This window comes from Theobroma cacao, chromosome 2 (genome assembly GCF_053813885.1).
Source record: "Theobroma cacao isolate CCN51 chromosome 2, ASM5381388v1, whole genome shotgun sequence".
In the NCBI taxonomy this organism is placed as follows: domain Eukaryota; kingdom Viridiplantae; phylum Streptophyta; class Magnoliopsida; order Malvales; family Malvaceae; genus Theobroma; species Theobroma cacao.
Genome location: NC_142640.1, coordinates 16579028 through 16716270, shown reverse-complemented (window position 1 = coordinate 16716270; position 137243 = coordinate 16579028). Strand labels below are relative to the sequence as shown.

General features: G+C 33.7%; 5 protein-coding genes and 1 pseudogene across 5 annotated transcripts; 2 read left to right on the top strand and 4 right to left on the bottom strand.

Moving 5' to 3' along the window:
• Positions 1-33768: 33768 nt before the first annotated feature.
• LOC108660656 (protein FAR1-RELATED SEQUENCE 5-like) lies at positions 33769-34605 on the bottom strand. Its single transcript, XM_018114908.1, has one exon. The coding sequence runs from the start codon at positions 34603-34605 to the stop codon at positions 33769-33771; it is 837 nt and encodes a 278-aa protein (XP_017970397.1).
• Positions 34606-39094: 4489 nt separating this feature from the next.
• On the top strand, positions 39095-39694 carry LOC18608967 (uncharacterized). The gene has a single exon (XM_007043898.3). It carries the CDS (start codon positions 39246-39248, stop codon positions 39453-39455), a length of 210 nt encoding a protein of 69 aa, XP_007043960.1. The 5' UTR covers positions 39095-39245; the 3' UTR covers positions 39456-39694.
• A 15256-nt stretch (positions 39695-54950) lies between these two features.
• LOC18608966 (uncharacterized) lies at positions 54951-55546 on the top strand. The gene has a single exon (XM_018116138.2). The coding sequence runs from the start codon at positions 55095-55097 to the stop codon at positions 55302-55304; it is 210 nt and encodes a 69-aa protein (XP_017971627.1). The 5' UTR covers positions 54951-55094; the 3' UTR covers positions 55305-55546.
• A 1012-nt stretch (positions 55547-56558) lies between these two features.
• On the bottom strand, positions 56559-60072 carry LOC18608965 (uncharacterized). The gene is made up of 2 exons (XM_007043896.3): positions 59527-60072; positions 56559-56910 (listed from the first exon to the last, which is right to left on the bottom strand). Exons 1-2 carry the CDS (start codon positions 59933-59935, stop codon positions 56894-56896), a joined length of 426 nt encoding a protein of 141 aa, XP_007043958.2. The 5' UTR covers positions 59936-60072; the 3' UTR covers positions 56559-56893.
• Positions 60073-64584: 4512 nt separating this feature from the next.
• Positions 64585-96610, bottom strand: LOC18608962 (agamous-like MADS-box protein AGL27). The gene is made up of 7 exons (XM_007043892.3): positions 96220-96610; positions 69650-69725; positions 68617-68654; positions 68439-68538; positions 67420-67461; positions 65230-65271; positions 64585-65103 (listed from the first exon to the last, which is right to left on the bottom strand). The coding sequence occupies exons 1-7, from the start codon at positions 96402-96404 to the stop codon at positions 64990-64992; spliced, it is 597 nt and encodes a 198-aa protein (XP_007043954.2). The 5' UTR covers positions 96405-96610; the 3' UTR covers positions 64585-64989.
• A 5552-nt stretch (positions 96611-102162) lies between these two features.
• LOC148764111 (uncharacterized) lies at positions 102163-103022 on the bottom strand (annotated as a pseudogene).
• Between the last annotated feature and the right edge of the window lie 34221 nt (positions 103023-137243).

Below are 137243 nucleotides of genomic sequence, written 5' to 3'. Positions count from 1 at the left end.
TAGATTCACGTTATCCACTATGTGTACAGTACAAGGATATTTCTTTCTCACTCATCGTACTTGATCCATTTCTTACACCAAGAACAGCCCCTCCAACCATCACTTTCTTCCAGCTCTATTTTTTATATATTTATTTATTTGGAAAAAGAGAATTCAAGCTAACATCGAATCATTTGTTATAATGGTGCATATGATTTATGGAACATTTCCTTCTGGTGGAAATCGGAAAATTTGATTGGTGTTGTTTGGTCTCGATTGTTTAATTTGTTTTCCTGTGTTAGCTTTTCTGAGATTTCCTTTTGCATCAAAGAAGGGAAAAAGGAAAGTTTCAACTTATCTCCAATTCAATTTTGTAAGGTACATATATGGGCCTTTTTGTTCTACTGTAACTCTACATATTTGTTTTGATAGTGGAACCTATGATTGGGAACTCACGCTGCCTTCCCACATAGATGTGGCTCCCTCTCCCATGATGCTTTAGAGCTAAAAAGGTAGCGCAATTTGGAAAGTAGGATTGAGTGGAAGTTTCTTTGTGTTTCCCCACTCCCGCCCTGGTAACGGGAGTTGTTGCTGCTCATGGAAGGACTGGAATGGAATTGTGGTCTCCATAATTGCGTGTGCTTTTGGAAAATTTGGACTGACAAAAAGTTGTAATCTTTTGCTTTCTTTACTTGTACCACTTTGCATTGCCTCTGTTTATACCTCAAGATTCGTGTTTTCATTATATACAATTAAATATAAAATATGTTAAAATTAAAAATAAATATGATACAAATAATATTCATATCTTAAATTTAAAATATATATATATATATATATATTTAATAATTATATAATATTATATAATTAACACGTTTATTAAATATGTCAATTTACGACACGACATGATTAATAATACGTTTAACACGACTAAATAAAAATATTTATAATTAAATAAAATTTTATTATTTAAATTTTAAATCAATATTTATAACAAAATAAAATAATAATAAACATCAAATATAACAAAAAAAATCAAAATTAAGATTTAGACATAGCATAATTACATTATTATCTTCATAAAATATAAAAAACTTATTAAAATAATTTTTAAAATTATTTAAGTAAAACTAAAATAATCTTTGATTATTAATTTTTAATAAGTTGATAAACGTATCACATATACACGTTTGAACATGATTAAACACGTTTATACATTTAAACATAATTAATATGATTAATTAAATAAATTTAAATGTGTTTTAATCGTTTTCATGTTTTAAATGTATTTAATATAAATAAACACAAAACATGTTAAACTAAACTCAAATTTACTTAATCTTGTATCTTATTGTGTCTTGTTACTGTATTGTATTTAAAATTATCAAATCTAGCTTTATCTATTCTCGCGTAAGGCCAAACTCTGGGCTGAATCCAATGAATGCCTTTCCATCTCAATCTCTTTCGTCTCTCTCCATAGTTTTGTGGGTAAGTTCGGAGTCCAAGGGCCTGACAGGGCCACAATAAGTGAATTCAGATGAACCTGTCACTGTTCGGACTAAAACCAATGGTCTTACACGACACGCCTTCAAAAAGCACCGTTTGATAGAGTATCTCTAAGTCTGAATCCTTGGAATTGGAAAAGGGTTGCTATAGTGGAGATACTAGTTAAGTCAATGAAAGGACATGGTAATATATTTTCTCTACCGTGTCCAAGTCATACCTGCTTAATCTAAGCTGGCAGAAAACGACTGAATTCCTTCATGGTACAGTATGCTAACATCAAGTTAAAATAATGCCCCTGCATCACATTAATTTGTTGTTATGATTCCAGTTGACTACATAACCAACTTGATTTTGCTTTCGAAATCAAGTCGAAAGAAAGTACTTTTTCAACATACTAACATCAATCCTGTTGCTTTATATGCCACATATTCGTATGTTTTTTTAATAGAATTGAGGTATACCACTTATTCTCTTCTCTTTTACTCTTCTTCGAATGGTATGCTAGTTGAAGAAATCCGGGCAACTAATTAATGGACAGGCCAAATCTCGAATAGAAGTTCCCGCTCTGCCTGCCCTAGACTAGAAAATTACTATGATTTCGAGTAGAGGATTGGCATTTGGTAGCTCTCAAGTGATTTGGAAGAGGAACACACATGGACCCCTAGAAAACGAAAAACTGGCCTCACGCATGCCTTCTTACGTGCATTATAAGGTGAGAGAATGACCTAAAATCAGAGGGACGCAGGCAGAGGGGACCATCCTTTGCGACTTGTTCTTGTTATGACCGACGCAACGACCAAGTCAAGTCTGATATGCACCTCTTTAATTTCTTTTTCTATGTTCTCATAAGAAATTAACAGCACGAAAAAGGCTCCTTTTAGTTACCAGACACAGTAGGAGATTCTTGTTTTACTATGGATCCGTCATAAATATTATTTTTGAGACCTATATTTGTTTAGAAAATCAAAATTTTATTTTAAATGTAAAATATTTTAATAATTAACGGAAAAATATTTTAATAGTTAGTTAAGATCTTGAACAAGGGCGAACTCAGAAATTTTTCTGAGTAGTGTCACTAAGATGATATTTAGAAAATTTTTTCCTTGATACAGGATCTGCTGGTGGTATACTTAGATCAAATTTAATACGACTTTGCTTAGAAGAATATTTGTTGAGTACTGTCTTTAGTAGAATTTAGTTGTTGTTGCCCAGAATCTAAATCTTGTGAGACAATTCTTTTCTTTTAAAATATCTTTTCATGACTTATTTATCTAAAATTAGAAAACTTGTTAAAATTACTAATTGGTATAAATTAAAATATTAGAATTAATTAAAATATGATCTTAAATAACAAATTATGACAATTTTCTATTCATTGATCAAAACTAAATATAAGCATCTACAAACCACATAAAGTTAAATAAAAAAAACAAATAATCAAATAATATATCTACAAAATAAATTAAAAAAAGAAAGACACATAATTTCAAGATATTATTTGGCATGTAATACTATTTTCTATTAACTATAATATAATTATGAACTCAAATTATCAAATTAATCCAAAAATATTTAGAGATGAAGTATTTAAAAACTTAATTTGGGTTAAAAATTAGTTATAATTGAAGCCTAGATGAGTTGTTTGAGAGAGTGAAAAACACAACCAAGGACCAAGAAGGAGAAGGACTTGAATTTTTAGATAGAGAATGTAGTTTAGGTTTTGACATTTTTTTAATAAAATATTAAATTATAAAAAGAAAATTTTTTGTCTTTTCTTGTAGTATTTAACTACTAATACATAAATTACTTTTACTTAGAGTCTTGACCCCACTCCTTATAAAATTATAAAAAAAAAAAAAAAAGATAATGGGTTCATTAGTATATTAACTACCATAAACCCTAGATAAATAGTATAAAAACTAAAACATTTAGGAAGTGACACCACTCCCTCTAACATGGACCTGCCCGTGCTCTTGAGGACGTGAGACATTTTTTGAACAAAAAAAAAAAACTTTATACTAAACCTACAAATATAAGTTTCATGAATAACAACAGATAACTCAAAATATTAAAAAAAAATTTAAAAATGATATTTAATTTAAAATATTTAAAATATTAATATATAAATTATTCAACACTATTAAAATTGAAAAAAGTATGTTTTAATGAAATCATTCAATGCAATTAAAATTTTTATTTATAAATTGAATAAATCTTACTAATAATTATAATAAAAAATATTTCAATTATCATCATTCGAGGAATACACATTTATAAGTATAGGTTTTAGATGCCTTACACAATTGATGGATATTGATATTTTTATAGTGTTATGATAAAAAAATTGATGAAATGGAAATTTTTTTAAAAAATTTAAAACGCACTTTCATTACAAATATGCGGTTAAATACTTTGAGAAATATCATTATTGATTTTGTCCATTTTCATTTCCATTCTTAGTTTTGATCCAAAATTAATGAAAATCAAATGATACCATTATTTTATAATCAACTCATATTTATCATCCTAACACTCACATAACTCCACCAATGATGATGAAAAATATTTTCCATAGGATAATCAAAACAACATAAAATATTTTTGATAGTTTATTTAAACAATTGAAAATATTAAATTTTCTCGGAAAATATTTTACATAGAAAAAATATACCCTCAACAAGTTATTTTCCAATTACCAAACGAACCCTATATTACATACCATTTTCCTTTTGCAATTGCCTTTATATTGTTAGAGATTGATGGGAGAATCGAGACAACTGCAAGAATTGGGAAATTATAATAGTGTTGATAGAATTGATATCATGCATTTATGGTAATAATCTCACACTAATAGCTTATTCAATTATAATAGTGTTATTAACATGTGCACTGTGCCACGATCTCAGAGGGAAGCAATGAATCTCACATCGGTTATGTACTAGAGTGAGATTGGATATTTAAGTGTTCACAACATCTTCAACTTGTGAAGCACTTTTTCCGTGAGACAAAATTGTGAAACCAATAGGGCCAAAATGGACAATACCTTGCAAGTTGATGTGAATCATACCTTTTAGAACCTTATCCCTTACAAAATGATAGTCATTCTGTCAATCTCTATGGTTTTAAATTGGACTATTGAGACATAATTCCTTGTCTACTTGCAAAGTGTTAACATTTGCAAGTTGAAATCGAACTATTAAGACATAAGTATTCCTATCCATTTGTAGCTTGAAATTGGACTCTGTTGAAACATAAGTATCCCTTATCTACCCTTAGGGTAGAAGCAGACATGTACCTTAAGTTGGTACGGACTAAGTTCCTTTTCTTAAGTTCGTTATAGCTAGCGTGACACTTGAGTGGATGCTTTCACACAAGCTAGCAAGAAATTGTTTACATCAAAACAAGCACACAATATAGCCACGAGTTAGTTCATGAATGCACTAGCAAAATCATAAGGCATAATGAATGCCATTTATACAACCATTGTTCCCATAAAAAGGAAAATATTTTATTAATAATAGAAAGATTACAAAGGATCGAAGATATCACCATGCCATCATTAAGCCAGGGGGACATCCCTAAATGGTTAGCTTAACATATACTGAAACCAATTAGGTAGCCTAACATTCCGCCGACTGCTCACCTCTTCTAAAAAGCTAACAAACATTTACAAGTGTGCTACCAATAACCATTACATTCCTTGAAATAGGGACACGTTTTCCCTTAAGGGACCTTTCCTTAACAAGCTAACAAGTTTTTACAAGTATACTTTCAATGACCATTACATTATTTGAAATAAGGACACTTTTCCCCCAAGACACAAGATGACTACTCTCCTAGACACATTTATATAGTCATGGCTTATTGTGGACTATTGTAGACGAATGAGCTTGAAATTAGACTATTAAGACATTAGGTACTTCAAGACTTTGTAAGCATTTTATAGATAAATAAGCTTGAATTTGGACTATTGTAGATGAATGAGCTAGAAATTGGACTATTAAGACATTAGGTTCTTCAAGACTCTATAAGTAGCTTGTAAGATGAATGCGCTTGAAATTGGAGTATTGAAACATATGTATTCCCTGTCCAAGTGACTTTTTTAGGTACTTCAAGACTCTGTAAGTAGCTTGTAGATGAATGATGTTAGTCTAAGTGCTTTCTTTAGGTACTTTAAGACTCTAAGCAACTTGTAGATGAATGAGCTTGAAATTGGACTATTAAGACATAAGTATTCCTTGTTCAAGTGCCTTCTTTAGGTACTGCAAGACTCTATAGGTAACTTGTAGATGAATCAGTTGTCTAAGTGCATTCTTTAGGTAGTTCAATACTTTACAAGCAACTTATGGATGAACGAGCTTGAAATTGGACTATTGATGTCACGACCCAATTTTTCGGGCCATGACCGGTGCATGAGCTCAATGAGCATAGCTCACTAAGCCCAAGCAAGCCTATCCATTTACCTTTGCTTAACAAATTTATCATATCATGCATACACACACACCTTTTCTCGGGTGTGAACATAGTCAAAACACAATGGCATTATCGATAATAATATACATGCACTATACCAGTTATGTATTTAGCAATTTACATTGCATACACATATTCACATTGTTAGATTGTATTCACAATACAAAAGGACCCATGACTTCCAGTGGAGACATTTACAATAAAAGGGATTACTATCGAATGCCAGACACATACCCAGGAGATGCACTACGGGGACTCCTCGATCTAGGGTCCAACAGTCACCTGATCTGAAAACATGAATTTTTATAAAACGTGAGTACAATACTCAATGAGTGAACAAGAAGGGAACAAGCATACCATAAGGAATGTTTATCGAAATCATGATGCATTCATTTTCTCAAAACCATACAATTGTTTTAGCTCCTTTAAACCCCTCATGTAAACCCCACATGAGTAAATCACTTTACAAAAATTCATGCTCAACTATGGTACCAAAGAAATGGGAAATATGGCAAAAACCCACAAGTTAGCAAAATGGACAGAAAGTTTCTCACTGTAGCGAACTTCATTCTCGCTGTAGCAAGAACCAGAACATCAAGGAAAAAGTCTCCTTTTTCCCTTAAAACAAGTCATTCTGCTAAAATAACAATAGCAACATGTAACATATGTAAACTTCCAAATTTCAACAAAACAAATGCTTACATATTTGCATTTACAACCATATACCCATCATCAACATGCACACCATCCCATCATCATCATCATGCACACCATCCCATCATCATCATCTCATATGCAACGGCTTATATGCATATAGCCGGGTCAGCAACGACTTATGTGCACTCCCACTCACACATAGTCGGGTCAGCAACGGCTTATGTGCACTCTTACTCGCATATAGCCGGGTTAGCAATGACTTATGTGCACTCCTACTCGCACATAGCCGGGTCCAAATCAACATGCAAAGAAGCATCCAATGCATATCATGCATTTTATCATATTGTGATAACAAATAAACCATTGTATAGCACATTTTCACAATATAAAATCATTTTACTAAAAGCTTGTTCCCAAGGTACATTTTCTAAGACAAGTTGGATAGAATCTTTCATATTCCCCAAAACAAGTTTGAAATTCAAGTCCACTCACCGGTATCGAAAATTTGAATTCCGGGTGCACTCGAACTAATAGCCCTCATGCGCATTCTTTTGTCTTTTTCGGACGTCTCACTACCTTGACAAATAACAAAGTCGAAGAATTTACTATATTGTCCCTAAATTGATATAAACTAATTTAAATTACTAATGCTTGATACGTAAATGCAAAAATACGTTCGATTACCGCTTAATCGCGGTATCGATTAAATTCGATCGATCACCCAATTAATTGGCGATTGTGTCCTAATCACCTCCAAATTAATCCATTTCTCCTCTAATACCTTAATTTACCACATACCATTTAAATAAAGCCAAATTCAGCATTAGAACCCTCACAGTTCCTTATAAAAAAATTCGGTCATTTGGTGCACTAGCACTGAAAATTTTTCTACATAACCATTTCACCTTAATTCATCATTTTCCAAGCCATTTTCCTTGAAATAAAAACAATCCCCCATTGATATTTAGCCCTCATGGTTCGACCAACAAGGAACCCTAGAGAAATTGAATATTTCTTTTGTGTTTTTGTTCATAACCATGCTTAACTATCCCTAAACACTAACATAGTCTAAAATCAAATTATTCCAACAATAATTCCTCTTCCATACCCATTTTTTAGAATTGAATTCATCATGATAACTCAATATTCAACCATGAAAATCAAAAACAAAAGCATGGATAAGCTAGGTATCAAGGAGAATTAAAGAAATTCTAACTTACCTAGCTTGTTTCCTTGATTTCTTCACTTTTTCTTTGAATTTTCACCTAGGTTTTCTTGTTTTTCCCTTTGGTCTTCCTTTGTTCTTGTTGCTGGTTGCCTAGGCAGAATATGGTGAGAGAATTGGGGATTTAATGGGCTGATTTCTATAGAAAATAATAAAATAATCAAGCATGCCACGTGTCACATGCTTACTGGCCCATTTTTTAACTTTTTGACTTTTTCTTCTTAATTTTCCACTACAAATATTCTGGTACTTATCCAATCCTACCACAATTAAAATTCCTTGGTCTTGACAAGTGCTGGGGCAAAGCATTTACCGATTTACCCCCGAGATGGAAAAATTACGATTTTGCCCCTATACTTTGAAATGTACCGAAATCACATTATTTCTACTTTTCAACCTCAAATAACACTAATATTGATCAATATTAACCAAATGGGGTAAAAATTGTTTTATAAAAATTCTCATTTAGTCCTCTAGTGGCAAAATTACTATTTTACCCTTGGGCTCCAAAAATACCGAGAATCACAATATTTCACTAGTAAACATCATTTTATACTCCAATAATCATAATTATATTTCATATAATTATTCTTGATCAAATGTGATCAAATCTTGGCTAGAAATCTCCATTTTATCATCAAATGGTAAAATGACCGTTTTGTCCCTAATTGGTCAATTTTTCTAATGGACTCCAAATTGGACCTTAAACTCCGAATCACTATTCTAAGTCATTCTGTGGGTTTCAAAATTTTCAATTTCCTCTTAGAATTTCTATTTGAACTAGTTCAAGACTCGATTTAACTTAGTTGTACCACTCGGTACAATACCGTCTTTTAATCGAGCTTGACAAGGTCTCACAATTGAGACATAAGTATTCTCTTTCCAAGTGCATTCTTTAGGTACTTTAAGACTTTGTAGGAAGCTTGTAGATGAATGATGCTAGGTCTGTCCATGAATTGTGAAAGACATTGTACTATATGTACAATATCAAGTCTTATGAATGTCAAGTATAACAGCCTTCCAACAAGCTTCATATAGCTTGTAGCATCTGTCAACAATTTTACTTTATCATCCCTTGTCAATTTGTGGTTATAATCCATAGGTGTGGATGTTAACTTTGCTATTAGGAAACCACCTTCATTAACTAAGTCTAATGTGTACTTTTTTTTACAAACAAAAATCTCTTTTTCAAATCTAACAATTTCAAAATCTACGAAATATTTTAATGCACCTGGATCCTTAAGCTTGAATTGTGATTTCAAGTATTGCTTCAATTGATGAAGTCTAATCACATTGTCATCAATATGCACTGATAAAGTTATGAAATCACCCTTCTTGTTTACCTTAGTGCACAAAGAGTAATCACTTTTAGACAGTTGAAATCCAAAATTTAACAAAAATTGTGTGAATTTTGAATTCCATTGTCTTGAGGCTTAATTGAGACCACATAAAGACTCTTTAAACTTGTAAACAAGTTTATAGCTTGCTGGATACTCCCCTTTAACCTCAAAACCATTCGGGATAGAATTTCATTTATCATGAAAGAATAAATCATTCCCTAGATTGTACAATAAATCACAACTTGATTTTGAACTACTATATCCTAACAGTAACATAATAACCCAAAATCAAGGAATAACAAGAAGGAAATCCAATCTCACCAAAACAACAAAACACAACACAAGGCATTGAACAATCAAGGCATGAACCCTCGTTATAGTGAGTCCACCATATTTCCTAGATCCACCAAATTTATTTGAGAATAAATTTCAAGGCTTCATGCCTTGAAATCACAATTCAAGCTTAAGGATCTAGATACATTAAAACATTTCCTAGATTTGGAAATTGTTAGATCTGAAAAAGAGATTTTTGCTTGTCAAAGAAAGTACACATTAGACTTAGTCAATGGATGTGGTTTCCTAGGAACAAAGCCAACATCCACACTTATGGATTATAACCACATATTGACAAAGGATGATTTCATAACTTTATCAGTGTATATTGATGACAATGTGATCAGTAGATCATCAATTGAAGCATCAGAAAAAGTGAAGCAATATTTGAAATCACAATTCAAGCTTAAAGATCTAGATGCATTAAAATATTTCCTAGATTTGGGAATTGTTATATTTGAAAAAGAGATTTTTGTTTGTCAAGGAAAGTACACTTTAGACTTAGTTAATTGAATCTTAAGATTCAAGGCATGAAAGCCTCATTATAGTGAGTCCACCATATTTCACTTTCAGTTAATCTCATATATCTTTAGCAGTATGGAAAGTCTCAAGCTCTCTAATATAATCATCATGTATGCAACTTAACATGGTAAAGCATGCAATACGATGCTTTTTAAGTTAATTTTGGTAGGCCTCTAAATCCTTTTGACGTTGGGTTATATTCTGTTGCTCTAGTAGATTTATGTTATTAGTTAAAGTTTTCAGCACTCTTTCGTCATTTAGAAGATGTTAAATCTTGCTATGCCATATATCACAATTAGTCTTATTAAGCTTTTTTTTTTTAAGTTCTATGATTGTCATTTTTTACATCATTGTGCAAGCTTCTAGTTAGGCACTATATTCAATATTTTATTCTGAAATTAATTAAACCTTAAAATTTCTTCTCATACACTAAGCTCAACAATTTTCACTTTTAAGATCCATAATCATCTCTAAGCATATAAGGTGTAATATGTAAATTCATCCCTTTATCCTCGTTATAAGATTTTACCATCACATAAATATGTAAGGTGAGTCCAATGTGACTCTATTGGTATTCAGGTGCATCATGTTAAGACAATTTTATTTATAATAAGTGGTGTGTAAATATATTTATTCACTATGCTTTTATTTAATACATCAAGAATTACAACTCCTTTTTACAATAGGTAATTCCTAATACATTGCATTTAATGAAATATCATAATAAGGGAAAAGATGCAAGAGGGAAACTAGAGAATGTACGAGTGGCATAGAGGATGTAGATTTTTCATTAGAGAAGGTCACGAGAATGGTAGGAGAAGGAAGTTTGTCAGCTACAGGAACCAAGGACACTAACGATGGTCGGATATTACATCTTGGAGGAATAAGTTATTCTCGGTGTTTGTTATGAACCTATTCCCAAGGACTATGTGGCAGGAAATTAAGGATTGTTTTTAAAGATTTAGAGTAATTATGAATATTTACTTCTTCAAGTCCAATCATAATAAATTTGTTGGCTTCACGTTCATTCGATACATATATGAATGAAAGTTAAGGAAAGCTACTAATGCGAGGTAGGGAATAAGAATAAAAGGGAAAAAACTTGTTGTAAGGAGGGTTAAAAGAAGAATGGGTAGATTGGGTATGATGAAGGGTAGAGAAAGGTCCAAAACTTATGGAGAAGTTTTGGGGGAGAGGCATTGTCACGACCCGATTTCCAAGCCGTGACCAGCGCATGGACTTTATGGACGTAGTCCATTAAGCACAAGCAAGCCTACCTATATTTTCTTGCTCATTATTCCATCAAAGTTATTAAAGTCACATTTCGTAATTTCGAACCAAAATAATGCCAACCATTTCTGACTCTTAGTGGCATACCAATCCAAATATACATACATTGTCTAAAATATATGTCTTAACAATTTACATCAGGTTTGTCTATACATATAAAAAAGAAGACTCAATTTCCCGCGGAGAGACTCAGACGAATGTACAGCTACTGAATGTCGAGACACCTATCAAGGGTCGAATATACGAAGACACCTCGACTTAGTTACCAACTACCTTTTGATATGAAAACATGAAGTTGAAAACGATGGGTATAAACCTAGTGAGTGAACATATGAAGGGAACAAGCAATATAATAAGGAAAAGTTTGAAATCATAATGCACTTATTTGAAAACGATGCACTTTAGCTTAAGTCCTTATTAAAACCCTCATTGAACTCTTGGTTGATAAATCATGTGACGATAGAGAATTCATATTCAACATGAAATTGGAGAAGTGGAAACTATGGCAAAAGCTAGCCAAATGATAAGCGGAACAAAAAGTTTCATTCTCGCTGCAGCGAGAAACAGAGCAACAAGAAAGACTTCTTTTCATCCCAAATAAACCATTTCACTATAATGCAAATCAATTTGGAACACTAAAAAAAAATGCTCAAGGTTCAGCAAGCAGGATTCCACATACCTTATAGTCACACATGTTATTCATAAAATCTTTATTGCATTAATACATCTGAACATATGCAAACATGTATGTATATATATACATCCATCGCCTCCCCAGTTCATGTGCATCCCCTCACATCGTGCACATCTAATGCCGTCGTGTACATCCCCCCACATCATGCACACGGGCAATATCATCATTTGCCTACCTCACCACCGTCATTACCGGTATGTGCATCCCCTCACATCGTGCACACACACGGTTATATCCATTACACAATATTATCTACCAATGTACTATACATATATATATATATATATATATATATATATATATATATATATATATCAACATTATATCAAAACACATGGATTCATCACACTATCCATTTCACAACATAAAAACATTTCATAAAGGCTTGTTCCCAGGCACTTTTTTTTTATTTTTTATTAAAGAGAATTGGATAAATCATTAAAAATATTTGTCCAAATACATTCACATATCCAAAACAGTTTTGAAATGCAAGTTCACTCACCTATCTTTGTTGATTCTTAAAGCAGCTCCAACTTCCACTAATGCCCTGAATGGTGATGTGGGGTTTCGGTGGAGCCTATCACACATTAGCATCACAATCAACTCAATCACATAACCATAATTCTAAAAGCTATCTCCTAAATCATGTTCCACTAGTTATTCCTAACTAGCTTCCAACTACCATCAAGTGGCTATTTATTTGCACTATTATAATCACACCAAAATGAATAAACTACCTCAACTACAAAACACTCATAAATATAACTATTAATCATTCTCAACAACTAAAATATCAACTTAATTTTAATGCTCACCTTGCTAGATTTATAATTGAATATCTCCTAAAGAATTCCCAAACTATTATAGAAGGTTTTTCTTTCTCTTTCTAAAATCCTAGTTAGTGAGAGAAAGTATTGATCTAAGACATTTCAAGGGTTTTAAGGTGAAAGAGTGAAAGAGCATAAGAGGTTCTATAAAACCAATGCACAAAAGCATGAAAATGAAGGCTAACTTGAGAGAGTTATGGAAGCTTGAAGAGTACTCCAATGGAAGGTGAAGAAATGTGGGATGGGAGGAAGAATAAGAAGATCAAGTGTTGGAAATCTAAGGAAGGTGTTGGAGAATGAAGATATTTATAGTTAAAGCTTATCCAATTGTTCATAAAATTACAATAATGCCCGTAGTAATGCCACTTGTCTTCCTCTTGTTCTTGTGCAATCTTTTACTCTTTTGACACTAGGAAAAGGTCCAAAATCCTCTTAAAGAGGTCCCTTAAGTAGCCCCCAAAAGTCCTAGCTTCAAAAACCCTAAAATATTGTTATTTGTGGAATTTATGGTGAGGGCCGCAGCTCTCAATTTCCAGCACCGCGGTGCTCAAATATTCTGCCAATTTCTGTTCTTCTAGCACAGTCCTTTCACTTCGACAAAGATTTTGACCACATTCTCGCCAAAACTGAGAAAAGTGATAAACATCAAAGTTGTAGCCTTGCCTTTTAGCTTTCTAATGGTCTAAAAATAATGTTATTTGAACTTCTTTAGTGGGAGATATACTTGAAAAACCAAAACGTATGCAAATAGGCCTACTGTTCATTATGCACCTTTATTCACCAATTAAAATTATTTTTAATCCTACTCCTATAACGACATAAAATAATTATAAGTAACGTAAAACTAGCATCATTAGCTCAAATTAAACCTTTAAACCTAAGTTCCACCTCGAGTTACGAGTCTCTGAAAGTCAAGGTTTCACAGGCATAGTACTAAAAAAGAAGAGAGAAAGACTAAGATAAAGTTGGAAAAGCAGACACAACAAATCGTTCAGGAACGGACTGAGAAAAAGGTAGGGGAAAAGTACACTAAGTGGTCCGAATGTTCTATCTAAATGAAAGATATTAATATTGAATGGGTAGAACGGTGTGTAGTTGGATGACCAAGGGAAAGCCTTAGCTCTAAAGGTATCCAACATGCTCTCCAAGCTGAGGGGGCATGGGTCCATGTTAGAACAATGGTAAGCTACTTAATGTTGATATTTTTTAAGGATAGTAAGGAAATGCAGTGTTTTTTGGGCTTGTATCAAGAAATTTTTGAAGTGTGGTTTGAGGATATAAAATCATACAAGAAATGGAATGAGGGCAGAATCTATCAAGTGTGGGTTAGACTTGAAGACATCCCTTTGCATCTGTGGCGTAAAACCACATTTGAGCCATTTGGGAACAGGTAAGGGAAGTTTATTAGAGAAGATTGTGTGACAAAAGAGAAAGGTAGGCTTAATTATGCAACAATTCTAGTGAAAGTAGATAGCAAACTTAAAATTATAGCGATTAACAGGGTCATAGCTAAGGAAAAGTTCATGAATTCGAGTCACTATCATTGGATCAGTGGGTTATGCGAAAAACCTAAGGTCAATTGTGAAAAAGAAAGGGAAAACAGTGGTTAAAAGCATAGTTAGCTCATTAGAGTTTTTTATAGCGACGATGAAGGTGAGTCTAATAAGAAATTTGGATTTCTTGATGTTGTTAGGAACATAGAGTATCCGTGCTTTGTGGAAGAAGAAGATGGGACAGAACCATGGCAATTCGCTAGTGATTTCGAGGAGTATGGTGGGAATTGTGTTAATAACGTGGAAGCAGATGGCTAAACTCAAATTTCAAAATTTGAAAAATCATAAGAGGATAGTAAGAATGAAAGTGAGAAAAAAACTAAGGAAAAGAGCAACTGGATTGGGTCGTGCAAGCTCAAATCACTTGATGAGGTGGAAAAGAGAAAGTTGATTTATGAGGTCAACGCCTAAGAAGGATACTTAGAGTGCACAAGTAGGGGAGAAATTGAGAAAAGGAACTTAAGCCTAGGTAAAATGAAGGAGGCAAGCCCAAGGATGGAGGCCTATTGTTTTGGAAATGAAAGGGAGACACAAAAGCAGTTGTGTAGTGTCAATTCATGAAAGAAGAAAAGATACAATGAGTTATTGCCACGAGGGCTTTATTCATATGTCAAACAAAATGGGGATGTGACAGTGAATGAGGGAAATACTAGTAAGATTTGGTGAAATCCACAAGGTCAGATGGGAAAACTCTTAAGGGAAAAATGGTAACTTTAAAAGGCTTCAACTCAAGAAAAAGAAGATAGAAAAAAGAGAATAGAAACAAAGAAGTTGTGCATTTTAATGTGGATGTCATTGACAAAAAAGAAGCAACCAAGTAGGGATTGAGCCAAGAAAGGACGATTAGTGAAATGCCTCTAGGGGTTTAATGGAAGAAAGAAGTGAGAGTCAAGTAAGGGAAAAAAGAATATGGAGGAAAAAAAGTAAAGTGGGCGGTAGTTACCAAAGTAGAGAAAGTTGGAAAATGGGTGGTGGTAAGTCATATGTGAATAGTAAATTAGGAGAATTAGGAGAAAAATGTGAGATGGAAGATGGTAGGGCCACTAGTAGTAAGTTACAGACTCAAAGGAAAAAAAAATTAAAAAAAGAGATTAGAGAATATTTGAGGGGTACTAAAGAAGCAATGGAAAGCCTTAAGGAATGTGTTTCAGAGTTGGAGAATGACAGTGTTCGAGGGGTACCGCAATCGATCAATGAAGCAATAGCCACTTGGGAGCTGAGTAGGAATATAAGTGTTTAGTTTAAGGCAAGTAGAGACACAGTGGTGCAGAGGTTCCAAGAGATGGAGGTTGGGAATGAAGGAAAAGTAGTCTTAGAGAGGTTTAACAAGAGGAAGAAAGATTGAGACTAAGGGATGGTTTGTCTAGTACGGGTTGATTTTCATGATAAATATAATAACTTGAAACGCTAAAGGAATGGGGCAATGTGAGAAGAGAAGAGCCATTAGGAGAGTGATTGAATCATAAAAGTTGGGTATGGTGTTCATACAAGAGATGAAACTTCAAGAGGTGAAAAAGTCCCTATATGAAAGATTATGGAGAAAGGGTGACGTTAATGGGAGAGCAGTGTTTGCAGAAGGAAGATCAATAGGGATGATTAGTATGTGACAAAGCAATTTTTTCATAATGGAGGAATGCATCCAGTCCAAGTGTTACTTGATTGTGGGTGGGATGGTTAGAAGATTGAGTTCTAAATGTGGTTTTATAAATAATTACACACCCAATGAGGAAAGAAAAAGAAAGGATGTGTGGGATGAGTTAATGGAGCAGATGAGAAAGTCTGAGGTTTGGTGGGTGATTGGGGGTGATTTTAATACTGATAGATCAAAAGAGAAAAGAATCGAGAAAGGAGAGATAGGGAGATTTGCTGCTCATTTTGATAATTTCATAAATGAAGTGGGATTGGTAGATTTGCCATTAACTAAAACCAAATTTATGTGGTGCAACGATTGGGAGGAGGCTCTATCAGCAAGTTAGACCACTTTTTCATTGACACTAAAATCTTAGGTTATTTTAACAATATCTTGCGAACTTGTCTCTTTTGCTCTATCTTAGACCACTGTGCAGTGAAAATTGGGTTGAAAGAGGTTAATTGGGGTCTCAAGCTATTTTGAATATTTGATCATTGGCTTGATAAAGAAGAATTTAAGAAGCTAATTGAAGAGTAGTGGGGTAATGTGAGTGGGGGGAACAGATATGAGAATAGGGCATAGGGATGTCTTAAAAGTCTTAAGCCTAAAATCAGAGAAAGACAATAAAGTATATTCGAGAATGTTACAGAAAGAATCGTGCAATTAGAAAAGAAGCTTTATAATTTGAATCGGGGGTTTTTGGTGGAAGAAGAGGAGAGTAGCTTTAGGGAAAATTTAGTGGTAAGGAAAGCAAAATTGTGGAACCTTTATAGGGTACAGGAGAGAAAATAGAGGTAAAAGCCAACGATTTAATGCGTGAATAAAGGAGATAAGAACAACAAATACTTTCACTAAATGGTGTCGACTAGAAAGAGAGGTAATTATATTGATAAGGTGGTGAATGACAAGATGATTGAGGATCCAAAAGTAGTTAAAAAAGAAATAGCAAAGCACTTTGCAGAGTTGTATAAAAAAAATGGAGTGCTAGAAGTGGATGTGCAAGATTGTGATATTAGAATGTTGAGCCAGAATGCAATGACATCGTTCGAAGTGCCTATCACTGAAAAAGAAGTCTGGGATACCATATGTGGTTGTGAAGGCAGCAAAGCTCCGGGGCTCGATGGATACAACATGAACTTCTACAAGAAACAATGAGGTGCAGTTAAAGGTAAATTGATGGAGTTTATTATGAGATTCTTTGATACTAGTAGTCTTGGGAGTGGGGTAAATTAGTCTTTTGTCACCCTTATCCTTAAGGTTAGTAACCCTTCGAAACTCAAAGATTACAGGCTCATCAGCTTGGTTGGTAGCCTCTATAAGATTGTTGCTAAATCGTAGGATAATAGGCTCAAGAAAGTGATAGAGGAAGTCATAGAAAATAATCAGTTCGTGTTTATTAAAGGGACGCAATTGATGGACTCAGTGTTAATAGCTAATGAATTGTTGATTTGCTAAAGAAGGAGAGAACATGAGGAGTGATTCTTAAGGTGGACTTTAAGAAGGCAAACGACATTGTGGATTAGGGTTTTATTGACATGGTTATGACAAAGATGGGATTTAGGGATAAATGGAAAATATGGGTCATGGGGCACATTTCAACAACAAGGGTTTTTGTGCTTGTTAATGGATCTCCGACAAAGGTGTTTAGCATGGAGAGAGGACTTTGGCAGGGTTATCTCTCTCACCGTTTCTATTTAATCTTGTGGATGAAGTCATCAGTTGCTTAATGAAAAAAACGTAAAGTCAAGGGGTCTGTAGAGAGATCCTTATGGGAAAGATGGATTAATTGTGTCACATTTACAATATGCAGATGACATAATGGTTTTCCTTTACTTGGATCTTGAGGAGATTAAGAATGTTAGGAGATTTCTAAGAATTTTTTAAGCTATGTCAAGGTTAAAAATTAATTTTGCAAAGAGTAATTTAATTGGGATTGATATTGAAATTGAGACTCTAAAGGAATGGGCAACAGTGATGAGATATAAGAGTGACAAACTCCCAAGTAAATATCTCGGCTTTCCTTTTGGAGCAAGGCTCCACTCTTTGTAAGTCTAGAGACTAGTGATCCAGAAGGTTGAAAAGAAATTGGTGGGTTGACAAAACAAGTTGTTTTCTATAGGAGGAAAAATCACATTGATGAGGTCTATCTTTTCATGTTTGCCAAAATTTTTTGTCTATCTTTATATGCTGATGAGGGTTAGGAAGGAGATTGAAAAAATACAAGAAGATTTTTGTGGGAAGGGGATGAAAATAAAAAAAGGTATATTATGTGTCTTGGGAAAAAGTTTGTCGACAAAAGGAACTAGGATGAATTAGTGTGGTTGACTTGGAAATAAAAAATTGAGCATTGCTTAATAAGTGGATTTGGAGGTTTAAAAGTGAGGTGGATAGCCTTTGGAGAAAGGTTTTGGTGGAAAAAAATGGAGAGGGGTTTACTTTTTTACTACCAAGAGGAAAAGTAAATAGGAGAATGTCGACTGTTTGGAAAATATTACTATCCCCTTTCCCCTTATAATCGTTATTTGCTATAGGTAATGCCCAACCTTGGGTTTGCAATTGGTGATGGGAACAATATTAATTTTTGAGAGGATGGGTGGGTGGAGGGTGAAAAGCTTAAAAGGTGTTTTCCTAGGATTTTTGCTCTAGCTATTAACAAAAATGGAAAAGTATGAGAACATGGAGAATGGGTTGATGGGATATGGGAATGAAGGGTGCAACTTAAGAGACTGGCTTTGGGGTGAGAAAAGTAATAATACCAACTATTTTTAAGCATGATTGGTGGTTATCATCTAAGCCAAGTATGAGGGACAAGCTTGTATGTAAAAGGACTATGAATGGGGGGTATACAGTTAAGTCATTTTACCAATTAATGGAGGGGGAAGAGTGTGGAAGTGGATTTGTAAGTGGGGGTTGCACCTAAAAAAATAGAAGCTCTTGTTTGGCAGATTGTTCATGGTAGAGTTGCCGTAAAATGGAAACTTGCTAAGAAAGGATTGATGGGAATTGAGGCGGTTGTGTGTCTTTTGTGCAATAATGAACTTGAAATGATAAGTCACTTATTTATGAAATGCAGAGAAGTTTAGGTGTTATGGGGGCCCTAGTTCAATGAATGGAATGTGAAAAGGGTGATGCCAAACGGGTTTAAGAAATTGATGGTTATGTGGAATATTGCTTGTGTGGAAAGGGGGGATGATAGGGTTTGGAAATTAGCCATCTTTGCAATTACATGGACTGTCTGGCTAAGTATGAATGAGGTGGTGCTTCAAAACAAGAAATGGGATAAGGGGTTGATTTGGGAATGAATCAAACTTAGAATTGCCTTATGAATGAGTGCAAAATGGCCATTAGAGTTTAATTCTGGTCTAAATGTGTATAGGCAACCCATTATGGAGATTAAACAAAGAAAGAATGAAGTCAAGAAACTGAATATTGTGTGGAAAAGGCCAAAAAAAGGGGAAATCCAATTTAATGTGGATGGCATAGGGAATGAGTGTCCAAGTGAAGCTAGTATTGAAGGGATTATGAGGAATGAGTTTGGAAAAGTTTTGATTAGATTCTCAAAATCTATTGGGATCGAGACTCTAATATGGCTGAAATTGCTGCTATTAAGGAAGCTTTCACTTTGTTTTTTGAATCACCCTAGGCAAATGAATGTTGTCTTATGGTCGTAAGCAATTCTAGGAATGTTGTCAAATGGGTTAAGGAGCCTTAAGAACCACCATGGAGATTTAAGAGGTGGATCTTGCATATTGAAATGATCAAAAAGAAAATCAAAGAATGGAGAGTTGACCATATTCTGAGGGAAGGCAATCATGAGGTTGACTCTATTGTGAATGAGGGAGTTAGTAGGGAAGTGAGTTGTTGGAGTTGAAATTAGACAGGTAAAGATGGTGCTGATGCAAGCATTTTCTGGGTTTTGGCTCAAGGTTATCTGATGCTTTTATCACTTTGAGAGTAAGGTTTTCATATCAAGGCTTTTCTTTTTGTTGTTATGCTAATGATCTGTTTATGGTGGATGTTCCCATGGGCTTGGATGTTTATGTTTCTGTTGTCTTCTATGTTGAATGTCCTAGTTGAGATAGAAATTCTTCAAATTTTAATATTTTGTATACAGTGAATAAGTATAGGATTATGGTTGTTATGAGATATGGATATGTGAGGTTCATCTTGATCTCATAGGCAACTTGATAAGAGAACATAGAGTTTTGCTATCACATAACTCGAATTGTGTCCTTGCCAGCTACCAAAAGGTGGTTTCTTTTGTAAAGATTTTTTTTGAAATGAAATTAACTTTAAAAAAAATAGAAATGTCGCATTGGCATTTGTATTCATAAACTTGTATTGAACAAACAATGCACTTCATGAGCATTGTTGGAGATTTCCCACACATCTCAAAAGTGATTAGCTTCTAGGTGTAACCTTAAAAAAATTAAAATTTATGATGTCGCTTGTTCATCTATAACTTCCCAAACATATCCCCATCAGTCTCAAACTCTTCTTGTTCAGTTTCACTTACCACCGCTTTCTCCACTTTTCTCCTTAAAAAACCCAAAAAGAAAAAAAAAATGCCTACTTCATATTTAAGGTACAAATAATAATTTTATCGCAAAAAGAAAATAATCATGGCATGCAATAAATCACATGATATTCTTATCCTAAATATTCATGCTAAAATTATAAATTATTGGATTTAAAATTTTTTAATTACATTTTACCTTTCCATTTAAAAATTAAATTAAGAAACTTAACTAATTAATTTTAAATTAATTAATAATATATATAGCACCATATATAGTCTACAATCTTAGAAAGCCCAAATTAAGTCCCACTTCATCAAAACAAACATAAAAATTATATAATTTTTTATAAAAAAATTATAAAATAAAACTAAAAAAACCTTTAAAGTATTCAAGAAAATTCAAATAAGTTTTTAATATTATATTACATTCTTTATACTTTTATTTTGGATATAAATCAATTGATTAATTATTAATTAATTATCATTAGTCAAAATATCATTTATCATTTTATACTCACATAGCATTGACATAGATGGTGAAAAATGTTTGATCATGTTATCATGTCATGTCATCAGTCATTATAATATGTTACCATATCAAGTTAGCATCACGCAACATAAAATGAAAAGTGACATTTTAATTAAATTAATCATTAGTTATAAGGGTTTATTTGGTTTAAAATAAAAATATAAGAACTTATTTGGTTCAAAATAAAAGTTTAAGAACCAAGTTGAAAGCAATAAAAAAATAATGTGAATTTTTTTGAATAGTTTAAGAGTTTTTTTTAAGTATTATATTAAAACTTAAAAAATATATTTTCGTAATTTTTAAAGTTTCAAAAAATATAAAAAATACTAAAAAAACAAAATTTAAAATTTTGGTAAAAACCATGTTCCAATATGTGCCCCATGGAGGCTCCATACACCTCCATGCTCTAACAATGCGCAAGTGGGCTAGAAAAATTACCGAAAAATTATTATGGTAGATTAGTGCAACTAATATGCAATGCAGTGAAAGAGTGGAGTGGATGCATATGAGTGAAGAGTGGGGTTACCATTTTCTGCACTCCATCATCTTAGAAACCCTAATATAAATTTGAGTACTTTTCTTAAATGGGCTCCATGCATAAGGCGCTTCTGAGAATAGACCATCTTATAATTTTAACTGTTTTTAGCCAAGAGAAATAAAATTTGGATAAAATTATCCTTAATGAAATCGACCCATTCATTAGGATCCGCACCTCAACCCGAAACCTTTTAACTGGTCAAGTATGTTAATATGGTCCACAACTCATCAGTTCTCATCAGCAGACTGTACATCTCTTCAAAAGCAATTTTGTTCAAAGTATTCCTCGCCAGTTCAACTTCTGAGCATTTTCGCAGTGGTAGGAGCATTTTGGAGTGGTTATTATTCACATAAAGGTAGTTCACATATTGAGCAGTGAGAGGAAGTTGACATTATGCGGAGAAAGGTATAATTTTTTTTATTTTATTTTGAACCATGCGGAGAAATGGTTATTCTTCATTTTTAGGGCTTAGGTTTTTGAGCATAAACCTATACTTATTGCTTGTTCATATTGATATTCTTGTTGTTTGAAATTATTGAATATAAACATAAAGGTGGTATTGTTGGTGTTGTTGGGGTGGAAAAGTCACTAGGCATGCGTGAGTGGTTGATATGTATGCGTTATGACCTTTTGATAGGAATTGGGTTAAGGGTTTAGATATTGCGTGACTGAGGGCTTGCTTACATGGTTGGCACCTTAGTGATTAGATTTTTACATGGGGTCACTTAGGGTTTGCGTGATTGCATAAACGTTAAACTTTGTGTGACTAATTGATAGGTCTTTGCGTGACTGATTAATAAGTCTTTGCATGACTGGTTTCTAGGTTATTGCATGAATATTGTTCAGGCATGGCGTTAGTTAGTGTGTGCATGATTCAATTAGTTATTCTTAGCATTGCGTGACTTGTTTATAAATCATTGTGTGATTTAATGTTAGTAATTGCATGACTATTTGATAAGGCATTGCGTGACTCTTTTTGTATGAAATTGCACGAGTGTCATAACTACATGAAATTTATCTGTATGGCATTGCATGACCGACATTGGGTTCATTATGTATTATTTTAGGTCAACTGTAATGCTTTAATGTGTATATGTTTATTTTCTTAATAATCCATGCTGGACAGTTGCATTAATTATTCTGTTTCAAGGCTGTCTAAAAGCAGTTAAAATTATTGTGAGGGTTATTTTTTGAGTGAGCTTCTGAGGAGGGCTATTTCACAGCAATTCCTCTTGTTATTTTGTTAATCTATAATGATGGTATTAACATGACTAAAATGGGGATGTTGTTTGTTTTATATTGCAGATGGCCAACATAGGAATAGAGCAAGATAATGTGGAGTCTTTGCTTTGTGTGCCGAGGCACGAGTGGGGGTTCAACATTGGCATTAACATCCATTGTAAGTGGTCATATCTGCACGTGATACGTAAGATGCTATGTAAAGTAAACGAGTTGGAAAACATTAAGAGAACATGCTTTGGGCACATGATGGACGTCGAATCAAAGAAAAGTTTATTCTACGCCAGTCTCGTGCACAACATAATGCTGTGTAGAATCAACGAACCTGATGCCATCGAGGGTGAGCTATGGTTTGCAATAGGGAAAACGAAGGCCCGATTTTCGAAGAAGGAGTTCTGTCTGATGACAGGATTGAAGTTTGGTGCCCTACCGGCCCTTATTGTCAATCCCTGTGAGGCCCTCCCTGAAGGAATTCACCTACGATATTGGGGAGCGGGGAAAGAGGTGAAGATACAACATGTGTTAGACACGTTCAAGGGAGGGCGGTTTCAATAGGAGGGAGACGCGACCAAGATGGCCCTCTTCTTGATTGCGACCAATGTTTTATTCAGTCAAGACTACAGACGATCAGTGGTTCCATGGTTGTTTTCACTGGCCGAGAACATCGATATGTGGAATGTGTTCCCATGGGGCACTTACGTTTGGAGTTTGACGGTCGAGTACTTGATGAGGGGTTTCAAACCTCTTGCTATGGGTGTACCAGAGAAGAAGCACTACCACCTCTACGAATTTAAATGGGTGTTTCAGGTAGTTTACCTTACCCTAATATTTATCATTATCATTATTCTTTTCACATAACAATTTATGAGGTGAGTAATAAATGTTTCACAATTAATGTGTAGTTTTGGGCGTTGGAAGCAATTCCTGAAATGAGAAGCTTGTTTGGAAAGTAGCACCAGTCCAGACAGCTTTGGTCAAGAATGCTGAAATGGCATTGTGACGAGAGGCCTACAGGCTTCCACGCCAATATTGCAAGTTTGGAGAGAGAGGGCAAGGTGAGTAAATAAACCATAATTTTTTATTTTATTAAATTTTATTTTTATTGTCATAGGGTAACAAGGGTTATACCTAATGACAATGTATGTTTTGGTGCATTTGTGTGCAGTGAGGACGTTGGAGCCAACTGCGGACGAGATGTTAACCGCATATTGGGTCGACATTGACGTCAATATCTCTGAAGGGCATCAATACGTTCCATTATGGAAGTTAGTGGGTCAGTCAAAATTTGATCCCTAGCAAAGGAGGAAGACAATGGACCGCAAAGGGAAAAGTATGGTAAGATGAGCCGTTAAGTGGAGACGCACCATGAACGAGGAGGTCCATTCCCAATTCATTGCTAATGAGGCCGCAGGTGTTGCTAAGGAGCCTGATTCTCTTTTTGCGGCTCTTCATGCTACTTCTCCTGTTGTTCCTCTTGCTGCTACTACTATGACTCCTCAAGCTGCTCCTTTTCTTGCTTCTATTGCTGCCCTTCCTCATCTTTAGGCGCGTAACCCGCTCTGCATCAGCAAATGACTATGAGCGTTAAGCAAGAGCTGCAATAGATGCAGACATAATGGAAGAAAGACCTACAATCATTGCAGACGAATATGAAGATGCAGATGCATGCAATACAGTTAGAGATCTAGTGGGCAATGCAGTTGGAGATCCAGCGAGCGATGCAGATGCAGTCACTGCATCAGCATATCTAGCAATTAGTGTAAGGGTTAAAAAATCAGATTGTCGGTCGACTAATCGACTGTTATGAGGTATGAGCTTTTATGTTTTTCATCACGATGGGTGAAGAAAATGGTGCGCATGACAAAGAGCGCAACGGTATTGGGGTTGATATTGACGATGCAAGTGGCATCAATCAATCAATTGCATTGCTTAAAGCTCACCTCCCGCTGGCCCAATTGAACATCATCCTGCTCCTATCCCATCTCCACTAAAGGCAACCCAGTATTCTCAATGCACACCTTCTCATGAGGCTTCGCCTCCATTTGAGGTCAAAAAGGCACCTCATCTTGTGAGTAGTCGAACTACAACTTCCCTGCATCCTACTCCCGTCCCAACTCCACTAGAGGCCCCCCTGCATGCTGAGATCACTCATTCTCTTGAGGCTCCACCTCGACCTCAGACCAAAGATGCACTTGTGAGCTTAGCCACAAATACCTTCGAAGCCTATATGTTAACCCGCTATTGGTCCAGCGCAAAGCAAAAGATGATTAGAAAGACAGATATGACTCCTTCATGAAAAACGAGCAAGTAAGGTAAAATGATAACAGTAGACGATATTAGGGTTAACAGTTCTATGGTATTTATTCCATATACCTTTTGACGTGGGTTTTACAAATATGCAGGGTTAACATTCTGGGCATTGAAGGATATGAGGGCCTTATTTTTTTCGACAATTAGAGATGCTGACTGAGTTGTTGAACAGCCAACACATTGACGCATGCATCAGTGTGTTGTGTAAGCAGGCGCATGAGCACCATCAACAACTCTACAAGTAGAGAATATGCATCGTTGACACCAGCTTCTATGTAAGTATATTATATGTTAATGAGTTGTAATTATTCAAATGTATGGGGTGTGTATTAGTTAATTGCATCTAACTATTGTGCATAATGTAATTGACGGCTAATTTTGCTGGGGTTAACCTGAGAAATAAATCCTCCCCCCACTGAAAAAACATTCAAGGCGAGTCAGACGGTAATGCTAGACCATGTGCTTGAGTATGTGAGGGGTGGGAGTCCTCTGTGGGGTTTGCCATGGCATGAGGTTGACTCAATTCTCGTACCGTGTTATTTTGACTGCCATTAGGTGGTAGTGCACATCAACTTGGTGAGTTAGAGTATTATGTTAGTGTACTCATCATACAGTCGGGCAAAAGCAATGAAGTTCGGCTTGCGTGATCAGTAGATGAGTCCACTAACAACATTGTTTCCCATTATATGCCACCAGGCTGGGTACTTTGCTAGCTCGCATCGTCAAAAATGACATTTGATGCGGATGAGGTGTAAGTTAAATGCAAAGACCTCGATACAGAAAGATTCACACAGTTACGGGGATTGGGTTATAGCCTTGTTGCAGTGGTTGATATCTTCGGAGGATCATACACTTAAGGCAAATGCCATAGATGGCCTTTGAAAAAGTTTACCCTTGAGATATTTGCAAATAGCATCAGTAGTGAAATTTTTTAATTTGTTTATTCTTTTTCAATATGTAAATAACATTATTCTATATCATGTCCATATTATTTTTTGTTGTATCATTTACATTTTTTCCATTTTTTGTATCATTTAACAAGAAAGAAAAAGGGCAATAAGAACAGTTCAGAATTCATTGACGTGATAAGCATACGGGTCCAATAAAGACAACCTTGTTTTCTTCTTATTCATATCTTAAATTCTGTTAGTTTTGCACAATTTACATGCCAGCGTTCATGAGTTTGCATATGCCAACACCCCCACCCCCTTACTTTATAGCCTATATGACATGTTGAATTACATTGCATGACATAAGATTGTAATCAGTTGATATTGAGTTGTGACCATGGTGGAGATGGAATCGCGTCACCAGTTGATATTGATTCGCGCTAGTATTTGATATGGAATCATGCGACTACTCAATTTTGAATGACGTGAGTAGTTAATATGGAATCGGGTGACTAATCGATTTGGAATCGCGTGACTATTAAACATAGAATCGCGTGAACCGTTAAGATTTAGAATCGCATGAGTATTTGATATTAACTCGCATGAGTAGTAAATATGGAGTGGCGTTAGCAGTTATTATGGAATCACGTGACTAGTTATTATGGAGTCGCATTACTAGTTAATATTGAGTCGCGTGAGTAGTATCTATGGAATGGTGTTACCACTTATTATGGGATGGCGTGAGTATTTATTATAAGATCGTGTGAGTAGAAAACATGGCGTCGCATGACTGGTTATTACGAAATCGCGTTACTAGTTTATATTGAGTAGCGTGAGTAGTATTTATGGATTGGAGTTACCACTTGTTATGTAATCGCGTGAGTAGTTGATAAGGAATCGCGTGACTCATTTATTGTGTGTCATGTTCTTTGAAAAAGGGGGTAAGCCAATTATGGTGGACAATATCAAACCATAACCAACCCCAACCATCATCATAACAAAATATTCAGTCGAATACCCTTAACCCTCGACCAAAAGTTACCCTAAACACATGAAAGTTAAAGCACATGTTGAGCGAATATAAAAATAAACAATATACCGTAAATTGTTTAGTATTACAGCATCCTTAATCCAGTTAACCCACAACTCTCAAAATATGAATCTTCATCTGCTCTGCTTGACTCAGCCAGAACCAATGACAACTAACTTCTTTTTCCTCTGAGGTTCATGTGGGAGAAACTCATCTCATGACTATTTTTTTCAGCCGCGCTTCTACTACACGAGTAACTGTATCTGTTCTTTGTAGTAGAAGATTCTTAACATTCTGTATCCTCAATTTCAATGTCTGCATTCTAGCAGTTTGGTTACTAAGTTTCTCATCAATCCTCATAAGCATATTATACATCACATCATTGGAAACAACATCTGGAATAACTCTAGATGGGCCACTGGATGGAGTATCATGGGTAAGATGAACTGAGCTGCCTTTGACAAAGTTGAATGGCTCATCTGGCTCATCAACACTCAAGTCATATCCCTTTTTCGCAAGCCATCCAATTGAGAGATTTCGAGGCCTACCACTGGTCCAATTAGCTAGATACCTATTGCTCTATATCCTTTTCTTCTTAACTAGAGTCGATATGATGTTTTCGTATGGAAAGGTCGTCTCTTCCTGTATGGCAACTCCTCTCATTCTGAAGATCATATATTCTACAATGTTTAGGCCCAACTAGGTCCCAATTGATTCCATCATCCACAGATCCTCAGCGCTAACACATCTTAAACGACTGATCATTCCAGGTAATGTGGATGCAAGAAAATTATGTATCAGCCTCTAGGGTGCAGCATTCACATAATGAGCAGAACATAAATTTGTGCTGTATAGTTCTTTTCTACCTGTCAAGTGGGCCCACATGGGGCACGGCTTATAAAATTAGGGAAATATGTATTGTCCCTGTGTGTACTCCGTTTTCAAGAGCCTCCCAATATCAAAGGCAGTCACTATAAACTCTATTACTCCCAAAAACTCGTTCAAAACAAATGGGTTAAAATCACTACGATTTTCAAATTCATTTTTACTCCGGCAAATACTGAAGTAAAATTCCCTAACAAGAGTTGGGCTATAATCAGTATGTAGAAAGGTACTTAGACTTTTAAGTTTACCCATGTCAAAAAATGAATTTAAGTCACCCTCAAGGTGTATGTTTTCCTTAAAGCTTTCCCAATTTACCACTTTCTTGCACGATATGATGGCATTCTCTATTACCCTATACCTAGCAGCATGTGAGTTGCCCTTAGACCGTGAGGATGAGGATAGATCATTACCTAGTTCAATTGAAAAACCAATTGATGCGATAGGCAGTTGAAGAGCTAGTTTCCATTTCTTCCTTGATCATAGAGTTGAGTATTCATCATCACCTGTAATTTGGTTCGCATAGTCACCAACATTGGGTTTGCTCGAAGTTGCAGCCATTGCTTAAGACAGTGCAGGAAAGTTTAGCTTTAGTGGTTGAACTTACAACTACACATAGGTTTAAGAGATTTTTGTTTAATAATGGGTTAAGGTTTGTTGTTATATTGCAAGGAATATGATTTCTGGGAATATCGCTTAGAGGATTACATTATAGTGTTTGGGAATATGACTTTGCAACATCGTTTGTGAATTGACGAAATTACCCTTATGTATAAGAAACCGTATAAGTTGAACAAACTTATAATTTTTAATATAAATCTGACTTTTCAATATTAATACTCTAAAATAATAAATAGTCACATTGAAATAAAAACATTACAATTTTTAAATATTTTTAAAACTTTTGAAATCTTTATGAAATTCATAAATACATATTATTGAGTAAACTGAATAAAATTAAAAATAGTAATGCTATTTTTTTTATTATGATTTGAGTAATATTCTATATAAAATATTATGCAATAATCATGTTGCAAGACCTTTTTTTCACCCTTAAACTAACTTTTGATAGTTTTGCATGAGTTGGATGCGAAACATTGTTCTTTGACCTCCACATTATAGCCTGTAGTGTACAATCCAGAACAAAATCTATCGGTAGTTGTAGGCGTATGGTGGAAGATGAAACGACATCTATCGATATATTTGAAATCAACCAGTAGTTGTAGGTGTATGCTGGAAGATGAAAGGGCATCTATCGATATATTTAAAATCAATCGGTAGTTGTAGGCGTATGCAGGAAGATGAAAGGGCATATATCGATATATTTAAAATTTATCGATAGATATTTCATATGCTGAATGATTCAAGGGCATCTATCGATACATTTAAAATCTATCGATAGTTGTAGGTGTTTGCAAGAAGATGAAAGGGCATCTATTGATATATTTAAAATCTATCGGTAGTTGTAGGCATATGCAGGAAAATGAAAGGGCATCTATCGATATATTTAAAATCTATCAATAGATATTTTGTATGTTGGATGATGAAAGGGCATCTATCGATACATTTAAAATCTATCTGTAGTTGTAGGCGTTTGCAGGAAGATGAAAAGGCATCTATTGATATATGTAAAATCTATCGATAGATATTTCGTATGCTGGATGATGAAAGGGCATCTATCGATATATTTGAAATCTATCGATAGATATTTCGTATGCTTGGAAGATGAAACGACATCTATCAATATATTTGATATCTATTGATAGATATTTCGCTCATAGACCACCTATGCTGCTGCCTTGAAAACCCTCTCACCCTGTAAACCTCTGAAGTTACTTGTAAATGTGTTAGACCCTAAACTATTTAAAGGGTTTCCCTGTCAAGTTTCGCCCACGAACTCACAAATTAACCAAACTCATTTTTCGATTCTATCAATTAAATCATTTACGTCATACTCTTTAACATCTATATTGAATCGTTTTGCCTTAAAACACCGGAACCTCCAAATTTCTCATTCCTAATTTTGAAAAATGAGTCACAAAACTAAATGCACAAAGGTGACTAAGAACAGTGGTTCAGGCAGCTCTACTAGTGCAAAAACATCCTCAGCCTCGATGGTGAGTTCTTTTTTGTAAAATTTCACTCATCCATCGCACGCTGAAAGATTCAATGCCAATTTCGCCAAACGCAAGGTAATGCTTGAACGTATAATTGACTTTGATTGTTTAAAGTCTATAGATTTCCCATACCTTGCGAACTTTGAAAATTTTGGGTGGACACATTATTTACAATTGAATAGGAAAAACTATGAGAATTTGGTCTGAATTTTTTACTTCAATGCAACACAAAAGTATGCGGAGTTAAAAACAAGTCAACTAGTGAACCATGACGATACGTTTGTCACCCATGTCATAGGACAACGGATCCTTGTTACTCGTGAGCTGATAAAACGAGTCTTTCACCTTACTTCCCTCTAAAAAGATCTCCACTGTGTCTTTGATAATGGGAACCTTCGGTCGGCGTTTATCTACCCTCCACCAAATGAGAGAGGCAGTGCTAGTTGCACAAGGCTATGTTTCTTTGATCGAGTCTTACACCTCATCATCACTCATACTATCCGTCCTCAAGGCTCAAACAACTCGATTGTCACCACAAAGGACCTTTGGTTCATATTTAACATCAAATTAAATTACCGTATTGACCTTGCTAAATTCATCATGGATGACATGCTCCGGACCATTCAAGGTGGCATTAAAAGCTTGCTTTACGGCATGTTGATCAGTGAGATCATCGACTACTTCAAAGTTGACACCCGTTGTGATCTACCCAAAAACCATGCTTTGTTCAATCCTATCGATGAGCATAGTATTAAAAAGCTAGGTTTTCAGTTCAGAAACAATAGTTGGGTTAGGAAGGGGGTAGCTGATAACCCAGAATTTGATGAAGAGGGGAATGAGGGAGAGCCGAGTGCGTATCCTACGGGCCCGTCTACTGCTTAATCTAGTGCACCTATTCTACCACATTCGATGTTGAGCAAGCTTTCACTAGACTCTTTTCATTTATGGAAACAATGGACTCTAGGTTGACTACTCATATGGAATTGTTGGAGGCGTAAAATCGTGAGATGTTGCAACGCCAAAAAGAATTCGAGGATCAATTTCACTCTCAATTTCCTCCACCATCATGAATTCTCTCTGCATACGTTTGTTCTACTGAGTTTTTGGACTGTTCGATTCCATGGCTACCTGTGCATTAGATTTTGGTTGTATTTACAAATTTTTGTATCTTTGATGTATCGGGTACATTGAACTATTGCTGCTTGCCATACTTTTATGTGAGTTTGTTTCGCTTGATTGATTGTCTTTTGTTTATCTTATGCCCTTTATGTTTTTTTTTATTACAACGGTCCACATTAAGAACAAGTACCATAAAAGCAAGTACTATAAAACCCTAAACCCTTCTACTCTAGCTATCCAAATAATGCTATTATTATACATAATTTTCTAGGCAAAAATATGAAGCACGATGCGAAAATCAATCAGGTAAATATTATTAAATATTTTGTGCTTTAATTTAATTGTTTATAAAGAAAAAAAATTATGAAGGAATACAATGAATTTGATGATCCCACAATGGGCTAAATAAATGGAAGTATTTGCTTTGAAACATTCGTATCTAACAAACTTGAGAAAATGTTGCAGCTTAAAAGAATCATGAAAATTCTACAATAATCGGTACCAAATATTGGATGTGCAAATTTCTCAAGTCTTCAAAGCAGAATAAAGTATCTAATTAACAAGAATTTCCTGACTCATGCAGGTCCATGTCAACTAGACATGGGAAAAGTAACAGCACAAAGAAATTGCTTCCAACTTGTGAGGCAATTGAAAACCTTTATTGACATAGAAATCAAGAGCAAATGTAAGAGAAATTTACCTAGACTGGTGCATTATTTTTCTGATTGACTGTATTAGTGGCTCAACATTTGAGAGAATATCTTGTTACTTAGAAGTAAACATGTCTAATCTTTGTCTTGTAGCAGTGTACATTACAGTCATACTGGAATCATCATTCATCACTTGAGTTGACTTCACAAGACGATTCTTTTTACTAGCATCTAAAGCCCAATGACGTGAGCCCCTATACTGTCGCGTGAGTGATGCTATTTTTCACTTTGAGTGCTACCCAAACCATTTGGTGTATCCCAGCCATTTGAACTTGCTGGTTGATTTGACTCATCAAGGGAACCCTAACTTTCCTAACATTCTGGTGACTTTTGTTGTTCACAGCCACTAGATTTGGAAGAATCATCCAAGGTTTTTGTAAGAATGACGTCTTGTGTTCCCCAACCAAACCGTGGTAGTGCATCACTAGCATCAGGTTTTTCATATTCTTTTTCCATTGTTCCCCAACTAGTTCCAACTTCCCCACCATTGGACTTGAAGTTTTTCTCTTCTATGGGGACATCTTGTGTATCATACTTTTTCATTCCCCAACCAAATAGTTCAATTTGCTCTTTCATACAAGTTCCATCCATTTTTAAAGAGACATATTGTGTTTTAGATTTGCTTTTCCCCTAATCACCCCACTCAGTTTTTGTTTTACTAGTCATAGCTGCTATAATATCTTGTGTTTTAGATTTGCTTGTCCCCCAATCACCCCACTCAGTTTGCTTCATTATACTGGTCACAGCTACTGCAACATCTTGTGTTTTAGATTTACTTATCCCCCAGTCACACTACTCATTTTGCTTCACTGTACTGGTTACAGTTGCTACAACATCTTGTGTTTTAGATTTGCTTGTCCCCCAATCACACCAGTCATTTTGCTTCATTGTATTGGTCATAGTTGTTGCAACTTCTTGTGTTTTAGATTTGCTTCTCCTCTAATCACACCACTCAATTTTTTTCTTTGTACTCGTCAGAGTATTATCACTAGACTTTGTCAAACTCAAGTTCAAATAGTATTATTCAATGCAAATATCAATGGCCAGTTTTAAACAATCCCTAACAACTGACGTTTGAAAGGCCACTATCTTCAGGTACGACACCTATAACGTTATCAGAGTTTGTAATCCGCATTCAATAGCGGTTTCGTGTGTGTCCGGGTTGTTTGTAAATTGGACATGCCTTGGGTCGTCGTCGTCGAGTCGTCCGCTGAGTAGATGATGTTTCTCGTTTATCGATGGAGCTGCAAATGGAGTCCAACAATTTTGTCTATTATAACCATACCTTTTGCATTATGAACATCTATGTCATCCAATGCCTTCCTTAGTTGATGGAATCTTTTTCCTCCTAGGTCTTCCCTCTTGACCTCGCCAACTTGGTGGCAAAACAACAATTTGTTGAATGTCATGGGGGATGTCCCACTCACTGGGATGCCCAATTGGGCGAATGGGAACCGCATATCCCTCCACCCAAGACCGAGTCTTGTAATAGTCTAAGTAGAATTCAATGGTTGGACGTTTGCACTTACTGCCAAGGTAATGAAATCATAGTTGGCGAAAAATGTAAAAATTCAATTCATCATGCATAAAATAACAAAACATGATTATTCATACCTTATTGTCGTCACAGCATGTGTGCAGGGGAATAAATCGGTCTGGAACTCACTGCATGAACACGTCTTGGTGGAGAGGTTGACCATTCTATCCTTAGTCCCATCTATAACTTGAAACTCCACCCGATCGATTGGTTGTATGGAAAAGTGACATGCTTCATTGAACCGTCTGTTCAACAGATCGGTAGCCTAAGAACTGAGGGGCATGGTCAAATTCAATGCCTCATTGTGCCGGTCATGGAATCAACGTTGAAACATGCCTTTGATGCACTCAATCAACACCGTTATTGGCATTTTTCTTGCATGCCTCAAGCAGGAGTTAATACACTCCGCAATGTTGGATGTCATTAGCTTGTATTGCCTTACTGGTGACCGTGCATGTGCCCATCTCTCAAGGCCTAATCTCATAAGGCTGTCATAAGTAGGTTTGCAAAGCTGTGTCAGCTTATTCATATGTTTGTTAAAATCGGCGAGCCTATAGCACTTGGTGGCCAAGGTGAAAATCACGGTAACATCTTTGCGCTTGAACCTGTTTTTAACGTTTTTCCCTAAGTGGTAATTGCATAGACCGTGATAAGCGTCCTTGTACAGTTTCTCAACTGCATTCTTAATGCCAAGATCCTGATCAAATATGAACATTGCATTTTTAGGACAACCAATCGCACGACGCAATTGGTTAAAAAACCACGACCAAGACTCTTTGTCTTCGACGTGGCCAATGCCAAATGCAACTGGATATATCTGCTCATTCGCATCTTTGCATACCACTACAAACAGAATACCCTTGAATCTACCTTTCAGATGTATGGTATCGATAGCGACTACAAGCCGCATTATAGCACTGAAATCCCGAATACATGACCCGAACGCCCAGAAACAATATTTGAATCGTTGTTCCCCATTTGTAGTGACACACGTGATAGTACCGAGATTTTCACATTCGAACATATGGAAATACGAGGGAAGAAGTTGGAATGACTCTTCCGAGGGACGAAACACAAGACTCTCCGCATACTCCTTTGCTTGCCAGGCCTTATCATATAGGCATTGCAATCCCCACTTGTGATTCATCTCTTCCATTATTTCCTTTGGTCTCAATGGGGTTACATAATTTCCTTGCACCCTGGTGAAGATAAGCTCACCAATTAACCTCGCACTCGCAGTTCGGTACCCACATTGTAAATCATCAATAGTACACGTGTGTACCTTCTAGAACATCCGAAGTTGCCAATATTCTCCCTCAGGCAACTTCGTTGCACACAAAGTAAACTTGCATGCCTTCTCCTTACAACCAACCTCAAAATGAGCGTGACATAACTTTTTAACTCTAACCTCAAAATGCTCTTTTAGTGTCAACATGCTTAAAGCTCATTTCAATTCGGCCTTCAATGGAAACACTTTTCCACGATATAAGTGGTCGTCCATTGATTTGGATTTCTCACTCCCAACTGTTTGGAAGGATATCATATCTACCTCGGGAATAATCCATTGACGAGATACCCCTGTATTTACCCTCTCTTGATCCCTGTCATCAGGCAAATGAATGTCGTTCTCAAGTGCGATGGCTTTCTCGTAAATAGGGTCGACACCCTCAACATCATCTAATTCAACAATTGTGGCATGGTCATCCAACTCAACCTCTTTTAACACAACAATTGTGGTATGACCTGTACTACCATCTACATTATTGTAATTAGGAATGTCGGTGTGCTCAACCTTGTTGTCCTCTGAACAGTCTTCATGTCCGCTAACATAATCATCTTCACAGTCATCATGTAACTCATCGTTCCAATCCACCGTGTCGTCCTTTTCAACATCATCTTCAATTTGATTAGATGCATCGTCATCACTCACAACCATCACAGTGTCGTTTATGAATGACAATGGACCCATTGCATTTCTGAGCGACAGTTGTGTTTGTTGCAAAGTACCAAGTATTTTGTTCGATGCACATTCCAATCGAAATTGTGCAGACATCATTTGCAGACACCTCATGTGTGTGCCGGACTACTCAAACTCATGAGGATACGTCAAACGTGATTGCCATGGTTGTTTGTTAGGAAATGCATGGTGTGGTATGTCAAAATAATTAACATTCTGTTGTAGGTGATTACTATGTTGGATACTGTGTTCATGTGGAATATCGTTTGCATTTCCTACCTTAACTGTCGCAAACACAACAATTGCCCTTTCATCTCGCAGAATACTTGCTACATCTTCATCATCCCTGATAATTGTGCGCAAAACCCCTACGGCATGACTGAGCGATGCATGTAGCTCGATTTCATTATTATATGAGTTGACCCTAACAACCTCTTCAACTAACTTCACTAGGCCCAAAAATGACAAATCACTCCCAACACCCCTCACTCGTGTCTCACCACCCTTGTAAGTGTCATCGACCCAATGACCACCGTATGTAATCATAAGCTTCACATTTGGCAAGTCACTGAAATTTAATAGAAAATAAGTTTCACAATCAGTCAATTTATCGAAAATTGCCCCTTAATGCATAGAAACCACTTACGTAATGCCTAAGTCACATTTGACCGGCTATTGAAATTTAACAAAAATTAAGTGTCGCAATGTCTAATGCACATTCATGCAATGCCTAAAATCTAGTGATCAAAAGCCCTAAAATAAGAAGTGAATTGCACAAGTCACGCGCCACCAGTCTCGAAATACATAGCAACAGGTCACGCAATATATAAAAACCAATCACGCGATGCCTAAAAAACTACTGAACCAAAGCCTCAAAACAAGACATGAATTGCATAAGTCAGTCACGCACTGTCAGGCTCGCAACACCTAAGAATAAGTCACTCAATGCCTAATAATAATAAGCCTCAAAACAAGAGGTGAATTGCACAAGTCATGCACAATGATAAGTCAGTCGATGCCTAATATCCACTCACATTATACCAACATAACCAATCACGTGCTAGCCCAACGTCACGCAATACATAACAACACGTCACCATATGTACTCTATTCCATCTACATACAAACCACTCACACAATATCTCAACAGAAGATATGCATTGCACAATTCACGCGTCGCGTATAACCCAATCTCCCAATACCTAATAATAGGTCACATAATGCCTAACATCTACTCACGAAGTTATTTAGCATAATATAACTTAAACGAAGAAAATAAAAATAAGAAAAGACATAAGAAAATATCTGCTCAATGAAAATTCTTAAAATTTTATTAATTAGATTCTCGAAAATAAAAGGAGATGATACAAAAAAATGAACCGTAGTTCATTTCTTCCTAAGTTCATCTACTATTTCATATATCTCGCAGAGAATCTTGTTGTTGCCTAGGATGTCAGCCTCCAGTTCGAAAGTCCTGGCCATCAGCTTGTTGATGAGGGTGTGCATTTCTTGCTGGAATATCTCTAACTTCTTCCTTAGAGGCATCTCTTCCTCTTCGAAGGCTACCTCTTCCCCATTATCGACTCTTGGATCTCTAGAGGCCATTTTACAATAATCTGAGATTGATTAAGATAATTGAATTTGATTCAAATGGTTAATGGTTCCCTTTATTTATAGGCATGAATGTTGACTCTTCATTTTCTACACCCATATAAGTGCAATGAAGGGGGGCTGAATTGGTTATTAAGTACCTGTTCGGCCTGGCGTTTCATCTTATCTATCTCTTAAAAGCAAAAGCCAGGCCAAACATCATTTTTCGAGAAATTCTTAATAAAAAGCACCTTAAAGGTTTTCTCTCTTTTTCACTAATCAAAAGGATTTTAATGTTACATACATCGTTTCCTCTTTTCTCTTCTTTTTTTGAAATTTAAGCATCATGGTCCGATTGCGTGGTAGATCAACCAAAATCTAATACTATTGCTACTATACAAGTCTGAAAATTATTTCGTTTCTTTATTGATTTCTTTGATTTTAATATCTGAAATTATAAATAAACTTCAAGCATTTCGTTATAGCTTATTAAGTGATTGAAGATGACATTCAATATCCTTTATGGTAATTTTAACCGAAATTACAACTTATATAATTTATTTTGTTAAACAATTTACCAAATAGCTTTAGTCTATTTCTCTTCTAATTTTATAGAATTTGCTATTAAGGGGGCTGAATCAGTAGATAATCACCTTCAGCATTAGGTAGATAAAGTCACGCAATGCTCAATAAATATTCAGTCACGTAATGCCTATAAATAAGTCACGCAATGTTCAACAAATATTCAGTCACGTAATATTTAGGCACCTAATGCCAAATAAATAGGTTTGATTCCTAATATCTAGTCACACACCCTAATATCCAGTGACTCAATGCCTAACAAATATTCACGCATCGCCTATAAACTAATTGATTTCGCTACTGCCAGCCAGATTTAAGTTTTCAAACTCATATAATTTACCCATCAACTTTTGCGTTCTATGAATAAACCTAAATAAACTCAAGAACTCATAACAAATACCTTAATGTCATCTCTACACTTTGGGATCGTGAGAAAGTTGGCTGTCGATATAAATCTCGATGGCATTGGAGAGCTAGACGGCGAGATATATACCTAGATGCCATTGGAGAGCTGGATGGAGGGATAGCTAAATCGAGATTTAATTTTGAAATTTTTAGCTAAATGGCGGGAGAGCAAAAAGAAAGAAACCGAGACGCACTTTCATTTGGATTAATTGGTTTAAAGGGTATTCTTGTCAAGTCTTACCAAAAAATTAGCTAAAAACAGTTAAAATTATATAAATGGTCATTTTTTAAATGACCTTACTACAAAGGTTATTTTTCATAATTTTCACTATAAATTTTTCTAAATTTTCAGTTTAGTTCCCGAAATTGTAAATCCTTAGTTCTTATTAATCACACATCTAAATAATGCGAATAATATATTCATGGAAAGCTTATGAGATGTCAGACGAGGACTTTAACCATATAAATTTCATGCTCTAAAATGGAACCATGTGAGAGAATCAAAGTTTTAATTTTCAAAATTGATTTTGGATTTTTCTCTTCATTCATAAGTGATTTTTTTTAATAAAGAGAAAGAGATTCGAACTCTTTATTTTAATTTAAGAAATTATGTATTAACTAATAAATTAAATATTTAAATAATATTTATAAATGATTTTAATATCATATTTTTACAACAAATTTCTACTACAATAAAGTGTATGCTCATGTAAAAAACCTTTTCCTATAATTCATGTAGATGTATTAAGGAGTTTGGATCTCCATGCGTGGACTCGTATTCCAACACCAATAACAGGTGGATCCTTTACTTGTGTTTCTTTAAATTTGCTTGGACATCACATATTCTCTGCGGATGCTGCATTAGCCCACTGATATCAAAAAGTTAAAAAAGTTTCATACTACCTCAATTTTGGGTATACCAACAGAATTAGTACGCTAGTGTAAGCATGGGGAGCAAGTTATTCTGGTGCCAGTTGTCATATGCTACAGCAGGGAAGAGGGAACCCAGCAGTGCAAAAAATGGGACGGCGGCAGTGAATCCAAATGACTTCATCTCCTAACCTCCGCCCCACACTACTCTCCACACTCTCTGTCTTTGTATCCCCTCGACTTTTTCTTTGCATATATATGTACTTGTCTCAGGACTCCATTAATCAGCTCCACCAATCACTTCCACTGCATCTCTCCCAAGTTGGCAGTCAGAGACCCTCTCTCCCTCTACCCGTCCCCCTCCAAAGAAAAAAAAAAGAAAAAGAGAAACAATGTCGGATTGGGGCCCTGTTTTTGTTGCAGTGGTGCTGTTCGTGCTGCTAACACCGGGGCTGCTGTTTCAGGTGCCAGGGCACCTCAGGTGTGTGGACTTTGGCAACTTTAAGACAAGTGGTGCTTCGATTCTGGTCCATTCCCTGCTGTATTTTGGCCTCATTTGTGTCTTCTTGCTTGCCATCAAGGTTCACTTGTATCTCGGTTGATGATTAATGTGGCCCTCACTGGTCATATATAATTTGATTAATGATGTTGTAGGATTATCCTACATATCTTATTCCGCTCCATTGTAGTCTTGTCTTATTTTGTTTGTTTCATACTCTATTGTTGAGTCTTGAACTTAATGCGTGGAAAATTTAAGCTCTTTTGTATTTGTTGATTCTGTTGTTATTGAATTGGCCAAGTATTTTCTTCAATTCAAAAAAACTGTTGCTTCTTTGGATAATTATTGAGCAAGAAACTCTTCGACTGATGAACGGACCGGAACGGTGAATTGAGTTCAGAACTTCAGATCATACGCTGCAATATGACTTGGAATTACAACTATTTCGGCTACCATCCACTTAAAATAAGACATATATACTCAAGTAATCTCATTGATGAATGCTCTCTTTTCATTAGCTAGCCTGACAGGTGAGAACTTCTTGTTTACTAGCAATCAATTGGGTCTGGCCGTAGAACCAAATTTGTGGAGTTCTCTTAATTCTGGATAGTTCTCAGGTTGCACTGAAACTTTGGATCCATAAATTTTATCTCATGACAATATACAAATGTGGTCTGTTTTGGCTAGTCGGCTTCTTGGGAAGCTGTTGAGTCTCGGACATTATCCTGAAGTAGTATTATCCGAGAATTATCCAGTTGAGAAAAATAACAAAATTTTACTAATGTTTTCTGTTTTTCCCCTCAACAGTACAAGTTTAGGCCCAACTTGAATTGAAGCAGCAGCTTGCTTTTAGAACCAGATGATATCTTTAGCCACCTAGTCCCAGTTTCCAGACTCAGTTACCTTCCTTTGTTTGTAAAAAGGAAAAAGGACTTGTAGGTTTTCTAGAATTCATTATGGCCAGGTACATTAACCATGATGACCAACAGGTTCAGCTAACTTTATCATGAGATAAATATCCTTCTTTCGTTTCGCGTAGCAACATGGTAACATGAGTCCTCTTGTGGCCTCCAATAGATTTGGGCAAGTTATTTGTTCAGGTTTCCTCATCCACGGGGGAGGATGTATTTTATATGAAAATTTACCTTTCATTCATGGCGTTTGAAGAAGTCACTTTAAGGGACTTGCTAGGCAGTAGCACACATACTGTACTATTTCCCCCCCTTTTATTTCTGGCATAGGCCTCTGAAATTCAGGGTATTGAAATTAATACCAAGATAATTTGCCCGCACAATGACTGATCAGTCCAAACTCCAGCTAGATCTGATTCAATGATGACAGAGATTCAAGCAAGCAGTGCTGGTGTAACTTCCTCCAAGAGTGATTAGCTGATTCCATGAAACCATCGCTCCAAGTCAGGTATCTTCAGACTGAGGGTGGGAAATATCTACTCGAGTCTTGACTGCTGGTTAATGACCTCATGTAACAAAGTCATAGCTTTATCTCATGACTAGCTAAGTATTAAGAACAGCATATGAACAAAAGAGAGGAGTTTCTTTCGTAATTCCCTCTGTTTTTTCTTTCCATACAGGCTACAATAATCTTGACAGGAATACTAGATTGTGCCTTGATTAATACTTTGTAGAACTTCGTGATGGGCTGCTGCTCACTGTTGCCACCAGAAGGGAACTCGCTAGCACCCCATGGGCCATGCGTGGCATGGAATGCCATGCTACTCTGCCTAGCTCTCAAAAGTCTAAAGAATCGATTGTTCACATCTTTATTACCTTTTCTAGGAATAAAGTTTCTTCTTGTAGTTCATATAAAAGCTCCCCCAAGGAATAAACCAATCTGGCTAAATTGGCATATTCCTTTTCAATTACATATTCTTCAAGATATATTTATTAGCATAAATTTCCTGTTTGTAAGTTGTAACGACTACGCTGTTAAAGGTTTTTGTTGATGGTCAAATGAAAGACGCAGAGTCATCAAAAGCGAAGAAGGAAAAACTTTGCTCTCTGAAAGCTAGCAGTGGAATGACAAGAATGAGAAGCAATTCAGTCATGAAATGGTAGAAAATGATTAGACAGAGCATAGACAGGCCCTGACTTTGGAGTTGCTGATAAAATGCACCGACTGCTGTTGAGAATTGATGTGGGCTTAATTGTTAGGCATTAGTCAGAACCCACTTCTTTAGCCGAAAGTTCAAAGTTAATTAGTATCTCAAATCATTTCCTCCTTACATCTAGTTTAATGATTTATGCTATGTAATCAGCATCTCCTAGGGGACCTAAGATTGCATGCGTGAGCTTTACAATTTACTGTCAGAGGCTTCATACATATACTGTATTTCTAAATGTCTGAGAATAATTTTACTCCTGTGGAGTTGTTGGGTTGGAAAGGGTTTTGGATTCTTTTACATGTCATTGACTTTATGGAGGTCATTATCGAGGTAAAGCAAATGCTTAAATGTTGCATCAATACCATCGAGGTAAAGTAAATGCTTAAATGTTGCATCAATACCATGTTCAAACAGGTTTGTCTTCGTGGTTAAGCCTCGTGTTATTCTCCTCTTTTTCTTTTTTTCAATAATTAAGCCTCATGTTATCGTCATGATGATAAATGTAGGAGGCCTTTTTTATGATTTATGGTATATATTTTTATTCCTTAGGCATAAGGTCACTTTAAAGAGAGAACAAAAAAACAATCTTTTATATAAGAAAAGCAAGAACTGAAACTTATATTTCATTGAGATTTCTTTCTACTCTAGTTTCACATCATTAAATCATTTTAATTTCATTTAATTTGAATGACTTGTGAAAATTATTAAAACCTTTTAGGAACTTACCATTAGTTTTTTTTTCTTGCAAATAAGCTTGACACGAGTTTCACAATTCTTTTTTTTTTTTGTTTTTACTCTATCAACACTTTTATACATTGTTTCTTTATTTGCTTATTTATGGTGTAGAAGTTGTTTTCTCACTAGAATGTCAAATTCCATCATTGAGAATTTTCATTCAAGAAGGTCTTTCAAATAAAGATAATGTGCGACTACGTTTTAAAGACCTCGAAGCATTGGATGAGAAAATGTTGCAATAACATCTAGAGTGCTATCAAGCTCGATTATCCATAGTTTTCAACAATTAAGTTAAACCACAATCATCCCAAGTTGAAGACTTAGTTCTTGCTACGAGAAGATCAATAAAGACTTCATATCGTATCGACCACAAGTTCCTTTCATGTTGTTCATGAAGTTACACCAATGATACATATAAGATTGTTGATCAAGATAAAGTAAGGGTTGGCCCAATCAATGGCAAGTTCTTAAAGTGCTACTATGCTTAAAGATCAAGTAAGAGTTTAAACTATTCTTAAAAAAAACTTGCTACATTGAAAATCTTGTAAATGACAACTTAAGCAAAAGTTAGGGCATACACACACACACGTTATGACTTGATCCTTCAATTTCGAAAGTACATAGGCAACTTAGTCAACCCAAAAGAAAAAATCTCTTGGATTAAAGTTGATTAAAATCTTTTCAATGATAAAACTACCTAGTAGACGAGGATAATTGAAGAATAAGTCAAGTTTTTACTTCACTACCTAGTAGACGAGGATAATTGAAGAATAAGTCAAGTTTTTACTTCTTTTTGACTTGTATGATTCAAGCCATTAAATCTCAAGTGAAGCAAATTGCAATTGCAAGTTGAATTTCTTTGAAATTTAACTTGTGATCAAAGAATTTTTAAATACAAAAATGTCAAAAAAGTTTCATGGAATTATCTTTGCAATTTCTTCACAAATAAATAAAAGCAATAAAAAAAGATTGATTTTATTGCTAATTTAAAAATATGTGAAAGAAATTTTGAAAAGTCTAAATTCTTAAAAAAATCATAAGCAAGAGTTATATGAATAAGGAAGCAATCAAATCAACAATTACACTTATAATTCTTCAGCTCTTCTCAAGAAGATTCCAACATGGTCTCAATAATTCTAAAGATTTGGCTTCAATCACTATAAATAAGAGAAGACTTGAAAACTATCTTTTCATTATTCTTGAAAGTATCAACTTTCCTTCTTTGCAACTCTTCTTCATTCTCTTTAAAAGAAGATTCAATCTTATTCTTCTTGCATCGTAAAGCATTCAACTCCTTTTCAAGATTTACCAACTCAGATTGCAAGTCATTATTATACCCAACAACTTTATTATCAAGTAACTCTGAGTTTTATTGGCGAATTATAAGTTCTTGAAGCTTCTCAATTTGATTTTTTATAGACATGTTAGAATAAATAAAAGATTCATTGTCAATGAATTTTTTAATTAGTTCAAAGTATTATTAGATTATGCTTCGCAATGAAGAAGAATTGATAACCTTGATCCCTTATATTACATCAAGAATTTGTCACGACCCAAATCCAAGGGTCCGTGACCGGTGCACGAGCACAACAAGCAAGCCCTCTAGACCCGAGCAAGCCTTAGAGTTTACAACCATATAACTCATATGCCAAGGGATTTATAATCAAATATTCATAACAATTTCAAATATATTACGTTATCCCTGGCTCACAACCCGTATAATTATACATAAGGCCATACATTGGCCATCAAATTGGGTTTGTACATAACAATCCTTATACACAAATTCATATGGCATGTCGTGCCTAATATCTTTCACAAGCTAATCAAACTGGAAGGTGGAAAGCCCCCACAGACTCAGCAAAGTGACATGTTGGGAGGGAGACCTATCGAATGCCAATTACATGTCCGTCCAATCAATGACACTTGCCACGTGGCCCCATAGCTTCTCTTATTTGCATATGGTACAACAAAGGGGTGAGTCATTTAATACACAGTGAGGGGATGCTATCACAACATAATATTTTACATATAAAATATACATAGGCCTATCTAGCTGTAACACTTTCATAGTTAAACGTCTCTAATTCAAAGGTGCGAGGATCATTTTAATATCCTGCATGCACAACTCATCATATCAGGTCTTATCAGATCACATCTTAACGGCGTATCATATCCACAATTCACAAGTTTCATGTCCTCACATCACATCATATCAAATCAAGACTTACCTTTAAAGTCGTTACCATCCAACTAGGCTTCATAGGCACACCTTAGTTGTTGAGCCAAATCTCACATCTCATTTACATGTGATTGCTTATTCCGAAACATTTCATCAAATATCATTCACAGTGGTCACCACATACTCATATTTCAAATCAGATCATGCCATCCCCGATGCATGTTATCATGGTCAAACAAAATCAAATGAGTGGTCTTGCCCTGGACATCATCAATCACGCACAGTGGCTTACCAGCGAAGAAACAAATTACGCGTAGGGCAAAGCCACTGGATGGAGAAACAGATCACGCATGTGCCAAAGCAACGGGCTGAGAACAGATCACGCATGTGCCAAAACGACGGGTGGGGAACAGATCATGCACAGTGCCAAAGTAACTAACGTAGAACAGATCATCTACCGAAGTAATCTCTCGATGTCGGCATCACCCAAAGTAATCTCAACGAATGGCATCAAAACATTGCAAGTGGGAATCATAGGTGGAACTAGTGCCACTGTTCCTGTTTACCACCATCCTTGTAAGCACACAAAGTCACAAGGCATGGGACTCCACTCAACCTCAAATCAAATCAACATCTAGAATTCATCCCTCGAACGGAACACATATCCTTAAGTTAGGTCATCGTGCCTGTAACATTCCATATGTCCACATCAAATCATATTCAAATTCAATGAGCTTTAGTCATCTCTAAGCTCGGTATAATTCTAAGTGCCTTTAAACCTCTAAAGCATCCTAAAAAAAAACATAATAAATCTATAAGACCTTATGCCTATAACCACATATGGGTATTTGTCATATTCAATCAAAACAATCATGGCTTAACAGCCTTATGCATATCCTCAAATGAACCATAATACATGGGCATTCATGCTTATATCATGTCCATAGTAATCATGGCCCTTCGGCCTCACATAATTAATATCACCTCACTTTGCCATGTACATAATTGAAAGTCCATTCATCATAAATCGGCACAGTCCTTATTCATAATTCATATTGCACAATGTGTAGGCCTCTCGCTCTAGGTCTTACAAACCATGGGTTCTAACATAATGCCACATGTGGCTCACCACAATTAACACAAACACAAATTTCCTATCTCAGATAACTAATTATGAATCATGGGCGAAATGAAAAACCACCATCCCTGTAGGCATAATGTATCATCATCGCATAGCAAGCAAGAATCACGGGCAAGACAAAACCACTATCCTTGTTAGCAGAATATACATGGTCACAGGGATATCGACACACTCATCCTCAATTCACATCATTGTCTTCAATCATCCATGGACAAATCATACTCATCATTATCATTCATGATCATCTAACCATTGACTTACATTTCCTCCTCATCATGGTTTACGTTTTTGCATTTAGCCTAGGCACAATCCTTTTAGGCATATCATATGATTTTCATAGCATTCACTAGTCTAGACATAACACCATTAGACATATTTATCATGTACAAGTCATCATATCATCATTTAGCCTAGGCACACTATCACTAAGCATATCACATCTTTCATAAACATTTTCTTGTTTAGGAATCCTAACTCTAGACGTACATAACATATAAACATATCGTATAACATTTAAGCTAACATAGGAAGCACACATGCACATCTAGTCATTATGCTCTTAATTCATAAATTCCCTACTCATTTTGACACTTCAAGTGTTCCTTTATCGGCACTTGCACAATTCAGCTTAACAAGGCCTTAATTTTAGCTCAACAATTTTCCATTCAAATATTGGGTAGAATTCTTATTCCGAAGGTAAATCTAACATTTAACAATGCATAATCATCAGCATTTACATCATAATCTCAATTTCAAAGCCAAAATCTTGTCTTTTGAATTAGTCCCAACTTTTCAACATAGCACATTTTTTTAGTATTCATTGTACAAATTGAATCTCTCATATTCTTCAACATTGAACTAAATTCCTTACCTTAAGCATCACTTTGGCACATTTAAACTTCAACTCTCTAGCCACATTCAAACTCCACCAGTCACTAAGCTGAAACATAGACTTTTTAATTATTGAATCATTCAATTTGAAAATCAATCCATGAAAAGCTTTAATCCTACCTTTAAATTAGTTTTCTAGCCTCCAAATGCCTTATTTCAGTCTCCAATTCACTAACGGGGATAAGGGTTTTGAAAGAGGGTGAGAAAGCTCTTATTTTCTCTTTTTGTTGCAAATAGGCTGACAACCCAATGTCTTATATTTTTTGCAAATCTACATGTTTGTATCGCTACATTTGAAAATGTATCGATACATTTCCCCGAGTTAACTATAAATCTATTGATACATGTGGCAATGTATCGATACAATTCCCACAGAATGCTTTTTGCTTCAAATCTATCAATACATTTGGACCATGTATTGATAGATTTCATCCAAAATGTACCTCTCTTCAAATCTATCAATACATTGGGACAATGTATCAATAGAAATTGCCTTCATTATAATGTTTTTCAAATATATTGATACATTAGGTAATGTATCGATACTTAATTACCAAAATACCCTTGTCGTGTTCTTTCTACATTCAATGTATCAATACATGAAGCTTATGTATCGATACTTATTGTCTAGAATGTACATTTTCAACACTTATAGCTTTCTAGCTCAAATTCCAAACTCCTATCTCATTTCTTACTCAAATTCTCATCTCAGTACATCTTTATTCACTTAATATCAATCGCATATACTCATTATATACTTCAATTACTCATTCATGCTCTATGCCACATAACATGTCAAGGAAACATAACATAGTTCACACACACACCATGCTCATTTAAGTGCCAAACAATGCACTATACCATTTGTGTGCCAAGCATATGCACAATATCTTTATTTATGTACGAAACGTATGCACAATATCATTAAAACTTTCACTTACTCATTTATACATAATCATATTCTATGAACATAGGCATATCCTCAATTTCATTGACATCTAAACTCAAAATATATTAACCTTTTAACGTTCAAATTACCTTTTCTATCTGCTTAACCATCATACACATTTAACATTGAAAGTCAGGGGTGTTACATAAGACAACTAGTTGTATGTGAAAAGAGAGAAGAGTGCATTTGCGCAAACCCGAATTTAATTCTTAAGTCATATCATTGAACAAGGTCACATTTAGATGGATGTGCAAAAAGTGAAGGCCATTAAGGAGTGGGCAACTCATAAGAATACAATTGAACTTTGCTCATTTTTAAAGCTAACCAACTATTATTGGTGATTTGTGGAAGGGTGCTAAAAAGGACAGTGGTACTCACAAAATTACTGAAAAAGGACAAAAGTGGTGTTGAACACCTCAATGCAAAGAAGCTTTCAAAGACTTGAAGAAAATGATGATGACAAACCTTGTCTTGGCATTCCTAGATATTGAAAAGTTTGTCGAGGTATAAACAGATAGATTAAACTTTGCCTTCAGAAGAGTATTATTACACTAAGGACACCCGGTTAGGTTTAAAAAGTAAAAAACTGAACAAAGTTGAGAGGAGATACATGACGAAAGGAAAAAAACTCTTAACAGTAATTCATTGTTTACAAGCATGACGACAATACTTGTTAGGGTCTCAATTAATGGTTAAGACAGCAATACCGTAGTCAATCACTTCCTTACACAACCAAAACTCACTGCCAAACAAGCTAGATGCTAAGAGTTCTTGGCTGAGTTTTGATTTTTACTTTAAGCATAAAGCTAGAAGGGCTAACCAAGTGGCAGACACCCTCAATAGGAAGGCCAAATTTATAGCTCTTAGGGTGATAACTCTAATCTCAACAAGCAGAGAAACCACAGACATAAACATCCTTATTGAAAAGAACTTGAAATGAAATCCTTAGGCCATTTCCATAATGAAATTAGTGGAGAGGGAGAAGTCAAAGTATTTTTTGATGAAAAATGGACTCTTACTAACAAGAAAACCATGACTATTTTTCCCAAAAGTTGGAGAAATGGGACAGAAGTTGATGCGAAAATGCCATTATGCTCTTTAGGTAGGACATCTAGGTTGGCAAGGGACCATTGTGTTATTGAAACAAAGTTACTGTTAACCTTATATGTGGTAAAATGTGATGGATTATATAAAGACATGCCTTTTTTTCCAATAGGACAAAATAGAGAGACAAAAGTCAGAAGGAATGCTCGAACCTCTACTAGTATCGACTAGACCTTGGAAAAACATTTCCCATGATTTTATAGTAAGACTTACCAAAGTTGGAGATATGGCATCGATTTTGGTGGTAATAAATCATTTTTCGACGTACGCTATGTTCATCTTGATTTAAAAGTTTGGCTCTGTAGAAGACACAATGCATATGGTTTTCAAACATCTGGTGAAATATTGGGAAGTCCCGTAAAGCATCATCAATGATAAGAATCTAAAGTTTACTGTTTTTTTTTTTTTTTGGAAAAGCTCTTCAAACTGTTAGGGTTAGAACCCAACATCTCCTCCAATTATCACCCCTAGATAGATGACCAATAGAACGCTTCAATAGATTACTAGAGGAATATTTGTGACATTTTGTACAAGCAAACTAGAAAAATTGGCCTACTCTATTAGATGTGGCCCAACTATGTTTCAACTCACAAGAAAGCTCCTCCATTAATAAAATCCCTTTCGAAGTTGTAGTCGAACAACAACCTAAACTTCCCCACACCTCCTTGGAGTCATATCAAGGGAAGAGCAAAAGCCCTCGAGCCTTTAACTTTTTAAAGAATGGAGATAGAATATGGATATTGCTTAGGTCTATCTGAAAAAAGCCTCTAACCACATGAAGAAATGGAAAAATAAAAGTCAAAAAGTGCAACACTTTAAGGTGTGTGACCTTATGTCAGTGAAAATGGTACCTTAAAATAATTCAGATTCCTAAAAAAGAGAGATCGACGACTACTGCAGAAATATAAAGGCTTGGTAACAATCACTACCAAGGTTGGGAAGAACTCTACAAGATTGATCCACCAAAGTAGATAAAGGTACACCCAAAGTTTCACGTCAACATCCTGAAGCCATTCCATACAAATCCAATAGATGCAAGAAAAAGTCAAGCCACGAGGGCCGCCATCAACACCAAGCCGCTATCACATCACCGAGTAAAGGAGATTTTTGCAAAAAGGACCACGCTAGTCTCTCGATGACCAACATAGGAGTTTTTGGATAAATGGGTAAGTCTTGGAACAGATGAAATCACTTGGAAGAAAGAAGTTAACCTTCACGCCTTCAAGTAGAAGATCAAATAGTTCTAAGCCGACCAGTCAATGAGGACGTCGACAGATTAAATGGGGGAGGATGTCATAAGCCAACCTTTGTATATGGCCATAACAAGGTAAAATTGTCTAGAAGATTAAGTCCGTTGTGCCTTAAGTGGAAATATCCCCATTTTAAACAATGTAATGGTACTTGGTAGCGTACTTATAAAAGATTGTTTAAGTCGTTAGAGGGAAGACACTTAATGTCAAGCCTAGCCCTAAATTATCTGTCAGGCCATACATATAGTTGACATCATGCCTGTGTACTAGAATATCTCGGTAAAATAGGTAAAAGCCGGTATTGTACTTAAAAGTACAACTAAGTTGATTTATAACTCGAACTAATTAAAATAGAAATTTTAAGATGAAATTTCAAATTTCACAATTAAGGAAATTCTCAAAACAGTGATTCGGAGTTCGAGGTTCAGTTTAGAGTCAATTGGGAGAATTGACCGATTAGGGACAAAACGGTCATTTTGTCATTTAAGGACAAAACGGGAATTTTTTTAAAAAAAATTTTGGTAACAATTGATCAAGATTAATTATTTAGATTATTTAGAACATAATTGGAGTTTGAGGAGTGAGAAATTTTCAATTCCCGGTATTTATAGAGTATAGGGGCAAAACGATAATTTTGCCATACTGGGGGCAAAATGGTAATTTTGCACCACCAACACTTGTCAAATTTGTGAAATTTAATTATGGTAGGAATGGATAAAGATGGAATAAAGGTGTGGTAGAAAATTAAAAATGAAAAGTCAAAATTTTAAAAAAACGGGCCAATGACATGATGCCATGTGTCATGCATTTATTAATTTATTATTTTTCCTTTTTAAAAGGCACAAAAACCAGCCCATCTTCCACCCCATGGTCGGCCAAACCAGCAAGAAGAGAGAGAAAATAAAAACCAAACCCTAGAGAGAAAATCAAAGAAAAATTATGAATTTTCAAGGAAATTAAGTGAAAAAGGTAAGATTTTTTCTATTAAGCTTGAGTTTTCTTATTCCCAAGCATTTCTCCTTATTTTTCATGATTAAATTGCATGTTTTCATGGTGATTTCATGGCTGGTCATATGGGTCTAGAGAGAGAAAATTGTTGGATTGATTTGATTTTGATATATGTTAGTGTTTAGTGTTAGTTTAGCATGTTAGTAAACAAAATATGTAGAAAAACATTCATTTTTCCCATTACCTAGCCTTAGCTGAATTTTCAAGTCAATGGTGAGGAAGAATGTGATGTTATTTTAGGTTATTTGATTATGAAATCATGGTTTTTGATATGAAAATTAATGAATTATGGAAAGAAAATCAAGTAGGAAAAATTGTGACAATGATGCACCATTTTGGCCGAATTTTTCCAAGAAGGAAAATGAATGTGGCTTTGCTGATTTTGGGGTTATTTGGCTGGACATTGGTGATTTGAAGCATTAGAAAAAGAAATGGGATCAATTGGAGCTAAATTGGATGCGTATTTCAATTTATCGGGTAAAAGACTGAAATAGGTCAATACGGTGTTTAGTCAAAATTTAGACCTTTTGCATTTCATACCATGCATTAGTGATCTAAATTAGTTATTTCAATTTAAGGGCAACGTAGTAAATTCTTTGATTTTATACTGTGTCAAAGTGGTGTGCCCTTCGACAAAGGTAAGGAAATTACGCTTGGGGATCACTAAGCTGAGTACACTCAAAAACTGAACTTTTGAAACCTGTGAGTAAACCTATTATCGTCTGAATTATCTAGAGTAGTTTTTATTCAATTTTGTGATTTGTGAAAATTATTTTAAATGATGAATTTCTTGTTTTATGAGAAAAATATGAATTTATAAAATAAATAGAATTATAAAATAAATTGAATTTTTTATAAATTGATTTGAAAATAGAATGTTGGATTTGAAAATTTGAGTAATTGGAGACCATGTGATTTATTGTAAATTATGATTTGAATTAAATGGCTTGTGATAAATTGGCATGATTGGCTGAATTTATACTTGTGTTGAAAAATATGAACTGTCTGTTTTGCCTTGATAAATTGGTTAGTAATGTAATTGCCATGCTATGCCATTGAGATTTGATCAATTGGTGGATTAAAGATTAGCTACTGCAGTGGCGGGGTTTCGCAGACCAACCTATTAGAGGGGCACGGTAAACTCCTTTATATTCTCACATCGGTTGTAGAGGCGCGTAGGGTATCTCCTGAGGTGGGCTTTTTGAGTGCACTTCACGTTAACCACCACGTGAAGTGAGACTCAGTCAACGCCAAGGAACGACTGCTTTTTTTTTCAAAATAAAGACAAGTTTTATGATTATATAAAATTTTTCACAACCTTGGCGGACTCTGTTGGATACCCCTGGTCCAGGTGTCTCCAAGTACAGGATTTGGCATGAGCCAAGTTTTGATAAATTCACGAGCCATATTGATTATTTGGTTGAAATGAATATTCGTGTTGTGAAAAATTTGCTGAAATGAATTATTTTTAATTGTCTCCCTTTACTCGCCTTTAGATTATTTAGATGGTGTTTGTTTACTCACTGAGATTTTATAATCTCACCCTTTTTTTTATCCTATCATTTCAGGCCAGGTTAGCTTGTAGATAGCAGACATCGTCGAGAACTATAGTTGGTCATACTACTTCAAAAACTGTAGGTTTACTATCTTTACTACTTTTGTTCATTTGTGGGCCTACGTAGCACTGTAAATTAAATTTCATTCTTTGGTTTTCCATATTATAGTTTGTATAAATATATTTAACTTTTACGCTACTAAAAATCATTTTCAAAATACTCTATAAATATTAATTTGTAAAAAAATAGAATATTTTGTCGAATATTTTTATTTTATTTAAATGGTTATAATTCCATTTTAAATCACGTTTTAGACATTCAAATTTAATTTTGAGTTCAAAATATGCACTTCTCGCTTAAGTACTACATTTTGGTCGAATTTGAAATTTTTGACGAAAAATGATGAAAATGCCCCTATGAAGTGAAATTTATTTTTTCACTGTTTTAAATCGAAAAAAGGCTTAAAAGCCTCTAAAATACGACATTTGGCAACGATTAACCACAGGGGAGATAAGAAACTGATACGAAAGCCTTACGAGGTCTCGATATGGTATTCGGGGGATGAGTGCCTATTGGGACATTGCGACGGTTGTCACGGACTCAAGGATGGTTCCGGGTCGTGACACTTAAAGGAAGGAATGTCCCCATTTCATGCATTGTAACGGTTTTTGATGGCATAAATGTAAAAGCTCGTTAGCTCTTTATAGGGGTTGAGCATTTGACGGATTGTTAGGGTGTCTCACTAGTCAAGGTATGTTTGTAGCTAACCATCTAAGGCTGCCCTAATGGCCTGACAATTGCGCATTGGTACTCTCAATCCCTTTGTACTTACTTTCAATATTAATAAAACATTTTTCTTTTATGTGAATACAACGGTTACATAAATGGTATTCACTATGTCCTATGATTTTGCTATTAATTTTTTATAAACTAACTCATGGTTATTATTAGTGTTTACTCAAATATAATCGAGTTCTTAGCTGACTTGTATGAAAGCGTCCACCCAAGCACTGCATGGGTTATTACGAACTCTAAGGGTACTAATGATGTGCCACTGAGGATAGTGGGCTCTTATTTAAATGGGAGAAGATGTCACGGTCCTAGTATAGAACCATGTGAATCTCACTTCGAAGAATATATGCTCCCAATAGGTAAAGCCATAGATCTCACATCGAAGAGAAACTCCTAAAGGAGAGCTAAAAGAGGATGTCATGGTCTTAAAGGGGAGCCATGAATCCCACATCGACTGGGCATTTAAGGGTTTACACTACCTTCAACCAGTGAGGTGCTTTTTGTGGGATAAAACTGTAAGACCAGTGGGCCAAAGTAAACAATATCTCACAGAGATTGGTATGGACCGTGACAGTTATCTCATTTCTCATTAAAAATATGTAAAAGTCAAGACAATTAATTAAATGATAGATTTTCTCACTTCCCTAATTACGTGACTAATAAATCTCAATTTTTTTATCACTTCCCAATTTCCACAATGCTATTAATTCTCAACTATGCCTCCTATTTCCAATCAATTAACGTAATATGTATTTAATGATCTCCAACAACTATTTTTTTCTTATATATAAAATCAATTTTTTTTTAATTTATAATATAAAAATTTAATTAAAAAATTTGCATTTCAAAAAGTTAGAAGAATAAAATTTTAATAAATTTTTTTTGCTTAATTTCAATAAAAAAATGTTTCATTTGAATATTTACCTCTAGGCCTTTGAGGTTATTAAACCAAATTCCCACAATACTATTAATTATTAACTATGTCTTTTATTTTCAATCAATTAATAGTAATATATGTTTAATGATCTTTAACAACTATTTTTTTTCTTATATATAAAACCAATTCTTTTTTTTTTCAATTTGTAATATAAAAATTTAATTAGACATTTTACACCTCTAAAAGGTAAAAAATAAAATTTTAATAAATTTTTATCTTAATTTTAATAAAAAAATGTTTCATTTGAATATTTCATTTTAAGTTTTTGAAGTTATTGCTTTTGATATGAATATGTTTTATAGCATTTTCATTGTGGATTTTATTGGTGAATTTGTTTTTAACTTGGGTAGCCAAGCTGAAAGCTGGTTTTGTAATTCGTCCACATCTGCAACAATTATGCCATTACAGGAAGTGAATGTCTGTCACTTATTCGTAAATTCTGTAGGTTTGAGGTCAAAAGTTATTGCTTCAGCACCAACTAATCGACTCAATTCTGTAGCTTTCTGGTCAAAAGTCATGTCATGTAATATTGTTCACGTGTATGTTGACATAAATTAGTTTAACAGAAGAATTAATAATGCAAGGATTTATTTTTATTACAAAAAAGAAATATGGGAAGAAAGAAAGATGGACCAATCACGAAATTGCTCGCAATTCAAATCACGTGGCATATTGCTTGCAATTCTGGAATTCTGGCATTTTCTGGAAAAAGAGAAAATTAAATTAAATTAAAAAGAGAGAGAGGAAAATCACAATCACTGTTCTAACCAAAAAGGAGTTCTCATTCTATATTTCGTTGGAAAGGGACGGACGATCCATAATGCCGCCACGTAGCTATTGCACTGACATCTGTCGAGAAGGCACGATGTCGACATGCATGTATATTTTGCCTTTACCTCATTTCTCGCTCTTTACAGATTCTCCTCCCCTCTCATCCTATTCCGTGCTTTCTTCTTTCGAAGACAGCTCAATCTTCCATCTCTTCTGAGCTTCATCGGCTATAGTATAAGTTTTCCCTTTTCTTTCTTCACCATCAGGACAGAGTAGTAGGTTGCAGAGAAAGATTGGAAAAAGCATGGCGGATTGGGGTCCGGTGGTGATAGCAGTGGTGCTTTTTGTGCTGTTAAGTCCAGGGTTGTTGTTTCAGTTGCCAGGAAGGAGCAAAGTGGTGGAGTTCGGGAACATGCAAACCAGTGGGATATCGATTCTTGTCCACACTATAATCTTCTTTGGACTTATCACCATCTTCCTCATCGCCATAGGTGTTCACATCTACACTGAATAGACACCCACTTAGATTTTGACCTTTCTCACTTGTCCATGTGGAATTTTCTCTTGTGATTTTGTGTATTAATTATTTCGTTTTAGGATCTCATCGTTTTTGCATCTTTGATTACCCCTCCGATTGCTTTGTGTATTCCTCCTGGTCCTGGGGAATTAATGTAATGATTTGATTCTCTTGGTTGTGATTTGTTCCTGTCAATACACTTTTTACCAGTCATAGAAATGATTGGACAAATAACAAAATTCTGCTTGTCTTGTGACTCTCGGTCGACTCTGCCCTTGCCTTGGCTTGGGTAAGATCGATGTCCAATTACCTGTGCTCTTGCCTGACTACCTAACATCAGATGTTTGTTTTCATTGTGTTAAGCTGACTAGAGTTGACCATTGATCGCTGTCGAGATCAAAGGGGTAAGGGGAGTTTCGTGTAAGACAGCAGGAGCAAAGGCCTATTTAATAGACACCTCACCTGTCCCATAAGATTCTTAAAACTGACACTGCAAACAAAACGAACAACGCAAACGAGTGGGTGAGGGCGAGGCGCAGTAGACAAAATTCGCATGAGCAGGCTGCCAAATTTGGGACACCTGGTACTTCAGATAGGAGGGTCTGTGCACTGCCGCGGCGGCCTAGGCCTGTCAGAGTGGTGAACTTCGTGCACAGCACACAACGAAATAAACCAACTAAAGACGAACGGGTCCCAACTCCCACGCACCATTCTCCACCGCTGCTATCGGGATAAACACTCGACACTATACTATACTAAAATATGACGCACCCAATATTTGGGCATGGGCATAAAGCTAAAAGGCAGTTGATTGTTTAATATGAATGCGCCACCAAACTTCCAAATACTGCCACTTGTACAATTGCAGATGTTCACAAAAACACGAGGATAACTTCCACGGGTAAAAATAAATAGAATAGAAAACATGGACGGCGGCACCGTTAGTTAAGTGAGAACTGCAAATCGACCGTGTCACTAGTAATTGCCCAGAATGGATTCATGCATCCATGCTCCTGATTAAGCCAAACTGGCTCCAACCACCCTTATCATTGAAGGAACCTGCCCCAAAACTACATCTATTATTTGGTCAAGATACCTTGCCATCCAAGAACACCAAGGTACTGTTCAACTTAACTGCTTTTCATTCTTTCTCCAAATTCCACCCCCCCCCCCCCCCATTTTTTATTTTTTTTCTTTTATTCCACGTTCTTTTAGATTAAATATTGTGGCAATATGATTCCCTCAAACAAAGAAGAAAGAAACAGGGACTTACCCGATAGAAACTGAATATAGGAAAGAAATGGGAAACAACCCTCCCATTTCTTCTCGCAAATAAGAATACAATACACATGATCAGTTAAATCCTTCGACAAGTCACTACTTCTACTAGACAAAGAAGCCATATCCACATATTTCAGTAACATTTTGAAGCAAGAGTTATCCACATTCCCTGCATTAATAGTCGAAGAAACCTGGTGAATTCCCTTTCCCTGTTTGTAGCAACAGGCAGCACCATTCACAGGAACTCAAGTGCCACTGGATTCTCCAACACATTATCCAACCCTCTGTCTGAACCACTTTTCTCTTCATAAAAGTTTCCATGCTGCAATGTGAAATCATTTTAAATAAAATCAGCAATATATCAGCAATCTCATAAATGATACAAACATTTAATTGATTGAAGGAAACGAGGAAAAAAAATGCAGTCTGTGCGACAATGAACTACATGCTTCTTTTCATCACACAAGTAAATTAGCAGCTCAAACAAAAATCTACTTTTCTTGCCCAAGCTTTTGAAAACCTGTTGTATCATGCAAAACATAACTGATAACAAATGAATAGCGAAGAGCAGATATGTCAGATACAACGTAGTCCTTTAAGCTATTTTGCTGCAAAAAAAAGTTTTATTCATGCAAAGACATGAACCTACTAAAACCTTAACCAAATGTCATACTATTCAACCTGAAGCTTGATTTATCTCGAGTTAGATCCAAAGCTCAAATACAAACTCTGCCAACCTGTTTCAAAACTTCTGCCCAAATTTGATCAACAAAAAATGTTTAAACAAGTCACTGCTTATTATTGTCTTATTCCACCTATTGTCAAAGAAACCCACCAACTAACAATTTGACATATCTTGAACTTGCTAATGTCAATGAGTGTGCTAAAAAGATACTACAAAGATAATGCATTCATTACACTTTTAACCAAGGTAAAGAAAAAATGCAATGTTCTACAACAAAACTTAATATGAAACTATTTGATTAGGTTTCATTACACATTTGGCAGCCGAATTACAGTGAAACTGTCAACTTGTTACTTGAAAAAGAAAATTCAAAATTAAATACCTGAACTACACTTCCATCCATCAGTTTGCACATTTAACTAATTTCATTAGTCAAATGTCTAACATGGACAAATATAACCAATAAACATACACCACATGTACAAAAAAAAAAGCCAGGTCATTTTCTTTTAAAAAAAATATTTTGGAATTAAAAAATAAAAATCTGAAAAAGAAAAAAAATTCAAATGAAAGAACCATCAAAGAGAGAGAAAGAGAGAGAAAGAAAGAATGGGGGAGAAAGAGGAAAGGGGAGAGAAGAGTGCAAAAGGGAGTGGGAAGTGGAGGGGTTGACCGGCACCGGTGTGGGCAGATCAATGCTAATCTGCCAGCTTCAAGACAGATTGGCACTGATTTGCCTTGGAGCGGATAGGTTGGCACCAATCTGGCTCGCAACAGCCTCCCCCTCCCCCTTGCCTTCTCACTCACTCTTCCCTCCCCTCCCCTTCCCTCTCTTCCCAATTTCCCTCTTTTTCTGGTTTTTTTTTTTTTTACAATTTTTTAATTAAAATTTAAAAAATAAAAGGAAAAAGAAAAAATGATATGACTATTTTACACACAGAGCACATTCTGATTGGATGTTTTTGAACATGTCACTAACAGAGTTAACAAAGGTGCTACCTGCTTAAAGGAATAAAGGTTGGAGTACCTAATTAAGATACCAAATCAACAGTTTCACTACAGTTTGAGTACCAAATTTGTAATTAACCCTTGATTAATTTTCTAACATCTTTTCAGTCAAAACTAAATTTTCCAGCATCACAAGAAGAAGAATTCAGCATTTAATTGCATAAAAAGGTTCTGAAGAAGCATGTACCAAATATCAATGGATGAAGTTTAAAAAATAGGTCAAAGCGGAAGCATATTTTGATGAAGAGTAAACAATATATTTGAAAGCATTCTAAATATTCCCAATATAATATGAAGGAGAATAATCGGTCTCACTGGAGATTCCAGAATCCTGCCAATCATGTGATTTTGGCCAATGAAAGGTTGAGTTGCCTCTGACGGATAATTAAAATAACACCAAAAAGAGAGTTGTGCTTAAGCTCTTTTTTTTCTAGTTTCTTAATTTCCACAGGTAATCTGCAAATTCTGTTTTTCCATGTTTGATGCTTACCACTCACACTATAGTTCATCATTATTTGAGTAAAAATCAAGCAATGACCATGCATTCTAAAACATCTGATGCTAAATTTTAATGGAACAGGTGAACAACCATTTAGCTAAGGCTAATAAATCATATTTATTGCAAAGAAATGCAGGGAATGGAACAGAAGAGATTTAATTCCCGTTACCAGAAGAGATAACTAGGGGAAATATGAGATTTGATTCACACTAATCTATTTACAACTCTAAGATAAATTACATGCACTTTTTTGCATTATTTATTGATTCAGCTAAGATTATGAAAGAAACCCCCAATCTCCCAACCCGCAATTCCTAAAGTACATTGGTTTCATGGTTTTGAAATCAAAGTCACTTGTACCAAAAAGAAAAGAAAAAGTCGCTTAATAAAGGAATCCAATCACTTTGGAAATCAAAGACATGATAAAGGAGCCTAGGGTATGTTTTAGCTGAATAACTTTTCAGTTAATCGAAATAAAAGGAGAACCTACAATCAAACACTTTTTTTCTCCGTAGTTCTTCACAAATATCCAACACAACAACCAAAGAGATGACAATAGTATTAAAAAAAAAAAGACAATCAGAATATAACAAAAGAAATTTATCTCAAAGATTAAAGCACCAAATTAAGAAATCAAAGGTTAAAAGTCCTAATATAAGACAAAATTAAATGTAAAAGACACCATCAACACCAATATTTAAAAAGATAGCATTTGAGAAAATTAATAAAAAAAAAAAACAAATTACCAGGAATATCCTTTCGCGGCGAAGGAGGAGCCATGGCGTAACAAAGAATAGAACGACCTAACATGGAAACCGTGGAAACAATACCAGCAACGTAAAAAACCATGACCAAACAAAGAATCCAAGGCATCAACATGAACCCTATAAAAAAAGTAACCGATCCACACAGCATCAACGAAACCGATATCCCTAGCATCAGCCAAGCGAATCCCGCCGGCGATATCGTCGTCGACGTCGATGTCGACGGTGGATGAGGCCTCCTCGCCGGTGCCGGTGCCGGTGCCGGTGAATGGTCGGAGAAAGGCATCGGCGTCAGCGGCGATCGTAGAAGACTCAGAACCAGCGCCGACAGCTCGTAGAAAACCCTTGATTGTTGATCCTGATGTAGATGATTTTGCTGTTGTCTTCTCATTTTTTGTTTTCTCAAGAAAAAAATCCTACGGAAAATCAAAGATAGAAAATTGACTAAACCCTATAATCCGAAGAAAATGAAAAAGATTTCAGATAGTAATAGGATACTTTGGTGTTTTTTTTTCTTTTTTTGCTAGAAACGAGGCAAATGGATAAACTCGGGGACAGTTATCTAAACCGCTGTTTGATTGGAAAGGAATAAACAACTGGGGAGTTCTGACGGGCAAAGCTTTGTTTGTTTCTCAGGCAATTCTGGAGGGAAACCAAAAAGAAAGTGACGCGGCGGTGCTGTTATTCAGATTAATTGGATTTTTCGGAAACCGAAAATGGAAAGGTTTTGAAGCTTGGATTGAAAGAAAATTAGAATGGCATTGTTAATGATCACGCACGCACGCACGCACGATACCTTTTTCTTTTTCTATTTTTTTTTTAAGAAATTTGAGAATAATAATAAAAAAAGAACAGAGACTTTTCTAGACGAGGATAGGTCCAACCGTAATTTTGAGCGCGTGTGTTGAAAACTCTCAATGGATCAGGGCGGACGTGGAAGTCCAACGTGGGGACAGATGACGTGGACCTTATCTTTGAACTTTGCGGTGGTCAAGCAAATTGTTTAAGCGCGTGGGGCTGTGAATTACTGTAAATTGCTGCTTCTTTGGACAAGATTGTGTGATATCATCAAATAAGAAACTAATTTTGGGCAGGCATTACTTGGAGTCAAATTAGGTATTTTTAATTATTAAGTAAATTACCCAAAAAAGAAAAGGGTAAAACTAAAATTCAATCCATCTTTTATTTATTCTAGTTGTTTGCTATGCCTATAAACATAGAATAATTTTGATAATAATGTACACAGTTGTTGGGAAGGGAGACATGGAGTAATAATTTGATGACATGGTAGGATCTAAACGTAGAAGCAAAGAAAACGGTATGCCCCGCTGGAATTGAATTGTCAGGGATGACGTCTTACGTGTATCATGGACATGCCAATCTTTTAAGTCTCGCTGCTGAAATCATTTAAGACTAAAAAAAAATGAAAGCCTTGACTTTTTTTATCAGCAGTGGGCGATGGTAAGTCCTTGTTTGGTGATGTATGTGTTTTTTTTTTTTTTCTTTTGTAAAATTATAAAAATATTAATAAAAAAATATTTGGTAATTCTGTATTTGTTTGTTTTTAAAAAATTGGTGAAAAAAAAAAAAAAAAAACATGTTAAATCACTTCATTTCAACTAGGCCACTACCAAACCACCTATCTTTTTCCTTTTCTTTTTCTTTTTTTCCTTTTTTCAACGACAACACCTTAAATTCTTTTCTATTTTTTTTGTTTAATTCATTTGCTTTTCCATCTAAGGTGAGTTTCTTCGTATCTGATCTACTACAGGTGACTTTTTTCTTTTTCTCTCTTTTCATTCTAATTTATTTTACTTTTTGGGTTTGATTTATTTTTTAGGGAGACTTTAGACTCTTAATAGAATAATATTTCTTTTTTTTATGTCATTTTTTCTATGAATTATGATAGTTACGTTCATGTTTTCCTGTTAAATCTAAGCATTTAAGATAAAGACGAAATTAGAAATTTTTTAAATATTTTTATGTTTTTATTTTCTAAAATTTCTTGTAATAGAAATATTATCAAACGTGTTTTATTTTTTACTTTTTTAAGAAAATGACGAAATCAATATTTTTGTTTTTACTTTAAAAAAAAAACCTATGTTAGTGTTTGTTTGATCTAGTTTTTTTAGTTTATTTATCTTTTAAAAATAAAAATTAGGTTAAATAAGATTTCAAGAAACTTTTAAAAAATAGAAAGTAATTTTCTCTTCTTTTTTTTAAAAAAAAATAGTTTTTTTGGAGAATTTTTTTATTCTAAAAACATCTTCATCTATTAAAAATAATTTCAACATTATCCTCTAAAAAATGTCTTCATTTATTAAATATCAGTAATTTAAACCAAAATAAAAAATATCATCATTTATTAAATATTTAATAATTTTAATCAAAATTAAAACTTATATAAGTTATTTTACCAAACAGCTTATTTATAAAAAAACTTATAAAAATTAATTTATCAAATATTTTTAACTTAATTTTAAAAAATATTATTTTTTATAAAAATTTTACAATAGCTTTTAAACTAAAAAAAATCAAGTTAAAAGTGAATTTTATTAATTGGGATCTTCAACGTGATTTTGTCATTTAATATAATGCTATGATGCATTATATTATCATGGTCCTTTTTTGTTTAATAATTTGGTAGTAACATTATTTTATAGTGTATAATGATAACTTATGGGTTGATAATTAGACACGTCGTCTAAGCACAGGCACAGCTTTGAAATAATTATTAATTAAAAATGAAAAATAGTACTCAAAAGCATATGGGCCATATCATAATAGGGATTGGCATCAACAAATGTAGAGTGGAAAGCCCAGGCCTTTTCTTTTTCTGGTCAAAGTCCTAAAACCAGATGCCTTTGTTTATGAATCTCACCTCCAAAATTTAAGTTACCATTCCATACGTTTACTTAAATTTTATTTATTATAAAATATTTTTAAAAATATTTTAATTATTTAAAGAATATTTATTATTATAATAATATCTGGATCAGTTCGAATCAGACTTAAGTCTAAAACATTTATCCAAGGTCCAGCTATAGTTGGGCCCGCCCATGGACAAGTGTAGAGTGAAAGAGATATATCTTGTACATAGAAGGTGTTATGGATTGGATTTTACAACGGTAAAATATGGATGAATTTTAAGTATATAAATATGAATCTTTCACCGTATATATTTTTTAAATTGAGAACGTGGATTTGTGATTTCAAAGTTTAAAATTACACGAGATTAAGCTTAAATTCTAGCTCGTGACATTTGATATTAGAGTAAAATTAAATTTTCATTGATGTGAAAGTTTCATGAGATATACAAAAATCGAGATAAACTTAAAATAGTGTAAGAACCCCTCTTTTCTACGACTAAAAAGTCAATGCAACAAGAGTATTATATAATTTGATGAAATAAAATGTCACGAATCTCACATCAATAAAAAATAATTGAGTGAGTCTTGGATATATAAATATAGACCTTTCACCACCTATCAAGCATATCTTTAAGATTAAGAACGTGAATTTGAAATTTATAAATTTATTTAAACTTTATTTTTAGAATTTAAGGTAACATGATGTTAGTTTAAGTTTCGACGCATAACATAACGTAACATGCTACACTTATGAAATAAGCAAGGTTTTTTTTCTCTTTTATTGTCACTTAAATCATAGAATTTTGTTTTATTTTTTTTAATTTTTAAAAATAAGTAGAAAACAAAAAATAAAAAAAAATCAATAAAATAAAACCCAAATAAACTAATAAGATACAAAAAGCTTACTTGAGCATATATATGTTACGATAATTAACAACTGAGGTTAATAAATAGCAGTAATTGTATTCTTTTTATATAGAATTATTGTAATTGATCAAGTAGTTTCTTTTTATATAGAATTATTGTAATTGATCAAGTAGTTTATCATTTTAAATCAAATATGACTTTACTTTTACTTTATGGTAAAAGAAAATAGTATAGAGTAAGAATTAAATAAAAAATGTTGGTAAAGACAACAGGTTCGACTTAGATAAAGTGTATGTTTTATACATATAGAGACGCATTGGATATTGAGTTCCACAACCAGAAATGTGTTGGTAAAATACTCTTCCCATTTGTCTAAAAAGTATTGGAAATAGGAGAAATGCTAAACAACTATCCTTAATTCTACTATTTAATTACTTCACTTGTGGATATTATTTTGATGTTATCGAAGAAAATAACATCAGCGCTAAATGCGAAATAAATAGATTTACAGATGATTGGGGCGGTGGAGTTGCGAATTTTGAGGAAAAGAGGGCGAGAAAGTTAATGGGTGCATTGGTTAATGTGCTTGAGTGGCTGGAAGACCCAGCTGATCTCTGGCAAGAACCCCAAAAATGACAAAAGATTTGGGTTTAACTCAAAAGCAAAGGAACGGAAAGGGTCAAGTTTTGTTAAATTGTGCTATCGTGAAAGTGATTTCGGTTTAACAAGCTTTAAAAGGAAAACAAGAGAGGGCTAGATCCAAAACAATAGAGCCACAGTGACAGTGACAAGACATTCCCAGCTTTTTCAGATAATGCAACCTAGTGTGCTGTTTGGTTTCCATTGGATAACGCATTTGAACCTGAGCGGTTGCCGGTTGGTAGCGTCAGCGTGACCCTACCTTTCATAAAAGCGCCAAGTCATGCGCATCTTTACCTCTCTCTCTCTCCATAAGTCTAAACCGTGTATCCAAGGATATCCCATCATCTACTAACTTTATAGGAGCCCTACCAGTTTCCGAATTTTCTCGTCAATGCAAAACCAGCACTTTTTTTTTTTTTAAAAAAAGAGTTTCCTCAACTCGTCAAAACGGTGCTTTCCTCAATCCCACATGGCTCGAAATTAACCTGCCTTCTTACCAAAGGAAGGACACGTCAAGGGGTAAGATTCTACTTCTATTACCATCTACTTGTATTCTGTTTGGAACAATCTAGTACACATCGTGTTCCATTGTCCAGTGTGTGGGCACGCACGCAAGGATATAAATAGAATGATCTGGTACTACGATATGTGCACCGCTAGCTTCCACCTATGTTTTTACAACAATATTAGCAATAAATACGAATCGGATTACAACATCAGCCGGAAGAGACAGACACAGATGGGATTGCGTGGGAACATAAAAACTAATGGATTCACCCTGATAACATATAGGTTTAGCTGCACAAGTGACAGATATGCGAGCGAAATCCATGCAAAAAAAAAAAAAAAGACCGTATTTGAGAGTTTCTCGGATACTTATTACAAGCGGGTGGGAGTTGGACAGCATAAGGATCCAAGGTACTTGACCACAAGCTTATTACGGTGACATAATAATCTCTGCATGCTTTCGGTTGCTTACTTGGTGCTTAAAAGTTGACAGGCTCAGTGGCAGTAGCTCCATTGCACCTTAGAGCCAGGTCCATAGCCAACTAACATAATATTATTGCTATTGAAGCAAGCTAAGCGTTTGCTGCTGTCGCAGATTACCCAAATGTTGGTGATTGCTGAACCCTATCACCACTTCATTCCCCTCATCTTCATTCTTCTCCATTGCTGCACTCTGTAAGTCACAGGAAAACCATCCCAAAACTTGTTCAGTTTTTTTTGTTCTTCTAAATATTTGTTCGTCTGCTTTAATGAAAATTAAGTTGAGAAAGAATAGAGATTAGTTCTGGAAATCTTCTACCTCTCTTTCTAAAAGTTCATTTTCTGCTCTCAGCAACTTTTCCTGCGTGAAGAGGAATTGTCACGGATTAGAACAAACCGAATACAATGAAAATGGTGTTACTCCATGCTGCTAACAGACCTGCACAAACAAATATAATGCTGCTGTTAAAAGTATCAAAGGTAACGTAATTGTACTATGCTCTGTCTCACTATGACATCTTGTATTTTCTCTAGTTTATGGACTATTTTCTTCTCTTTTTAATTTTTTTTTTATTTCTTCACCTTCCTCCTTGCCTTACTTTAGTTCAGCTCCGTTCCTCTACAATTTTCATCAAATTGCTTGTCTGCAAAGACTTATGTCATCAGCTGTATCTATAATTCGGTGTTGACCATCCCTAGTGGATTCGATATGTTATAATCAAGAAGGCTGTGTGTTATTATATTAGGCAGAGCAACTACTTTTAACCATGTAAAACTCCTCCTGCAGAGCAATTACAGTACCAACTCAGTAGATATTTCAAGAGAACTAGGAGTGGCAGGGGAAACTTATAGTCAAATGGTTCTTTTAGTTGAGCAACAAGAATCAGTAGTGGCTTTTGACATTCAGAATCTCAGATTGCTATAGAGACTAGTCTTGCAACAAGTAACCAGAAAATTAATCCAAAGGGGATATGATTGTAGGTGTGTAACTGTTTAACCAAAGATAGTTTGGATTCATCCTGTTATAGAACTTCTGGGTTGCAAAAGTTGACAGCATGAAATTGTAGAACTACAAATCAGATTATCTATATGATACAGATTATGTGTTATGATGCTGTACAGTGTATAATGTTTGATATGGACATCTATCGGCAACAGACTTGGTACAAATTCTTTGGCAAGTCTTAGAATATGTAAGAACACATCCTCCAGGTTCAGATCTGCGGGGAGATTATAAGAACTTAGACAGCTGCATATGATGTAGCAGGTCACTATCTATTACATCTAATCTAGGTCCTATAGATCAAATCTATATTGACACTCTACACCAGGTGTGAAGCCAGGAATTTTGGCTTGGGGGTGGGATAAGAATAATTTGTTTAATTATAATTCAAAGAGAAGAAAACAATAGTAAAGAGAGTCTCTTCAATAAAAAAAATATGATAAAAAAATACCAAATTCAAATGAAATAAGTAGTAATTAGTTGTGTAAATCATATAAATACCTTTTTGGTAACTAAAATAAATGTTAAATAAAGTTTCAATCCTTTTAAAAAACTAAAAGTGGGGGTGATAGATAAAAAAAAAAGGAAAAGAAAAAAGTTGTGTGCATAGCATAATTGATTTTGTATGCAAAATATAGCAACTAAATTTTCTTAACTAATGTATTTTCTTTCGTTACTATTGATACAATAATTGATGTCAAAATATTATTTAATTCATTTAAAAGGTAACTTGTAATTTAAGCAATTAAATTTCAAGTATAATGATACTTACATAAAAAAAAGTTAAAAGAAATGAAATTTAGAACTACAATTGTTATCAAATTATAAAATTTATCAGATGGGAGGAGGAGCATGGTACAAATTTTTGTGGGGTCCCAAATTCAAAATATGCCCATTTCACTTTAGCAAACAAGGCATTAACCAGGTATTTCAAAAGCCAAGCCCCCCGCCGGCTTCGCCACTGTCCGCACCCCACCCCCCCTCCCTCTTTTTAAAGCAAATCTTAAAGTCCTTTTTGAGGATCTTGAAAATGTTAACCTGAAGAGCATACAAGCAAAGTTAAACAGGAAAGTTTCTGTGAAATCGAGAATAAGGAAAGAGACTTGTTGCAAACAAAACAATTCTGCTGTGCGTTCAAATATGATCAAGCATAAGGCACATGGTCCATAGAGGGGCAAGGGAGCGACTGTTCATAGTTTTAGGACTGTCTTCAGAGCTGTAAGATTCCATGTCATGGTCTAAGTTAAATGGATAAATAAAAGATAGTGAGCCAACCTAAATGAAATCCTGAGAAGGGTGATCTAGAAATGGTCCAATCATGTTTCACAGATATGCTGAAAATTTTCTAGTATGCTGGTTGCTAACGGCTATATAAGTACAGTTAAAATATCCCATACTTTTGACAACATTATTAAATAATAGAAGCCAACAGGATGTTCTTCAAAATTCTGGTAAAGCTAAGAGGTTCACGGTAAAATTCTGACTATAACCACAATGGTTGCGTACCTTTTCCTGGAGGGTCATTATGGACTCCATCATCAATTGTGTCTGCAGAAAAAATTGATCAGGTCAGAATCTCAATAAACAAGACGCGCAGGACAGTCCCAGTATCACATAGCAGCATTCTTGTCCAGGAAAATCAGAAGCAAACAAAAGATTTCACCTTTGCTATGCATAACACAGATATTACTAGAGAAAGCCACTTAAAGTTCTTTACTGCAATAATTTTCAAATGCATAAAAAGTCAATGATGCAGTAGGTCTTAAGCAAACACTATTCAAATTTTTCCATACACTCTCTTATGCAGAAGAAAGCCTATCCCGTAAATGAAAACATAAATACTTAGGGTGATTAAGTGGTTTCTTTGGTTGGTAATCATCTTTTAGATTCTCTTGACATGCCAACTTGCTCAATTCTAGAATCTTAGTTGTCTGGTAGATCATAATAGTGAAAAAGGATCCTAGTAAGTGGTCAGCAAAAGTGTTCAATGTGAAATACTTTCATTGTATCAACCTCGTAAAGGTGGTTGAACATCTGTCAATATTTATGGATTTTAACTTACAAAAAATTGTTCTTATAAAAATGGTTTTTTAACTTCAGAGACAATACAAGTACCAGCAGCAAAAATTCACTTATAGGGGCTGCTAAACCATTTTAAAAAAAAAAAGAAAAAAAAAACCGAAATACCAAGAAGATTTGCAGGTAGATGAGCTCTGAACATTAACAATGGAGCATTACCTTATCCCAGCGGGTAGTTCAATAATATGGAAGAATCAAATAGACAGTTAATCTCCTCTACACTCCAATTGTATTGTACAAGCTTGAATGAAAGCTAACAACTGAAGAGAGTAGCAGGAACGTGTACACTTCTCTAAGATAAGAGGTGAGTGCGTAGCTGAGGTTTTGCAAAAGATTTCCAAATTGTAGATCAAAAACATAAGATCTGATTTCTTAGGACAAAACAAGTAGCTTACACAAGATTGTTACCCTGATGTGCCATATTTTCTTCAATACGGGATACTAACCTTTCTAGCTCTTGTTTCGGAAAGTGCCATATCAAGTTGTTTCTCCAAGTTTACAAGGTCCATCAGACTCAGCTGCTCAACATTTGGTTCTTCCAGTTGGCTGTCAAAACAAACTGATATGTCAAACCACAACTCGTATGATACCTTTTAGTATACCAATAAGGATTAAGAAAATCACCTTTGCACTATATGCAGTAGCTCTGTATGTGAACGGAGCTGTAGAAAAACAATTTGGGCTACTTAGTGAATATTGACGAGAAATACCACAGTAGACCGTACCTAGAAGCTCATTGCAATATAATAAGACAAAACTCCTCATAAGCTTGACTAACTGATGTTTGAAGTCCATACTTCAGTTTAATGATTAACTGGAGGACCAATAGGCGTTAGATCATTACATTCTCAGAGATTAGCAGGATCATGTTAAAAGCATATGGAGAACATGCCTACTCATAAAGATAATGGGATGCAAAGTACAAGCAGCATCAATGTAGTTAGAGAACAAATTCACTCCACAGAAACCCTAGATGTAAATGTACGTACTTGTTTGGAATATCCTCTGAACCAAAAATATTACCAGGAGATGTCTAGGTTTATTAAAAAGAATATAAACCTGCATGAAGCTCACATTGTCAATGAGCAAGAAAACGCATATTAGTAAAAATTACAGTGAAGCAAGCTCTGGTTGATTGCTAATCACTATTAAGTAAAGGATGTCAGTATCTATGATCCTATAATTACCAGCATAAGGTCCTATGGATGGCTGATCAAATTATAATTTAGCATAAGGTCCTTTGGAGAGCATGCTGACAAACTGACAATTAGAGTTATTTGCACAGCCTCACATGCTCATGCAAGCTTATGTGACAGCAATTTTGAACAGTAGTAGGGCCAAATTTGATCACACAGTTCAGATGCTTTGTAGATTCACAAGTGATCTATATCCAATAGAACATCTGTAAATCAGCTTTGAAGCCAAGAGCTCTTAAAAAACATGGGTCTCCTATTAAAGGTTTTAGCATTTTAGTGGTGTTCTGGTAGAGAACCACCAGCAACAAGTCAACCCAGAACCTTTTTTGCAGAAGTGGAGTATGAGCTATTTAGTTGATTAATTTTTAAATCATTTAGATGACCTCATTTAAAAAAAAGATATTTTTCAACATGCGGTTGACAGCATTAAGCTCACTGTATAAGGGAGAAGGATCACTTACGGCTTCATTAACATCTTTAGAAGCCTCAGATTCCTGTTCATAGTGACATCGATAACGTTCAAGAATCTTGGTCAAACTGCCAAAAGAGCTGATTGCATTAGTCATTAAAACCAAAAGTAGATCAAAGCTATTTAGTATTTGCATGAAACATTACCAATGGAAAAGTTGTCCAAGCCATGAACATTTTATGTAAGGATTTGCTATCTTATATGATGTCTTGGAGGACAATGCTACAAAAGATTTCAACAACAGGAGCTGTATGAGGCAACCATACTAACAGCTTTTAACATTTATGTGTATGTTCGCTGGGGAATATTCACACATTGATGTTTGACAGAAAAAAGGGCTGATTAGGCAAAACAAACTAAGGTCTAAAGCAGAGTAAATGTAGTACTTGGAACACAATGAAATAAGTTTTAGGTATAAATTATTGAATACAAATGAGCTCACAAGAGATGAGTCAACAATTAATGTAAAACCAAAAGACCAAAAATAGGGAACCAGAAACATAGTTGCTAGCATCACAGCTTTAGAAAGTTCCTTCAATCGGGGTCCTGATTCACTCCATTCAGGGAAGAAATCTATGAAGGTGCATATAAGTCTCCCAATCTGCAACATTGGATAGCTCTAATGGATGTTGGCACCAATAAGGTTCCACCAGCTTAAACCAGACAATCATCACCATAATTTGTCTAACCTTCATGATCAAGTCATTTATACTTCAAAAACAACTCTTCAAACCTATATTTAACAGAATACAACTGCCCACACAAAGAAAGAAAACTGGAAGAGTGGAAGTGATATTGTGACAGTGTTACTAGCTAAGAGATGACCTCCTCCCATGGTACCAATTTCCGCTTGAATCATCCCTCAAAGTCAATCTCTTCTACTCATGAAAAATTGATCTAACACACTAGGGTTCCACATCCACCCCTCTTTTCCCAGGTTTTCTTGAGCAAGCCACTTAAGCAACCAAGCATAGGTACCATCGACTACCATAGGTTTGGTGTGCCTTTTTCTCCTCTCCTTGATTTTCGATATACTGGATACCAAAGAACAATGTCAATCCTAGTTGTTTCCTCAAGAATCACCATATACCACATTCTCATAACACTTGCAAATGCTAAGCCAAAAAATTTAACTTGCTGCCATGTTGTTAACAAAAGATTCTAGGCTTTGATTCCTAAGTTTTATGGTAAAAACAAGATGAGAAGTCCACCAATGATAGAATCTCATCCACATCAAGCATCTGAAAGTGAAGCAATTTTCCCCATTCAACTATGGAAATCAATGTGGGAATCACCTACTTGACAATGGAAGAGGACCAACCAACAAAGACAAACCTTCCATTGATCATTCCCACAAAACCAAACAACCTATTGAGCAGATATGGCTTAAGAAGTTCGCCAAGCAAAGGCCCAAATGTAGAAGTTAGGACCAGACTTCATATAAGTCCCTTGTTGCAATAGTTTTTGTTCTCTATGGGGATCCAATGCGCCCCCATACGCAACTCAACATAAGCCTACTAGATTTCACTCACTCAATGCAATAGTAATTGTCGCCATTTTCCTTTTAGAAGTCTGATAAAAGAGCATATGACAATCAAAAGTCAAAGGGGTAATCACTATCATGTTTTAAACCATCACCCAATTATAATAACTCTATATCAACTCAAGGCAAAAAGTAACAAAAGTCACTAGATTTAGTATTCAAAAGGATTTTTTTGTTCTACGAAATGCCCCATTGTAAGATGTTTAAGGATGTTATATCAATTTAACAGATCAAGCAACAAAACTATTTTGTTAGTTATTATCAACAATAAACCATGGTTATCAGAACTGAACTGGTTCAACAACAGTCAGATTGGCCAACCCAGTGACCCGACCCTTGACCTTGGTCAGTTCTTTATTGGACCGTTAGCAGTTGAACTAGAGAAACTCACATTGGCCAATCGGGTTTATGAGAAAACTGGTGACATGATAGGTTTTTTATTGACCTGAGTTGATTAAATATGATTTTTTAAAGTCATACCTAATTTAATTTTTTACATACTAATTATTGATTCTTTTTTCATTTTTAATAAAGCATTATTTTATGGAAAAAAGTTAAAAGAAAAATACATTACCCAAAGAAAAAATGTAAAACAATCTTTATAAGCTCAACTCTCTTTATATTTTTTTCAATGATAATGAATATTTCTAATATTTACACAAACTCCACCCTCCTCTTAAACCTTTCAAAACTCGCATATCCTACAACCTAACCTCCTTATTGCCCTTTTACTAAATTCTCACCTATACTGCCAACTCGATTATGTCTGCTATTGATAGAATAACGTATATAACTTAACATCTAACACAATTTGTTGCTTGTGAATTGCCATCTAGTTTTAAAACTATCTCTAGCAAAGCCCTGTATCTTAAATTTTTGTTCTTGTATCTTAGATTTAGATAATGAGACAATTGCACCTACAAAGTGGAAAACCGACAATAAATACCATCAAACAACTTGGGATATGATATCATGTAAATGTATTCAACCGAAAGCCAATAGGAAATCACTGGAGAAACCTAACACGAGTATTAGGCTGTTATAGAATCTCAATCTCAACCATAGCAAAATTAACACCACTTAACACTAACGTCTCTTTTCTCTGGTAGAGTTCAAGTCCATGTACTCACCCACTCCCCCAGTCCTAAAAAAAAAGTCCCAATGAAAACAAAAAAAAGGAGGCACTCTTTCAACTAGCCTTTTGAAAAAAAATTACTCTAAACTCTAGAAAGAATAATAGTTAACATGATATTTTGAGTGCAGTCAACCAAATAAAATATTTTCTTCAATATGGGTGTCATAATATTTTAAAATGTTTTAAAAACAAGAAATGCCAAAGAATTACACAATCTTTTATAATAATCATATTATAATTATTTTCAAAATCTTACTCATGATATCAAGCACATTTTTGACTCAGCAATCATTATTGTTATAGTCACCACAATCACATACAACCTAAATATGTTCCATTTAAATTAACTACCAAAACTATAATTGTTTCCTACTAACAATATCACCATTTCCACCAATTTAGGTAGGTCCTTACAAGCTTTAACATATTTAATATTTGACTACCTTTCAACAAGATATTTGTTCTTCCTTACCACATTACCACTTATAGCTTTAATGGTTAATAGGATTTCCATAAACAAGTGGTGGATTTTAAAAGTCCATATGTTTGTTACTAAGAATAAGAAAGTCAAATATTAAGTAAAAATGTGTAGTTAAAGACACACATGGCAATTACTTAAATTCACTTGTGGAATTTTTTAAGTCCACCACTAGTGTATAGGGTAATAATCTTTGTTAATAACCCATTAATTCTACAATCACTACTACGATTACCACTCCAACATCATCAATCCACCAATCTTTTTTGTAGCTCACCAAAGATATTTTTACTATCATCTTCATGTATTGTTGCCTCCTACATAACTACTTCAAACTTTGCTACCTTGACTGTTATCATTTCCACATCCTATCAACATGATTACATCTTTCATAATTCCAATCGTTGTGTAGTTTTCATATTACTATACAAATGTTCTTTCTTCCAATTTCATTAACATAAATCAAAATTACAAATTCTATCATGTGAAAAATAAACCATAGTAAAAAGCAAATAATGTCAAAGTTTACAAAGGCTCCATTTGAGTATCAACAAAGTAAACATGCCAATGTTTATATATGAACTTTTATTGTGTTATAATATATATAAAAAGTGATATATGTATATATATATATATGTAGGAAGTGAAAATTGATCTCATGACAATATTTAAAGCATCCACTTGTGATGATGCTACATGTATTTCCCATGCCTTTCATTTCTAACAAGTTAACATTTGGATCATTCTTGGAATTCTCAAAATGGTTTTACTTAAAAGTTAATATAAACATTTAAGGATCTTCAACATAATGTGTGTAGCTTATTTAGCCATAGTTTAATAATAGAACTAATTTCTTGATAATAATGTACTTGCTTTAAAAAATTTGGCTACAATGTGGTTAGGCAACCTTCGAATTAGTGTATGCTCAAACAATGTTTACATAAAAAGAAACAAAGAATAATTCATCTTCACAAGGTATATAACCAAAGAAAATCAAAACACTAACTCAAGTAAAAATCTATAACAAGCTAACTATCTTTAGCCACCATCACTTTATTTCAAGGCTTAGAAATCATGACACCAAGCTTGTATTGCCACACCAGAGGTCATCCCAATTTTTGATGACCTTTTATTTCCTCTCATGAAGTTCACTTTGCCTTGTTCCACTCCTTATCAATATTAAGCCCATAAGCTGAAAACTTGCATAACTAGCTAGCCATCAGTGTGTTGTGTTTATGAACAAAAATTCACACAAATATAAACTTTATTGACAAAAAAAGCCTATTTGTTGGCGGAAAGTCATCGATTTATCTACATAGTAAATATGATCATAAGCGAAGGCATATAGTTTTCTAGAGTTACCAATCTATCAAACGAGAAAAACAATGATTTTAAGATTTTTTTATATAAAGAATCTGTAAAAAGATTACACTGATTAAATCATAACTATGAAAATAAATTATCCTTTTATTAGTCAACAAATCATTCTCTAAGCCTTTGACACTTAGTATGATCTAGTAGCTTCAATGAAAACATGTGTAATACTTATAAATGTTTTACTTTTACATTACATATCATTTACCTTCCTATATAAAATATAAGATTTTCTACTTTTTTACTATAAATTTGAGATTAATTCTTTAAACATTATTTTACTTAATATGCAAGAACTCTATAGTTGAAGAAATAATAAACTAACAATGATTAGCACTGTTTCTTTCCTACTTCTCCCTTTCAAAATGATTTTTTATTTTTTGAAAAATGAAAGATGGATATAATAATGGAGAAATGACTTGAAAGATCATCAATCAGTTCCTAATAACAATTAATTTACATCAAGGAACATATATTTTAACCTTAATAATTGCTAAGAATACATAGGAAATTTTAATTCAATATAATTTTTGGAACCCTTCTAATTAGGGAGAAGCAATTTATTTACCAAAAATATATATTTTTAATGTTATTTATTATTATTGCTTTTGAGTTCACTATAAGAGTCTGTCACATGCAAGGCTTTCCTTTGATTGTTTGCACTCTATTTCTCAATGTTTACAATTCAAGTCTTTCTAGCTGTTTTAATATGAAGTTTAAACATAAATTAGTTGAAACCGAGTTCAAACTTGTGAGCCACATTGAGTCAAACAATGTGTTTAAACTTAGATTGATTCTAAAATGGGCATATTTGCTAATTTGAGTTTCAATTTGTTTGCTTATTTTTAGAGTAAAAGAAAGAAAAAAAACCTCAAACCAAACAAATATAACTTATATGATACTGATAAGGTGAATAATTTTTTTGGATCCATCCCTAATTCGATCCATATAAATTGGTGGTAAAACATAAACATGATACTGTGTATGTTGATGAGTCAAACTTAGATGGAAAAAATCTGCCAATGATAGAAGCTATATTGATTGAAGAATTACACTAATACCATTTTAATAGATTTAATAACTGAATCAAAATGATTCGAAGGATAATCGAAACGTAAGCGACTTAGAAGGTTAGCAGCCACAGTTAGAATTTATCTATGTACCCTGCCTCCTGCATTTCCCCCCTCCTTTTATTCTCTTTCCTTCACCTTGTAGTTCCTACCTATAGAGTGATCATAGATTCTCATAATAACATACCCATCCATGAATTAAGACCGTATCAAACCTTTGACTTTAAGATTTGCTTCTACGAGTTCTAAGGTTTTCACATCTTATATGAAAATTGTGTAACTAGACAAATTATTGAAGCATGCAAGTCCTTCATGTGAGCCTCAAACAAGTATCCCTAATAATGGACATATACACTTAGTACATTTACAATTTGTAAAATAAAGCATTTTTTACTTTAGAACAAGTGAATTTTTAAACACTATCCCTTGGAAGTTACCCTATGATATTGCATACTTTGAAGAAAATAATTGGGTTCTATAAGCACCTATTTTCTATTAAATTGTTTTAATCCTACGAACATTATTATGCTGTTTTATGATGTAATAATATGATGATTATTGATAATTATATATAATATCATTAAAGCAATTATTAAAAAATTTAACAATTGGTAATGATTATTGATTTTGTAGTTCACTTTTCCTTACATATATTTTAAAAATATTTTACCATTACAATATATTATACTTTTTGGTCATGAATAATCATTTTATTGACCTTATAATTTTTTTTTCAAGTAAATCACATATTGTCAATCAATGACTTGCCAAGTATGTTTGTGAAAAGTTTGCATGATTTTCGTTCAGAATTAGTTTTATGCTAAATGCTTGAGCAAAGAAAGTTTGGAATTCTGATATTCTTTTTGAGTCTAAATGTGGACAAATTTAATTAACTTGCTGTGTAATTAGGTTATGTTGCTCTATTTGATTATGTTAGCATTATCTTGTTTTCTTTTTCTATGTTAGTTGCATTTTGTTGGAGATAGCCTAATGCATTGGCTTATTTGTGATACTTATATCTTCATTACATATTATTATTTTACATTTTAAAAAAAAATTTCTTAAACTAATTTTAACGTCATTCACAAATTTATAAATGGTTTCAAGAATCTTCCCATTTTAAACTAAAAGAGAACACTTATTATGACCCAATAATTTTACTTGACTAATAAATATCACCTATTAAGTTTGAGATTCCAAACAAAAGCCCACTTGACTTGGCGTAATTTAAATCTACTTGGATATTTCCTTTTCCTTCTTTGAAACGCAAAGTTGCTTGTAATCCTAACCTAAGCTACATTTATGTAAGTTAACACCACATGACATTGAATTGAAGAGACAATTGAACAATCATCACCATTTCTCTTTCTTCGTTGACAGCACTTTTTTTGATAAATGATGACAACAATTTTCCATCTCTTCACTACAACCACAACATCTTCGTCATGTACAATCTCAGGTCCAATATAAAAATTTTGCTTTCAACTTATCTAGTATGTTTAATAAATGCCCAATTATATCTTAGTTTGTATATGTATGACACCTATAAAACACATATGCAAAGAATGGAGCCATATCCATGCTTTAAACACCATCATTTGATGTTTAAAAGAATTTCAAAATATTAATTCATTGAGAAAAAGTCGAACAATTATGTAACAATCTTGATCTCAACTTGGCATTCATATCTACATCTGATGAAAATTGTTGAATAATTAAGCATTGAATTAGAACTCCAATGTTTAGAATTTTAACTTTTCTTTATTCGAATTTTGGAAAAGGTATTTCTCTTTGTGTAGCATTAATGGATCATTCTTCAATATCACTTTATTTCTTCCACCTACCATCGTTGCATCATCTTTCACTTTTATTGCATAACCTTACATAAATTGACACCATTTGGCTCTTTGTGTAGCATTAATGGATCATTCTTCAATATCACTTTATTTCTTCCACCTACCATCATTGCATCATCTTTCACTTGCATAACCTTACATAAATTGACACCACTTGCCACCATATTGAAGCCAAAATTTAACTATTGTTGCTGTCATCAACATCAACATTTCTCTTTCTTCCTTTGCGTCATGCTTTGTGAACAAGTTACTTTCATGAAAGGTTATTAAAATTACATACTTTTCTTACTTTTCTCACTAAATTTTAACTCGTCACGTATAAATCACGAAAATTTTCATAATGTACAAAAATATAATCATTTTAATTGATTCTGTTTAAATCCAAGACAAAAGAATGATGTGACCACCAAATCTTCAATGCCATTTTATATAACATTTTTTATATTTTTCCTTTTAATTCTTAATTGCGAAGAAAAAAAATTAAAGAAGTGTTGAAAAAGAAAAACTTAGAAAATAAGTGTTTTAAATGCCTAATATACTTTTCTTTTAATTTGTATTTCACATTACCTAACATTGATTATTTGACAACCACATTATCTCTCTCTAGTTTTTCACAGGATCGACTTCTTGGGATGCAATTGAGGTACTTCCAAGTAATCTATTCAAAAAGTTGGAAAGTAGATAATTAACAATCAAAGCTCCATCTAAATTAAAGAGGCCAATGAAAAGGAGTGGTTGACAATCAACGAGGAGGTGATTAATTTCATGGGGGAATTCTTTTTGTCATGCTCATTAAATGGTTGCATCAAAGATTGTTTAACTTATTCCGAAGGCACCAAATCCATCCACCATCAAAGACTATGGACTTATTAGTTTGGTTGTAGTGTTTATAAGGTTGTTGCCAAGGTAGTAACAAACCGCTTGCGGCAAGTTGTAGAGAAGATGTTGGGCGAAATTAATTTGATTTTATCAAAAGAAGGCAAATTATTGTTTGCTCACTAATTACAAATGGGATGATAGACTTTTTGAATTCAAAGTTGATTTAGAAAAGACAAACGATAGCATCAATTGAAATTTTTTGGATTTGGCATTGGATGATTGGATCAAAGTGGAGTTAAATAATGTATTTCTTCAACCTTAATATCTTTGTTGATTAATGGGACACTAATGAGACAATTCAAAAAAGAAAGGATTGAGATAAGGTGCCAATTATTACTCTTCCTTTTCAATATAGTAGAAGATGTTATCAGTTGTTTGCTGAACAAAGCGATAAGCATAGGCCTTTGCAAAGGGTAGAGATTTATACAAATGGATTGGAAATTTCTCATCTCTAATATGTAAATGACACGATGTTTTGTGAATCAAAATTAGAGTGTCTGATAAATGTCAAGAGAATATTCAAATGCTACCAAGTCATTTTGGGGTTAAGAGGTTAATTTTCAAAAGAACATCTCTTCAGTGTGGTAAGAAGGTTGTTAAGGACTGGCCAAGTGGGATATCATTCAAGGTAGAAAGGTCCACATATCTTGGGCTACCCTTAATTGCAAGCTAGAACTCCATTAAAGTGTGGAAGCTGGTTATGGAGAGATTCGAATCTAGACTTTCAAGTTGAAAATCGAAAGTACTTTCCATTGGCAAAAGGGTAATAATCTTACATTCCATCTTAAGGAGCTTATCCATCTACTATGTGTCATTGTTCCAAATGCTCAAAAAAGTGAAAAATCAACTTCATAAAATACAAGGAAGATTCTTTTGGAATGGGTTATCCACAAAGAGGATAATGCTTGATGTTGATTTGTTGGCTCCATTAGTTTTTGATGACAATAAAACATTCCTATTCATTTGTGTCTAACATCTTTGCTTAAGTGTGCAGGACAAAAAATTGTATACAAATAATAAATCAATCCGTCAAAAGTGTATATCAAAAATCATATGAATTAGGAAAAATGACTGCTCAACAAAAAGGAAGGTCCTTAGTTGAACAATGAAAAATATTGGTTGGCTAAAATTCAAATTGAAGAAATGGCAGGCTGAAGAGTATTAAAAAACAGAACCAACTTAATCGACCAAGAAGTGAGTTAGTTGACTAAGAAGCTACTGCCAGAAATATGGACTTCAAGGCAGAACCAACTTAGTCGACCAAGAAATAAGTTAGTCGACTAAGTGTTCTCTGCTAGAAACTGAGGCCAGAAGATAGAACCAACTTAATCGACTAAGAAGGAAGTTAGTCGACTAAAAGCTATCTGTCAGCAATTTGAACCAGAGCACTGAAAGACAGATTAACGGCTAAAACCAACTCTCAACTATTTTCAATGGCCATAAACTGTCAAACTGCCATCAGAGTTTTTTCTTCAAGTATAAAAGGGTCTCCCAACGGTTGGAAAACATATAAAGAGAAGATAGAAGACTTCCAAGCAAAGAGAGCTAAAAATTCAGCAAAAATCTCTTTGCACTTTACTGCACTCAATGCTCATCCTTGTAATTGTGTTTTGCACTTCAACTTGTACCACTTAGATCAACTTTGTGATCATAGGTACACTTTTTTTTCATTTCTCTTTATGTCCTTAGAGTGAAAGGGTCACTCTAAGGGGTTCAATCAAGCTTGGGTTAGCTTGGTTGAGTGTAAAGGTTCTAACTTAGCCTTGAAAAGTTAGGTGTTGGGTTATAGTTGAGCTCGAGAAAAACTATTGTGAAAGATTTTGGCTAAGCCTAATAAAAGCCATTGTAAAGTTTGGTGAAAGCTTGTTAATTTCACCGGTTCTTAGTGGATTGGTTAGATAATCAAGGTAGTGGATGTAGGTCTTGGACCGAACCACTCTAAATTCCTGCGCATTGTCTACTATGTTTTTATTTTCATTGCTTTTCAAATTAGTTCCTCCTTTTGTCAAGAGTCAAAAAGTGCTATTCACCCCCCTTTTACCACATTATTTGGGACCAACAAGTGGTATCAAAGCCTAACCCGTCATTAAGGTCTAACACCCTTGGGAAGATCCAAATGGCTCAACTAAAATCAGTAGTTGCTGAAGGACAATCAACAAACAGACCACCTTCGTTTGATGGCTCTAACTATCCTTATTGGAGCACTAAGTTGTCAATATATATTATAACAATTGATTATGAGATGTGAGATGTCATAACTGATGGACCATTCATTCCCTCAACTTTAAATATAGTGACAAATGAGATGATCTCTAAGCCAAGGTCTGAATGGACCGAGGTTGAAACTAAGAGAGTCCAAACAAATTTTAAGGCTATCAATACATTGCATTGTGCCTTAACTCCCACCAAATTTAAAAAAATATCAAGCTATATAACAACTAAATAAGTGTGAGATAAACTTAGGATTATCCATGAAGGGACTTCTCAAGTCAAGAAATCCAAGATAGCCCTCTTGACCCATAATTATGAAATGTTTAAAGATGAAACTTGATGAAGATATTACTAGCATGTTAAATAGATTCACAAACATCACAAACAAACTTAGTCAGCTAGGCAAACCAATACCTGAGCATGAGATTGTTAAAAGACTTCTTAAAAACTTACCAAAAAATTAGAAACCTAAAGTGACTGCAATCTGAGAAGCCAAGGACCTAAATGTTATTACTCTAGATGAGATTTGTGGTTCTCTCCTTACTCATGAACTAGAACTCAAGGAAGAGGATGAAGAAGATAGTAAGGAAGCAAAAGAAAAGAAAAATAGCATTGCACTAAAAGCTAGCACTCTTGAAGAAGAGCTAGAAGAGCTATCCTGTGATGATGATGAAGAGTTAGCACTAGTTGCAAGGAAATTCAGAAAACTTATGGACAAAAGAAACCAAAGATTGGCTAGAAAAGGGTTTAAAAAAGATCAAGGTTTTTCATGGAGAACTAGAAACAAAAATGACCCCAACAAAAAGAGTGAGCTAACTTGCTTTGAATGCAAAAAGCCTGGACATTTTAAGTTCGAATGCCCATTACTGAAAGATGAGACTCCAAAGAAAAACAAGAAATCAAAGAAGGCAATGGTGGCAACTACTTGGTTAGACAGTGACACTTCAAGTTCTGAAAGTAAGGAAGAAAAAGCTGAGAAAAGAGCAAACCTGTGTTTGATGGCACAAGATAATGAATCTGAGGTATCCTCATCCCCCTGTGATATTTCTATTGATGATTTATAAGATTAGTATGAATGCCTTTATGATGAATTTGAAACTCTTTTCAAAATACAAGACTTTAAAGAAAAAGACTGCATCACTTGAAAATGATTTGAAAAATATAAAAAAAGAGTTCAACTTTGTTTTTGAGCAAAGAAATTTTTTGCAAATTGAGTTAGAACACTCAAACAGATTTTGAAGTTTTAAAATTAGAGCTGGATAATAAATCTGAAGCTTTGCAAAAAACACTTGATGAAAACACATCTCTCAAATGTTTAAAAAGGGAAACATCAAGTAGGAACACATTTTTGAAGAAAAATTATGATAATGCTTTATCTAGATGCTATAGTTGTGGAAAACATGAACATTTATCATATGATTGTTTTAAAAAAATGATCCTATAGGTACCCATATTGCAACTTATAAAGAAAAAGTATCAAGGACCCATCAAGGTATGGGTACCTATAAAGAAAAAGTATCAAGGACCCATCAAGGTATAGGTACCCTAAAAAAACAAAAAAAATATGGATTCCAAAAGGATCCTATATTGCAACTAAGAATCAAGGACCCATCAAGGTATGGGTACCTATAAAGAAAAACTGAATTAGATTTTGTAGGTTAAGCTGCACTTAAAGGAGACATGTTCAAGAGCTCAACTCAAGAAGAAACAGCCTTGGTATATGGACAGTGGCTACTCAAGACATATGACAGGAGATGAAATGCTATTTGCTAAGTTAGACAAAAAAAAAGGAGGAAGCGTATCTTTTGGAGATGATTCAAATGGTAGAATCCATGGTATAGGAACGGTTAGTAAGAACTCTCAAACTCAAATCAATCATGTGTTATTGGTTAAAGAATTAAAACATAATTTATTGAGCATTAGTCAATTGTGTGATAAAGGATTTAAAGTATGCTTTGATTCAAATAAGTGTGAAGTGATAGATATAAGCACCAATAAAGTCTCATTTATAAGAAGAAGATTAAAAAATATGTATGTTGTATTTCTTGAAGATCTTGAAATGAATTGTGAAATGTATTTAATGGCAAATGCTGAAAATGATAGCTGGCTATGGCATAGGAGACTAGGTCATGTAAGCATGCATACAATGTCAAAATTAATCAAGAAAAATCTAGTTGTTGGACTGCCGGATATAAAATTTGAAAATGATAAAATATGTGATGCTTGCCAACTAAGAAAACAAGTTAGAACATCCTTTAAGACTAAGAAGATTGTGTCAACAACTAGACCTCTTGAATTGTTACACATTGATCTATTTGGTCCAATAAGTACAACTAGTTTAAGAGAAAAATCTTATGGCTTTGTGCTAGTTGATGACTACTTTAGGTACACTTGGGTTTATTTTCTTGCTCATAAGAATGATGCCCCACCAGCATTTATAAGTCATTGTAGGAAAGTTGAGAATGAGAAAGGATTAACCATAGTTAGTATTAGGAGTGATCATGGAGAAGAATTTGAAAATGATGAATTTGAGAAATTTTACAATGAAAAGTGATTGGGTCATAATTTTTTTGCACGTAGAACACCCCAGCAAAAATGGAGTTGTAGAGAGAAAAAATCGAACCTTAAAAGAAATGGCTAGAACTATGTTATGTGAGAATAACCTGTTAAAATATTTTTTTGCTGAGGCAGTGAACACAGCAGCATATATACTTAATAGAGTTTCAATTAGAGCCATGATATCAAAGACTCCATATGAACTTTACAAAGGTAAGAAACCTAATATTTCACAACTTAGGAGTTTTGGTTGTAAATGTTTTGTGTTAAACAATGGAAAATAGTCATTAGGCAAATTTGATGCAAAGAGTGATGAGGCAATATTTTTTGAATATGCATTAAACTCAAAGCCCTATAAAGTTTTCAACAAAAGAACTTTAACTGTTGAGGAATCAATTCATGTAGTTTTTGATGAGTCCAATGCTTACAAAAGGAAATCCATGCTGATGATGATGGTGTAGAAATCTTAGAAAGGCAAATAGAATAAATGAGCTTAGAGAACAATAAAAATAATGAAGAAAGCTCACCTAGAAAAGAAAATGAAACTCCACCTCTAGAAAATTTGCAAAGAACAGAAATTCAACATAGTGATCTTCCACGGAGTTGAAGATATGCAAAAGACCATCCACAAGAACAAATCATAGTTGACATTTCTCAAAGAGTTAAGATTAAAAGAGCAACAAGAAAGACCTGTGAGTTTTCAGCTTTCATATATCAAATTGAGCCTAAGACATTTGATGAAGCAAAAAAAGAGGAAAGTTGGATATTGGCCATGCAAGTGGAACTTGATCAATTCAAAAGAAACCATGTGGTCATTAGTCTCTATGCCTTTAAACCACCCTATTGTTGGAACAAAATGGGTGTTTAGAAATAAAGTAAAAGAGCAAGAAAATGTTGTTAGAAATAAAGCTAGGTTGGTAGCCCAAGGATACAACCAAGAGGAAAGAATTGACTATGATGAAACCTTTGCATCGGTTGCTAGAATTGAAGCCATAAGATTGTTGCTTGCTTTTGCATGCTTTATGAATTTTAAATTGTACCAAATGGATGTAAAGAGAGCATTTTTAAATGAATTTATTCAGAGGAAGTGTATGTAGAACAACCACTAGGATTTGAAGACTTTGAAAAACCAGATCATGTTTTCAAACTTCACAAAGCCTTGTATGGATTGAAACAAGCTCCTATAGCTTGCTATGAGAGGCTTTCGGAATTTCTAATTGAAAAAGGATATGTTAAGGGTAGCATTGATACTACATTGTTTATTAAAAGATACATAAAGGATTTAATCGTTGTTCAAATTTATGTGGATGACATTGTATTTGGTGCAACTAATGAGGCTTTATGCAAGAACTTTGCTCAAGAAATGTAGGGTGAATTTGAGATGAGCATGATGGGTGAGCTGAAGTATTTTCTTAGTCTTTAAATTAAACAAAGCGAGAAAGGAATCTTCATCCACCAAGAAAGATACACTCAAAACATGCTCAAAAGGTTTGATATGCTCAAGCTGAAAATCCATTTGTACACCAATGAGTCCATCCACCAGACTTGATTTAGATGAAAAAGGAAAGGATGTTGATCAAAAGCTCTACAGAGGTATGATCGGATCATTACTCTACTTAACAACAAGCAGACCATATATTTAGTTTAGTGTGTGTTTGTGTGCTAGATTTCAGTCACAACCTAAAGAATCACACTTAACTGCTGTTAAGAGAATTTTTAGATATCTCTTAGAAACACAAACCTTAGGAATATGGTACTCTAGAGAATCATTATTTAATCTTGTAGGCTATTTATATGCAAACTTTGCAGGAAGCAAAACCGATAGAAAGAGCACTAGTGGAACATGTCAATTTTTAAGAAGTATGCTAGTATCCTGGTCAAGTAAGAAACAAAATTCTGTAGCACTCTCTACAGCTGAAGTAGAGTATATTTCCTTAGGTAGTTGTTGTGCTCAGATTTTGTGAATCAAACAACAACTATGAGATTTTGGAATAACAGTACATAATGTACCAATTTTCTGTGACAACACAAGTGCAATCAATATATCTAAAAATCCTGTGCAGCATTCTAGGACTAAGCACATTGAGATTAGGCACCATTTTGTTAAAGACCATGTAATGAAGGGTGATATTAAAATTGAGTTTGTGAATCTTCGCATCAATTAGCTGACATCTTTACCAAACTTTTACATGAAGATAGATTGTGAGATTAGAAGAAATTTAGGGATGATTAATATGCGGAGTTGTAGGTAAATTTTTAACTCATACACATAAAATAGAAGGCACTTAGTCGACTAAGAGAGATCTTAGTCAACTAAGAGCATTCTGTCTCATTAAATAATAAGACTCAATTAAGTTAAAGGCAGGAGGAATAAAATATGAGAAGAAACTGCTTACCGAGAATTAAAATAGAGAAGGAAAAACCGCCCAAACCAAAAATAAAATTAGGAGACAATTTTTGAATTTTGAAGGGGAAGTTACTAACTGCACTTAAATAGGGGGAGTCCGAAAGTTTTTCTTTTGGAATTAAACTACTCTCAACCTATTTTCTTTACATTCTCTCTTTGCTAAAACCAACGCCTGAAATTGAAACCCGCGCCTCTCAACCATTCAAAACCTTGAGTCCAAAATCATCCAAACTAAATGATGAAGTTAGGAAAATCTCAAGAACTTCTGGAGAAGCAGAAAGGTAAACGACCGATGGAAGAAAGTCTGAAAGCTGAAAAACTGAAGAAAAAGAAGAGGATTGAGTCAAGATCTATAAGTAAAGAATCTGAAAAATCGAAGAGCCACAAATTTGAAAAGAAGAAAGATAATAGCAAATCGCACAAGAAAGGTACTACTTCATCTTCTAAATTCAAAAATAAAGTACATGAAGAGAGACTTAGGAAAATAAAGAATGCACCTATCACTTGTGTAAAATATATTGATTGGAAAAGCTTTTGTGAAATGCCTGAAATCCTGACAAGTCTATCAGATTATTTTGAAGAATTAAAATTGAAGGAGTTCAACATATTTAAAAACCGATCATACAGTGCTAGTTTAGTTAAAGAATTCTATTCGAGTATAGTTGTTGACAAGGATGAAGTGGAAAATCTTGATGACTATTCTGATGAGGGTCTGAATGTGCTTTTGAATGGGAAAGAATTTACTGTCGCTACTGCAGATTTAGGTGAACTTCTTAAAATAGAGTGTAATGAGGGAGAATTTGAATTCCTTGAGAAGTATGACCCCTCATTCTTGTGGAAAGTTATCACAGGGAAAAGAGAAAAGTATTTTTCCAAGAGTAATGTCGGGCTTATTACAAGTCTTCAAATAAGGATTCTACATTACTTTGTTACCGCCAATATTCATGGCAGGAGTGAAAGCCTCCAAGATTTATGGCTAATGGAACATGCATTTAGTGGTGTTGCACTTAATCTGGGTAGGTTTATGATTGAAAGAATGAGGAGAGCATGCAGACTGGAGAAGATAAACTTGCCTTATGAAAATATCATCACTTCTCTAGTGCAAAAGAAAGGAATTTAGAGTTCTAGATATGAGGCAAACAAGGTCAAAATCAGAGACCAAGCCATTTATCTAGGATGCTTGCCTAAAATGGGGTATAAACTCGATGGAGAAAGATACATTAAAACCTCCAATACTGGTCTAGAAAAAGAATCCTTCTTATCTGCTCAACCAGAGGCAACACCATCTCAATTCTCCAATGAAGTAATCTTTAATCTGCTAATGAGAATTGATGGGAAACTCACAAATCAAGGAGCAACAATTCAAAAAATTGAAGAAAGGTTAACAGAAATGGAAAGCAAAATGAAAGGAAAAGAAAAAATGCCATCTGAATCAACTACTGCAGACAACTCTGCAACTCCTAGCCTAGCTCCAGCAAGACAAAAAGCTGAGGTGCAAGCTGAAGGTCATGAACCTGAGGTGGAACAACAGAAGAAAATCCCCCTCACTTGAGCCTCAGGACAAGGAAGAATCAGTACAAGGAACCGAGGAGCTTGGATCACTTAATGAAAATCTTCCTTCTGAACCCTAACCTCAACCATCTCCTCCACATTCTGAAGAGGTTTCAATCATGGGACTTTTCCATCAAATGGTTCAAGAGGAGCAAGCTGAGAAAGAGGTAGCTAAGGCAAAAGCTCAGCAAGCAGCATCTGCATCAGCTCCTACTGTAGAAGGGAAACTTGGAAAAAGAAAAGCAAAGACCACTACTGCTCCCCAAGTCAAGTCCAAACCACCTAGCATGGGCAAGAAAACAATGGCAACTAAAACAAAGTTCATCAAAAGGAGGAAATCATCCAGATTGGTTGAGAAAGCCAAGCCAACACCAATCTGCTCTCCTCAAAACCCTTTTGAAATTTCATCCCCTGAATAATCCCCTGAAATATCACCACCTCAACCATCTCCTTAACCAGAATCCTCTCCTCAACCCCTCAATGTCAAATACTACACTGATGATGAATCCTCTACGTCATCATCCTCAGAAAATGATTAGGAATTGATGATGACAAAAAGGGAGAGAAGTGTGGTAAGGACCTTGGGGGAGAAATTATGGAAAGATTAAGGGAAAGATTAGGGGAGAAATTATGGAAAGATTAGAGGAGATAGGAAGTAGAAACTATCTAGGGGCAATTTCAGAACATTAACTGTTATTTTTTAGTTATTTGTTGTTTGTGCCCTTTTGACAATTGAACACTTGAATTTAACCTTGTTGTTTATATTTTTGTGTGTAAAATGGAATGCTAATATGTTTATGTTATTTAGTTATTGATGATTGAATATTTGATGATGTCTTACTGTCTATGGTATTTTTACTACTGTTGATAAAAATCTGGTGCTAAACTGATATTGGGATAGTATGTTGATGACTGACTTTTATTATGACATTGTGAATGGATTGTGTTTGTGAATACATATGGATGCTAAGTATATTATATCTGTTGAATGATGAATGGCATAGACAAAATCTGATAACAATATATTGTTGACAGACACTGCTGAAATATTGATGATAATCTGTCAACATTCACCTGCTATAAATCACTTTATATTTCTACATATATATACTTTGAATGTATAGTATCATTTTCTATATGACATGAATAAAATTTGCTGGAATGAATAAGCAAAATAAGCACACACTAAGGGGGAGCAATCTTCATTTTTGCAGAATTAAAAAGAATAAAAAGACATCGTGCTTTTAATCAAGAAATATTTTGTCATAATCAAAAAATGAGGAGATTGTTGACTTCATTAGTTTTTTATGATAATAAAACATTCACATTCATTTGTGTATAACATCTCTGCTTAAGTGTGCAGGACGAAAAATTGTATACAAATAATAAATCAATCCGTTAAAAGTGTATATCAAAAATCATATGAATGAGGAAAAATGATTGATCAACAAAAAGGAAGGTTCTTAGTTGAATAATGAAGAATATTGGTTGGCTAAAATTCAAATTGGAGAAATGACGGGCTGAAGAATATTGAGAAATAGAACTAACTTAGTCGACTAAGAAGTGAGTTAGTTGACTAAAAAGCTACTGCCAGAAATCTGGACTTCAAGACATAACCAACTTAGTCGACCAAGAAATAAGTTAGTCGACTAAGTGTTCTTTGCCAGAAACTGAGGCCAAAAGACAGAACCAACTTAATCGACTAAGAAGGCAGTTAGTCGACTAAAAGCTCTTTGTCAGCAATTTGAACCAGAGCATTAGAAGACAGATTAACGGCTAGAACCAACTCTCAACTGTTTCCAACGACCATAAACTGTCAAACTGCCATCAAAGCTGTTTCTTCAAGTATAAAAAGGTCTCTCAACAGTTAGAAAACATATAAAGAGAAGATAGAAAGCTTCCAAGCAAAAAGAGCTAAAAATCTAGCAAAAATCTCTCTGCACTTTACTGCATTCAACGCTCATCCTTGTAATTGTGTTTATCACCTCAACTGGTACCACTTAGATCAACTTTGTGATCATAAGTACACTTCTATTTCATTTCTCTTTATGTCCTTAGAGTGAAACGATCACTCTAAGGGGTTCAATCAAGCTTGGGTTAGCTTGGTTGAGTGTAAAGGTTCTAACTTAGCCTTGAAAAGTTAGGTGTTGGGTTATAGTTGAGCCCGAGAAAAACTATTGTGAAAGGTTTTGGGTAAGCCTGATAAAAGCAATTGTAAAGCTTGGTGAAAACTTGTTAATTTCACCGGTTCTTAGTGGATTGGTTGAAAAATCCTTGGTTAGATAATCAAGGTAGTGGATGTAAGTTTTGGACCGAACCATTATAAATTCCTGTGCATTGTCTACTCTGTTTTTATTTTTATTGCTTTTCAAATTAGTTCATCTTGCCAAGAGCCAAAAAGTGTTGTTCACCCCCCCTCTAGCACATTTATTTGGGACCAACATGATTGGGAGTCTAACTACAAATACAAGGATTTTGGTGGATATTGTCATTGACAAATAGATGAAAAATAAAGCGTTACTCACTAAGTGGATAACTGTTACTAAAATTGAGAAGTAGTAGTAAAGTATTAACACTATGGATGAATATTATTAGACCACTCATTCTAGATGAAATGTTCTTTCCCATTGTGAATCTGGCTTGGGATAGGTGGTGGGGAATGAAAATACTACATCCTTCTAAAGGGGGCAATGGATTGAAGGCAAGCTTCTTCAATAAAGGTACCTAAGGATTTTCACGTTAGCAATTAAAAAGATGAGAATAAATTCGAGGAATGGAAAAACATTGTTCGAAGGTGAAAGATTAAGTTGAGAAGGAACCCTTTGGATTGGGAAATAGAGCAATGGAACCATTTAGTATAGTTATTACAAGAATTTATGTTGATTCAAAGATGGAAGAAAAAATAATGGGGAAAGGCTCAGCAAGTGGTAGTTATACTACCAATTCCTTTTTGTAGACCAATTATGACAACCAACAATGTGAGACTAGACCATTGGAAGACGATATGGGTGAGACTTATGGATCATAAGTTGGAGATCTTTGTATGGCATATATTGAAAGGAAAAGTGGTGGTAAAAGTGGAATTAGCTAAAAATAGAATGGGTAAGCAGGAGCTTGACGATATGTCCACCATGTAATAAGAAAACAAAATTGGTAAGTCACTTATTCTTCACTTGTGTGGAATCATGAAAGATTTTGGCTAAAGTAGGGTTAACGTGGGGAGTTGGGTCAGTAACCCCTAAAAGATGCCATTCCTTTCATTTTGGTGTGGAACGACATGCAGTTTTCAAAAGGAAATGGGCAAGTAAGGCGCATGGCATTCTTTATTATGGCTCTTCCACAACGAGATTGCTTTTAAAGGTAAAATGTGAGATGCCTTACAACTTTGTGAAAATTTGAAACTAGGAATTGCATGGCAGATTAAAGAAAAAAAGTTAGATTAGAATGTTTAGGCTTTGGATTTGTTTTGATCGCCCACTCTCGCATTAATTGCAAAACCAACCAAAGAAAAGAACACAACGTACACATTGAAAAAACCACCTCATGGGTCATTGAAATTCAACGTTGATAAGGTTGCAAGGAGATGCCCATGACAAATTGGAATAGAAGGTGTGTTACGCAATGAACCATACACTATTTTGATCATTATTTTGATCATTTTCTTTAAAGATATGGGGATACAAGAGTTTAATGGTGCTATATTATTGGCCATGGAAAAGGCTTTCACCATTTTTACCATTTCTAGATAGGTTGATACATAAGATTATTGTGTAAAAGTGAGTCAAGTAATGCGATGAATTGGGTTAACAAAACCCTCAAAAAGCTCCATGGAGGATGAAGAATCGCAAGTTGCACATAAAGTAACTAAAAGATAATTAAAAAGCTAGGACATCTACCATATGCATTGAAAAGCAAATGAGGTTGTCAATAACCTTGCAAAATTGTGGACTTCAAACAATGAATGATCTCTAACTGGTGTTCTAACTAGAAATTGGTCTAAGATTTACTATAAGTCCATCCTTGTTAGAACGAATTGTCTATTTATGATTCATTGCCTTGAACAAAATAATTGCTTTACTTGTGTTACATGTTTGTGCTTTAAATTCTATTATGCTACATGCATCATTGAGGTTTCTGAGTCTTATATTTCTTTTACATTTTTAGATTTTGCTACGAGAAAGATGGGCTTTGGATGATTGCATCAAGGTGGAGTTAGATGATGTATTTCCTCAACCTTAATCTTTGTTGGTTAGTAGGACAACAATGAGACAATTCAAGGTGAGGAAAGGATTGAGATAAAATGCCCATTATTACTCTTCTTTTCCAATATAGTAGAAGAAGCTTTCCAATGTTTGATGTGTTGGCTCCATATGTTTTTGATGATAATAAAACATTTCTCATTCATTAATGTTTTACTTCATTATTTAAGTGTGTAGGATAAAGTAAATTCCCTCAATGAAATGAATGATTAAAAACAAGATCATATAATAGAGACTAATCAATAAAAATGGGAAAGATGAAAAGAGCTAGTGAAGACAAAGCTTTTGTAATTGATTATCAAAAGGCCTTAATCAGTTAAGGAATAACGGGGATACAAGTTAAAGCAAAACAGAAAAATTTTAATAAGTTAGCACTAGGCTTAACTAATTAAGATATTGCTGGACAAAGGAAAACAGAGATGTACTAATCAATTAAGGCATGGAGTTAATCGGTTAGAGCAAAAGACTTGAAGAATCCCTAAGTGCCAAAATTTAAATTCAAAGTGATGTTGACCATTGAATGAAGCCAAAATGAAGAAGTGCAAATTTGAAGAATTTTTAATTGATTAGAGCTTGTGTTAATCGGTTAAGCTAAAGGAAGTGAAGCTCTAATCTATTAAAGGAAGTTAAGCTCTAATCTAAGCTTACGTTGTAAAAGCTTAGTGGAAGCTGTTAATTCCATTGGTATAGTGAAGTTGGATTGAAAATCCTTGATTGGAATATTAAGGTAGTAGATGTAGGTCAAGGGGACCGAACCATTATAAATACTCTTGCATTGTCCACTTCTCTATATCCTTATTTACTAGTTATCTTTTAACTACTACAAGCTTTAAATGCTTCTTCTTTCAACTAGTTCAAAGTTCTATAATTTAAAAAGAACTGATCTTAAAATTTGGACTGTTATTCACCCCTTTCTAACACTCCAACAAGACCAACATGATGAACAAAGTGACATGCATAAGCCTTTGCAAAAGGTAGAGATTAATAAAAACAGATTGGAAAGTTCTCATATCTAATATGCAGATAACATAATGATATTCTATGAACCAAAATTAAAGTGTTTGTTGAATGTCAAGAGAATACGAAATGTTACCAAGTCATTTCGGGGTTGGAGATTAATTTTCAAAAAAACAATCTCTTCAGTGTGGGTATTGATAAGGAGGTCGTTAAGGACTAAAGAGATGGGATAACATTCAAGGTAGAAAGGTCATCCACAAAGAGGAAATACTTAATGTTGATTGGGAGTCTATCTACAAAAATAAAGATTTTAGCGGATTTAGAGTGATTGATATGCAAATGAAAAACAAAGCACTACTCAATAAATGGATACCTATTACTGAAATCGAGAAGTTGTAGTATGGCATCAACATTGTGGATGAATATCGTTAGATCACTCACTTCAAATAGGTTTTTTCCCATTGTGAATGTGGCTTGGGATATGTGGTGGGGAACAAAAATAATTATCCTTTTGGAGTGAGGAATGGATAAAAGGCATGCTTTTTCGACAATATACCCAAGGATTTTCAAGTTGGCAGTTAAAAAAAGAGGAAAGATTAAGGAATTCGAGGAATGGAAAAAGATTGTTTAAAGGTGGAAGATTAAGTTGAGAAGGAACCCTTTTGACAAGGAAAAAGAGTAATGGAGCCATTTAATATGGTTATTACGAGAATGTTTAGAGATGGAAAAAAATAGTGGGGAAAGGCTCACCAAGTGGCAATTATTCTGTTAATTTCTTTTATAGATCAATTATGACAACCAACAATGTGAGACTAGACCATTGGAAGAAGATATGGGTGGGACTTATGTCTCATAAGTTGGAGTTCTTCGTATGGCAAATATTTAAAGGAATGATGATAGTAAAAATGGAATTAGCTCATAGAGGAGTGGTAAGTAGTAGCTTGACAATATGTCCATTATGCAATAAGGAAATGAAGTCGATAAGTCATTTATTCTTCACTCGTATGGAATCATGAAAGATTTGGGTAAAGTGGTGTCAATGTTGGGGATTGGACGAGTAACCCCTCAAATTGCCATTTTTTTTTTCTTTTTGGCATGGAATGACATGCAGATTTCAAAACGAAATAGGCAGGTATGGTGCATGGCATTCTCTGTTATTATATGCTCATTGTGGCTCTTACACAAGTAGATTGTTTTTAAAAGTAAAATGTGAAATGCTTAACAACTTTAAGAAAATGTGAAACTAAGAATTGCATGGCAAATTAAAGAAAAATGGTTAGATGAGAATGTTTTGACTTTGGATTTGTTTAGGTGTCCTATTCTCACATCAACTGCAAAGCCAACCAAAGAAAAGAACACAACTCACCCATGGAAAAAACCACTTCAGGGGTCACTAAAATTCAATGTTGATGAGGATGTAAGGGCATGCCCATGGAAAATTAGAATAAAAGGTGTCTTGCACAATGAAACAAACACTATTCTGATCATTTTCTCTAAAGATGTGCGCATCCAAGAGTCCAATGGTGCTAAACTATTGGCCATCAAAAAGGTCACCATTTTTACCACCGCTAAATGGGTTGATACACATATACTTATTGTGGAAAGTGAGTCAAGTAATGGGATGAATTGGATTAAAAAGCCCCAGGAAGCTCTATGGAGAATGAGGAACTATATATTGCACATAAAGTACCTAAAAAATAGTTAAAAAGGTATGACATCCACCATATACATAGAGAGGCAAATGAGGTTGCTGATAACCTTGCAAAAAGTTAAGTACAAAGAATAAAGGGTCTCTTACCAGTGTTTTAACTGGAAATTGGTTTGAAGTTTATTAAAAGTTGATCCTATTAGAAAAGAATTGTCTATTGAAGATCCATTGCCTTATAACAAAATGATTGGTCTATTTGTGTTACATGCTTGTGCTTTAAATTTATTATGCTACATACATTGTTGAGGTTGAGCTATAAGGATGTATGTGATGGAAGGGCGGTATGGCACTGCTTGGTGTTGTTCTACTGCTAGATGCTTGAAAAGAAAGAAAGTTGTGGAAGGTGGGATAAGCAAGACATTTAGTGTGTGTTGAAGCTACAATTTCAAGTGTGGACACTCATGACCAGATGAAAACCAGGAGAGAGCAAGGAAAGTGTAGCTTTTTGGTTGAGTAGTTGGCAAATAGTTTCAATGCTATTGTGCTTAGGCATTATGCTAGAGGTGAACTTGTTTTGTGTTCATTTACCAATTGTTATTGTGTAACTTGCTGGGGGAATTTGTTGGGTGTATTAATGCCTTTTCTCCCCACTTTGTTTTGATTGGTTTGAGCTCCGTTTATAAAGTTATTAATAAGAGTACAACTTTTTTTTTAAAAAAAATCTCCATCTAAATTTTGCAAATGTCACGATTCTTTATCTCCCCTAATTATTTTGTTATAACTCATTCTCAAACTTTTTCTCCATTGGTGCCTTTGCTAAATTCCAATAATTGTTTGTCATGTCAATATCTACTTAATAATCATCAAATTATTCCCAATATCCTTATTTTCCTACTAATTAAATCCAATCAACTCCCTAGTTGCAACTAAATTGACTGCTCACAAGAACACACAAAAATGAAATTACATGTCATAACATATAAGCTCACTTACATGAAAATTATGACCTTGGCATCCCAGTTACCTCGTTGCAAACTTTATGAAACTAAGTGCACTTGCATATCCTTTTAAGCCTAATATACTAGAATGTCATCTTGGAAAAGTGCACTTGCATACTTTTTCTTGAATAGTAATTACTCAAACACTATTGGCCTACATGCAAAAAAGAATTTAACCATGGGAGAATCCAGAAGACTAGATTAATAAGTTCTCCTAAAACAATTTATGTAGTTTAAATTTCACCGGTATTACTCGAGACCTATAGTAGAGCATAGCATAGGATGACACAGCTTTTTGCAATGTGATGATATATCCATCCTCTCTTTTCTTATTGCTTCAACAGAATCACAATCTGAACATATATCTAGACTTCCCTAAAACTATTTAAACATCTTTTCCTCATCTCATGCTTAACGGAGATACTTGATTCCCCTAGTAAGTGTATCTAAAAGCACCTAAGTCCAAATTCATCATCTACTTCAATCCTTCACATCCTTCATTTCCACCTAAAGCTAGGTAGATCCTCTACCAAATTAATTGCATTTCTCTTGCCGTGAGCCAAGTTCTCCTGCAGACTTCCTCTTGTTAAACCCATTACGAATGGCTCTTTCGTGATATCCTTTCACTTGATGACAGTCCCCAACTTATCCTCAACAAACGTCTCTCATGTTTAACGTTTCAGTGGGTCAACGTTAAACGTGGCAAAACTTTATCAGCACTGAAGGGGACAGGCAATGGACCAAAGCGCTTGGTGTTTCGCTATCAGAGAGAAAAAAAAGCCAAAAATGCTATACAAATAGATTGCTTCCTAAGACGCTAAAATGAGAAGGAAGAGACAATATCGTTACGTTGCATAAGAATATATCATGAGTCACTAGAAAAGCCCAGCAACACAAAAATCTGCTGCTGGCATCTTCGCGGTGACTTTAATCAATTCGATCGGTCACATACACGTGGAGGAAATACAGTAAATAGAACGCTACAATATCATGCAGCAGCAGGGAAAATCTTCGTCTACGCAGAAGCAAACATCATAATATCCTAAAGCAATATCTTTCAAAAAAAAAAAATCGTAAAGCAACAACTAAAACTGCCGTAAATTTTGAGGTTTGAACCACATTTTAGAGCAACTGTGCGTGAACAAAAATAAAGTTAAAAATAAATCAATAAAAAAAAAACAAGACTCTTTTAGATTATAGTTACTAATTTTATATAAGAGCTGACTTGAGCATGGGAAAGTACATACAAAAGATAAAACTAAAGGATTTGGGCTTTTAAAGAAAACGGACTCGCTTTTGGAGCCATTCCAGGCATAAAATAATGGAAACGCGCCTAGTTCCTAGAGATAGAAGCAGCTCTACATCCCTAGGGACCAATTAAGGCAATAAAGAAGACAAATATGAATATATATATATGAACAGAAAAAGAAATAAATGCAAAGTCGAATACGTACACTAACAAAACAAAATGGGGGAAAATCAACTTAGGTAGCACTAAAATAGTAAGGTTTCAAAATTGTTTGAATAATCTCTGACTTTCCGTTGACTCATTCGAAAACCAAAAGGCAGAGCAAAGACAGAAGGAAGAGAGAGAGAGAGAGAGAGAGATAACAGAGTGACATAGAGCGAGAAGAGCGTACCCGTCGGCGCTAGAGAACTCGTAGAGCCTGCCGCGGCTGGAGAAGATAACGAGAGCGATCTCGACGTCGCAGAGAACGGAGAGTTCACGAGCCTTCTTGATCAAGCCGGAGCGGCGTTTCGAAAAGGTGACTTGGCGACTGCTCTTATCTTCGATTCGCTTCATCTGCACCTTCCTCCTCCCCATTCTCGGACGGTTTTTGTCCTAATTTTTTTAAAAAAATTGTTCTTTGCTTTTTTTCTATTTTTTTGCTTTTTGTTTGTCTTGCAGGGAAAAGGAGATAAAGAAGAGGAGGAGCAACGCAGGAAGTTAATGGAATAATTGATACGGATGAGTTACTTAAAAAGAAAAATGAGGGGCCAAGGTGGAGTAACTTAGTAGCAGTATTAGAAGCAAGTTAAGTCGGTCGGTGTGCGGCCTTGATAACGGAATCGCTATGACACGTGGCTTGCGTGCATGTCGTCTTTCATTGCGGCTGCTTTTTCATTTTTGGGTGGTTTTTGGGGAGAGACCATTTTCCCCTATTGGCGCGCCTATTTTTCTAGAAAAAGGACTAACAAGTAGGAAATGTGCTACGACTGGGCCGAGGAGTGAGGCGCACATAAAACAATATCTTTTATATTTTTGTGTTGTACAAACTCAAAGATTGACACACTATTTTAGCCTAGGTGAAATAAAAAACAAAAGTAATCTTGTTCATCCAAAAGAAAATCTCATAGCAATTATCCCAGTCCTGAGCTGAACCATGAAAACTCGAACTTTTACCACATCAACCAATCCAAGTTGAACAGTGGCTCTCCACAGAGGCGGAGGGAGGGGAGGGGGGCTAGTAGGGGCCCCCGCCCCCCCAATAATTTCAAAAATTTTTAATTTTTTTTATTTTTTCAAAATTTAATAATTTCACTCTTATAAATTTTTTAAAATTTTAACATATTTTTATTTTTTTTGAAATTTTATAATTTTATCTATATGATAATTTTTTATTTAATGAGATGTTTCACAATAATTAGTTAATAACTAATTTTAATAAAATTAAAATAAAACCTATTACAATAGAATTATTACAAACTCTACTTCTTCAAAACTTCACAACAAACCCATCGATCTTTTTTCTTTTACCCCAAACACTATAAAAACAAAAAAAAAAATTTCTTTTACACTTTTGCTTGCCAGCATTCAATTTTTATATTATGATAATTGGTAAGTTTGATTTATTTACTTATTTTATTTTTAATATTTTTATTTTTATATTTTTTTTATTTAAGAATTTCTACTTGATGATTTTGATTTAGGATTTATTATCTTAGTAATTTTTTGTTGAAGACAACAAATCAAGAATTTAATTAAGCACGTAAAGTTAATTATTACTTATTTATTTAGGAATTGTTTGATTGCTTTCTTCCAAATTATTGGTGTTATTTTTATTTGTTTGGATTCTTGTGAATAATTAAGTTTTTAATTCGGGATTGCTACCTCATTGATTTGTTTAAAGATATTGTATTTAATTTTTGTGATTAATTTTAACAAATTGCTTCCCATTGAATTATTTATTGATTGCTTTTAATATTTTTTAATGGATTGCTTTCTATTAAGATTTTTGTTATTATATTTGTTAATTTTTGTTTGTTGTTAAGATTTATCTAGAGATTGGGATTATTATCATTATTAAAATATTTATGATTATACTAGTTAATTTTTTAAGTAAATTATTAAGATTGATTTTTTAAATGATTTTTAGAATTTATTTAAATAATTTTTATATGAATTTTTTCGTCTAAGTTACTTTATATTGTCTTTCACTTTTGGCCGCCAAATATAAAATCCTAACTCCACCACTGGCTCTCTCGGAAGTAACCAAATGAAGCACAATCTATTGTACTCATCTTTCCAATTCTATAAGCTTAACCTCCTACTTTCTAAAAACAACACCTTTTTTCTCTTATACCTAATTCCCAAAGCATTCCAGATTCTACAAGCTTATTCTACTGTTAACATAATTAAAACGTTGTCATTACGATGTCCTTTGAAGATGCATGACACAATTTTCCTTCTTTTTTTTTTTTCTCTAGTTAAGCATGTTTGGTTCGCAGAATGAAATAAAATAATTATTTTGTAAAAATAGAATAAAGAAAGAATTATTTAATTTATGGAATGTAATAGAGTAGGGATTGTTATTATAAATTTGATGTTTGGTTGGTAAAAATAATTTTGGAGTTATAAGGGAATAGATGATAAAAAGATAAAAATACCTTTTGTTATAATATGATTATTTATTTTTACTTTATTTTATTTTTTAAATATTAATAATTTATAATTAATTTAAAATATTAATAATTGATAATTTAAGTATTAGTATTTATTCATAATTTAATCATTTAAATTTAGGGTATTAATATTTATTTATAATTTAAATTTATTATGATTAAAATATTAATAATTTTAAATAATTTCATTTTTGTAATATATAATTAAAATTTAACTTTATTTTATTTTTAAATATTAACAATTTATATTTAACTTAAAATATTAATACTTCATTTATAATTTAATAAATAAAATTTTAAAATATTAATATTTTATTTATATTTAAATGTTATTATGATTAAAACATTAATAATTTTAGTTAATTTTTAAATTTAAACTATTATTTTTTATAATATATAATTAATATTTGATTTTATTTTATTTTTTAAATATTAATAATTGATAATTTATATATTAATATTAATTATAATATAATCATTAATATTTTAAAATATTAATATTATATTTATAATTTAAATGATGTTATAATTAAATATTAATAATTTTAATTATTTTTTAACATTAAAATATCATTTTTACAATATACAATTAAAAATTAGAGAGAAAGAACAAGGCAGGGAATGAAGGGGGAATGAAAAGAGAGAAAAAAAAAAGAAAGTTTTTATGTAGGTAAGGTTGTAAGTTTTTAAACTTGTAAAGAGCATTTTGATCTTTATGATTTTTTAAGATTATTCTTCAATTATGAAATAATTAATATCATAAGAAAGTTGATATAGCTATTTCTTGGTTTTAACTGATTTTGGGAAATAACCATTTTAAAAGAATGGCCATTCTTTAAAACATTTGACATCCAAATAAAAAACAAATGTTCTTTTAAGAATAGACTCATTTTAGTTATTCTCCCAACCAAGCATGGAGTTTGTTTCTCTCCTTGAAATCAAACCTCTCTTTTCTCCTTTACTACTGGCAACCGCCATGAAATCCCATGCCATGCCAGTGTCTTCCTTTTCCTTTCCAGGAATTATTTTTGTTTTTTTTGTTTCTATTTTTCCCTTCAAAGTGGATGGTGAGTAATGGCAGTGATTGACTATTGACTTTGTGGGGAGGAGGGGATAGAAAATATCAAAGCACAAGCCAGAACTTGGTTTCTTGCGTCCAAGCGGAGGTGGGGGATATTTGACAACCAAAAAAGAGTCCAGGACAAATTGATCCCTCAGAGCCCTTAACCACGTGGGCGACCAGAGAACTGGGCCACAGCTTTCCGTGCGTATACGGCCGACCATTATTTTGCCTCGTGTTGGGAAAATAATTAAGCTATCCTTGTGTTGCTATTTTTCTCACTTAAGCACATTCATCAAGCCCCTATTTCAAAAAATAGTCTAATGTTCTTTTTCTTTATCAAAAAAGAAAAAAAACTCTACTGTTAAATGTAGTATTCGTAGTCATAAGTAATTTGATGATTTTGTAATTTTAAAATTTTCAAAATGATAACAATACTATGCATTCTTCATATATATTTTCCTTTAGCTTGAATTTTAGATAACAATAATTGCAACAAATATGAAATATATATTTTTTTGGCTTAAATAAATTTATAATTGAACAAATATTTAATTTGATTTTTATGCTTAACATATTGGCACATGTACATGATGATCAAGTTTGTGGTTCATAATTATAATTTTAATTCAATTAATGTTTAATAATTTTATTTTCATAAAAAACTAAAATTTAATAAATTTTAGATGTACTGTTAGGGTAAAAAATCAATAAATTACCTATTAAAATTTACTAAATAAATAATGAGATGAATAAATAACTTAGGGTTTGTTTGTTAATCGTAAAATAATTTGCCAAGGGAAAATTTTTTCTGTGTTAAATATTTTACAAGAAAATTTAATATTTTCTATTATTTGGATAATCTGTTAAAAACATTTTCCGTTGTTTGGATCATCTTTTGAAAAATATTTTTCTCCATCACTAAAATTTTAAAAATTATATAAATACCAATTCTCTAACATCTTTAGAAGTATGAAAATATTAATATTCATTAATTATATATAACATCTAAATTTTAATTTGAACATAAAAATATGATATAATAATAAAATACTTAAAAATCTATGCATCAATCAAAATTAATAATCTTGCATAATAAAAACATTCTACATTAATAATAAAACATATCATTAATCATCCTACAAATTCATATTGGATATATAATTAAAAACATTAAGAAAATATCCAACAAACATCTTACAAATATTATCCAAAATAATAAAACCTACTAGTAATATAATTAATCATTCTACATAAACTTATTAGTAATATAAAATCATCCTTCATAAAACCTACTAGGAATATAGTTAATCATTCTACATTATGGTTCCTACATACATAATTAAACATCCTGCAATGTCTAACACACATCCTGCAAATCATAAAATCTAATCGTTAGTCCCTCGAAACATGATTTTGTCTAGCCAAGCTGTTTTTAGATTGTCGCTTCTGACCATGAATGCCTTTGCTTGTTTCTCATGCTCCATTAAATAATCAAATGCAGAGATAAGAAATTGCTCATCATATCCATCCATGCTCATCACTTGAGCATAAAAAAGGCTATCATCAATTTTATCATCACTTAGCCTTTTAATAGCAGATGCAATGTTTCTCAATTTTTCTAACATGAATATTATGTTGTCATCTTCAAAAGAATGTCTGCATGATCATTTGCGTCTAGATCGTGGTAGTGAAGTTTCCATTAATGAAGATGACTGCCTTCCTCGCACCTCCATATCAACATCTTTGTCCAAGTCTACAGGCATTGCATTAGCTTTGGTATGAGTCTAAAAATCTATATCAGTAAATGATTTGGCGAAGCTCCCAGTTGCCATATCTTTTCCAACGACTAATGCCATTTCATTAAACATGTTAATCTTCTTGTTGATGAAAGGTTCACGCTTAGAATGTACTTGGAATTATATATAAAAAAAGAATTAACTTTTTAATATACAATATGAAAAGTGTATAATAAAATTTAAATAAAAAAGAATTAAGTAAAATATATACAAACCATGACTTCATCATCATACACTTGTCTGTCTGCAGTGAACATTTTTAGGTTGTCATCCCATCCAAATCCACTCTTGGCTAAAATTTTTTTGATAGTATTCCATTTATTTTTCACTATCCTAATATGATTCTTCGCATAGTTTTGTTTCACATTGAACATTAAAATTTTCATTTATAGCTTGCACTACTTGAGTGTATGGGAAGGCATTAAAGATATTGGAAGGCTTGTTTCCTTTTTGAGCCTCATCAACAAATATCTCAAGTAATATATGCTCCATAGGTTTTGTTCACCAAAATTTTTGGCTTTACCATCTTTAACATAATGATTTATATTTAAAACAAATAAGTCACAAAAAAATACAATAAATAATCATATGTAAATATATATAGGAAACCAATAATAAAGAAAAAAGTACATAAAATGTTAATAGCAACTTAAATGTTCAATGCAACAATTTCAAACAAGTAAAAACATACATAATATAAAACTTTAGCAACATATCAATGTTCAAAACATAAATTAGAAAACAAACAAAAAATTAAAATTACATTCTCCTAGCCCCATAATCAATCACATAGCATGTGGAATTTCATCTCTTTTAGTCATCTATGCTCTAGTTGCTTCTCTTTCTTCATGAGCTGTTGGAACAATTCTTATTCTTTCAGACTTTATGTCATATAATGATAATTGATTAAGTAAGTCACTAGGATCAACTCTCATTATGTGGTTATCTAGGATACAACAATATAAAATGATATCGACTTGCATGTCATAATTCTAAAATGGTTTGGAATCTAGCATGCGAAAACATTCCTTCAAAATCCCAAATACTCATTCAATAGTTGTTCGCAATGATGATAAGCTAAGATTAAAAAGTTCCTTCTCATTTTCAGGACAAACATTACTAAACTTTTTTAAATGATATTGAACACTTTTATATTGACTTATAATTCCATTTCGAATGCCATATCCAACATTAGCAAGATAATATTTGCCTACAAGTTTACAAACATTATATTATTGCTAAATAAATTAGTTATCAAATGAATGATAATTCTTAAATTTTTAAAGTTCATTATCTAACCTTCTGGAATTCTAAATCCTCCTAGCCTTAAAAGTGCATCACTCGAAATACAACAATCATGTGCATTGCTTTCCCAACTAGCAAACACAAAGGTAAATTTAAAGTTAAAACCTATTGCAATTAATAAATTTTGTGTGGTTCCCTCTTTTCAACCACGAAATCTTCCTTGAATCTCAAGTGGCACAAATGCATGAACATGAGTGCCATTTAACGCTCCTACATAATCCTATTATTATCGTACAATTTAATTATAAATCTTTTTTATAAAAATAAAAAGAAAAGAAAAGAACTAACACATACTAATTCATACCTTAAAGTATGGATAAAATTTGTGATTATTCCTTATCTCAAGTGGAGTGGAATCATCGGGTAGCCTAATCATATCCTTATGTAATTTCAATATGGCTTTCAAGACAATTCTAAAGTATCGATGAATCATCTCAATTGATCTAAAATATCTCGATCCAATCACTCACAACCTTACCTTATGACTAATTATTTGTAAAAATATAATCACTTGTTCTTCTACAGACACATATCTACTTGATTGTAACAAATTGTTCCTACTAAAAACGTCACACAACTTAAAAAATGCTAGTGCTCTCATCCTAATTTGGTTTATATAATGGAGATCACCTTTATATAAAATATTATTAATGCACAACACTCTATTGATCTCGATTGACACTAGGCTCACTAGGTATATGGTTTCTAAATCTATATCTTTTAATAAAAATAACTCTGAAAGCTAATACCGATGCAGCTACACCCATAACTGTTGCGTGCAAAGATTTTGTATCCATCTACAAGACATAAATATAATATCACACACACATACAAACACACACACACACATAATAAAATCACCAAACAAGGAATCATTAAATAGACCTGTTGGAAATTACACCACAAAATAGGGGACAAGAAGGAATAAGAACCCAACAAAGACAAACCAAATTAGGATCTACAAAGCCTTGAACTCATGCTGGTCATTGGTACTTAATATTCCTTTTTAAACCAATACTTTTTGATGCATAATTTGAAAAAATCAAGATGAATTAGCTATTTAGGCTATTTATCTCCATGAATATAGAATAAACTCCTAGTGACATGAGAATGAAAGTGGTTCAAGAATCTGGGCAAAATCAAAAGATAGAGAGAGAGATCATACAACCATTCAATCTCTAATATTAATCAAAACTAGGATGCATTACCAATTTATAGATTACTCAACATTCACTCATAACATAGACTCAAGTTATATACTATTTCAACCATTTCAAACATACTGATCACATTTAACAGTTAATTAACCAAAATAACTTTTGATTGCATATTGAGTTCTTTTAAATAAAAAAGAAAAAAAAAAACAAAACAATACAAAAGAGAAAAACACAAGGTGGCAAGGTGTAACAGAATGCAAAGCCAGATAAGATAATAAGAAAATTCTTAGAAAAATATGGATTTGTAAAAACTTACTTATTTTTCTCTTAAGTGGATATATTTCTCATATTGCATCATGGTGCAAACTAGAAGATAAGGATTCTCATATCAAAATTACCAAATGCAGCTAAAACTTGGGGTGGAGGGGGGAACTACTTGATAAACATTGAAAGAACCACAAGTTCGTAATAAATATTGAAAGAATATAGGAGAGGGAGGGAGACAGAAAACGAGTCATGGATCATGCATACACCATTTAAAATTACTACTTTCTCAAATACTTACCTTCAAGTATTGCTAATGCCAACATGACACTAACTAGCATGCATAAATGATACCAAAAAAAAAAAATTGTAACTGACTTGCTAATTGTAACTAAAAAAAAAAACTTAAAGCCTTAGATTCCTCTCTGCTCCTAACTTTCAAATTTAGTCAAACTCAGAATAAACTTGTAACTTTAAATAGAATATCAACATTCAACCAGAAAAGATTTTGGGTTAATTGTTGAAACTACAAAGTCGTTGACTTTCAAACATCCAAGTGTCTTATGAAAAATTGTTTCAATTCCAAAACTCCAACAACCACATTATTTGGTTAATAGTTTAATCCCATAATCACATCACCAAAATTCCTAAACACAAGCAAAAACATATGCAATTACAATCACTTCAAATGAAATTTCAGCTTGACTTCAAATGAAAGATTATGTAACCTAAGCCAAAAATCATAACTAGCAATAAGCAGATTTGAAGAATATGAAAAATACCTAAATACCTAGCAACCAATCTTTATATAACTTGCAACTAGATAAAGTATAGACACTTCAAAAATTATAGATCCCCAATATTTTTTGCTCAATCATACATAACCTAAGGAAATTTCACATTTGAGAGGGAAAAAGGAAACCAAAGCATAGTTGACTGAAAGAAGAGAGATTTGCCATTGGAGGGAGCTTTACCACCGTCGATGGAGGAACCCAAGGAGGAAAAATGGATGGTGAAGAAGGGATGACAAAGCTACGAACTCAAGCTTTAGGGTAAAAGTTTTTTATTAACAGTAGTCTTTTTTTTTTGCCTTAAAGAAATTGTCTTACATCCCTCAAAGGTGTAAGACAATTTTGGGAGTCAATGTTTCTTTTACTTGTTGACTTGTAAAACATTTTCTTTTGGAATTTCATTTTCAGTCCTTTAAACACCTATATGTCCAATAAATGTTTTCTGAAAAAACTTTTACTTCAAAACAAAAACACCCTTAACGTCAATTGAAACTGACCGTAACTAAACAGAATTAGGGGGATCAAAAACACGAATTGTTACGTATGTTCAACTAACATAAACTACTTGCAAAAATTTCATTGTCATTGTCCATGTGTTACCACATGTTATTATATTTAATGACAAAATTTGTCATGTCTAATTATCCTTAAGATACTTAAGTTTTTTTATTCTTAGTTTTGTCTTTTTCTTTACCTTGCGCTAGGTCGACAACATAAGTAGGCCAGTTTCGCCCCTCTCACTTGAGCGGCAGGAGCCAAATTTGGCCACTAGCTAATAGCCATGAAAAGGAGAAGGGACTATTTTGAAGGGAAGAAAAAAAAAATTTGTTCACGCCAACAATGATACATAGTAAAAATTTTCCTCATGGCATTTGTTAGTTTCATTTACAATAAACTAGTGTATACTTTTGTGTCAGGGATTATGCCATTTTCACTTAAGTACACAATAGTTCATGTAATGCTTGTGTGGATAGTTCCACTAAGCTAGCCAATTGCTCGATTATATCTGAAAAGCATGAATAATAGCCACAAGTTAAGTCATGGAAAGCAGTATTAAAATCAAAGGGCATACCGAATGCTATATATGCAACCATCAGTGTTATATAAAAGAAAATGTTTTATTAATATTACAAATAAGTACAAAGAGACTAAGAGAAAGAACGTGCCATCATCAGGCCATAGGGGTAACCCTAAATGGCTAGCCACAGAAACACCTGAACCATTAAGACAACCTAACAACCTATTGACTGCTCACTCTCTATAAAGAGTTTACAAGATTTTACAAGTATTTCACCAATAGCCATTACAATGCTTAAGATAGGGACATTCATTTCTTAAAGGGTTTTTCTCCCTTAAGACTTAACAAGTATTTCTAGAGATGTTACCAAGAGCCATTACAATGTTTGAAAGGAGGGATATCTCCTTTAGAAGTACAAAAAACTTAATCTCCTAAGGAATTCTACCTTATTATAGCCTTGTACAAGGTTGGCTCATGACAACCTCCCCCACTCAATCTGTTGACGCCTTTGTTAACTGGTTGGCTTAGAATTCTTCAATCTTTTGCTTGAAGGTGCGGAGATCGGCTTCCTTCTCCTAAGTGATTTCATCTGGCCATAAATTGTCCCATCTCACTAAATACTCCTATGTTGATCGTCGATTGATTGTCGTCATCCTTCTTGCCAAAATCTCCTCTACTCTATGTTGTGATGGTGGCTCTCGTAGCTTGACTCATGTTTGCATCTATTAGATCTGCATGGAATGGCTTTAGGTTATTGATGTAAAACACGAGGTGTACCTTCATCCACTTGGGCAGATCAAGCTTGTAAGAAGTTTTCCCCACCTTGGCCATAATTGGTGTTGGGCCTTCATGCTTCTGCACCATTTTTCGATCTCTTTCCCTTAAGAATTGAAATTGTTCGAGTACCAACTTCACTAGTATCAAGTCTCCTACCTTAAAGTGTTGCTCCTTTCAATCTTTATCTACCCATTTCTTCATGCAGTTTGAGGCTTCCTCTAAATAGGCTTTGACGATTTCAGTGTTTTATCTACACTCTTTAGCAAAGTTGAATGCTTGAGGACTCTTCCCATTATATGATTCCATTTAGGTATGGAGAAGTCTAGGTTGTTATTTGGTGATGACTTCGAAAGGGGTTTTATTAATGGCTGAGCATTTTTGAGAGTTGAAACATAGTTTGGCCACATTTAGCAGGTAAGGCCAATTTTTTTGGTTTGCCTATACAAAGTGTCGCAGATATTCTTCTAGTAACCTATTAAAGCATTTTATCTAGCCATTTATTTACGGGTGATAATTGAAAGAGATGTTGAGTTCTGACCTTAATAGTTTGAAATTTTTTTTTTAAAAGAAACATGTAAACCTTAGATCTTTGTCACTGATAATGCTTTTAGGAACACCCTAGTATTTTACCACATGTTTAAAAATCGTACAACCCGTTTCTTCTATTAAATCAAACTTTTACACTGGGATGACCGTCGCGTAGTTGGAGAAATGGTCCACCACTACCAAGATCGTTATCATATCTCCCACTTTAGAAAGTCTTACTATGAAGTCTAGAGAAATGTTTTCCCATGATTTGGTTGGCACTGGTAGAGGTTCGAGCATTCCCGTCTGTCTCTGTTTGTCCATTTTGTCTTGTTCGCAAATGAGACATGTCTTGGTATAATCCATCACATCTTGCTGCATATGAGGCTAATAGTAACCATGTTTGAGTGGTGCAACGGTTCGTTGCCAACTTAGGTGTCTTACCCAAAAGGTGTCGTGACATTTTCACATCAACTTCTGTCTCAACTCTCTCACTCTTAGAACAAATATGCATGGTTTTTTGTTAGCAAAAGTTTATTTTTCACCCAAAAGTATTTTGACTGTCCACTCTCCATAAACTTCATGATGGCGATTGCTTGGGGATCTTGATGCAAGTTTTCTTTAATAAGATTATGGATATTTGTGGTCACTTTGCTGGCTATCATTGGCACTATCACCCTAAGAGTTGTGGACTCGATCTTTCTACTTAGGGAGTTTGTTACATTGTTGGTCCTTTCGATTTTGTGCTCAAAGGAGAAATCAAACTCAGCTAGGAGCTCTTTCCATCTCGCTTTTGTAAGTTTTGGTTGTGTGAGAAAGTGGCTTACAGCAGTGTTGTCAATCTTAACCACGAATTAAGATCCTAACAAGTAGTGTCATCACACCTCGTAAACAATGAATCATTGTTAGTAGTTCTTTCTCCTATGCCATGTATTTTCTTTCTACTTCGTTCAGTTTACATCTTTTAAACTTAATTGGGTGTTGTTCTTGTAACAATACTCCTCTGAGAGCAAAGTCTGATGCATCTGTCTGTACCTCAAAAGGCTTTTCGTTGTTTGGGAGGGCTAAAATAGGGTCTGTCATCATTACCTTTTTCAAGCCTTCGAAAGTGACTTGAAATTGTTGTGTCTAACTCCACTTTTGCTCATTCTTGAGTAATTTCGTGAGTACCATCGTCTTTTTTGAATAGCCTTCCATAAATCTCCGGTAATAAATAGCTAGCCTTGAGAATGAGCAAAGTTCGATTGTATTCTTAGGAGTCGCCCATTCCTTAATGGCCTTCACCTTCTACATGTCTATTCAAGAGTGACCCTGCTCAATGATATGACCTAAAAACTGAATTCGAGTTTGTGCAAAAGCTCACTTCTTCCTATTCATATATAATTGATTATCCCGAAGCCTTTGAAACACTTTTCGCAAATGTTTTGATACTCCTTCAGTGTTGAGTTGTATATGATGTCGTCCAAGTAAAGTACAACAAACTTGTCCAAATAGTCATGAAAAACCTGATTCATCAATGTACAAAATGTGGTAAGAGCATTGGTTAGTCCAAAAAGTATAACAAGAAATTCAAATGCATTATACCGTGTGACACAAGTGGTTTTCGATTCATCCCCATCAGCAATTCTAACTTGAATATAGCCAAACTTAAGATCTAATTTGGAAAATTACTTTGCACAACTCAACTGGTTAAATATATATATTATTAGAGGAATATGATATTTATTTTGTACTTTGAACTTGTTTAGAGCTCGATGGTCCACGCACAATTGTAAACTTGTTTCCTTAGCTATGCTAGCTTTGGGGGAGCCATCCTATATGATACTTTTGCTCACGGCTTAACTCGAAAGTAGTTCTATCTCGTGATCAATTGTTCGTTGAGGTGGTAGCGTTTTATGTAATTGTTTTGGTATCATATCCTTACATTCTTCTAAAACTAACTTTACTCCTACAAGTACTAGATCATGGCTTTCTCCACCTTTGTAGATCGACACCGCCATGTAGGACAATTTTCCTCTTTTAATTTGTTATTAATTTGAATGGCTGATATAACCTTCTTCCTACTCTTAGGTAGAATTGTAGTTGATACCACACATGGTTGTCCTTTAAAAAACATAAAGTAGTCACAGCAAATGGAATGGTCTGTGCTTTTGTCATGAAATCTAATTTAAAGACAAAGTCAAAGTCAAAATAATCTATTGTAGCTACAGTTCAATTTACACTCTTTTCCCAAGAACCAATCTTGATCTTCACATTTTTTGAATTCCCCACAATAACGAAGGTTGGTGAGTTAATTGCTTTTATCTGTCCAAAGTCTTTCTTAACCTTTAGATTGCACCTCGTTGGGGCTCCTTCTCCATCTTTTTAATCACGTTTGTAAAGTGTTGAGGAAATGAATGAAACCCATTCATGCCGGCTCTTCCTCTGTTCTTCGACTATGGTGTGGGGTGATGGTGTCTCAACATTGCCAATGCATATCCCATTAAGAGCTACTCGGTGAGGATAATCAACTATTCGATGTGGTTTTTTGCATAAAAAACAAGATATTAGAGGTTGTGGCTTGAAGTTCCACGACTTGTTTGTTCTCAATTGGGGTGAGTCTCTAAAAAGTGGTCTCTTGTTGCCTCCTTCACTCGAGGGTCTGTTAACTCTCAAAACTTTTATCCCATTGTTGGAGCTAGAGCTACTGGTCCTGGATAAAAGGTATTTCTTTTTGTTAGAGTTTTCATTATAATCAATAAGGTGCTTGGTAGTCGTCATTGCCGAAGTCACATCCTGTACCTTCTATCACTATAACTCCGTACTCGACCATGGTTTGAGACTTTTGAGGAAATAGAACAATCTATCTTTTCGTTCATATCTCTAATATTTAGCATGAGAGTATAGAAGGTCCTGACAAACTCCCGCATTGATCCCATTTATGACAACTATCGTAGCTTTCGCCACGCCATATACTTAACATTCTTAGGTAGAAATTGGTTCTTCAGTTCTTGCTTGAGGTCTGTTCAAGTGTTGATGCAGCACTCTTTATCAATGAATTTTGGAATGCCACCATAACTTTGCATCCCTAACAAGATACATTGAAGCCATCGCCACTTTATCCTCCTTCGACTTGGTGTGCATAGCTCGAAAATACTGATCAATATCAAAGAGGAAGTTCTCCAACTCCTTAGCATCTCTGGCCCTTCATATTGGTTGAGCTTTGGCACTTTGGCACTTTGGCACTTTTACCTTGATCTCTTGAGTTTTCACTAATATTACCTACAACAATAACCAAAAGATTTACCTGAGCTTTCAATTTCCTAATCTTGCCTTGGAGAGTGCTTAACGCATCCCTGGTCTCATCATTTAGGGTATTAATCATCTTAGATAGTTCTTACTAGACAATCTCAATTTCATCTATTCGCTTTCGCAGGACCATCTGAGCTTTTACTGCAGTTGTTGTTGATTTTGTATACACAAGTATACGTATCGAACAAGTTGTATAGTGATAAGTAGAGTATCGTTCCCACGGAGATTTGTTTCTAAAGTTTCACTAAGTACTAAAATTATAAAACAAATTAATCTTATTTAAGTAATTCAAAAATATAAGAAAAACTAATTAAAAATAATTAAAAATCAACACTAAATAAACTAACAAATTAAATAAGTTAAGAAAAACAATATATTAAAGACCTAGGATTATGGGTTTATTCAACATTTTATCTGATACCAGCTTTTCTTATCATTTATCTTTCTTGAGTGGCTTGACTAACCTATAATCCAAAGCTATGGACAAGTTTCCGTTGAGTTGCTCATATAAATACCTAACTTAATTAGTTCACTATATATCTATAGGAATTAATTAAATTAAGTTCATTAAGCAAGTGTCCTAATGTGGCTATGTATGGCAATTGGCGTATGTCTACTCGAATTGCAAAGCAGATCACCTAAGTGACATAAACATACATTATTCAAACCTTAGTCCAATCTAAAATCTCTTTGTCGAGTCTCATTAGATTCACAAATCAGTTAATTGTTGGTCAAGCAATCAAAAGCATTAAGAACATATTTGAATCAACACAACTACAACCATTCATGATAAATAAAAAAGAAACTAATATTCAAACTACATGTTGAAATTCACCACAATCCTAGAAAGATAATTTAGCTCATAATAACAAATAAAAACAGTATCCAAAGAAATTTAGCCATGAATCAAAGTCAAAGAAAATAGGAAAAACACAAAAGTAGAGAAAAAAACTAATTATTGAAGCTTTATGATCTCCATTCTCTCTCAAATTCTTTTGTTTTCTTACTTTGTTCTCGGTTCTAAATCTCTAGAATAGTTGGTTGCTGCCTCCTCCTTAAAACCTTTGAAAAAGGTTCTTTAAATAAGCTCTAAGTAACTTAATTTCCAAAATCCCGTCAAATTTTTATTTTTAGAAAATCGCCCAGTGTCGCGGCCTTGATTTCTTGGAGCTGTGGTGCTGGTTTTTTTGCTACAGTAGTGTTGCAACGCTACTTCTCCAGCACTGAGCTCTCGAGAAAATTGTATGGTGAGCTTCTTTTCACCAGCGCTGCAGCTTTGTTCTCCTAGTGTTGCGACGATCTATCAAATTTGAATATGATTTTTACTCTAATCTGGTGTGAACTGGGAAAAGTGATAAACATAAAAGTTGTAGCCCTATCTTTTCAATTTCCAATGATATGCTCCAAATACTGCATCATATTCAGTCCATGTATATTGCTATAGTGCTTTGAATTAGACAAATATTTTGACCATGATCCAATCCAAACTGGGTGAAGTATCAACATAAAAGTTGTATGCCTTCCTCTTATAAGTCTATTGGTTCAAGAATCACTTCATTTGGAGTTCTTTATACAGAGATATGGTCAAAATACCGCAACATATACAAATGAAGCCATCACCATACTTGCATGGATTTTCATCAAATGAGCCTTTTTCATCAAATTTCTTACAAAAGCAATAAGAGAAATTACCAATACTACTCTTAATGTAATTTAAAACAAAATAACATAAAATTTAACTTAAATAACTGAAATTAACTACTAAACACGTAATCAAACTTAAACTAAAAAAACACCTTAGATGCTACGATTCGAATCTACAATCTTAAAGATCTCACTATTTAAGCCCCCAAAATGTGTCAAAATAACTCTATATAATAGAGTTATTAGCGACCACTGCAACCTATAGGTCATTAATCCTCTTATGGTCCTTTGGTGAACTTCGCGTGGTCACCATGTTTGCTTTTTCGCTCAGCACGTCTCATTGTGCTCTGATACCAACTGTTACGGATTACGCCCTCTTCACTTAAGTATAGGATAATCTGTTCGACGCTCGGGTGGATGCTTCCACTCAAGACAACCAATTACTCAATTATATCTGAACAACATGAATAATAGCCACGAGTTAAGTCATGGATGTTGGTCCTTAGGTGTGTGCTAGAAGGGGGTGAATAGCTCTTTCTAAATGTCACTAATCTTAACCTTTAATTTTGAGCTTGTTAACGGTAGATGATAAAAATTTGAAAACTAGATAGAATGATGCTTTAAAGGAGAATGAAAAGAAAGAATAAAAGAGGGTAGACAATGCACAAAGATTTATAGTGCTTTGGTCTCTTTGACCTACATCCCTTATCTTGATCTTCCAATCAAGGATTTCAAATCAATTCACTAGAATCAGTGGAATTCCCAAGCTTCCACTAAGCTTTTACAATGGCTTTTCATAGGCTCAACCACAACCTTGAACAATGATTTTTCTCGAGATCAACCAAACCCCTAAAACTAACTTTTCTAAGGCTAAGTTAGAACCTATAATAGCAACCAAGCTAACCCAAGCTTAATTAATCCCTTTAGAGTGCCTCGCACACTCTAAGTAATCAAGGAGTATAAATATGAAAAAGTACCTATGATCACTAACTTGATTTGAATGGTACAAGATGAAGCGGTAAACTCTATTACAAAGATTAAAGTGAAACATAAGAAGATTGAGAGAATTTTTGCTATTTTTGGTCTCTTTTTGTTTTTGAAAGCATATCTTGATATTCTCAGTTGTTGGAGATGTCTTTTATATTTAAAAAATCAACTCTGATGGATGTTGACAGCTTAAAACCATTGGAAACAGTTTAAAACCCTTTCTAGTAGTTAGTTTGTCTTCAGACATTCAAATTCAAATTCTCTGACAGTGAGCTTTTAGCAGGCTAACCATACTTCTTAGTCGATTAAGTCTTCTCTGTCTCACAATTTGCTTTACTTTGTTAATTGGTTAAGTAAGAATTTAATCGATTAAGAGCTTATCTTTAAGCAGCCAACTTCACTTTTGAATTTTAGTGACTAACTCCCTTGGTTACCTAGAAATATTGCCTCATCACTTTTAGCATCAAATTTTCCAAGAATATGTTTTTCATTGTTCAAAACAAAACATTTACAACCGAAACTTCTAAAATGAGAAATATTTGGTTTTCTGCCTTTGTATAATTCATAAGGAGTTTTAGATATCATGGCCTTTATTGAAACTCTATTTAGAATGTAGGCTGCTGTATTAACAGCTTTTGCCAAAAAATACTTTGGTAAATTGTTTTCATAAAGCATGGTTCGAGCCATTTCTTTTAAAGTTCAATTTTTTGTCTCAACAACTCCATTTTGTTGAGGTGTTTTAGGTGTGGAAAAGTTGTGATCTAACCTTTTGTCATTGTAAAAATTTTTAAATTCGTCTCCTTCAAACTCACCACCATGATCACTTCTAATGCTGATAATGAGAAGTCTTTTTTCCATTTTGAACTCTTTTATAGTGATTTGCAAATGTAAGTCATGCATCATTTTTGTAAGCAAGGAAGTAGACCCAAGTATATCTGGAATAGTCATTAACTATCACAAAACCATATGACTTGCCTCATATGTTGGTTATGCTGATTGGACCAAATAAATCTATATGTAACAATTCAAGAGGTCTAGAAGTGGAAATAATCTTTTTGGCTTTGAATGATGTTCTAACTTGTTTCCTTAATTGACAAGCATCACAAATCTGATCATTTTCGAATTTTATTTTAAGTAATCCAATAACCAAATTTTTTCTCATTAGTTTTGAAATGGTATGCATGCTTGCATGTCCAAGTCTTCGATGCCATAACTAGTTATCATTTTCATCATTTACCATAAGACATGTCTCACAATCTAGGTCAAGATCTTCAAGAAATATGACATACATGTTTTTGATTCTTTTTCCTATAAATGCAATTTTGTTGGTACTAATATCTATAACTTCACATTTATGTGAATCAAAACATACTTTAAACCCTTTGTCACACAATTGACTGATACTTAATAGATTATGCTTTAAGCCTTTAACAAACAGAACATGATTTATTTGAGCATTATAATTTTTACCAATAGTTCCTATACCATGAATTCTGCCTTTTGAATCATCACCAAATGATACTGTACCGCATTTTTTCTTATCCAGTTGAGCAAATAGCATTTCATTTCCTATCATATGTCTTGAATAGCCATTATCCATGTACCATGGTTGCTTCTGCTTCAGTTGAGCTTTTGAACATATGTCCTCTTGGTTTAGCTCAACCTGTAAAACATATTTTCAATCTTTCCTAATAGGTACCCATACCTTGATGGGTCCTTGAAGGTTAGTTGATACATGAGAGCCTTTTGGTACTTAAATCATTTTTGTTCTTTGAGTGCTTTTTCTTTTATGACATTCATAAGAAAGATAACCTATTTTGCCACATACATAACACTTAGATGAGTAACCATGAGAATTTCGCTTAAAGGTTGTATTTCTTCTTGATGTTTCTCTTGTCAAGCCCTTAAGAGCAATGTTTTCATCAATTTCCTTTTGCAACGCTTCATTTATGTTTTCAAGTTCCAATTTCTAAAGTTTAAAATCTGTTTTAGAATGTTCTTGTTCAGTTTGAAAGAAATCTCTTTGTTAAAAAATAGAGTTGAAATCATATCTTATCTTTTCTAGATCATTCTCAAGAGATGTAGTCTTTCTTTTTAAGGCTTTATATTTTGATGCAAGTTTTTCAAACTCATCATAGAGGCATTCATATTCTTCTTGAAATTCATCAATTGAAATATCACAAAGGGTAGAGGATACCTCAGATTCATCATCTTTGGCCATCAGACATAGGTTTGCTTTTTTTTTTTTTTCCATTTTCTCTTCAACTTCTGAACTTGATGTATCACTATTAGACTAGGTTGCAGCCACCGTAGCTTTCTTTCATTTTCTATTTTACTTAGGAGTATCCTCTTTCGACAATGGGCATTTTGATTTGAAGTGTCCTGGTTTTTTGCACTCAAAACATATAATAACTTCTTTCTTGTTAGATTCATTTTTAATTATGATCTTCCATGAGGAACTTTAATCTCTTCCGTAGCTTTTCTTAGCAAGCCTTTTGACAAGTTCATGTTCAGGAATTGGCTTACCTAATTGACTAAGTTTGTTGGTGATGTTAATAAACCTATCAAGAATGCTGGGGATATCTTCACTAGGTTCCATCTTGAACATTTCATAGTTATGGGTTAAGGGAGCAATTTTGGACTCCTTGACTTGTGAAGTCCCTTCATGAATGATTCTAAGTTTATCCCAAACTTGTTTCGCAGTGGTGTAGCTTGACACTTTGTTAAATTCTGTAGGAGTCAAGGCACAATGTAAAGTATTAATTGCCTTAAAATTTGTTTGAACCTTTTTGGTTTTAGCTTTAGTCCATTCAGGTCTTGGCCTAGGAATCCTTTCACTAATCACAACATTTATGGTTGAAGGGATATAATGTCCATCAGTGATAACATTTCGCATTTCACAATCTATTGCTCTTATGTAAATAGACATTATAGTGCTCCAATAGGGGTAGTTTGATCCATTAAGTAGAGGTGGTCTATTTGTGGACTGTCCCTCAGCAACAACAGATTTTTGAAGAGCCATTTGGATCTTCCCTAAAGGCGTGAAGCCTTAAGAATGAGGGTTAGGCTTTGATACCACTTGTTGGTCCCTAGGTGTGTGCTAGAGGGGGGGTGAATAACACTTTCTAAATGTCATTAATCTTAACCTCTAATTTTGAGTTTGTTAAAAGTAGATGATAAAGATTTGAAAACTAGATAGAAGGATGATTTAAAGGAGAATGAGAAGAAAGAATAAAAGAAGGTAGACAATGCATAAAGATTTATAGTGGTTTGATCTCTTTAACATACATCCACACCTTGATCTTCCAATCAAGGATTTTCAAATCAATTTTCTAGAATCGATGGAAGTCCCAAGGTTCCACCAAGCTTTTACAATGGCTTTTCATAGGCTCAGCCACAACCTTTAATAATGGTTTTTCTTGAGATCAACCAAAACTTAAAACTAACTTTTTGAAGGCTAAGTTAAAACTTATAATAGAAACCAAGCTAACCCAAGCTTGATTAATCCCTTTAGAGTGTCTCACACACTCAAAGTAATCAAGGAGTACAGATATGAAGAAGTACTTATGATCACTAACCTAATCTAAATGCTACAAGATGAAGTGCTAAACTCTATTACAAAGATTGGAGTGAAACGTAAGAAGAATTGAGAGAATTTTTGCTATTTTAGGGCTCTTTTTGTTCTTGGAAGCATATCTTGATCTTCTCAGTCGTTGGAGATGTCTTTTATACTTGAAAAATTAACTCCGATGGATGTTGATAGCTTCAGACCATTGGAAACAGTTTAGAACCTTTTCTAGCTATTAGTTTGTCTTTAGACATTCAAATTTAAATTCTCTGACAGTGAGCTTTTAGCTGGCTAACCATACTTCTTAGTGAATTAAGTACTCTTTGTTTCGCAATCAGTTTTATTTTGTTAATTGGTTAAGTCAAACTTTAACCGATTAAGAAATTACTGTCTTTGAAGCAGCCAACTTCACTTTTGGATTTTAGCGGACTAACTGACTTAGTTATCTGACTAAGTGGCTTTTGTTTGTAGCTCATTTGTAACTCCTTATTCTAATGAGTTTTGATGTTTGCTTTCAAGTAATTAATTTATCTTTGACATACATTTTTATCCTGCACACTCAAGTAGTATAGTTAGACATTAATAAATGGGAATGTTTTGTTATCATCAAAAACTTATAGAGCCAACAATGGAAAGTAATATTAAAATCAAAGGGCATACCGGTGTTATATAAAAGAGAATTTTTTATTAATATTACAAATAAGTACAAAAGGACCCAAAGAAGGAACGAGCCATCATCCAGCCTTAGGGGCAGCCCTAGATGGTTAGCCACAGACGCACTTGAACCAGTGAGATAGCCCAACAACTCATTGACTGCTCACCTCCTATAAAGAGTTTACAAGATTTTACAAGTATTTCACCAATAGCCATTACAATGCTTGAGATGGGTGCATTCTTTTCCTAAAGGGTCTTCCCTCTTAAAAACTTAACAAGTATTTCTAGAGATGTCACCAAGAGCCATTATAATGCTTGAAAGGGGGGATATCTCCCTTAAAGGTACAAAAGACTTAATCTCCTAAAGAATTCTACCTTGTCATAGCCCTATACAAGGTTTGCTCATGGCATCGTGCAATGCACTCATGTAATATAGGCAAAACAATGTTTGTTGACATATATCTATATCTCAATAATCATATGTGCTCACTTTACATAAGCATTCATAAAGCTATTTGTCAACTGAAATGTGTACAAAAAAAGTCAAAAGTTGCATAATTGTTAAAGTGGTAATCTATTTAAGAGTTGTGAATATAAGCTACAACACACAACTTAGGAACACACAAAATATATGATAAGTGACTATACTCAATGATTTCAACGACCTTAACATTTGGTCTGTCACGACCCGGAACTCCCATCTAGCCCGTGGCAACCGTCGCGAAGCCTCGACAGACATTTTTCCCCCGAATGCCCTTCGAGACTTCGCAAGGCTTTTGTACTAGTTTTTTCACTCCTCTATTTTTTTAAATAATAAAATAAAATAAAAATATTAATTAAAATAATATATTTTAATGTAAAACAATATATATATATTTTTGAAACATCAAAAATTAATTTTCTGCAAATAAAAACAAAATAAATTTATACATACTGTAATATAAAAAAACTGGAGTATGCAATTTAAATTACAATGACACGTGGGCCCCCAAATAACTGAGAAGGTTTAAGTCTATAACTTTGCTTTCTAGGATGCAACTCCGAAATTTACTTCTCGATGCAATTGATAGTCTACTGCCTATTCTGAGCCTGAAAAATGTATAGGAAGAAGGGGCGAGATTATAAAATCCCAGTGAGTAGACAAACATCATCAAAATAATCTAAAGCCGAGTAATATGAGACAATTAAAATAATTCATCCCAACCCATATAAATAATTGGATTTCATTCAATTACTCAACATGGCTTATGTACTTTTCAAAAACTTGGCCCTTGCAAAAAATCCATTCTCGAGGATACCCCGCGGAGGCATCTTACCAAGATCGCCAAGGCTATTTATTGTCACACACACAAACACATTTCACCTCTGACAACACAGCCGTTCCTTGGCGTTGGCTGAGTCCCAGTTTCACGTGGTGGCCAGCGTGAAGTGTACTCAAATCCTACCTCGGAAGTTATCCTACGCGCCTCTCCAATCGAGGTAAGCTCAATAAATGGGAACCGTGCCCCTCTAATTAGGTTGGCCCACGGAACCCTCGTCACTGCAGTGCCCACTTTATAATCCACCAACCAATAAAATCACAATAGTATGACATGGCTCACTTAACACATTCAAGGCAAATCAAAGCAGTTCACATATTCTTTAAATCATAAAAATAACCAGTCATACCCACATTTATCATAAGCCATTTAATGTAAAATCATGAATAAACAACACAATCATAGTATAGGTCTCCAATTACTCTATTTTTGAAATCATTATTAAATTGTCAAAAATATTATAAAATTATTTTATAAAATCCCATTTTCCCATAAAACACAATAATTTTCCAATTAAACTATTTTTCCATAAAATCACACAATTAAATAAATCTACTCTAGATAATTAAGACGATAGTAAGTTTACTCACTGTACTAGGAGTAGATATACTCCTATTCTCGATCCTCGGGTGTAGTCTTTTACCCGTATCAGATAGCTCACCACCTATCCACAATACATGACACAAAAAATTCAATAATTTGTGTCAAATCAATATATATTATTTCAGGCTCTTATCCATGCGTATGCACTAGATAGGGTGTGAAATGTTTGGACAATCACTTAATCACAGTGTCCGACCTAACTCGCCTATACACGGTGTAAATTTCTAAAATCTCCAATTCAACTCCAATTCCATCCATTTCAATTTCAATTATATAATTATATCCATAATACCTCAATGATTGTGAATGTGGTCCAATTTATCAGTTCAGACCATAGATTACGCTTTTACCCCTAGTGGGTAAAAATTTCAATTTTTTTGCACCAAAAATTCCCATTTAATTTCCAACCTCATAATTCATCATTTTTCCATCTAATTCTCTTAAAATAAAGTCAACCTCATCCTCACACACCATTGGCTAGATTCGGCCTATAGAAATTCATGGAGAAAATGAATATTTTTCTTGTTATTTTACTCATAAACATGCTAAACTAACACTAAACACTAACATAGTTCAAAATCAAATTAATCTAACAACTTTCTCTCTCTAAACCCATATGATCAGATTTGAATCCACCATCAAAACACATAATTTAACCATGAAAAATAAAGAGAAATGCATGGAAATGATAGATCTTAAGCTAAGCTTGAAAAATCATACCTTTAAACACTTGATTCTTTGAAAAATCACACTTTTTCTTTGAATTTTCTCACTCTAGGGTTTGTTCTTATTTCTCTCTCTCTCCTGCTGGCTTTGGCTGACCCTCCAAATGAAGAATTCTGAAATTTTCAAGCCTTTTAATAGGCTTAATAAAATATTATTATTTTATTTACCTTTTGAATATTTTATTATTTTATTTTTTTCTAGCCATCTTTTTGACTTTCTTTTTCTACCACTCAATCCTCTTCACTTATCCATGTCTTCCATGAAATTTCTAGACTTTTTCAAAGTTTTGGTGGAGTAAATTTTTAAAAATTATACTTTTGCCCCCGTAAAAGTGAAAAATTATATTTTTACCCCAAAAATTGAAAAATTACCAAAATGCATAATTTTCACTCCTTGTACTCATATCATGCTCCATTTAATCAAATTTGATCTAAATTCTCTCAAAAAATTCAATTTCATCCTCAGGTGGTAAAATTACCATTTTGCCCCTATACTCCTAAAATATCGAAAATTCATATATTTTCACTGCTAAATCTTCCAATTGTACTTCAATACTCATATCATACTCAAATATGCCAAATGGGTCTAAGAAAATCTTTTTTAAAAAAAAAATTTTCATTTTGTCCTCATATTACAAAATGACCATTTTGCCCCATAACCAGTCAAATTTCTTGATTGATTCCAAATTGATCCTCGAACTCCGAATCACCATTCCAAGTAGATTTTGGGGTTTCAGAACTCTCAAATCCCTTTTAAATTTTTCATTTGAACTAGCTTGAGGTATAAATCAACTTCACAGCACTTCTAGGGGCAATACCATCTTTTGTCAATTTCTCGGGCTTCCTCAATATACAAACATTCTATCGAGCATGTGAATAACATCATAATTATTTTACAAAGCAGGGTTTGACATGGTCCCTGTAAAGCTTTTTTTTTTCCCAATAATGACAATAAGCATCCCATTCTCTAGAAAACCCAAAATCTAATCAGTCTTTGCATTATTCAGCAACTAACTTGCTCATGAGGTTTCACAATCCAAACTAATTATGATAGAGATATCAATTGGAAGACCATAAAAACTGCAAACCGACATAAAAAGAGAGGGATGACTATTATATTTTGTAAAAGGTATAAAAATACACTTACTCTTGACATTCTTGAATAGTCAAAAAGTACCTACAATAAAAATGTTATATGAGTTTATATATAAACAATACAGTAAAAATAATAATAACAAACATGTAAATAAAGATAATTGAAAATAAGAAAAAAAAAAGAAACCTGAAGCCTATATGATACATATGGGATAAGATAAAAAATAAAGCAACATAAATCAACACACTCCAACAAATTAATCCAAAAACCACATTAACTTATAAAATAGAAAAATTCATGTATAAAAAAATCAATAACAAAAAGTAATTACTACGGAGATAAAAGAATTTTCTTCTTTACTTGCATGGCAATTTTTCTTAAGAAAAGATAAAATTGTAAATGTAATTAATAAAAAAAAATAAAAACATTACGAGAAAGAATAACAAAAAGTTAAAAGAAAGAAAACTAAACAAAGATTTCAATCTCACAATAACCAAAGGTGTAAGTAGATCATTGTCTACAATAAAATAGTATAACCACACCTAATCAAATGAGATAAAAGGAAAGAATTTAGAAACTTACATACAAAGCTTTTAGTTTCTATATGGAAACAATAACATTATAAAAAAATAATAAAGAACCAAATAATAAAAGCTTGAATAAACAGAAAATCATGAAATTAAGAATTAAAATAAGAACGATACTTAAAATATTGAAATAATTATACTTCGAAACCATCTTAAACCTATAAAAATCAGGATTGTATAACAAAATAAAGCAACATTAATCAATGGCATTCTAGCAAATTAATCCAAAAACCACATCAATTTATAAAATAGAAAAATTTATGCATAAAATAATCAATAACAATGGGTAGTCACCACGAAGATAAGAAAATTTTCTTCTTTATTTGTATGGCAACTTCTTTGGGAAAAAAAAGTTAAAATTATAAATGTAATTAGTAAAGAAATTAAAACATTAAGAGAAATAATAACAAAAAATTAAAAAGAGAGAAAAACTAAACTGAATCTCACAATAAGTAAAGGTGCAAGTAGATTGTTGTCTACAATAGAGAAGTATAACTACATTCTTAATCAAATGAGATAAAAAGAAAGAAAAATTTAGAAACTTACCTAAAAGGTTTCTGATTTCTGTATGGAAGCAATAATATTATAAATGTTGAAAATTAGGAAATATTATGCCTTGGAAAGCAAGTATATAATTTCATATTTTCCATTTGTTACATTTGTAATGAAAGCAAATTTTTTGATAATAAAATGAAGAGTTTGTTTAATATGTAAGCAACTTTTGACTAGTTATAAAGGTGTGAAGATTCTCATGAGGAATTAAAATACGTTTGTATGAAGAGTCATACATAGGAGTCATGTATTTTAATATAATCTAAAATAGTTCACAGTTGAATAATAAAGCTGGTCATATTAAGACTGTAGTGTCTAGATTACTACCAACAAAAAGAATGTGATTCACTTTAACGCTTAAATCATCGGAGTAGTTGACTTCAAATAATGACACTATAAAATGAACTAAAATCTGTAACATCTCATACCCTCGTATAGAAACCAATATGACCTTATCGACAAGACAAAGGGTCAATTGGCATAAATATAAGTGTTTAAGAGTGTTGAAGGATGAAAGGAATATCTTAGAATAAAATATTTTGGATGAGATAAAATAATAATAAAATAATAATATCTTGTTGCGATCGAAGTTGTGGAGTTAAAAGGTGGTATAAAGCTAAACCGGGGCAAAGTAAGGTATTTTGGAGCTCTAGAAGGTTAGAGGAAAATTTTGAAATAAAATAATAATTTTTGGATAAAATAATATTAAAATAATACTGATGCCAAATTAACTATATTGCATGAAAAATGTGTGATTTGTACAAGTTGTCTAAGTTATTGGTCCTAATAATATGTGCTAGAGGGGGGGTGAATCGCACAAATCAGCTATTGACAAGATAAGGAACTAATTTTCAGAACAAAGAAAACAAAGATAGAGAACAATGCACAACAATTTATAGTGGTTCGGTCCAAGACCTACATCCACTACCTTGATTATCCAACCAAGGATTTTCCCAACAAATTCACTAAGAACCGGTGAAATTTACAAGCTTTCACCAAGCTTTACAATGACTTTTATAAGGCTCAACTAAAACCTTTTACACTAGTTTTTCACGGGCTAAACTAAAACCCAACACCTAACTTTTCAAGGCTAAGTTAGAATCTTAACACCTTCAAGCACACTAGGCTTGAAACAACCTCTTAGAGTGACTCCCTCACTCTAAGAATAAAATAAGAAAGGTAGAAGAAAGTACCTATGATCACAAGTTAATCTGAATGGTACAAGGTTGAGTGCTGAATACAAGTACAAAAGATGATTGTTTGAGTGCAACAAAGTGTGGAGAAGATTTTTTGATTTTTCTGCTCTATAAGGCTTAAATCTTCTCTCTAAACTCTAAAAAAACTTCCTTCTAATTGTTGGAAGATCCTTTTATACTTGAAGAAACATCTCTAATGGTAGTTTGACAGTTTTCTAGCCGTTGGAGATAGTTGAGAGTCGGTTCTAGCCGTTTCTCTGTCTTTTAGTGCAGATTTCAAACTTGCAGGCAGAATGCTCTTAGTCGACTACTTGATATCTTAGTTGACTAGGTTGTCTCTATTTTCTGCTCCATGTCTCTGGCAATTCTGGCAGTAAGCACTTAGTCGACTAGTCCATTTCTTGGTTGACTAAGTTGTCTCTGTTTCTCAAACTCTTCAACCCGCCATTTCTCCAATTTGATTTTTGGCCAACCAACATTCTTCCTTATTCAACTAATGAGCTTCCTCCTTGTTAATCAGTCATGTCTCATTATTTTTATCTCTTTTTTTCTTTTAATATACACTTTGAAGGATTGATTTATTAATTTCATACATTAATTTTCCTGCAGACTTAAGTAAAGGTATTGGACACAAATGAATGGAAATGTTTTACTATCATCAAAAACTAATGGAGTCAACATAAGTGGGGAAGTGGAAGTAAGGAAGAATTTTAAAGAAAAACGATGTTAGTGGGGCCCACATGTCTTTATTAAATAGAGCTAGAGTGGGTAAGTATATATTTAAATATTATGGTGACATCTTGGTGAAGTGCAAATTTTATATCCTATTTGTATAAGTGTAAAGGAAAGAAGATAAAAGGAAATTAGAATTAAATAAATGTTGGAAGGACCAAATTGTAAAGGATGAAAGTTTGGACGGTCGAATGGAAAATAAGGAAAAGTTTGAGGAATTGTGTGCAATTTCATTATTTGAAGTTAAATGGACATTTACTAATCAAGGAAAGTTAGATTATGTGGGATATGAAATATACATGTGAATTCACTATTACATGCAAATCATTGCATGCAAAAAGGAGGAAGTTAGTGGGAGACATGTAGAACCCCACCATGTGAAAGTTGATAAAGTGACAAAGAATAAAGAGTATTTAGGTGAATGAAAACCATGGTTTGGCAAAGATAACCCATGGTAAACAAAGTAAGGATGGTAATGTGATTTGAAAAGAAAAAGGTGTAATCATTACACTAAATTGATTTAAAAAATATATATAAAAAAAATAAATAAATAATTATAATAGTAAACTAAAGATTAAGTGGGACCATGCTTAAACTAATGAAATAAATAAAAAGAATGAAAATTAATGCATGCTTAAGCCAACCATAGAAGGTGGTGTTAATAACAAAGACTAAAGAAGAGAATTTGCATGCAAAGGTTAATATTTTATCGAAACCACCTAGGAACTAACGGTAGCCCTCATTGGTTATCAATTTACATGAAAAAGGTTGCATTTTTACATGCTTTCTTAGGGATTAACGGCAGCCCTTATTGGCTATCACTTTGCATGCAAAAGGTGCATGCTTATCTTGACTTAATTGGTATTAATGTTAAGGAGGGGAAACTGTCACAGCCCAAATCTCGGGCCATGACAGACGCATGGGCCTAATGGACATAGCCCACTAAGCCCAAGCAAGTCTATTTATGCAATTCCGATCATTATTCCCAACCATCATTTCTAAAACCACATATTGTAAATCTTAACTAAAAATATTTCAGTAACGTTTTATAGTGACCCAATACTCACCATTTTATTATGTCAAAATCATGTCACCCATTTGCCAACTCATAGTGGCATCAGTAATCAAATAAACATATTTGACTTATAACATGGATTCTAGCGGATTACATTACATATAAGTGTTCACAGGTAACAGACTCTTGACCGTCAGCGGAGTGACTTTATGTGAAGGTACTGCTATTGAGATGCCATAGTACCTACCAAGAAGATGAGCATACGTGGACACTCAATCTAGGCCCCAACTGCCTCCAAATCTGAAAACATGAAGTTTAAAAATGTGAGTATAAAACTCAGTGAGTGAACATAAGAAGGGAACAAGCAATCGATAAGGAGAACTTGGAAATCATGATGCACTTGTTTCAAAAACAATGCAATTGATTTAATTTCTTACTAAAAACCCCTCATTTCAAACTTTGATTAGTAACCTCATAGTGTTTCAAAAACCCATGATCAATCCATGAAGTTAAATGGGTGAAAAATATGTCAAAATCAAGCAAGGTAGTAAGCATTACAGCAAGTTTTTTGCTAAAACGAGAAACATTCTTGGTTTGCATATATTTTGATTTTTTAAGCGTATCTCCTACTATAGAAGTCCAATTGATATGATTTTTGGACCATTAGAAATCTAAGAGGCTGGGCTACAACTTTTATGTTTACCATTTTACCTATTTCTGATCATAAAGTGGTCAAAATTATTGTTAAACTAGAAGTACTGCACCAGAATTTTGGGACTACCTGAGAGTTTATCGCTGCAGCGAGAATTCTTTTTTGCTGCAGCTAAAAATAGGGCTGGTTTGTGCCCCCACCACCCTAGAGTTTCTCGCTGCAGTGAGATTCAGGACAAATGACAATTAAAGGATTTTCACATGCCACAAAATCCATTCCTACCATATTGCACATCAAAGTGAACACATTGACAATAATCAAGTTTCTCATTATTCATTTCAATCACATATTATAATCATAAACTTTCTGTCACATATACATATGTAAACATATATAAACACGTACACCACCCCATTTCATTCATCGTCATAGCCGAGTCATCATCATCGACTTATGCGCACTCCGAACTCACACATAGCCAGGTCATCATCGGCTTATGCGTACTCCCTACTCGCACATAGCCAGGTCATCATCGTCACACAACATTTTTCATCAATGCACAATACATATTCATATACATACATACCAACATAATATAGGAGCACATGGATTCATCTTTTTACACATTTCACATTTTCACAACATCAAAACATTTTATCAAGGGCTTGTTCCCATGCATAATTTAATGAATACCAAGTAAAATCATTTAAATGCTTCATCCCAACACATATGTATTTTCCAAAAACACTTTGATGCAAGTTCACTCACCGGTCTTGTTGATTCTTTTGCTTGACTCTAGCCTTAACTAATGCTCCAAATGGACATGTGAGGCCTTGTTGGAACCTTGGTGGATTTGTAGTTGAATTCCTTCTCAAGAGTTTTCAAGCTACTATGGCAAGTCTCTCTTTCTCTCTCTTAAACTTCTAAGTAGTGAGAGAAAGTGCTGAACAAAGACTTTCGAGGGTTTTAAGGTGGGAGAGTGAAAGAGCACAAAAAGTTCTATGAAAAAGTGCTCAAAAGCATGAAAATTGAAGCCAGAGAGGGAAAGTTATGGAAGCTTTAAAGGAGGCTCCCATGGAGATGAAGAAACGTGAGATGGGAAAGGAAGAAAAAATGGTTGGAAGCTGCTGGAAATTGCTGGAGCTTTAGATATTTATATCTAAAGTTTATCCAATTTTTCATGTAATTTACCAAAATGCCCTCCATAAGGTGACTTTGTTTTCTTCTTTCCTTTGGTTCAACTTTTTACTCTTTAGACACTGAGACAAAGTCCATAATGGTCTAGAAGTACTCGAGTTCGCGAAAACTTAAAAATTTAGACCTGAGATAAAAAATGATCATTTTGCCCCTACCTTGGAAATCATCATTATTTCTATTTCCTTCGTCATCTTATCCTTGTTTTCATCATTCATTTGTGCCTTAGGCCTACTTAAGCCTTAATAATGTTTGAAAGCATACTTCTAAAGGCTCACTAAAGAAAATGATGAAATTATCCCTAGTCCGTTTTATCGTGTCTACTTCTAGTTACGTGTCTATAGAGGTCGAGGTTTCACAGGTTCACTTCTGAATTACCCTTTTTACTCGGTAATCAACCTCAATTAGTAGTTGGTCAGCATTATTAGCCACCACCTCAAAGTACAAGATACTACAGAAACACTTTTTATAAGGCCTTTTCTAATTCTTTTCCTCTCCAAGTGAAAACCCAAGCTTCTCAAAATTCAACACAAAGAATTTAAACTTCATAACCTCAAATGGGAGCTAAAAAATTTTAAGAATGAAGGAATAAAAACAAGCAACCAGCCAACATTGGGCATTTCACCATTTTTGGAAGAAATATGGATCTATTATCCTTTTCTTTAAAACCCCGTACATTTAAAGCTTCCTCCCAAGAGATTTGAGCTCCTTAGCATTGATTTGGAGTTACGAAATTCATGGTGGAGGTAAGAGCTTTAGTTTTAAGTTATTATAGTTGAGAATAAACGGTTGAATATTGTTGTTTTGATTGTGTAGCAAATAGTAAGCTCAGTTTGGATAAGCTTGCTGCATGTTTGTTCCTTTTCAACCCGAGCTTGTGTAGAGTGATCTTTGGAGAGTTAAGGCTGCACAATAGAGTTATGGAGCTAGGAGTTTCATTTGAGAGGTAAGAAATTATGAATATGGTCATTTTATTTAACTCAATCGGTTGAACTTTTTTGTAAAATTGTTTAAGGCAGCAAAGGTCCTCCAAGATTTGAAAGAAATAGATGCATGTATGTGGATTGCATGTTAAATTATTGTGAATGATGAAGATGAAAAAAATGTGAAATTAGATTAAGGATTTATTGATTGAAGTGTTGCCCGTACATGTGAGGAATTAAATATATTGAGTTTGAATTGTTGCTAGGAAGTGTGTAAGTGAGGAAAGCTGCCCTGATGGCATACCAGAGGAAATAACGGGTCACTGGCAAGTAGAATTAGTTAGATATGCACCGAGTTAATAACAACGTAGTGTCCCGCTATTGTAAGGTGAGTAGGGGGTATCTATTTCAAAACGATTTTGCACTATATATAGAATAGCGTTTTGTCTACTACTATTCATGATAGATTTGTAAATTGCTATTGTGGAAAGCATGAACTGGTAGAAATGCTAGGCAATTGTGGATGCCATAATGTTTGAAATTGTTTTGACTATTATATATATAAGTTATATACGTAAAGGGTTTTAAAAATCGGGAAACAAGTTTTTTAATACGATTCCTTTCAAAATGTGCCTTATAGTTTGTGTGATGTGCATTTATGAATAAAACACATATTCACCATGTGGATTGATATTTTAACCTCATGCAAAGGTTTTATGTTATAAAGTTTTATAAGGGATTTCATCATGTTACCATGTTGAATATTTTAGAAGTGGTTTTGAAATCAGCTTTTGAGAACCTGACTTGATTTTTAAATGGTTTTATCAAACTGGAAGATTTGAGAGTAGGTCGAATGTCACATCGATATAGTGTGACCTTTGTGCACAAGTGAGCTCTAGCTAGAGAACCTTTGAGTCACCGTCGGGCTGTTAGACGTGGCTGGGGCCACAGTCTGTGATGTATATACTTGGCTAGGCCATAAGTTGTTATATGTGGTTGCGACCACTTGATTTCTTTGATGTTGGCCAACATCGTCAAGACTGCCATGGCTATGAGAATCTGGTGGAGCGGGGCTCCTGGATGTTATTACGTGGAAGCGGGTCCACGAGTTCTTTATTTTTATCACCTACTCGAGAGTAATATCTCTTTGGGTTTTCAAACCCGTATTCTTTTGCATGGTGAAAACTATAAGATTTTTTGTAGCTCCCCTATTTATGCTATGACGTGGATTTAACTCCTCACGTACTAGGTGATTTGTGGATTTGTGTATAAGCTTTCATAATGTTTAATTTTATGAGAGCATGCGTGTATATACTGATTTGATTTGAGTAAAGTTATTAAATGGTTTTGACGGTAGAAACTTTTACTTGCACTGGATTTGATATATTGTTTGAAATAATTACTTGGTATTCAAATTCTTGGTTTTACATATAAGGCACAAATCTCTTTTTTGAGTTAAATTGTTTATATATCCTTATATTTTTAACATCTAAATTTTTTACCTTTAGCTTGTTTTCCATCTACGCCTTACTCACGGAGTTGATGATCACCGAGTTTGTGAGACTCACCCTTTTATCTTCCTTTTGCAGATAAGTACTCAGCTCAAGCGCATTGCTCAGCACATCGAGATTTGCTGCAAGTAGGTAATGGCATCTCTGAACTTCCACTATGAGTCGCTCCGTTGGATAGAGGTCGTGTCGTGTAAAACAGTTGTACTAGTAAAAATGGTTAGAATATCGGGAATGTAATTACTAAAATTTTGAGGTTGTGTAATGAATACCACATGTGATGTTGAAATTACTTGGGAGTTATTAAGTTTGGTTATTGGTATCTAGATGCTACGTCTTGAATATCGATTGTTTATCTGGTTTAAGCAAGTGATAATGATTATTACTAGTCGATTTATAACCGTAAAAGAATATTTGATTTAATTGTCTGGAATCTCAACTAAGGCTTGTTCGGGACTTGACGGGTTCACTCATAAGTCTTAGATGCTGGTAATGATCGAGGAAAAGGTCGTTACAGAATCACATGAGACCTAAGTTTAAGTTAGGCCATTTCCTTAAATCTTAATCTCACATTTATTCATTTGTTTATGGTAGAACTGTAATCTTGATTGATAGTGGACTCATGTTTTATCTCTTTATAATCTTTGATATATCATGGGCATGAACATCTTAATGCATTGATCTAGACTCCGTATGTTGGGATTATAATTGAGGTGAGCATTCAGGAACATATTGTTAGGAATTTGAGAATATGGTGCCCTGGAAAACAAGTATATTCTCATGTTTAATTTCATTTAATGAAAGTACATTTTGATAATAAGACGAAGAGTTTGTTTTAAGCTAGTATTCATTTTCTAGTTATTTAGGTACCATGATTGTATTGAGATATTAAAATACATTTGTATGAAGAGTCATATATAGGAGACAAGTATTTTAATTGAATCTAAAAATTGTTCATAGTCATATAATAAAGCTGGTCACTTAATTGTTTTTAAGGTGTAGTGTCTAGATTACTTCCAATGAAACGAATGTGATTCACTTCAAGGGAATGAAGAGCCTCATATCATCGGAATAGTTGACTTTAAGTAATTACACTATAACATGAATTGGAATCATGTGAGAATCAAATTTAAGTTTAATCGTTACTTAAATCTTGATCGCACACTTATGTATTTGCTTATAATAGAACCAAAATCCTAATTGATAATGGACTCATGTTTTATCTCCTTATAATCTTTAATATACCATGGGTATAATCATTATAAAACGTTGATGTAGACACCGTATGGAAGGATTATTATAGAGATGAACATCTGGGAATATATATCCAAATAGTGGAGTTCATAGTATTAACATTACTTTTAGTGATTTCAGGAAGATTGGAGATTAATCTAGGCCTAGTGAATTGATATATTAGCTACTCATCACATCTGGATACTCAAAAGATTAGGTCTAGAGTATTGAATCACTAATTGGATGAAATTTTAGAATATGGGACAAAATTGACATAAAGGGTAAAATGGTAATTTCACCTTTTATCATTGGATGGCAATGGAGTTCACAATATAATGTTTGCAATTGGACAAATAATAATTAATATCAAGTATTGAATCATTTCATGCAATTATAGTTAATCCAAGAATGCAACTATGAATCTATGGTGGAATGATTTCATGGTTAATAAGCTTGAATAATCTTAATGAGATTAAGAAAAATTTTAAGTTATTTGGAGCTTGGAATATCTATATCTAAATAGATTCCCCACTTAGCTTCGTAAAATTCAACTTGTTTAAGTTGGAATGCATATTTTATTTGATTAATTAAATTATGCACAAAAATGAAAGTTTTAACATGTTTTGTCTTAATTTAGACAAGAAAACATGTTTGTCTTAATTTAGACAAGAAAACATGTTTTGTCTTAATTTAGATAAGAAAATATGTTTGTCTTAATTTAAGACAAGAAAAATATGTTTTGTCTTAATATAGACAAGAAAATATATTTGTCTCAATTTAGATAAGAGTTATCTTAAATTAAGATAATGCTAAGAGGATTCTTGCAAAATGAATCTAGACATCCATGTTGATAAAAAGAGACTCCATGTTTGACTATCACTCTTTTATTTATTATTAATTCCTTTATAATAAAGATGGATATAAATAAAATAAGAGTTATTATTCAACAAGGAGTTTTATTTTATCAAGAACTCTTAACGATAATTAAAGAATTCAATTATTTATTTTTTAATTTTAATATTGATAATTATGGAGCATGTTTGACGCATCTGTAACTCTAAATGGATGGTCAAGATTAATTCAAAGGTATTTGATTTTGATTAAACCTTTTAGGCAAGAGTTTTAATAAAAAGAGGAGATTGGATGAAAGGAACACACGTATCTTTCTTGAAAAAGCTTCAGCCATCATTTCTCTCTCCTTCCTTCAAACTTTGCTATATCTCTCTTTTTTTCTCCCATTCTTGGCTAATTTCTTAAAAGAAAAATAACCATTAATTTTTAGGAAGAAAAGAGAGACAAAATTGGTTGCCATCTTGTAGTCTAGCATACAAAACCTTGTCTACTCAAGGTTCAAGTTAAAAGTATTCTTGAAGTACAAGTGCCAAGCTTGTTTGGTTGAGAAATCAATCATTGGTGTGATGGTGTTCGAAAATAAGAATCTCAAAATAAAAGGTATGTTTTATCTTACTTAATAGATTCTTAATTTTAGGATGTGATTATGTTACTTGTAATGAGAATGATGTGTTTTTCCGCTTGTGTAAGTAAATTGTTTGCTTCCTTTATAAAAGAAATTTTTTGAAATCCTTACTTTACACAATCACATGAATCCACTAAGATCCAACTCCATCACATATATGCAAATATTGGAGGTCATAGTATTAGCATCACTTCTGGTGATTTTAGGAAGATTGGTGATTTAATCTAGGTCTAGTAGATTGATAAATTAGCTACTTATCATATCTTAATACTCAAAAGATTAAATCTCGAGTATTAGATCACCAATTAGATGAAATTTGAGACTAGGGGATAAAATTGACATAAAAGGCAAAATGGTAAATTCAATTTTTATCATTGGATAGCTATAAGGGTTCACAACATAAGGTTTGCAATTGGATGAACCAATATTAAATTTTACATATTGGATACTTGTTGTAATTCTAGATAATTCAAGAGTGCAACCATGAATCTATGATAGAGTGATTCTATGGTTAATAAAACTAGAATTATTTTTACTTAAATTAAAGGATAATTCTATGTTGATTGGAGCTTGAAATATTTACGTCTAATGTAATTCCCCACTTAGCTTTGTAGAATTCAACTCATTTAAGATGGAATGCGTGTTTAATTTTTTATGAAATTTAATGTTCAAATTTGGTAACTAAGTGTTGTCTAAATTAAATACAAGAGTTGTCTTCATTTAGACAAAGAGCATATAATGTCTTATTTATAGACATGAATATATGTGAGTTGATTGAGACAAGAGTTGTCTTTATCACATGAGTTTTAATAAGTCAAAATTATCTTAATATAGAAATATTTTTTAAGACAACACTTGTTTTGAATAGAAAATATTATTAAGATAATTATAGATTCATTAATAAAAATAATGATGGAGGATATTCAATTATAAATATAAGAATTGAAATTGTTAATTCTTTATTTATAATTAATTACGATTATGAGATAATTATTTTACTCCATGTGTGATTAGGATTTTCTTATTAATTATTTTTAATTAAAGATGGATAATAATAAAAAAGAATAGTCCTAATTTGACATGAACTAGCAATTAGAATAAATAAATTATTTATTAATTATAATTATGGATGGTAAATATTAATTTAATTTTAATTAATTAAATTAATAAAAAAGAGTTTTAAGAGAGAAATAACTCTCTTTTAATATTGGTCGAAAACCACATTATAGATATGTGATTTTAGCCAAAAACTTAGCCTCCTCTTTTAAATTGCCAAACTCCTCTATATTTCTCTCTCTAGTTTTTTCTTCTTGCTCCCATTAGTAATTTTCTACAAGCCTCATGTAAAGAAAAATTGCTACAGAAGAAATTGAGAGAACTATCTAGTTGCCATTTTAAAAAGTACTCCACACCTAGCCCACTCTAGGTTTGAGATTGAAAGATTCATAAAGAATAAGTGGTAAGTCAAATTGGTCAAGATTTTCAAAAATTGGTGTGGTGGTGAATTTACTACAATTCACTAGGAGAGAATAATCAAATATATTCCTAGCACGGAGTAGGTAACATCTCTAATTATTTAATTTTTGATTATTGATGCAATTGTTTTTTATTTGCATATTATATGATTGTGAATTTCAGTTTGTGTAAATTGGATAAATTACTTTTATAGCTAGAATATTTTTTAAATCCATAGGTTACACAATCACAACCATACACCATGATCCAAATCCAACAATAAAAATAAAAGTAATAAAGAACCCAAATAATAAAAGCTTGAATAAACAAATAAAATAAGATAAAAGAAACAAAATTAGAAACTTAAATCAAAAGTTTTTGATTTTTGTATGGAAGCAATAACATTATAAAAAATGGTAAATACTCTATCACTCTTAACTTTTAATCATAATTACACACGGGGTCCGCTAGTTTGTAAAATGGACACTCCACCCTAAATAGTTAAACGGCGTTAATATGTAAATTGAAGTGTCTAAAATGTTCTTTTCTTTCCTTTTTTACTTTTTTTAGACCGGTTGGCGATGTTCCCTACCCCGACCGGCCACCTCATGGCTCAAATCTGATCTAATTTCTCAAGGCAAGACCACCAAGACCGGTGCTCCTCAGGGAGCATTGGATTTGTGCTCCTTGTGGAGCACTCATTTGTCTTCACTGGGGAACATGTGAATGGTGCTCCCCAAGAAGCACCACGTTGGGTGCTCCTTGGGAGCATATGGGAGGTTTTTTCTTTAATAAGAAAAAATAAAAAATAAAAAATAATAGTTTATATAGTGTGGTAATTTTTAAAATTGATAAAGGGTCAAATTGTCTTTTCAATATTGCCACATCATCAAACTAGTGGAATATTAATGGTAGACTAACGGTTGAACTTATGTGTCTAGCGGAAAACCAATGTCAAGAAACGAAAAGAAACTATTTATAATGTGACAGTAATGAGTGACTCACCAACTGAAGAAGCATACTTGGACCAAGGAGAAGAGATCAGTGCAGCAAACATGATGTCCCAAATGTTTAACTTGCAACAACAAGTTAACAAACTAATGGAAATTTTGAGTGAGAATGGTTTGACTAGCAATGAGAGTAAAGGCACCCTAACAAACACTCCATAACCAAAGCATTCACTAATTAACTCAGCCTTTGCAAGTATTATTTTAGGTTATTCTTGTTTTAACGCAGTTAATAATATGTCATGCAAGTTTGTAAAAGTGAATTCTCTTATGATAAAGCATAATTGTGGAATAATGGACTTTGGTGCAATTGATCATATCTGATATTCTTTAAAGAATTTTGCTTATGCCAAACCAGCTTCAAATTGCTTTGTCCAGCTACCAAACAATAGGAAAGTCATAGTCAATCACATAGGAACTATTAGGTTGGCTTCTTTACTGACCTTAAGCAATGTGCTTTGTGTACCAAGCTTCAAATTCAACCTCATATCTACTAGTCATCTCACTAAATCAAAGTCAACTGGTGTTCTTTCGCTGACATGTATTGTATTGTCCAAGACATTCCCTCATGGATAGTGATTAGGGTTGCTAGGGCCTTTTCACGATTATACTTGATGAGAGATGAAAAAGAAAAACAAGGCTTGTATAGCTACAATTTTGATAAATTGTTAAATTTCCTTATGTTTCCTTTGTCAACGGACTTTTGATTTATGGTATTTTAGACTTCGACATGCTCCTTTGGAGAGAATTAATGTAATAACTCAACAATTTCCAAGTATTAAAAGTTCAAGTGATTTGTCTTGTGAAATTTGTCCTCTAGCTAAGCAAAGGAAATTGCCCTTTCCAATTCACACATAGAACACTAAAAATGCTTTTGAACTAATTCACATAGATATCTAAGGTTCTTATGAGGTTCCCACGTTATCAAACCAAATATAATTTCTTATAATAGTAAATGACTATTGTCATTTTACATGGATTTTTCTTATGAAAAGCAAGTCAAAAGTTTCACACATCATACCATCTTTCAATGCCTTTGTTTAAAGGCTATTTGATCTTCAAATTAAATGTTTAAGAACTAACAATGGTCAAGAATTTAAACTTACAGATTTCTTTGCCAAGACAGGAATCATCCATTAATTATCTTGTGTAGAGGACCCTCAACAAATTGGCATTATTGAGAGAAAACACCAATATATATTAATGGTGGCTAGAGCTTTAATGTTCCAATCCAAGGTGTTAGTGTAAAAGTCTTAATAAACAATATATCAGGAGGGGGGTGAATTGATATATCAAAAGTTACTTTGAAAATCTAAGTATAAGAATCAAATCTTTTTCATCAAAAATTTATTTTCTAGTGTCAAAACAATTTTTCAACAATAACTTAGTAAGTATAAAAATAATGTACCAAGGTAAAATGTTTTTCTTAAAATATTTGCTAGCTTTCAAAAATAAGAGAGAGATATTTTCCTAAGAGTAAGACAATAAATCAATATAAATCTACTTTACTAAGGCAAGTATAAGCAATAAATAAGTAGAAATTCAAAGAGACAAAAGAAATTTATAGTGGTTTGGCTTTTTTGGATGCCTACATCCATTGTCACGACCCAGAACTCCTCTCGAGCCCGTGACAACCGTCGCGACGTCCCGATAGACATTCATTACCCGGAATGTCAATCGAAACCTCGTAAGGCTTAACATCAGTTTTTCTCGCTTTCCCTGTGAATATTATTCACTAAAATTATGTTTTGAGAGATTATAAACATTTTCCAAATCAAAACAATAGAAAAACAATTTTTTTCTCACAGGGGCATTTTGATCATTTTTCCTCAAAAATCTCGAAATCCGTTAAAAATGTAGTTTGTGAGTACGAAACACATAATTCATAATCAAAAATAAATTTGGATGTCTAAAACAATCGTTTAAAATGAAATTATGACTATTAGAATAAAATAAAAATGTAGAATAAAATATTCAATTTTCTCATAAAACAGTATTTTTAGAACACTGCATAAATATTTTTTACAGCGTAAAAGCAAAATAAATTCATATATATCGTAATACAGTAAGCCAGAGTATTTTATTTAATTTACAATGTCACGACCTGAAACTCCCCATCAGGCCCGTGACAACCGTGGCGAGGCCTCGACAAACATTCTTCACCCCGAATGTTGATCGAAACCTCGCAAGGCTCTCGTATCAACTTTTGCACTTCCCCAGTGAGCAATAGTTATCAAATATCAAAATTCGAAGGATTACAAATCATTTTCAAATCAGAACATAACATATTGTTTTCTAGCTCACAGGAGCATTTTCATCATTTTTGTCGAAAATCTCAAAACTTGCTAAAAATGTAGTAGGTAAGCAGAAAATATATATTTAATGATTTAAAAACAAATTAAGTATCTAAAACGTTCATTTGAAGTGAAAATTTGACCATTTGAATATAATAAAAATATTCAATAAAATAAACTATTTTTGTCACGACCCGGTACTCCCCTCGAGCCCGTGACAACCGTCGCGGTGTCCCGGTAGACACTTATTGCCCGAAATGTCAACCCGAAACCCCGCAAGGCTTTACTATCAGTTTCTCTGTTCCCTTGTGAGCAACCATTGTCAAATATCGTGTTCTAAAAGATTTTAAGCT

Excerpts from the sequence above, each read along its gene's own strand:
- LOC18608962 (XM_007043892.3), bottom strand. The coding sequence starts at position 96,404 with ATGGGGAGGAGGAAGGTGCAGATGAAGCGAATCGAAGATAAGAGCAGT. Across the intron at positions 69,726-96,219 it reads GAGTTCTCTAGCGCCGACGG|TTTGACCAAGATTCTTGAAC; the intron begins GTACGCTCTTCT and ends CTCTTTTGGCAG. Across the intron at positions 65,104-65,229 it reads ATGAACTTTTAGAAAGAGAG|AGTGCAGCAATGGAGAAGAA; the intron begins GTAGAAGATTTC and ends TGTGACTTACAG.
- LOC18608966 (XM_018116138.2), top strand. The coding sequence starts at position 55,095 with ATGGCGGATTGGGGTCCGGTGGTGATAGCAGTGGTGCTTTTTGTGCTG.
- LOC108660656 (XM_018114908.1), bottom strand. The coding sequence starts at position 34,605 with ATGGAAGAGATGAATCACAAGTGGGGATTGCAATGCCTATATGATAAG.
- LOC18608967 (XM_007043898.3), top strand. The coding sequence starts at position 39,246 with ATGTCGGATTGGGGCCCTGTTTTTGTTGCAGTGGTGCTGTTCGTGCTG.
- LOC18608965 (XM_007043896.3), bottom strand. The coding sequence starts at position 59,935 with ATGAGAAGACAACAGCAAAATCATCTACATCAGGATCAACAATCAAGG.